The 128,323-nt window shown below is 24.9% G+C and overlaps 5 protein-coding genes and 1 pseudogene across 8 annotated transcripts; 2 read left to right on the top strand and 4 right to left on the bottom strand.

Annotated features, from left to right (window-relative positions):
- Window positions 1-48,936: 48,936 nt before the first annotated feature.
- On the bottom strand, window positions 48,937-53,767 carry LOC145836794 (A disintegrin and metalloproteinase with thrombospondin motifs 5-like). Its single transcript, XM_082944570.1, has 7 exons — window positions 53,692-53,767; window positions 52,953-53,064; window positions 52,388-52,540; window positions 50,452-50,554; window positions 49,739-49,915; window positions 49,236-49,402; window positions 48,937-49,036 (listed from the first exon to the last, which is right to left on the bottom strand). The coding sequence occupies exons 1-7, from the start codon at window positions 53,765-53,767 to the stop codon at window positions 48,937-48,939; spliced, it is 888 nt and encodes a 295-aa protein (XP_082800696.1).
- Window positions 53,768-63,563: 9,796 nt separating this feature from the next.
- LOC145836783 (histone H3-like) lies at window positions 63,564-63,995 on the top strand. The gene has a single exon (XM_082944559.1). It carries the CDS (start codon window positions 63,564-63,566, stop codon window positions 63,993-63,995), a length of 432 nt encoding a protein of 143 aa, XP_082800685.1.
- Window positions 63,996-68,509: 4,514 nt separating this feature from the next.
- Window positions 68,510-79,655, bottom strand: LOC145836772 (uncharacterized). Its single transcript, XM_082944548.1, has 11 exons — window positions 79,648-79,655; window positions 79,328-79,525; window positions 78,926-79,003; window positions 78,512-78,674; window positions 78,164-78,336; window positions 77,461-77,554; window positions 77,178-77,294; window positions 75,865-75,933; window positions 75,376-75,508; window positions 72,075-72,288; window positions 68,510-68,740 (listed from the first exon to the last, which is right to left on the bottom strand). Exons 1-11 carry the CDS (start codon window positions 79,653-79,655, stop codon window positions 68,581-68,583), a joined length of 1,407 nt encoding a protein of 468 aa, XP_082800674.1. The 3' UTR covers window positions 68,510-68,580.
- A 514-nt stretch (window positions 79,656-80,169) lies between these two features.
- On the bottom strand, window positions 80,170-80,546 carry LOC145836761 (histone H3-like; annotated as a pseudogene).
- Window positions 80,547-100,111: 19,565 nt separating this feature from the next.
- On the top strand, window positions 100,112-100,543 carry LOC145836750 (histone H3-like). Its single transcript, XM_082944528.1, has one exon. The coding sequence runs from the start codon at window positions 100,112-100,114 to the stop codon at window positions 100,541-100,543; it is 432 nt and encodes a 143-aa protein (XP_082800654.1).
- Window positions 100,544-103,295: 2,752 nt separating this feature from the next.
- On the bottom strand, window positions 103,296-124,151 carry LOC145849269 (leukocyte receptor cluster member 8 homolog). 4 transcript variants are annotated; one of them, XM_082954418.1, is made up of 17 exons: window positions 124,080-124,151; window positions 122,639-122,728; window positions 121,036-121,237; window positions 119,299-119,503; window positions 118,968-119,130; window positions 117,551-117,678; window positions 116,156-116,299; window positions 114,429-114,626; window positions 114,027-114,104; window positions 113,613-113,775; window positions 113,265-113,437; window positions 112,575-112,668; window positions 112,291-112,407; window positions 110,978-111,046; window positions 110,489-110,621; window positions 107,182-107,395; window positions 103,296-103,847 (listed from the first exon to the last, which is right to left on the bottom strand). In XM_082954418.1, the coding sequence occupies exons 1-17, from the start codon at window positions 124,131-124,133 to the stop codon at window positions 103,688-103,690; spliced, it is 2,385 nt and encodes a 794-aa protein (XP_082810544.1). In that variant the 5' UTR covers window positions 124,134-124,151; the 3' UTR covers window positions 103,296-103,687. The 4 variants fall into 4 exon arrangements, with proteins under 4 accessions (XP_082810544.1, XP_082810545.1, XP_082810546.1 ...); XM_082954419.1 differs by having other exon boundaries at window positions 113,265-113,434; XM_082954420.1 differs by having other exon boundaries at window positions 103,707-105,823.
- Window positions 124,152-128,323: the final 4,172 nt, after the last annotated feature.

Here is a 128,323-nt window from a genome sequence, read left to right as displayed (position 1 = left end):
ATGTTAGTGAATATAATTTACATTCTTAGGTAAAATTTAGTAAGTTGTTCTTTAAATTTACAATACCCTTTGACAAGACAAGTTTATGCTTAAGTTTTATTAAAATTTATATTTATTTAACAAAAAAAAATTGTACTTTTATTTTCGGTACAGTTTATATCAGATTAAATTTGAACAATCCAATAAGAAATTTTTAGTTTTATAAGCACAGGTGAGCTTTTTAAGCAAAATTTTGTTTCCCAAATGAACATTTGAATTCAAACTACATTTGTTTTCCTTTACAAAGTAGAGACATCTAATTGCTTTTCTAAAACTAAAACTTATTTTCTAAGTAATACGTATAAAAGGATTTTAAAAAAAAGAATATTTTTTTTAGGCTGAGTACTATTTCAGCAAAGGATTTGGATATCCACTAAAACTACCAGTTGTTGACATTCAATTTCTAACTGAACAAGAGGTTAGTGATAAAGAATTTTGAAACTTTGTTTATAAATATTGTGATATTTATAATTACACCAATTTGTTTTGTTATGATTTATGGTCCTACATGCTTACTTTTATAAAAAATAAGATATCATTCACTTCTTTTTTTTTTAAAGATATTTTCTTAAGTTTCTCCTTATTCGATTCCCTCTTACTTTGTTAAAAAAGAATAGTTTACTTTAATTTTTATGCGACCTTAAAATTATTTGCATGTATAATGAGAATTATCACTTTGAATTTTATAAAACTATGAACTCGATGGATACAAATTTATATATTTTAACTACATTCTTACTAAAGGTAAAAAATCAAAAACTAATAGTATTATTGTTTTAAAGTTGAGATATTTGATCTTCAATTATTTCAGTGATTAAATAAAACAAATTAAGCTTACATTTATTTTAATTTAGAATATTATTTGGCCTAACGGTATTTTGTGTTTTTCTGAAAAAGTTTTTTCTAAATCAAACACTAACTAAATAAAATAAATTGATGTTTTTTTTATACTTGAAAAGTTTTGTTTTTTCCGAGTTTTTAATCGAAATAAATAAGAGTACCCAGATTACATATAGTTTTTAAATTATATATTTACATTTTTAAACAAACGTTTTAAACTAAACACTCGTACCAGTTAAGCAGAGTAAAAATTCGAATAGTTTTGCACAATTAAGAAACTTTAGAAGTAAAATAGAGTAAAAATATAAGTTAAAAGTAGGATTTGTTTTATTTCATTTTAAAAACATGGGTTTTTGAAAAAATATAGCGAAATGTTTATTGTAGCTAAACCAGTTTTTCACAAGGTGAGCATTTGTTTATAGAAGTGTGCCTAAATTTATTTTTTACTCTTAAATGAGACATTTTCTATAAATACAGTTGATTTTATATCTTAGCTCGTTTCAAAAATTATGTTATTTGTATTTAGTTACATGTTTAAATTATTCATTAATCTAGACTAGTAATTAAACTTTATAGATGTTAGTTTTACTATTGGAAAAGTTAATTCATAATTTTACTAATAGAAAAGTTAATTAACACTAAAAAGCTTAGTGTGCCCAGATGAACTTTTTTATTAACAATCCTGTACACACCTTTTTCAAAATTTGAGATCTGATAAGCTCGAAAAATACATCTAAAAAATAAATAACTATTTTACTCAAAAATAATCATTATTATTTCATGATATAATTATTATTTCTCCATTTTGCAATTTATCATGGTAATAACTTTATTTTTGCACTTTAAGCTTTTCTATCTTGCTTTTCATTTTCCATTGCTTTATGCGCTAGGATTGATGTACAAAAGTGGTCCACTCTGTTATTCTAATCTTAATTTAAATTTTTTTACATACTTCAATTTACTAATTGTAACACATTTAAGTTAATAATGAAATGTACAGTTTACTTTTAAATTTAGTTATGTAATGTTTTAAAAGTTTTTTATATGTAAAATAGTAGACATTTGTAAAGCCAATATTAAATTTTAAACTAAAAAGTATATAACTTCCTCCGTAGCTTAAAATTTGAAAAGTAATTTGATAAGTTGAAATAATAATCTAATATATTGCATTTATGCTTACTGCAACAAGTAAAGATCACAATACTTTTTATATGTAAAGTGTAGACTTGTAGTGTTTATTACCTTGCATTAATATAGATAAATTGTTTTAATACGAAAGATTTGAAAGTACAATTAAACCATAGATTTAAACATTTCATAACTTTAACATCTTGTTCTATGTTGTGGTTTATAATAAAATTTTAATTTTATCTTCCTCAGTAAAATACATATAATAAGTATTTTGAACTGTTTTATTTTTTCAGTTCACTAACTGTTGAAAATGCCTATAAAGCTAATCAAACATTTAGTTTTTATAAATGAAGTTTTAAATCGAAATGACTAAGTCAAGAAAGTGTATCAAAAATTTTTTTTTACAAAATATTTTAATTATAGCTTGGTTTAGGTTATTTATTTAAATTTTTTTGGCAGTCATCAAACTTTTATACTGACGATTTGAAACTATTGAAAAAAGTATGTTCAGAAGAGAATGGAATGACTTTAGAAGAACTAGAAAATGAATACGACCTTGATGATAAGCATATCTTGATAAAAGAATGTGTTTCTTCATATCAACTAAGAGCTTTGAATCGCTTTACACTTCAACAAAACTCATTTAAACAAGGATCTCCTGATGCTGTAATGCTTATCACTGGCGAGCTTCCAAGCGATTCTGGTAAACATTTACATTGAAAAAAGATTGAAGTTTATTATATTTTAGACTTGAGATTTTTTAATTAGACAACTTGTATATATTTAGGCTAATGCAGGGTTGCCACTCGGTCAGAAAAAGTCAGGAAATCAGTAAAAGTCAGGAAAAATTTAAAAAAAATTACAAAAGTCAGGAAAAGTTAGGTAGAAATGGGGGGTTTTGAAAAAAAGTCAGGAAAAGTCAGGAAATTTTATAAAATTTAAGAAAAATTCAGATTTTGTCAGTTTAAATTTACAAAATTCCTTGTTTTTCAAAGCCTTCAAATGATAAAAATTAACTATAAGTTCTTTGAAGTCAGAAAAAAAAATCCAAAGTTTTCCTGGAAATTTACAAAAATATTTAATTTTATTTCGAATGCCTTCACCTGGTATAAACTAGTAAAATATCCTTTAAATAAACTGCAAAAATTTTCTATTAACATATTGAACTAATATATACTTGATAATAATAATATACTTGAACAAGCAGATTTTGTAAGGTTTTTAGTATTGATGATCTGTAGCAAGGACACCTCCATAGTGAAACTATGATATATACACAAAAATTGTAAAAGTTCCTTATATGTCATTTGTTTATCTAGATAGATTTTTGCAAGGAAATGCTAAAAAGTTGTTTCTTTTTCCAGACAAGCTGTGTTTATAAGGTGATAATACAAGTATTTTGCTGATAGAGCTGTTTATTACAAACATGAATCATACACAGATGGTTTAAATGATGTACTGGAAGTTTGATAGAATTCAGCAAAAAACTGTTGTTTTTAACCTGTATTAAAACTAGATTGAAAGCTTTATATAGTTTCAAGTGTTAGATTATGTATTTAAGAATAAGTTTAGTTTAAGAGTATGATTTAAAAAAGTCAGGAAAATTTTGGTTAAAAGTCAGGAAAAAGTCAGGAAAAGTCAGGAAACTTTTCTAAGCTTAATCAGTGGCAACCATGCTAATGAATTTTTTTAGAACTTAAACTAAAATCTAAACAGTAAATACGAAAGCTTGATTACTAATAAACATAAGAATAAAAAAAAAGCTTAAGTAGAAATATTAAATTACGAACAACATTTCAAGTAACAAAAAATAATAGGATAACTAATTCAAACATACTATTTGTCATATAATAATTTCATACAAATTAATGTTAACAATAGTTATACAGTAAAATCATAACAGCTATTCTATTGGCAGAAGAGCTTGTTATTTTACTGAAATATAAATATATTAAGTTGTTTTGAGAAAGTATTTAATTTTTATCAAAAAAATGGCTTTTAATATCTCATAGTGTTAATGAAATGAACCAGAAAAGTTTCTATAAACATAACACTAGTTTACTTAAGTGTGCTTTAGTAGTTTTTATTAGACTTTGTATTTAATAACAAAATAAATTTTAGAAATATAGCACAACTAAATAAGTTACAAAAAGTGTGACTGATAAGAACTAGATACAATTTGATTTAATAGCATTTATATATTTATACACTTTTACAAGCTTATGTTGCTAAACTCGAATCAATTGGAACAAATTCTGCCTACGGAGTTGTTGGAGTTAGAAAAAATAGTTTTTATGGTGGAAGAGTATTAGCTCATGAACTAGGCCATCTGTAAGTTTTGATAACCAAAGATTTTTAAATAACATGAAAAAAAAAGTTTACCTATAAGCAGTAATGTAGTATCCGAAATAACTTATTGTTTTTATTATTATTATTGTATACATCACTAAAACACTTTTATTGTTTGCAATATAAACAAAAGTTTTTCATAAACAATTTTAAGTTGTGTAGTATTTGTTGCGCATAACTTAAATAACATAGTCAAACACAATTCTTAACATATTTGATTATCATCGAGTTTAGATTCTCATTATAATTATTTTTCATTTTACTCATGTTGTTAAGACCAAAAATTGTTTAATATATTGTTAACCGAAAGATGTTTGTTTTAACTAAACTAAATAAATTTTTGGAAGTTGTTAAGTATTAAACCAAATTGATGACAAACTGGTCTTTTACAGAATTGGGTTACACCACACATTTGAAAACTGTGATACGTGGAATTTTGAAGTGAACACTCAATACATAATGGATTACGACATGACATATGGAGGCGGGTTTTCCGACTTCACTTGGTGCCCTTGCAATAAAGTTATGTCAAGATATTTTCTTCAGTGAGTTGTTTGTTAAAATCTGTTTGAATATGTGGTTACTTATAGAAAACAAAGAAGTTATCATCATTGAAATTTACAAAAATTTTATTTTATTAAGTATTTATGCACTAAGCACTTGTGATTAATTTTACAATGTTTATACCTTTGCGGATTACAACTTTTACTGGTAAGTAGGTAATAGCTAGAATCTTACTATAGAAAAATAATCAAAGATTTGTACATCATTTATTGTTCTAAACAATCAGATAAAGGACTGTAAAGATCATTTAAGAATTAGCTGCTAATTTTTTTAATCTGTACTTCATATTGTGAAATACTAAATAATAGGGAAGAAGTAAAAGCATATGAAGTTATTTAAAAAAAATATACTTTTAGTAAAGCTCATTTATTTACTTATAACAACAGCTAAAATTATATAAAAAACGTTCAAATTATTAAAGGTTATAATAAATTCAGCAATTTGTACCTTTGGTGTACAAAGACAAAAGAAGTTATTTGAATAACAAAAAAAGACTATTTAATTTTTTTTGGTCGGGGGTATACCTTAGGAAATACTTTATTAAAGCAATTAAGTAGTTAAAAATATAAACTACATTGAAAATTGTTTTAAAGTACTGTAAGTTTTTTTTTTATGTTTGTCTTTTGCAGCATTTGTTTTTGTAATATTGTTAGACATTATAGAAAGTTATTTTAGTAAAGCGTTAAAGTTATGAAATTAAGTTATAAAAAAGTTATAGACTCAGATTTAAAGAAACATAAAGAAGTTAACGGAAAAAGTACATGGTGCTTCTAAACATAGAGTCATTTTAACATCAAGTTCTGTTTTGAGTCCTAGAAGTAAAAACCTCATATCTAACAAACTTAAAAGTTGCATGGTTTACACGTTTGAATGCTGTTGTTCAAACAGTTATACTGGCCAAACCTCTAGGCACCTTGAAACCAGAATTAAAGAGCACATTTCAATGTGTGTAAGTGATCATATTAGCAATCAGCCAAAGACAATTAGTGTAGCAACGTCAAGCAACGAAGAGATCTTCATTATCAGAAAATTTAATTAAAAATCTTTTTTTTGAAAAAGTTACAATGAAATGCAACTTAGAACATTAAGAAGTTGTAACAATATTTATGACCTGAACAAAATTGAAGCCATATACATTCATTTAAATAAACCAAAGTTGTGTAAGCAGAGAGAATTATTTGATTATTCGTTATCCTTTTTTAGTTAATTAGTGCTCTTATGTTATGTTTATTTAGAGTTTTAATAACTTTTTTGTTTTGTGTTTTGCTTGATTAAATAATTTCTGCTGCAATTATAAGGCTATATACGTTAAAAGTTTTCTTTATTTTTTAACAATTGTAACACACTAATGAAAATTGTTGAAATATATTTGTACTTAGTAAAAAACCTTGTTTGTTTTTAAAATAATAATGTTCAACTAAACAGAAAGCATTTTGTCGAGTATGCAACTTTTACAAGTGATGAAAAGGCAATGACACCGTTGACAAAGTATCCAGGAACAAATTATTCTCTTGAAGAGCAGTGCAAATATGCTGCATACAATTACAAAGACAGTTTTAATGAAAATAATTTCAAAGACTTAAATATTGAGTATTATCCTATATATGATGTAAGTATACTTTTGTTCAATTTGAACAAAAGTTTTATGTAAATTTATCAATTTTACTTTTTAAAGTTTTACTTATCAAACTTAAAACTAAATTTAAAAAAATAGAAATGAAGAAAAAAAAGGAAATAATAAAGTAGTTACAGTTGCAAAAACTTGATGTTTATAGAAAGGTTTAATCAGAATGGTCTTTATTCTTAAAGTTTGTTGTTTTTTAAGACTATCGATTGAATTGGAACGGGTCAAATATACACGAAGGGCGACTTTTCCACGAGAATAAATAATTAAATAAAAAAATTTAAAAAAATACCAAAAAAGTTTATAATAATAAATTAAGAAATACCGAAAAAGGGCAAGGGGTAACAGAAATAATAAGAACAAATTAGTTAAAAATTTAAATAAAAAATAAATCAGTTAAACAAAATTGAAATTAATTAAAAAAAACTTTTACCCGTGTTAAAGTGTCTTCGTTCATAAGCGACCCATCTGGCAAAACTTTCTTCTTGCAAAAAAGACCCATCGTGAAAAATTGTCTCTTCGCATGTATTTTACACCTACCCATTTAAATACATAAGTTTAATAACTTAATAAGTAAAAAATCTCATAAGTGTTTAAAAATACTTAAATTTTTACCATAACTTTTATTGATATTGATAAATCTCTTTCAGACTAATCAGTGTTCTCAGTTAATTTGTGACACAAAAATTAATGCAAATGCAAGCTATGAAGAACTAAAGGCCGGGTGGTACAGTTTGGAAAGGTCACATCTAGATGGTGTGGTAATCGATATATTGCCAGGAACTAAATGTGGTTCGAATGCGGTTTGTTGAAAAAAAAATTCTAATAATACTATTTAAAGACGTTTTAATACAACATAGGCTTGTTCGTATGAAGAAAATATGTAATTGATTAATTATTTACAATTTCGTAACATTATTTAATTGCATATTGTCAAACTGTTTTCTTGTAGTGACTTAATATACATACACATCTTAAAACTTGGATTGATGGCTAGATGATTTAGTGTTTAAAAAGCATAATAAACGATGTAAAATGACATAAGACTTTATTAGAGTTCAAGACCTACTTGAACTTTAAAATTGAGTTTTTTATTTTTAAAAACAGTAATTTTTCGAATAAATTATTGTATATATGATTAAGATTTGTTTAAACAACAAATGCATTGATGAAACAAACAAAATGGAAGTTATCAATGGAGGTTGGAGCAGTTGGACTTTTAATGAAGATTCTTATTTTGTAGAACCGGGATGTCGAAGCACTTGTGCTAATGGCAACATTTTGCAAACTCGTCTTTGTAACAATCCAGGGTGAGATTGTTAATTTTGTGACAAAATTTAAATATTGAAGTTACTTTAACTAAAATTAATGTTTAAAGATGCCTTTCATATACCCAATTTAAAACATTTCAAAACGATATAAACATCAAATGTTAAAATTTTATTAATATATATATATTTATAAAATAAGGTTATTATTCAAACTTGAACACCTTCTACTGAGCCCACTTGAAGGGCTTTTAAATAATTTAAAACGTTAAAAAAGGAAGGTTGTTTAAATAAGAGGAGTGAATTCATATCGTCTTGTCGACATATAAAAAAGCTCTTTTTAAAATACAACAAATTTTGAATAATTTTGTAGTCACTCAACTGTTGTTTTTGTGAATTTTAGTTGTTTGATTAGTTAGATGGTAGATCGATTTTTGTACTGAATATTTGTAATGTACAATGTTCAATCCTTACATCATAATGTTTTTGTTTTTTTGTAAACTTTGCATCTTTGTTTACCAAAGTGCTTTTTATTTTAAATTTGAACTGGCAGAAGACTAAAGACATTCTTTTTTGTCTTTATGAAACATATGTTCCAGTATTTTTAAAATCGTACATTTCAATAGATTATATATATATATATATATATAGTTACAAACTTAATGGTTAATGATCTTTATAATTTTTTTAATTTCAGACCTAGTAACGGAGGTAAACAATGTGTCGGACCAAGAACTCGAACATTAGAATGTACTCAAGAATGTATTGAAAAAGCTCAATCAAAGTCACAATATAAACTAAGAAGCTTGTTTTGAGTGATTTTTTAGCGAACAAAATAAAACTTTTAAGAATTTTATGCCGTTTTTTTATTTTTATAGATTAAAACTTAAAAATGAAAATTTGAGCAGTACTAAATATATACTACTCTAGGAATATTCCTTTGTAACTTATTACTAATAACAGACAAAGTCTTGTATTCAACACAAATAAATATTGACAAATTTTCACCAGTGTGATACAATTCTAACAAAATAAAGAACATTAATAATTTGTAAAGCCTTATAATTACATCAGAAACTACTTAGTCAAGCAAGAAAGAAAACAGAAAAGTAACTTAAGTTCTAAACAAACATAACTAAATATGACATGAGAGCAGCTAATTAACTAAGCATTCTATAATACCTATACTCACTATGATAAGATCTCGGCAACACAAATTGGATAGGTATTTGTTAGAACCATTTTTCAAGGTACTTTGTGAAAGACTCTTTGGAATTTTTGGATCAATTGGAATATCAAAAATCTAATAATACTTCTCTTTGCTTTTTTCATTCAAAGAGCTTATTTACAAATGTTCCTCTAAATGTAACTTGCAACTTAGTTTCAACAATGGATTATACCGTCATGTTATAGCTATGGGGTCCCCTTTAGAATTGCCAATATCTTTATCGGTCATTTGGAATATGAAATATTACCTGATTTTAATTAAAGGTGTAAGTACGTAAGATACATGAACGATTCTTTTATCAATAGCGATAGTGAAAAAGTTACTTCTTTCTTAATCGAGAAATTAAACTGCCTAAATAGTGCTACCATTTTCACCCGAAAAACTGAAATAAATAATCAAATATCATTCTTGGATGTTTTAATTAAAATAAAAAGATGATAAATTTATCACGTCGGTATCCAGAAAACCATTGTTCACTGGTTAGTATCTAAAATTCAAATATTAATGTTGCAAATGTATAAAAATTGGTTTAATTGCACAGAGAATTTTTTGTTCACAGAAATTTTAAAATTTGTTCTCCATATTTTTTCAGATTAAACTTATTAATATAAAAGAAATGATATTAAAGAAGAGATATCCTAATCTTTTGATAAAGGTTTTAATACAAAAATTAACAGATTAAATTAAATAAAAATTTACAGTCCTGAGAAATGTCCAGTTTTTTAATGATAAAGTTAACGAAAAAGTATATCGTGCTACTAAACCTAGAGTTATTTTTACATTAAGTTCTATTTTTAGTCCTAATGGTAAATACCTTTATCTAATAAACATAAAAGTATGCTGTTACTCAATCTTTAGGCACCTTGTAACCAGAGTTAAAGAGCACATTTTAAGTGTTTCAAGGAATATTTAAAAATCAGCAAAAGAAAATAAGTATATATCAACTTCAAATGCAATGAGTAGCTCTTCGATATCAGAACATTTAGATAAAATCCAATTTGTGGAAAACGTTACAATGAAACGAAATTTTAAGTATAAAGAAATAATTTAACAGTATTTTTGAACTGGTCAAAATTCAAACCATATACATTCATTTAAATAAGTAAGTAAGCAGTGAGAATTATTTGGTTATTCGTTATCCTTGTTTAGTTAATTAGTTGCTCTCATGTTATATTTAATTATGTTTTTTTCGAGTTTTAACAACATTTATGTTTTGTTTTTTGCTTGATTAACTAATTTCTGATGTAATATATAGCTATATAAGTAAAAAAATATTCTTTATTTTATTACAATTGTATCATACTGATGACAATTGGTTGGAATATATCTGTGTTGAATAAAAGACTTTGTTTGTTTTTAATCAAGTATAATAGCAGGCTAGTGTTCAACATTATAACTTACTGATAACTAATTAGTTAGTCTCTAAAATATTTTACTTCAACAAATGGAAACTGAAATTAACTTATTGAACAATTTTTAGCAATTGCTTTGAATACTCAGACTTGTATTAAGGCTTATACTTATATTTTATGTTAATGTTGAACAAATATAACCATTTCTCTGTCTAAATTAAATTTTTATCGTGCACAAAAGTTAAGACTAGTTTAAAATGTATATCATTAAGTTAGTTTATTATATGATGTTAAAGAAAAAATGCTTCGCGCAAGTAATCTTACACGTATTTCAGATTTTAATAGTTTATAAAACAACTATAAGTTTTGTAGATATTTTATTTTTACCGATAGGTCCAAAACTTTTGTTATGAGATCAAATGCAGTAATTTGATAATGTAAAAATATGTTTTTTTTTACAATTTAAAATGAAAACAAATTGTTATCAGTCATTAATCATTTTAAAAACAAAAAGCTCACATATAGAATTTCAATTAAAAAATATATAAGTAAGTCAAATATTGTTTCATAAACAACAAAAAAGCGCTTTACATAGTTGGTCTTAAGACTTGGATCACGAAAAAACCTTTCGATTATCGAGTCGTACACCACGGATACCTTTTAACGTATTGTCTAGGTCAAACAAACCAAAACAAAATACATAAGAGTAATTTTGATTGACTTCTATCAAGTTATAAGTTGCTATATACTTTAAAAATAATGAAGTAGTGCTATAACATTTATAAACGTATTAACGATCTTAAACACATCTTACCTATAGTGTAAGTTAAACTTTAAACATTAAATATGCTACTCGGACAAACGTTATCACAACACAGTGAGTAATAACTTTTTATTTACTTAGAATATTTGGAGTACCTGTATGCTTAGATAAAATTCAATTTACTTTATTAAAACTTTAAATAAAGTGCAAATATCAAAATGTTATACGAATTTGTAAAATGTATGTGTATTAAGTTATTGGATACGGTCAAAAGCTGTGAAAGGTTTTTATATTTTAAGCTCATACGAACGAGTTTGAAAAACTAAATATTCAGTTTTAACTAAAACTGCACTGCACACTACTTAAACTAATTTACCATTATTAGCATAATAACTAAAAATGAGCAAAAATTTAGTTACAAAGTAAATAACCTAGGTGAAAGCCGTATTTTGCTAAACTATCTACGAGTATAACTGCTTCACGCTTTTAAGCTTAATGTAAACTTTATTCCATGTCTAAGTACGATATATGCTTTGAATATAGAATTTCTTTAGTTTTATTATACTTAAGTTTTTTTAGAAGTATTTGTTTAACAAACTAAAATAAACTTTATAATGCAATTAAAGCAAAAATGTTTGAGGTTTTAAAAGCATATGTTAGTTAATAAGATACTTTTAAAACATTTAAATATAGTTTGACTAACAAATTTATAAACTTCTGTTTTGTATTTAGTCTAGTTTTATTAAAACCTTTGTACTAAATTAATGTTTACACGATTCTAACATTCTTAAAAAATATTTTAAAATGTGAATATTGTGTTATTTTTATGTAAATTTCCGCTTGAAAATTTATTTGAACTTTTTATTTTGAAAAGTTTTCTAGTATTATTCCATAGAAAGTTCATTCACATGATTTATTGGCATGGAATGTTTATGTTTTATTAACTTTTTTGTTTCTTTTTGAAAATATTCAGTGTAAGTTAGTGAGAACACAAACTTTAAAAATTTTTAATGAAGATGTTTTTCAGGCAAATCACTTTATTACTACTCAAATTTGCTTGTTTCCATTTATTGCTTGATCTATTAAATATTTTAATGAACATCGGCTAATTATTCAGCTCAAAAAATACACATGGTTATAAAAGGTATCTAACTATAAATTAAATGGTAAGAACTTTTCTCGTCAACAATTTAATTGATTATTATTTGAAAATCGATAGATATTTCTAGCCTAAAATTAAATGTTAAGTTTGACAAAAACATATTTAAAGTTTTGTTTTAAGTTTTAATCGCAAAGTTAAAACCTATTATTAATGTATTTTTTAGACATTCCCTATTCATACACTATACATACTCTCTTTGTAGAATAGTTTTTTTTTTCATCTTTAAACAAAACATTTCCATTTTAAATAAATGACAAGCGTTTTTAAGTTATAACTATTATACCATAAAGTAAACAATTTTAAACCATATTTTCTGGAAGATCGTTAAAGAAACATTTTGGTATCGATATGAAAAAAAAAACGTAAATGTATACATTATGGATATGAGTAATAAAAAGATAAAATATATCTAGTTTTGATTGGAATTTTTATAAGAAATAAGGCATAATTTTACACCATAATTGTGTTTTTAACTATTTGAAAACATTAACAAACTATGATAACTTGCGCGAAATATACTTTGTTTATTTAAATTTATATAGATTAACTTTTTGTAATATATTCTAATTTTTTTTTTAAATCCTAGTTAAAAGTTTAGTTGAGACAAATGTATTGTTGTTTTTTGGTAAACTTAATTAGAAAAAAAAAACATGAAGTATATTTAACAATAAATTAAATACCTTTTTAATTGGAGATAAGCTATTTATTAAGAAGTGATAGGTTAAACTAAAACTTACTTTTGAAAAGTATTTGAGCAAATTAAAAAACACAGTTTAAAAAACTGAATATCTAGTTAGCAGTGATATTGTACTGAACTTTATTTAAACGAGTAATTGTATAAAATATAAGTTTAGTTACTGAAAACAAACAATACCTAAAGCTACCACGTTAATTATTTGAACGAACGCGGTTTTTTTGATGCAGTATCAACGGATACGATTGCTTCATGTACAAGCCTACTTTATACCATAATTTTATACTACATTTATTAAATAAAGTGAATAAACTATATAAGATATAATTATTTTTACTTAGTGTGAAAATAATTTAAACTATCCATTTACTAAATAAGAGTAATTTTCAAATTTCATTGTGCTATAAAAAAGCTGAAGAAAAATTTAAATTATTCAATTTAAAATTTAAAAATATTTTCTAAAACATTTAAATGTAACTATAGTAATAAAATCATATAAATTAAGGTATTGTTTTTGGTTAAGTTTAAATTCAAATTTAGTGTTTACACGATTCTAACCTTGTTAAAAACATTTTTAAAAATGTGATTTTGATTATATTCTCATTAAAGTAGAACAATTTATGTTAATTTCCGCTTAATTTTTAATTTTTTTATATTAAGTACTTTTCAACTATTATTTTTGACAAGTTCATTCACATGATTCACATTTTTATTGGCATAAAAAAAATTGATTTTTCATTAAGGATAATTTTTTTCTTTTGTTAAATGTATATTAGTTAGTGAAAACGCTAACTTATAGCCCATTTTCTTCAAAAAGTGTTTTTCAGACCACTAACTTTGCTACCATTGTTACTTTGTATTCTTCCGTTCCATGCTTGTTCTAAGTATAAATTTGACAACAAATACAAGTTTAATTAGTTACAGTAAATCTTTGTTGACCAAACGAATGTTTAAACATTTATTTATTATACACAATATATTACAAGATTATACAAAACAGCTCACTTTTCTAAATTTTCTGTGAAGAAAAAGAGAAACTTTATGCACACTAGTGTGTATGTATGTGTACAGCTCATGAAGACTAAGGCTTAATAATTTTTTAATCACGTTATATAAAACTAAAAGAAATTTTATCAAGATTGTTTATGAAAATTTGTAGAATTTATGTGGTAAAAAAATTTTAAATGTATACATTATTGATATGTATAACAAAAAATAAATCTAGCTTTGGTTTGAGTTTTTAAAGTCTGGCATTAAGTTACGCAATAATTGTTTTGTTAGTTATTAAGTAAGGATTACATCTACGATAACTAGCGCGAAATACTTTTTTTTTCATATGTATTAGACTAATTTAATGTAACATTTTAAATTAGTTCAGTTTTAAATGCTAGTTGAAAGCTTATTTTAGACAAAAATATTATTGTTTTTTTCTTATCTTACTTACAAAATAAATATTTAGTATATATAATCGCGAGCTACATGTATATTTATTTGAAATAAGCTACTTAATAAGAAGTAATGATTGAAATTAAATTTATTTTTAAGTGTATATGAGCAACTTAAAAATACAGTTTAAAAAACTAAACATCCAGTATAAAGGAATACTGCAATGCCCACTATTTTAACTAACGATAGTATAAAAATATAATTTAATCATTAAAAACATGCATACCTTTAGCTTAAAAAATTATTGCTTCATCCAACACTTTGTTTTTTATGAAGTATCAACGGGTACGATTGCCTTATTACAAGCCTAGCTAATACTTTACACTAAATTTTATAAAAAAAATTAATGATGGCTTTATTAGGTTTTAAAACTTTTTACTTAGTGAAAAAGTTTTTGGAAGTAGTCATTTAATATTTTGATAATATATTTCATAATTTGGTTGATGCAGTAAAAAAACAGCCTAAAAAACATTTTTTTATAATTTAATATTTCAAAACAACCTTAAAAAAGATATAAAAATACCTTTACACAATTCAAACATTGTTAAAAACATTTTTTACATGTAATATTTATTATTTTTCTCTTAAAAATTTTTTTTTTTTGATTACTTCCGCTTAAAAGATTATTTAAATATTTTATTTTGAATATATTTAAAGTGTTATTTTTTGACAAGTTCATTCACATGATTTATTGACATCAAACAGTTTTGATTTTTTATTAAAGTAATATTTTTTTATTTTCTAATGTGTATATAAGTTAGTGAAAACGCAAAATAAAGAACATTTTCTTTAAAGATGTTTTTCAGACCACTCACTTTGTTACTACTGTTAACTTGTTTGTTTCCATTTCATGCTTGTTCTAAGTATACTTTTGACAACATGGTAGTAGTTGAGCTGAAGAGGTTACGAATTGATCTAAAAATGTCCAACTATCAATTAGATGTGAGAAAGTTTTCATACTAAATATCCTTAATTTTTTTTTTATGCAATTTGTTAGATATTTGACAAAAAAAATTCTGTTTTTTAATAATAATTTTAAAGTTTTGTTTTAAGTAGTAGTTGTAAAAGTAAATCTTTTATTAATGTATTATTTTAGGCATTTCCTGTTCCTAAGCCAGAAATTTGTAGGTACAAAAAAATCCATAAAGTTAGTTTCAGAACCGCGTTTAATAATATATTTATATTTTTTATATATTTTAAACAACATATTTAATAAGTTTAAAGTTTTTAAATTTATTAAAAAGTTAATTAAGCATTAAAAGTTGATTACAAACAGTTTTAAAATTTATACCTAAACAGGTCTGTTTGCATGTGTGACTGTTTTATAATTTTGTAGCCTAGGCTTATGAACCAAATCTCATACATCCAAGCAATTTTGAACGACGTTGAGAAAAATACGGAAAAGGATTTTACCAGTCGAGCCAAACACTATGTTTTCGAGTACTGGAGAAGATACGTAAGTTAAAAATACTGAGAATATTTGCCAAATTTTATTATGTACTCTGTATCTTTAAAACACGAAGCAATCTATAATACACGACTTAAAAACGTGTTTTTATTAAATATTTAGCTTTTTTCAAATTTTTTGTTTTACACAAAAATTGTTAATATAAACTAGAAAATTTTGAAATTGTATGTTTTTGCAATATTACAATACGATGCTTAAACTGTTGTTTCGGAAAGTTTAAATTTATAGCTTTTTTGCTAGACTATTTAGTAAAATAAACTGTCTAGTATGTTATATACTTTGTTTAAAGGTAAAACAATATAAGCGTTCTTCGAAAAAAAAGTATTTAATTTTAAAGAGACCATTTTTAGTTATGACTTATAAAGCATTAACATGAAATACTAGTCATTCAGAGTTATCGAAGAAGTTATATTTTTATAAATTAAAATTAAAAACGTGATAACTTTTACTTTGCAAAATTTTTATACTTTATGAAAACCCAAGTGACTGAGTTATTGTATTTTAGGCCGGACAACGAAGAGACATGCAAAGAGGTGTCGAACAGGCTAAAAAAATGTGCATGCTCTTAATTCGAAACTGAGGTAAGTGTTTCATACATACTCATTGACAAACAGTAATTAATAGTTCTTGTAAGTGAATTAAATACTTCACCGACTTGTTACTTTTACTAGCAATTCAAATTTATATTACTATAGCTGTTTAAACAAACGATGGTGGATTATATAATGTAGTTATTCTTGACATAAAACTACTTTTTTTTTAACTAAAAATAGCTTATACTTACAATTAAGTATTTTTAAATCTTATTTATTTCAGTTCAAAGTAAATGTGATTGAATGCATAAAAACTTTTTTTTTAACTTTATGTACTTTAAACAAAAACTTTTTTTATTTTTTACTATATGTAGACATAGATTAAAATATAATTTTTAAGCTGAAGTTATAGAATTAATACAAAAAAATTGCACTTAGTTTTTATAAGTATAACACTTTAAGCATATGCTCGTTTTTCTATTGAAAACGTTGCGAAAGTTTTAAAATATAAACAGTTTTGTTTTTTTCAAGTACAACTGGTGAATAAATTTATATTTCTTGTATTAAAATTTCTAAAAAGTTATTGGTTTTAAACCAGTTGCTATTATTATTTTTTAGATAGAAAAATCAAGTGAAAAAGTTAAACTATATTTTTTAGTGTTTATTTTTTGATTTATTTTAAGTTCTCGAAAATAATTTTAAGAAAATTTTATACCCTTCTTTAAAATAAGAACATATATTTTAAAACAAGTCTATAAATAAGTGACATGAACAAGAAGTATGTAGTTATTAATTTAACAACTTGAAAATTAAGCTTGTTTTTGCAACTATAGTGTAAATAAGTACAAGTTTTTTAAAGATTTTAGCTCTTTACTAATAAATGTTATATTTGACACAACAGTAATTGACAATAATTTCATATAGGTGTTTCAAGAAGGTCGTTTACGGATGATTTTAGTATCGATGTGATTCAAAAGACGTAAATTCTTTAATTACCATCGTAATATATAATAAAATAAATTCAAAAAATTGTTTTTTTCTTTAAGCTTATAACTTTAAAATATTAAGTGAGTGTTGAAATTTTTCTGCTATTTTAACAAAAATAAATAAAATGTTTTTCAATAGTTCTAAGTAAAGTAGCTAGTTGACATCCAAAATAGTTTTTAAAGACTTTTTTTTCTCTGATTTATCTCAGTAACTATAATCAATTTAGCTGTTTAAACTAACATTTTTAAACGTAGCATACGTTTCTATATTTTTATGACATAGTCATTGAGCTTTTAGTAAAAGTTACAATAATTCCTAGTAGGTCTTTATTAATAAGTTAAGTATTTAAAATACTTATTCCAAGTTACCTCTTCATTTTTCAAAATACAATTTATTGGACTTGTGGTGGTATAACTTGTAGTTGATTTTATTATTTAAACTATTTAAATCTTGTCGTGGTACCACACTTAAGTTAAGCATGTTACTAAAATATATAAAATGTTAAATTACAGTTGTACTTGCCAAGACAAAAGTAAACATTGAAAAAAAAAGTAATTTTTACAAAAGTAATTTTTTTAGTTTCTAATGTTACAGAATTCAAAAATAGTTCTTTAAAATATTTTAAAATATAATACTCAAAACCAAGCATAAAGCAGTGTAAACCAAGCTAAACGTAACACTGTGATAAGTTTTAAAAACATCAACAATTTGGTAAAACTAGTCTAAATATTTTAGTGCTGTATAATTTTTATGAAACATCCAAAAATATTTTAATTTTTGAAGTTCATAATTTATTAAATAAAAAGGCGAAACTTAACTAAAATCATAAAACATCAATTCTACTCTAGAAGTAAATAAGAAGTGTAAAGAGTTTTAAAATCCAACCTTATAACCTACTTACTAACTATAGAAAAGCAAACACAAAATTATAGTGTAGTAAATAAAGAATATAATTATATTCTATAAATTTAAATGTTTAAAAATTTTGTTTATTAATAAAAGTTTAAACCTCTATTGTTTTAGCGAAGCGTTTGTCCGATAGCATATTTAATGTTTTAAATTTTGCTTTCATTAGGTGAAAGACATATTTAAAATTATAAATTGGTAGTAAATGTTATAGAACTACTACATCATTCTTTAAGTGTATAGCAATTTATAAACTTATGTTATCATTCTCATAGTTGAATGAAAATCAATCGAATTAACTAAATAACTTAGTTTTATTTTTATTTGTTTGACTTATTTATATGTATTTATAATCGGCATACCATATGTAAGCTATTTGATTTTAAAATGATTTAAAGGGCAAACTTAATTTTAATTTCTTTTTAAATTATAAATATATATATTCATAAAATATTAGTTTAAAGCATTTGATCTCAAAACAAGTTTCGGGCCTATTGAAAAAAAAACATCTTCTTAACTTATAGTTGTTATATATATAGACCAGTGGCGTAGCGTGGTATTTCGGTCAGGGGGTGCGAAAATTTTTTCTCAAAAAATCCCCTGAATTAAAACTTTTTGGCCGCAAATTTTTCGGGGTCAGTTTTCTCGTAAAATTAAAAAAATACTAAAAAACTATCGCCTACTTCATTTTTCAAGCAATCTTCTTCAAATTTTAGAAAATTATCCTTAAATTACGAAAAAAAACGTTACTCATCAATTTAGATTATTATAATTTAAAAAAAATTATTAAAAAAGAATATATTTTTTACTACAAATTTTTAAATTCACAAGTAATGTTTTTTGTTATTGTATAAAAATTAAAAGTTAAAGTTTGAAGAAGATTGCTTGAAAATGTAGGAGGAGATAGATTTTAAACAAACTAGCCTTTTTTTGCTGTTTTAGTCTTCCCTCCTTTTAGGGAACCTATTATGCGGCCCGACTTTGACTGGTCATATCCCAAAAAATAATTCAAATTTCTTAAAACAACAAAAATGCATCTTCAAGATTAAAAAAATCTTTAAAATAAGATCAATTTCTAAAAAACATGGCTTACCCCCTACCCCCCTATGGCCTTAAACTACAAATAAATAGTCAACAAAGTATAGCAATTAATACCTCAAAACATTTTTCTCTGTGCAATTTTTAAATAATGTTCAATATCTATTTTATATCAACAACAAAGAATTGTATTAAACTCAAAATAACTCACACTTTAAGTTTGTTGCAGCTTTTAATATACTATTTTTATCTTTTATATAAAAATGTTAAATCTTCAGTATTAAAATTGAAAGTTTTAAATTTTTTAATTTTTTGTAGAAGAAATCTAAAGAGCTAGTTTTTTTTTTAGCTTCTACATTTTTATATTACAATATAAAACTGTAAATATCTTAACAAATGAAGAAAATCTGAAATATAAACAAAATTAAAAATAAAAATTTCATACCACTTGAACTGCATTCTTGAGTAATAGCAATATCTGGTGTTGGTCTGCTATTTTTCAAATCAAGCTTTTTAACTTCAGATATTTTTCCTATCTGACATATTTTTAGACTTGCAACATTCCATACAATATTACTTTGCATATTTTTTTAAATAATAATCTAAAAATTAATTAAAACAAATTTTTACTTTTTCTTTAATATTATAAAACATATTTTACAAAAAAAACACAAAACAATTAGCATTGAAGATATTAGGATTGCCTTGCCACTCTTTGAGTCAAAATAACTTTCCTGAGTTATTTTTAAAATGTCATATGTCATCATAAGAATTTTAAATTCTTTTAAAGAACTATTTATTGTTTTTAAACTAATAGAAACTAGGCTTTATAACAAAGCTTTTAAAACCACTAAATCTACCCTGAGTTAAAAAAAAAACAAGTCTATCCTTAGTCAGCCTGAGCTTAAAAATACTTAAAACATTCAGAATTATCATGATTTTACTGAGTCATACTAAAGTTTTCCAAAACTTCATAAAATCCTGAGTTATCCTGAGTGTGTGGAAAGATTTTACTAATTATTTCTGATACAAAACAAAATGTTTAAAAGATAAATCTTTTAAGGTCAACTTTTTTAATGCTTTTAAAAAATCACAAGAAGTATAACTTTTCACTTATCTTAAAATCAGTTTTTCTAAGATCTTTAGGGAATAGCATTTTTAAATACTACAAACAGTTGGTAAAAAGAAATTTGTTTTAAATACCGTTTAAAATTTGATTTAAAACTAATTTAATTTAAATTTAAAATTAATCATCTATGTCTTTTAGACTAAAAATTGATTGTAAAAATTCTGTATTACAAGTTGCTATAAATTTTTTCATGATGTGACTAAAGAAATTTCAAAATAACTTGCTATAAAAATTGATTAATTTTCAAACTTTATGGCTGATAGAATAACAAAGTTTGATTTGTTTGTTATCTTAATAAAAAAAGAAACTACTTTTAATAAAAATTTTAAGTTTAGATAACTAAAACAATATTTTTTTAAAAGTGAGATTAAAACTGTAAACACAGTATGAACTGTTTGTTTATTATTTGTTTTAATTTATTTTTTTCTGCTTTTTTTTATTTTTCTTTTAAATTATGTTATTAATGTTTTTTATTCTTGTTATCAATTTATTTTTATTTTATTAGCAGTTGTTTATTGCTATTTTTACTACAATTTGTTTATTCTTGTATCATTATCACTATAAAATAGGTTTAGAATTATGGTTCGTTAACAAAATGTTAGCATTTGTCCTTGTATCTGTCATATCTGTCATAAGGTTATACTACTGCGGTGCACTAACTTGTTGCGTACTGTTTGAGTCTAAATTCTTATGAAGTCAATGAAGTTATAAAATTTTTCTTTATGGAGTTTTTAATCAACATCGGTGCGCATTTGAAATTTACGCACCGAATCAGCATACTGGGTAATCTCCCTAACTTGTCACTAATTGGTACTCGAAATTTCGTTTTACTTTTCGAGTACTAGAAAAAAATAGTTGAAAAAAGGCAAATTAAGCAGAAGAAATAAACAATAAAGGATAAAGATATTGCATTTTTTTTTACTTCTTTTTTTTTTTGGTGGCACGCATGCGCCAGCGTCCCTCCCCACGCTACGCCCCTGTTGTGAACCGTTTAAGACAATTAAAAAAAGTTTTATGGAGGCAGTTTTTGACTTCATGTAATTATTTTTTGTAAGTCTTTATTCAATAAATCAAGAAGTGCCACCGTAAAACTTTTAATTCGTCTTAAACTGTGTACAATATGTTTTTTAGATAATTGGCAACATGCAAAAAAATCCATCTAAAGCTCTTTGGTCGAACTTTTTGGGTCCCACACAGTTTGCATTAGGGGTGGTTTAAAAAAAAAAGAGTTTCAACGGTTTGAAAGTTTCTTCAAACCATCTAAAATTTTGCATAGGGTGTTTTTGCGGTATCTGCAAGTGAAAAAAAAAATTCCAGCTAAAAACTAAAAGGTTGCCGTATTTATAGGAATAGTTATATTGTATAGAAATTAGCTAACTGTGCACAGAAAGTTTATTCAATTGAAAAAAAAGTTTATGCTTGTTTGGTCTTTTTTTTATAAAAAAAAAACTTTTTATAACCTGAAGTAAATTGTTGAAACATTGTTTATTAAAACTCTGAATGCATAATATTTCTTTTTTTTTTGCAAACAAATTATATTATTAATACTTTAATGTGCAAAAAAATAGTTTTATAGTTTTTTAATAAGCTAAGTTTTAAAAACTTTTAAAGTCTGTTATTTTAAAATATAACTTAAATAAGTTTTATCTAAAGAGTATCCTTTTAACTATTTCAGACATTTATTTAATAGTTTATTTCTTTAAGGAGTTATTCTGTGTTGAAGCCTAGTATCTCAGAAGAAACAAGCTAAAAATATCAAAATAAAAATTTTCCTGTGCAAAAATATAAAGTTGTAGCATAAAACATTTTCTTTGATGGTTACAATTGATACCTTTTTAAACTTATAACACCGTTTGTACAGTATTGTAGCTTACCGGGTTTATTTTAACTGTAAAAAAAAAGATTTTATGACAATGTAGACAAGGTATGCCCTTCAAATCTGGATCTCTGACACGGTGTATTAATTATTTATTAATTATTCGGACTCAGTAAAGTATATATTTAAAAGATATGGTATAATTATAAGTACATGTTGAACATTTAATATTTACTAAAATGCAGTTTTGCCGCTGAAATTAGAACTGGTTATTCAAGGTTTTTCTACAGAGCTGCAATATTTAAGCGTCAACGAGAATATTTTGTTTGCATTTATAAAATATGTTTATTTTGCATATACCATTTTTTTTTGTAGATACAACAAGCGCAATACTTTTATAGCAATACACATTTGTTTCTTGTTAAGTTTGCTAGTTTTTTAGTCAAAAACGCTGTCCTGAATGACCTTAAACTGTCCCGAGTTTTTTTGTTTGTTTCCAATCCTCTAATAAAAAATTTTCAAATCAATACAAATTAAGTTCATCAAAAAAACTGGTTATAAAATAAATGAAAGCGCTCAAGCGCGACGGTTTAGCTGGCCGGCGAGACGGCCGAGAAAGAACAACTATAGATCGAGGATGTTGAAAGCGCTCAAGACAAAACGGCCGGATGAGATCGCGGTCGAACGACTATAGGTCCCGGAAATAGAGGCGTTCAAGCGCTTAAGAGCTGGGTTTGTTCAAAGGCAGGGACTATGACTGAACGCCTCTAATTCAAAATCCCGCCTAGAAGCGATGATTTATTCGTGCCTCGCCCTCTATGGACAAAGCTAGACGGCCGTTGGGTCGTCAACGCGTCTAGTAACGACCTTCTGGATGCGACAAGCGTCGCCCTCAGTTAGTTTCAGCTCTCTCGTCGAAGGCGAGGAGCTAAATCATTTGCAAACAACCTATTTGAAGATCGGGCTGTTGTGATCCTTAGAGCAGTTTTCCGCTGCGATTCGTTGAGAGTAAGCCTTTGATTAACGATTTGTCTTTTCTTCTGAAGTCGTCAGACTGAAAAAAAAAGGGCCTGAAAGAGTAAGCTTTCGATCTTGCCGTCGGGTGCAGAAACGGCCCCGACAATATGGCCAGTAGTCCAGCGCCGCGCGCTAAGACCGTTGGGATCCGACCCGTTCGCGCGTCGGTGGTGCCAGGGAGCCGAAAGGCAAGTCTGACCACGATCCAGCGCGGCAACACACCTCCGGACTCAAATCCGCTCAAGCGGTCTTCGCTTCCTGCGTTTTTTTTAATTAAATCTGCGTGTTTTTTATATACATAGTTTAATTTTAGCTTACTTTAGATTTAACTTTGAAAAGCGAAACTTTTAAATATGGTTTTTGGTTTCTCGTAAAAAAATTAAAAACGACTTTATGTCATCCACAACATGTTAGTTGAAACTATTTTAACATTGTTTGATTATAGATCAACCGAAAACTTATCGACTTTCGATTCATTCGTATTACTTAACAACACTAGAAAAAAAACTCATAGCAATTAAATCATATATAAATGTAAAAATTTAATTTGTAAATAATTTTATTTCTTAATTTTATCATCTTTTTTGATTAGGCATTTGTTATTAAATGTCCGAGTTAAGACTTTAGATGATTATTACAACTATAAGCATATATAAAATTCGATATAGATAAATGTTTTTGAATAAACTTTTTTTTTTTTAATCTTGCCCCGATTCTAATCTGAATAACTATAAATTGTTTTAAGTTAGCTTAAAAAGGATCAATACTTTAACGCTTAAAATAAGAAGAACTTTTATAATTTGCTTTTCTTCGGTTATTTTTTATTATGTTTAAAACGTCTAATCTTATAATGTCTAAATGAAATATCTGTTTCTTAATCTTATCTTTCAAAATACGCAACTTATCTTTACCAAGTATGATTTTGTTTACTTCTTTTAACAATATTAGAAGAAGTGTATGTAGTGTATAAGAAAGAAGTTTTAACTTTCAATCATGTACATTGTACACAGTAAATTTGTGTCTCTATTTTTAGATAATTAAATTTAGAAAATGTTGTATCGAGAAGTTAAATTATTAAATAGTTAATGAATTAATTATATCAAGATATTATAAAAATTGAAACCTTTCACGTATTTATAGTTTTTGTACAAAAATTGCTTTCACTTTGAAATAACTAATCATTTTCGTGATTTTACTGTTACATTCTAGAATTTACTTTGAATAATGAAGATTTGTTTTAAGTTTTTATATTTACTTAGTAAAGCTTCTTGAAAATTTTTGTTCAAATTTGTTATATCAGAACTATTTTGTTTTTATCTTGTACATGTTTTTGTTTTTTTATAAAATTTTGACCTTTTAATAATAGATAATAGCTATTTCACCAAAAAGTTAAGTAAACTTAAAAAAAAAAGCAATTAATTTAAGCATAAACTTCTTACTTTATAGCTTTCCAAACAATTCTCAGATTAAAATATTTAAATAATATGTAATTAATATTCTTTTTAGGTTGATAAGGAAATATTCAAGTATTCCATGTTTTGCTTTTGTGTAAATTCATTTTTATTTTGTATGTAAAACATATTTACTGCTTTGAAAAAACTGTTAAATGTTTTATATTAATAATAAATTACCATTCTTTAAGATCTTTTTTAATTCTTGGCAAAAACGTATTATTTAAGGCTATAAGGGGAAAATTAAAAAAAAATTTCTTAGCTTTAAAATTTTTGTATTATGATGTTTAAGTTGTTTATTTTTTAAGTCTATAGTTAGTTGAGTTAAATTCATAATAATAAAAATTACAGCTTTCTTTCACTTGAGTACACTTTTTAGAGCAGATTTACTAGAGTTGGAAAAATAAAGTTCTTAATACTAAACAATAGATTTTTTTTGAAGTTAAAATTTAATGTTTGAATAGTTGTGTAGCCGTTTGCTAACTGAAACCTATCAACAATGATTTAGTTTAGAGTAAAAATTTAGAGACAGTTGTGTTTAAAAAATACCTTTTTCAAATGATACTTCATTCTATGAATTTTATATAGGTACCCACTACCCACTTCTTAATAAATAATCACTTTATTGCTGTGTTCAAAGTGTATAGTCAAGAAGAAAATTACTGTACACAATTTATTTTAGTTAAAAGCTTTGAAAATCTTTTTATATACAACAAAATCCATAATAGTATAATCCAAAATATTTAGAAGTTCACTAAGTTAAATCATTTAATAAGGAACTTTAGATATCTATTTTGTTTCATCAACATCGTAGTCTTAATAACAGCAGAAACTTTTAAAATCACGTTTAAATGCTCTAATATTAATATGACAACCATGAGAGCTATAAATTTCTGCAATAAATTTGAAAGAATTATGTACTGATTGAATTTTTTATTTCCAAAAATGTTAATAAATTAAAAAATTTAACTAAATGTTCGACTTTTTAGGAAATACTTTTGTTCAAAACTAAAAATGCGTGTTAGCTTTGGTTTGTTCATATCAGCAATACTTCTTCCTGTAAGTTTTTTGGGCATTAAAAATGTTTATTTTATTAATAATTTAGTATGGTATTAAATAAGAATATAGATTTTGAAAGAATCCAAGTTGAAAATAAACTTTTGTAATTTTTAAGTTAATTTTAAATTGAGTTAATTGATTTTTGAATACTTTTAAAACTCTTTTTTTTTCAATTATGCTTATAATATTAAAAACTAATTGACAATAAAGGGTTTAATGTTAAGTAAATGTATACATTTAACATTGATAAAACACCATGGTTTTCTTTAAAATTGTTTCCCTGTCCTAATAAATAGGATAGTACATCAGTCAGTTTATTAAACAAATAAATACATAAATAACTTGGCATTTTTAAATTCATAACTTTTATATACCTATGGTTAATTCAGGGTTGCCGAAAAACTTAAAAACCCTGAAAAAACCTGGAATTTAAAAATTTACGCTAAAACCCTGGAAAATTCTGGAACTTGATAAATTTTGAAAACAACCCTGAGTTTTGAATAAAAATTACTAAAAAAACTTCAAAATCTGGAATTTTACACAACTTTTACAAGTGAAGTAGTAAAATTTCGATTTGTAACAAAAAACTATCGTATAGATAAATTTATTTTTGTAATCATCAAAAAATACTTATTAAAAAACACATTTAAAAAAGCTTTAAGATATCTTTTCAATGTCGTTGTACTATTTAACACAAATTTTTACCATAAAGTAAATTTTTAAATAAAAATAAACCCTATAATGTTCAATTTAAAAAGCCTGGAAGAAATTTAAAAAAAAAATTGGCAACTCGATTAAGTATTTGCTGTTTTATGATAAATTTCCAAATTTTGATTAAATATTTCTTTATGCAAAAAATTAATTATTATTTGTTTATTTCGTTGAAAATTTTTAGTCAATTAAATTTTTAAGCATAAAAAAAAATGGTTCTTCACATTTTGATATTAATGTAAAATAGTAAAATAATGTAGGTTATATAAACTTCGTATTATTCACTTTTTATAATATCTGTTGAGAAACACTTATTTTTCAAATCTTTAATTAACTTTAAATTCCTTTGTGTGTGGTAAAAGCATCAGTTGTTAGTGATACATATTTTGATTGTTTTATTTTGATTTAAAATAGAAAAGAAGAACTACAATCAAAATAAAATTTCAAGCAACGAAAAGTATAACAAAAAATACGTTTCTTTTTAGTATATAAACTAAATATTAATAGAAATTAAAACTAAGTATTTTATTTACAACCACGTTGATATATATGTTTTAAAATGACTAACCTTTTTTATACTTAATAAGGTAGTATTTTCACAGAAACCTTGTAGTAAATAAAATATTTAATTTTAACTAGTATTATTATTTAGATAAACTGTTTTCATCACAGTAAATTTAGCAATATTTTTAAGTTAAAAGAAAAAGCTGTATAGTAAATAAAATACAAATCTTTAATAGTAACTTATAACTAACTGATCTTTTTCAGTTTGTCTTTTGTGCTTCTCTGAGAAATGAAGAAATTTCTGACATTTTCGTTTCAACTAGAAACGGAATGATGATTAGTAAAGATTTACTTAATGCTAAGAGTGTCACACAGCAGTACTATATGGAAAAAACCAATCTTCCTTATAAAGTAAGAATTTATGTTGTATTAAAAATAAAAATAACAGTTGTTGTAAAAATTGCACTTTTGATATCCGAACTCTAGTTATCTTTGAAAAAATTATTTTAGATGAAAAAGCTTATATTAATATAGTTATTTAAATGAGTTATGTTGGTAATCAACTTTTTTAAATTGTAGCCTACATCAGTTTTTCTCAAAGAACACATTAGCTAGATTTTGAGATACATTGAGTTATTTGACTACTTCAGCTATTTTTAAAACCAATCTTACCTACTAGGTTGAAAGTATTTTTGTTTCGGTGAGAATTGGAAAAGCTAGACCTTTTATTCTACAATTAGATGCTTCAAACAATGAAACTTGCAATTTCAATGGAAAATATGTTGATGATTCGGAAACAACTGTTGAAGTTGTTTTATGCCCAAAAGTTGTAAGTACTGATTTTTAAAAAAATTCAAGTTAAATATTTTTTAAAGTAAGTAGTGCTGTAAAAAAAGTAAAACTAATTTAGTATTAAAGTTTAGTTTTATTTAACGTTATGACTTTTTTATTACAATTTTTAAAGTTTGATAAAAAAGACTTAATGGTTTTTGATTTTATGTTAACTTATACAAGTAATTTTAACTAAAAAGTACCGTGACTTTATGCCAATACCTCTAGAAGATATTTAAGTAGACTTTTCTTAAATATTCGTATACGTAAATATTAAGTTTTAAGAAAGTTGTTACAAATACTAAGAACAATTTTTTCCAACAAATTATTAAAATATTATAAACTCGTCAATAAGTTTAGCTATAAAGTACAGTTTGACAAAAATTTTAGTCTCCAGGCTTGATTTACTAAAAAAAGTTTTGCGTGCCGGACTTTATTAATAAACAGGTAGCGGTCCACATAGTTTCGTGAAGTTATACTATAAATTTTTAAAATTAAAGTTGGTACAAAATAACTTCTTAATAAGCACTACTGTTTACTACAATAAAAGTAATGTTACAATTAAAGATTAAAAAATTACTCATTGTCATCTAACTTATGCTAGAATTTCTAAGCTTTAAAAATGGCGCACTAAACATTTCTGTTGTATAAAATTTAGTTTAAGTTTAATAAAAGAAATATATTACCAAGTTACTAAAAATTTTACAATTTTTTTACTTAGGCAATACATATAAGCAAAGGTGGAAGTTTTTTACGGAGTCAAAAAAGGATTAGAAGAAAATCTGATGTAGAACAAAACTTATTTACTGAAACAGGTAATATTTAGTTTAAATTTGTTGTTAGTTTTGTAATTATTTAGATATGTTTAGTAAATTTCGATACTTTTTTCAGTTTAATTGTTTTACTAATAAAGTTAGGTGTTTAAACGATCTGTATTTAAACTTATTAGTTTCTACTAACATTTATACACATAATGAATAAATTTAACCAGATTAAATGTTTTTTGTTAACTCAGATGTAATAAATTTTAATTTTGGTAGCTTATGTCACATTTTTAGAAAGCTAAAGCTTTTAATACTAATGGTATGGTTTTAAAATTATTTAATCTGGTTAAAAACTTTAATTTTTTCGTTTCTTGGGTATTTTATTATAACAACTTTGTGTTTCCCTAAAAAAATTATAATAAAAGATAGTTAAAACTGTATAGTATATTAAATGTTTTGACTATAAGACTAAAAAATACATTCTTTTAAGGCTTAAATTTACTATAGGACTGTATTAATCCAAACAAAAAAAGTTTTCATTTTTAGTTTTAAAATGTTACTTGTTAAATTATTTTACTATTAAATCTTCAGCTGAAAAGTTTGATTTTGTTACCGCTGAGGACCTTGAAAATGCGGACAAGTTTTTTGAAAACAAAAACTCTACGAATCTTAACTTAAGCGTTAAATATTTGGTTGACTACAAAACTCAAAAAAATTATGAAACAAAAGATGAGTTGTTGAACTATATTTTTGCAATTCATGGGCAGGTAGCTATTTTTTTATACCATTTACAAAAGTTTTATAAAACGAGTGCATGTGCTTTAGAACAGGCAGTTTTTCAATACAAAATGTTTTGCTTGAAAAAACTTCTAAAATTGACATATTATTTGTCTTGTTTTCTCTTAAATAGCCAGTTCTTATACCTCTGAGATAAACTTATATAAAAAATTTTTATTTACTACTACGGCTACATTTGATTTATTTATAATGCCTATGCTTTTTTTGACATCTCACTAATAATTAAATGTTCCATAGTAAATTCTTTACTATGTTTGTATAAAAAACTTTTTAGAATAATATCATCTTGTTTTGTTTACGTAAGTAAGAAGTAAAGTGATTTATTACCTATACACTTTATTAGTCTTGCTATATGTATTTATTAAACTGCAGGAGTTATTTTAAATTTTTTAAAGATTAAATTATCTTTTTTATTTTTTAAAAGTCTCATCAGAAGAGTACTTATCAGACTTAAATTTAAAATTATTTTTATTTACTTTTCTTAAATATTTTGTGATATTTTGAAACTTTTTTGAGTAGTTGGTAAAAACAGATTGCTAAAATAGTTTTTCAGGCAGTAGAAACCAAAACTTTTACGATTTTTATAATTTTTGTGCTAATTCTAGTAATACATGGTGATAAAATGTTGTAAGTTTAAAGAGTTTAAAAAAAGCATTTTTTAAATTTATTGCATTTAAAATGTTAAAAAATATAAGAAAACATTACAAAACAAATGATGTCAATTTATAATTGAACTGTTTTTTTTTTTTAATTCTTATTTTTATTTGTAGTTTTTCAAGTTTAAAGTTTCATAATGTTAGTGAAAGTTATATACATTTTTTGGTAAAACTTAGACAGATTTTTTTATTATAAAAAAAAAGGCAGAATTATGATAAAATTTTATTTAATATTTTTACTTGACTTTAAATATTTTTTGCTTTATGTATTAAATATAAACGTTAAAAACTACTTAAGAAGGATTTACTTATAAAAAAAAAATTTTAGGCGGAGTACTATTTTAGCAGAAGTTTTGGATATCCACTAAAACTACCAGTTGTTGATATTCAGCTTTTAACTGAACAAGAGGTTAGCAGTAAAAAGTTTTTTTTTGAATTTTTACTTTAAAACATTTAATTGAATGCTTAAAATTATATCCCTTTGCTTAGTAATACTTTTGTTGTTGAAAATGGTTTCTTTTCTAACAAAAGCTGATAACTTTGTAAAATATCATTAAAAAAAAATATACACAAATAATTTTGTTTTTGTTTAAACTTTTTATATATTAAACTAATTATAAACTAAATTAATACTTTTACTATTGTTATACGAAAACATCACAAAAATGTTTTTTAATAACATGTAACCTGTCTTCTTGAAATTAAACTTAAAACAATTATTATGCTCAAAATCTTATAAAACTATTAATTTTTCGTATATAGGTACTTGCATTAAAACAAAATAATTGTTTCGTAATATACTTTTGTTTAATAAGTTATATTGTAGATATTACTTCATTTTTATTTAAACTTACAAAAAGAATAATGCTTTTATTTTATTCGGTTGTTTTGTCCCTATATAAAAAGTAGTCGTTTTTTTTGTTGTATTTTTTAAGTCCTAACTTTAAGATAGTCTTGTTTTTTTTTTGTTGTATCATTTATTTAAACAAGATTTATTGACAGAGATTTGATTAAGCTGTTTACTTACATAAAAAGCACTTAACCTCGTAGATTTTTTAATAACAGTAGTTCAAACATTCAAAAATATTTTTGTTATGTCCGTGCTATTTACTGTCTTTTATTTACAAAATTTGTTATTTACCACAAATGTTACTTTTTTTTATACTAAAGTAATTTTAGATTTCTTTTTCTGGTTGTTTGAAATTATTTATTATTTTGCTATGCTGAACCTTAAGTAAGATTTTAAACTTTTTTTGTATGAGTTCTTTCTAAACTTAATATTGCGACTATGACATACTAAAATTTACAACATAACCGTTACGAAAAATTATTGAATATAAAATTATATGTTTTATTTTTTTAGGAAGTAGTTTTATGGGAGGTTTCAATCTTAATGTAACCAGTTAATTACAAAATGTGCATATGTGAACTGTAATGCCTAAAAACAATTTACTGGGCAGAAAACTTTATAACAATATTGTTTAATTAAATGTATTTATATCTTAGTGTTTTAAAACTTTTTCGATTTTAAATTACTTGTAAAAAGGTTACTAACCTAAATGTTAACAGAACAGAATTTTTAGTTTTTCTAGTAGAAAAGTATGTACTAAACAGTTTACTGTGCATATATGAGTTTGCTTTTATATTTACTGTACAAACCTTATAAAAATTTTTTTTTTAATTATCTAAAACATTAAATGAAAAGATACATTACTTGTTCGATCAATAACATCCCCATTTACTATTTCATGAAAAACATACAGTTTCTCAAACTCGTTCAATTTCTTTTAGTGCCGCATCAAGCTCTTTTCTTTCTTGCTTTTCTAACTTCCTTTTCTTTATCCGTTCATTGTTTTATACACTAGAACTGGCATGCAAAAGTAATCCACAGATTTTATCTAATAGTAAACTTAACTTCGATAATTTTAGCCTCTGTAAGTTCTTTTATTGGTGTCTGGAATTTTTTTAGATGTACTGAAATAAAAATAAGTCATGTAAAACTTTCAAAACTGTGTACATATTTTTTATATCCTATTTAACTACAACATAATAATTTTATTTAATCTGGTTTACTTTTTTCACATACTTTAATCTACTAAGGATTACATATATAAACAAGTATTCTAAACTTTTAAACCTATTTATTTTGTGTCAGTTTTGAAAGATTAGCATAAATTATTAAGTGGTTAAATTTTTGTTTTTCCAAATAAGTTTATAAATAATCATAAAAAACAGAGTTGTATTTTTAAAATACTTTACGCTAAAAAGATTGAAAAATTGTTTCACGTTATTTTTGTAACATAATTTAATTCTGTAGTCATCGCAACTTGTTACTGAAGATTTAAAGTTATTAAAAGAAGTATGTGCAGAAGAAAAAGGACTAACTTTAGAAGAACTAGAAAGTGAATATAACCTTGATTTTCAAGATCATGTAGATCGGTGTATATGTGAATATCAAATCAAAGCCTTAGGGCAGTTAAAATTGAAAAAAGACTTATTTAAAGAAGGATCTCCAGATGCTGTAATGCTTATCACTGGCGAACTTCCAGACTCTATGGGTAAGTATTTTGAAATAAAAAAAGTTAAATTACTTTAACACACTTCGAGGTTTTTACAAAACACAAGCTTATATAGACCATAGAATTAGACTATAATTTTTTTTTGAATATTAACCTGATCAGTAAATACTAAATATTTCTTAGTAACAAATAATAGGGTTTGTACAAAACATAATAAATTCTAATAAGTCTATTGAAAAGTGTTTAAATAATTTAGTTAAAAAAAACATATTGCATTTAAAGTTTCATTTAAGACAATATCTTTGTTTTTTATTATTAAATGCTAAAAATAGTTCTGCAGAAAAAACGCATCAAATGTTTCAGTAGGGCAACAAATTGACATTTGACAAGCACATAAATCTATTAAATTAATTTTATAAAATTTTGAATTACATTCAGATACCAAAATATTTTTGTTTAAATTATTTTGGGTTAGCAAAAAAATTAATCTATACATTATTTTTTTATATCTAAAACAAATTGACTAAGTGATATTTAGTATTTGATATTGTTTTTAAATTTAATTGACAATATTGGATTTAGAGTTATAGCTTATCTTTAGTAAAGTACTAAAAACATAGTCGATAAGACTTGGATAAAAGTTAACTAAATAACTAGTTTTTGTTAAACATATTGTTTTTAAAAAGGCTTTGCTAAAAAACTCGAAGCAATTGGAACGAATTCTTCCTACGGAATTGTTGGAGTAAGAAAAAATAGTTTTCATGCTGCAAATTCTTTAGCCCATGAACTAGGCCATTTGTAAGTTTTGATTAGTAAGCTTTTTTAAACCCCCTTTTTTATTCAACTTTAAATTTTCAAATTCTTTATAAATAAAATAACGGTAGTTCGAGATTATGTTTTTCTTTTTTCTTTTAGTTATAAACTTCAATAACGTATTTCTTTCATTTTAAAATATAAACAAAACTTTTCATATATTTTATGTATTCATATTTTAAATTGCGAGTTATTCCTTGCACTCAAGTTGTATAACATAAATTTACGATTCTTAAACGTATTTAACTTTAAGTCAACCTAAAAATAAACTAAAACCCTGTACTTACTTTTACTCATATTATTAAGCTCAAAGTTTATTATCTTACAGAAACAGCAACAAAAAACTAATGAACAAGTTTTTAAAGTTAGCAAAGGTTGTTAGTATATAAAATTTACTTAAGATTTCAATCAAAAGAATAACCATTTGTTTTTTGCAGAATTGGGTTGGACCACACGTTTGAAATCTGCAATGTAAGTGAAGAAGAAGCGGAGAAATCACTATATATCATGGATTACACGCCTCGAGAGGGAAGGTTTGCCGAGTACACATGGTGCCCTTGCAATAGAATTATGTCAAGATATTTTCTTCAGTAAGTTGTTGTTAAAAGCTGTCTAAATATGTGGTTACTTATAAAAAACAAAAATTTAGCATCATGGAAATTTACCAAGTTTTAATTTTGTTTTACACTTAGCATTTGTGATTTAATTTTGATAAATTTACAAGTTTTAAATTTTTCCGCATTTCAATTTTTTCTGGTATAGGTAAAAAACTAAATTCTTACTATGTGAAAATAATCGAAAAGTTGTTACAGTTTTTTATCGCTATAAATATATGTATTGTCAATTCGATGACTTTAAAAGGTTATTTAAATAATTACTAATTAACTTTATAACATGTACTAAAGAAATATAGTTTTTTATACAGTTGTTTAAATGAAAACTGATTTTAGTAAACATCATTTATCTACTTCAGTATAAAACTAGTTAAAACTTGATAAAAACGTTTATATAATGGAAGCTTAAAATTGTTAGCACTTTGTATCTTTTGTGTATAAAGACAAGCTAGACTTGTTTAGGAATTTTTTTTTATATAAACTTTTGTTATCAACTGCATACTTGAGAAAATACTGAAATGATTGTGTTAGACTTAATTGGAAGCTATTATTTATATTGTTGTAAGTTTCTTTCATGTATTTTTGCAGTATATAATTGTTTTTGTATTTTTTCTAGATATTAAAAAATTATAGTCAGTCAAATAATAAATTTTTGATATAATAATATTACTGTTGGTAAAAAACTGTTTTTAGAAAAATATTATGATCAAAATGTTTGTTTAAAAATTTAAAAAAGCAAAGGGTTCTTACATTCATTTAAATTGAAAGAATTATAACGTAAACTAAAGTTTTCAGATACTAATAGATGAAAAATCAGTTGGTGTTGTCTTTTATCGATTATTTTATCATTTTATAAAACAGTTGTTGTTGTACATGTTTGCACATATGATCAAATAATTTTAAAAAATAGTGGTGATTTTTATTTTATTTTTTAAACCTTGAAAATGACAATAAAGTTCTTCAATTACTTTTTATATAAAAAATTCGCAAAATAATTAACAATAAAACAAATATGTTTTTCTTTTGACTGCTTATAGTTGTTTAAAATTTATCAAATATCTCCTTATTCTAATTTAAAAACTTGAGACGACATAAGAAGTCGGTATGAAAACAATATCACTAGAATTTAGTATTTCAGTAAATCTTTTTAAATTCAATTATAGTTTTTGCTTAATCTATACTGTTTATTTAAGATTTAGAATTAGTATTTCAGTCTTTATGTAGATATACATAAATTTCATCTATTTATAAAAACCCTAGATTTTTTTTTTTTGAGATTTTTGTACAAAGCCAAAAAAGCTTTATTTTATTAACTTTTATATACCAAAAACTATACCTAAGTTTTATATTCAAGATTTTGGTGTTAAGATGATAATGAAGATTGCTTAGAAAACACAAAAAAACTCTTTGTATAATTTAAGAATGTGAACAAGCATTTTTTTCACACTTAAAGAAAACAGTAACACTTTTATTACAATTTTTTTTTTCTTTTTAAAATAATAGTTTTAATTTTTTGGTTTTATTAAACAGACTTCAAATAATCCAGTACACTTTTTAGATAAATGTTATACTATATGTTAATTTATTTAAAATTTACTTGTTAAGTTTCCTTACAACCAAACAGAAAGCATTTTGTCGAGTATGCAACTTTTACAAGTGATGAAAAATCAATGACACCATTGACAAAGTATCCAGGAACAAATTATTCTCTTGAAGAGCAGTGCACATATGCTGTATACAATAGCTTGGACGCTTATAACGGAAACAATTTTCAGGATTTTAACACCAAGTATTATCCTGTGCATAATGTAAGCATACTTTTGTTCTGTATACTTATAAAACTAATACAAGTCTATAAACTTTACCTTTTAAATTTTCGAGATTGAAATACTGATTGTTATCCTATACACAATTTAAGTATACTTTTGTTCTATTTACTTATTCTTATTATATCATTTAATACAAATCTATCAATCTTTTTTTTTAAGTCTTGCTTTAAACTAGGTAACTTAGAAAAACGTAAATATAACAAAAATAAACAAACCTATATAAAATAAAGTAAGTATAACTTAATGATTGTATAATATTTATATAAAAATTTTAAAAATATAGGTATAAAAATAATTATTTATTTATTTAAACGTTTTTAAGACTATCATTTCGATACATAAGTTTTATAACATAATGAGTGAAAAGATTGTATCAGCTACTAAGAATAATTTTACTTTAACGATCATTTTTATTGATAATGATGAATGTTTTTTAGACTAATCAGTGTTCTCAGTTAATTTGTGACGCAAAAGAAGATTCAGATGCAAGCTATGAAGAATTAAAGGCCGTATGGAACACATGGGAAAAGTACAACTTAAATTTAGGTCCAGATGCTATGATAATCGATGTACTGCAAGGAACTAAATGTGGTTTGAATGCGGTTAGTTGAAATATTTATTTCACTAATACTATCGAAAGTTATTTTATGAAATATCATCTTTTCGGTATAACAAAAATATAAAATTATTCTTTTAAAATTTCGTAAAATTATTTAAATGAATATTGTCAATCATTTTTTAGCTAGTGACCTGAAATAAATATACACCTTAAAACCTAAATTAATTGCTTGCTTTGTTAGTGTACAAAAAAGCGTAACAAAATATGCAACAAAAAAAATAGTTTATTTAAAATTCAAAACTTTAGTTTTAATTTTATATTTTGATTTTAACCTTTAAAGAGTAGTATATTTTGCTAATATTTTTTAAATATTACTAAGATTTGTTTAAACAACAAATGCATTGATGAAACAAACAAAATGGAAGTTATCAATGGAGGTTGGAGCAGTTGGACTGATGATGAAGATTCTTATTCTGTAGAACCGGGATGTCGAAGCACTTGTGCTAATGGCGACATTTTGCAAACTCGTCTTTGTAACAATCCAAGGTGAGATTATTAATTTTGTTAAAAATTTAAACTACTTAAGTTACTTAAACTGAAATTAATGACTAATTAAAGCTTACATTTACCCTTTTAAAAAAACTTGTAATTACGTGTGCAAAAAATGTTTAAACTTTATTATTCTGTATATAGCTGCGAACTTGATAGGTTAATAAGCGTTCTATTTTTTTTTCAGACCTAGTAATGGAGGTAAACAATGTGTCGGACCAAATACTAGAACATTAGAATGTACTCAAGATTGTATTGAAGAAGCTGAATCAAAGTCACAATTTTAACACAAAAAGCTTATTTAGAGTGTTTTTTTAGCGAACAAAATAAAACTTTAGTGAATTTAGTCTTGATTTTTATTATGTAGAATTTTACAGACTGAAACTAAAAGTATTTTTGGGATAAAAATTATTTAAGATAAATGTTTTAAAATACATTTTTAAGGTTGTATACTCGGCTCTACTAAATAAGTTGTTCTCAGAGTAAAATAAAAGTTTAATAGTTTCGCTTTTTTTCTTATAAGTAATTAATAATGAACTTTACCACTCGACCATCAACAACAGTATCCGAGACAACCTACGACCGGTATTGTCCTTATCAGGACTCATCAGGCAGGCATAGTTGCGAGAAACCACTGTTGAGATCTAAACAAGCGGGCTTAATTGCATATGGAATTAGTTTGTGGGTAAAGTCCGAAAACTTGACGCAGCTAAATCGTTCACAGCCTAACGTCTTAAACATTGTCAGCATATTTTGAGATTTTATTCTACGCTCGTTTGATCAGCTTTAACTAGCTATTTTATTAGATATATTTTACTAGCTTTCGAGTTTAACATCTTTGAATGTTACGTAAAATTTATTCAGCACTAAAAGTTTTAGACTAATTTTACCAACCTGTTATGTTAAATTTTGATCATAATGTTTTAAGCTTGGTTATAAAATTTTTATTACAAGATATTTTAAACAAGTTTTTTTTTTTCTAAAAACTTAAATTTTTAAAAAGATTACTTTTATACAATGGTTAATATTTTTCAAATTATACTTTTATCTTGGCAAGCATCAACTGTAATTTAACATTTTTATAATTATATTTATTAGTTTTAAAATTATGTTTAGCTAATAAAAAACAAATATCTAAACAATTTTACTTATTAGTAAATACTTACTAGGAATTATTAGATTTTTTACTAAAAGCTCAACGACCATGTCATAAAATCTAGAAACGTATGCTACGATTATAATTACAATTATAAACAAATTATCGCTACTAAGGTTAGTCAGAGAAAACAAAGTTTTAGTAAACATTCTAAGATGTCAACTAGCTAGTTTACTAAAAGTTCTTGCAAAAGTATATATAATAAAGTTTTTTTTGTTAAATGAAGCAGAAAAGTTTTAGAATTTACTTAATATTTTAAGTTTTTAGCCTAAATAAAAAAATCTCAGTTTTTAAAGTTTTCTTTTATTATGTTTTTCGATAATCGGTAGAGAATTTACGTCTGTTGAATCGAATCGATACTAAAATCATCCGTAAACGATCTTCCTGATACACCTTTTTGAAATTTTTGTCAATTAGTGTTGTGTCAAATATAATATTTATTACTAAAAAAATAAAACCATAAAAACTCTTGTATTTATTTACTTAATAGTTGCTAAAAAAAAAGTAAACAATTAAACTTTATGTTTTAAACGTAGTAATTAAATACTTCTTGGTTTATGTGACTTATTTTTTTTACATATTTGTTCTCATTTTAATAAGGAGAATAAACTGTTCTTTAAACAAATATTGGTACATAAAGGTGAAAAATAAACTTATCTAATTTCTTTAAAAATAAAAGTACTAGTAGATGGTTTATTTAAAATTAAACTTTTTAAGTTTAAAAGCAATTTTTAAAAAAGATGTTTACTATCAACTAAAAAAAATATTTTTTAAAAGTTTCGCAAATGTTTTAATAAAAAACTGAGCATAAGCTATAAAGTGTTACTTAAATAAAAACTAACTGTAATTTTTAGTAATAACTTTATAAGTTTTACTTAAAAATTGCAATTTAATCTACTTCTACATAAAATAAGAACTCAAAAAAGTATATGTTTAAAGTATAAAAGTTTTTTGTTAACTTTTATAATTTTTATATAGATTATAATAAACTAATTTTTTAATAAAATTTAGTTTGCATTTAGCTTAAACTGAACTAAATAAGTTATAAAAAACACACAAACATTAATGTAAAAAATAATCTAATAAATAGGTAGTTAAATATTTAGAAAAATTACATTTTAAATGTCATTATCATTAGTGTACATAATTATTATGTAACCAAATAGTTAGTTTAGAATAAACTTCTTGTAGTATTTAATTATTTTACAAGAATTGTTTTTATTGTTTAATAATAATTATGTATGAAACACTTACCTCAGTTTCGAATTAAGAGCATGCATATAATTTTAGCCTGTTCGACACCTCTTTGCATGTCTCTCGGTGGTCCGGCATAAAATACCTTAAAAAAAGGTTCTGTTAAAAAAAGTTGCGAAGTAACAGTTATCAAGATTTTACTTAAATTTTGTGAAAATATTATTTACTTGATAACTCTAAATAACTAAAACTTTATACTGATGCCTTATAATTCATAACTAAAGCTAATCTCTATATAAATATTTCTTTTGGTAAAGATCTTTTAAATTGTTTTACTTCTAAAACATATAACTTAAAAGATAATTTTCTTTACTAAATCGTCTAGCAAAAATAAGTATAAATTTAATCTTTTTCAAACAACATTGTATTATAACAATGTATTGTAAAGTATTGTATTACTGTAGAAACAAACATTTTCAAAATTCTTTAGTATATGTCAACTATTTTGTGTAAAACAAAATCTTTAACTAAATATTAAATATAAGTCGTGTACAAAATATTGCAAAGTGTTTTAAAGATACATAGTACATAATAAATTTTAGCAAAGATGCTCGGAAACTTTAACTTACGTATCTTCTTCAGTACTCGTAAACATGGTTTTTGGCTCGACTAGTAAAATCTTTTTACATATTTTCTCAACGTCTTTCAAAACGGCTTGGATGTATAACACTTTGTTCTTAAGCCTAGGATTAAAAGTTATGAAAAAATTAGACATGCATACAGATCTGTTTAGGTATACACTTTAAAACTGTTTGTAAACAAGTTTTAATGCTTAACTAATATTTTTAGGAATTTAAAATTTTAAAAATTAATTTATTAAACACTTTGTTTAAAATATTCAAGCAAATTAAATAGATAGATATATGTGAAAATCGGTTCTAAAACTAGCTTGATGGGTTTTCTTTGTACCTACAATGTTCTGGCTTAGGAACAGGAAATGCCTAAAATAATGCATTAACAAAAGTTTAACTTCTAGAACTACTACTTGAAACTAAACTTTAAACACACTAATGCAAAACTAAAAAAATATTTATGATTAAAAATTATTTTACATGAAAAAAATATGTAAGGTTGTTTAACTTGAAAACTTTCTCACAACTAATTGATAATTGGATCTTTGCAGATCCATTCGTAACCTCTTCGTCTCAATAACTAGCATGTTGTCATCTCTATGATTATAACAAGCATAAAGTGGAAACAAACAAAGTAACAGTAATAACAAAGTGAACGGCCTGAAAAACAGAAAAAACAGAAGAAAATTTGCTTTAGATTTGTGTTTTCACTAACTTATATACATTTTAGAAATTTAAGAGTTAAATTTAGCCAACAACTATAACTGAAATTTTCTTATTTTTTTAGGATAGCTACATTTAAATGTTTTTGAAATTATTTTTATATTAAAATTATTAAAATTAAATGATGTAAATTTTTCTTCACCTTTATTATTGCACTAGCCAAGTTAAAAAACTTACTCTTAGAAAATAAATGACTAGTTTGAATTATTTTTAACACTAAGTAAAAAAAAATCTTATAAAGTTCAGTTTATTTATTAAATTTAATGTAAAATTATGGTATTAAGTAGGCTTGTACATAAAGCAATCGTATCCGTTGATATTTTATTAAAAATACCGCGTTTACTTAGTAATTAACTTCGAAGCTATAAGTGTGCTCATTTTCAGTAATTCAACTTATATTTTTACACAATCGTTAGTTAAAGTAGTGTTCAGTGCAGTACTTCTTCATGCTGAATATTTATTTTTTTAAACTGCGTTTAAACTAAAGTCTTGTTTGATGAATAAAACTGTTCTTTTAATTGTAATGTTTCAACTGTTTAGAAAATAAAATAAACTTCGTTATATTACTCACTATCATGTTTTAAGTTTATCTTTGCAAAACATTTTGTTTTTTTAAAAAAGAAAAACAAACTTTCAAATGGAAAAAAAAACTGTTTTAAAATATATATACAAATAAGTTTTTTCAAATGTTAAATTTAAAATTTTTACACATGTTTGATCCATAGTATTCTTCAGCCATTCAACTTAAAATTTGTATTCAACACACACAAATTACAAACTATTGAAAAAAAACTAACATACTATAAAATATATAGTTTATTGAGCGACAAAAAAAGCGCTCAAAATATTTGGTCCTTGGACCTGGTGCACAAAGAACCTTTCGATTATCGAGTTGCACACCACGGATACCTTTTAACGTCTTGTACAGGAAATCTCAATTATTGACTTTAAAAATGATTAAGTTTTAACAGATGCGTTTTTGTATTTCTACAAAAGAATTAAACTCGTTTCTCTGGCAGTCTATAGTTAGTTTTTATTTCTAATTGTAATAATTGATGATTGTGACAATTAGTTACATAAAACAATTGTTCTTTTTTTTTTTCTTTTTAAAACAAAATATTTGAAAGCTAATCCAATCGGGATCAGTGAAGATTGATTTATATGAATAAACCTAATTCTGTCTTGTTATGTAAATAAAGTTTAAGATTTTTATACTAATTGTTTTTCTTAAATAAAAAAATAAGTAAACTTAACCGAATTAAAACATAATGCTACGAAATTAACTGTTATTAAAAAATTAAATTTAAGCTAAGACAAGATAATAAATAAAAAAATAAACGTAAAATCAGTAAAACGTAAAGAGATTATTTACTAGATCCTTTTAAAGTTAGTTATTATCAGAAGCATACCAAATTCATCACAACCGTCTAAACTAAGCACTTTTTCAACTACAAATTGATTTCTCATATTTTATCATAAACAGTTGAATTATACTTATGATATTTTTAAAACACTTCTAAGCTAAAAATTTAGTGTTTACTAAATCCTTTTCTTTTTTTTGCTTTTTTAACGTGCTCTTAATTATTAAATTAATATCATTTACGGCATCGGTGATATTTTTACTATTCAAATAAAAAGACTGTGTTAGTGTTTTCAGTTTTTATTGTAAGTTTAAAGTAGTAACACCATATGTTTAGTAATTGCGGTCGGTAGTAATTAATATAAAATACGAGCCTGACCATCGAGTGTTTGACTAAATCTAAAAAGATTTATAATAAAAAAAAAGAAAAATGATTGTTATTTATAACAAAACTTTAATCTATATAATGCCTGACTGATGTCTTTTGATATTTATATTTTAAATGATGTTTTCTTTAAACTTATCGACCGGGGGACGAAACTTTCCTAACAAGTTCTAACCATTTTATCAGAATGTTGTCAATAAAGTATCAAAACTAGTTAAACAACAGAAAAAATATTTCTTTTCATGATAAACCATACTTTTTTCATACACGGTTTCTTTGAAATTATCAACAGACTTCAGAGCTACTTAAGACTTAACATTTCCTAAAGTTTTAGTTGTTTTAAATTATTTATAGTTATACAATTCCAAATAAATAAAACCTTTAAAAGACTAAATAAAGTTGGTTGAGATAAGATGTAACGTTAAAAGGCGTTAAATCCTGAGATCCTGATAAGCTAAGCTTATCAGAATATATACCACAGATGTTTTTGTATTAAAACTTTATTCCGACTAACGGCGTTTCACTGCTCTCAAATAAATTTAAGAACAGATCTACGGAGTCTCAAGAAGCTCTAAGAATAGAAAAGTTTTAACAATAAAGTTTAATAAGAGTTGATTGATATATCTTAAAGCTAATAAAAAACTTACCAAACACCTTGTTCGAGATTTTTTATAACAATAGTTCATTTTCTATAATTATTAATACGAAGCTAGAAAAACATTTTTCTGTATTTATATAGGGAAATTACTTGTATCTTATATTTTGTTTTTATAATTTGTAAAAATCAAAGTCTCAATAAACCGTTTTACCAAAAAATTTATATCTTTCAAAACAAAGCTAGACTAAAACTAAAATTTAAACTTGATATTAAAAATATTTTTTAAGTACAATATTGCAAAATTAAACTTTATTTTTAAATTAAAGCATAATATTGTACTTTCTTTAAGTACGGTATAAATAAACTTTCTTAAAGTTTTTTAATAAAGTTTATTATATAGTTATTTGCCTTAACTAAAAAAGAATGCTCAATTTACTGTGATGTAAAGAGCTTATTTAAATAGATTTATGCAAATTTTATATTTTATTCGCGACCGGTTTCGGTGGCAAGAGATTGCGACCTTTTCAAGCAAAAATAAAATATGAAACTGCATATAACAATGTTAGTTAATTATACTGTTGTTTAAAAACTTATTCATGCGTGAAGAATATAAACAAAAACAAAAATGTTGCATATTCGAAAATTCAAGCATATCAGAGTATACTTAGGTAAAATTGGTTTTAGTTTAAAAAAAAAACGGATTGAATTAATATTAATATAATGAGTCAAAAATAAAAAACCTGAATCCAGAGCTTTTTAAAAAAACAAAAGAGAAAAATTAAAATAAAATATTTATACCTTGAAATTTATCTAAATGAAATTAAGAATTGTCTAAAATTGTGTTTTTAAGCCAAGAGTCAACAAAATATTAATAAAACTCAAAGTTGCTGAAGAATTCAAAATCTAATTTGTCTTAAGTTAACATAACAGTCAAAAATTTAAACGGATTTAAGAACTATCTAAAAAAATTCTAAAAATTTATCGAAGTTGAATTAAGAACTGTTTGAAAAACTTTTTTTCAATTTAAGCCAAATGTCAACAAAAACTCAATGAAAAAATTAAGAAAAATAACCTATTTTTTACTTTAATTATGATTTGGTTTAAGTTGTGTCTGCTTTCCAATTTATTAGTAAAAATCTGTTTCTGTGTCTGCATGAGTTCAATAATTCCGTTCTTTTGTTGATGCAATTTGTACCGGATTCGAGTATAAGTAGAGCTTCTTTTAAGCACAACCTGCATGTCGTAATTCCTGGTTTTGGTTTTAATTAAATTTAGAAAATTTAATAACTAAATAATAAAAACACTACAAAAACAAAATAAAAATAAGTAAAAAAATTTAAATAAAAAATTTAAAATCGATTACAAATAAAACAATAAATTAATATTATGTAAAAAATAACAAATTAATTAAAAAAAAAAAGCTAATAACTAAAAAGAAAAAATATATATAACATTTTTAAGTCAAAAAAAATTTATTTTCAATTAAAAAATAAAAATAAAATTTAAATAGATTAAAATAAATAATAAAAAAAGTCAGAATTTTAAAAATATAATAACTAAATAATAAATAATTTTTTTAAAAATTAAAAAATAAATAAAATTTATAAATTTAAAAATTAATAAATTATATAATAAATACATTAAATAAAAGTCCAAAACAAAAGTTAATAAAATTAATAAAAACAGTTAAAATAAATGAAATAAATAATTAAACAAACTTAAAAGAAATAATAATAATAATAAAAGTCAAAATGAACAAATTTAATAATAAACAAAAATCAATAAAATAAAATTTATATAAATAAAATAAAAACTAGATTATAAAATTAGATTCTAACCGTTATTAAAACCTAATTATCAAAAAGAGTTTTGTTTATTTTAATTTTTTTTGTTAAAAATAGAAATTAAGTAATTGTAGCTGTTGTATTATTTTGTTTGTTTTATTTTAGTTAAAAGCTTGTATCTCCCTTTTCTACTAAAAAAGTGAGAAGAAAATTGCTTCTGACAGTGCTTTTGCGCAAGTCTGGGTTAGATAAAGATAAAAAAAAAGAGCAGGAGAAACTTAAAATATAATTAGAGTAAAACGCGTGCAAATATTGATGCAACTAAGATAAAGTTTAGACATATAGAAAATAATTATATAAATTATGTTTAAAACTTTTATATAAAACTAAAAAAAACAATATCAAGTATAATTTATGGAAATACACAGCCATAACAGAACTTTCTGTACAACGCACAAAAAAAATTTCATCAGAAGGGTTTCCTCCTTTCTAAATTTATTTAATTGTCTCACTGTTTTGCATGGTCGTTTTTTTCTGTGCAAAAGTATCTTCGTGCAATTTTGTCCCCTCGTGCAATTTTGTACGCTCGTGCAATTTTAACACCTACACATGTAAATTTTAGTTATATATTATTATTTTTTGTCTTGTTTTATTTCATATTGAAGTTTAGTATAATTTTAATTTAATTTAAGTTTGCATCAATTTATGTTTATACTTCATTAAGGGATATTTTTATTAAAATAAAATTCTAATTTTATGTTTAGTAAATTTTTTTAAACTTACATTAGTTTTTAAACACAATAGTTTAGTTTCAATTTAAAAAAAGCTAAATAAATTTAAAAAATAAATAAAATCAATACAAACCTAGTTAAATTAAAATTAATTATATTAATACATGCTTTTTTTTTCTATGAAATATAAAGGTTTATGTATAAATATAAAAATATATATTTTTTATTTAGTTATTTTGAGTTAGTATTTTTTGTGCAAAATTGACCTTCCGTGCAGATTAGTCTTCGTGCAATTTTTTGCCCGCGTGCAAACTAGTCTTCGTGCAAAAGCATCCTCGTGCAATTTTGTACACTTGTGCAACTTTCTTCTCGTGCAATTTATTCCCCACGTGCAAATTAGTAACCTCGTGCAATTTTGTCTTCGCGCAATTAAGACCCGTTCCATAAAAAGCATCTGGTAGCTAAGATAGTATTCTATTAAATAAAACCAACTTGTAAAAAAAGTGTTTAACCCCCCTATAGCCTTAATTGTAAACATTACTTAAAATGTTCAACCTTGTGGCTAGCTGTTCTACTGATTATTAGCTTAAAGTAATTATTTTTTTTGGTTTTCGAAAACCTCATTCTGACTCAGGAAAGTTTATAATCACTCAGATTAGTTTTTTTGAATCAAAGAGTGGCAACCCTGATATTAGCTAAAATTAGGTGGTATTCTGGTTGCCAAAAATCATGGTATTTTATAAGTTTAGCAAAAAATATATTTTAGTGTTTTTTATTGTTCTTTCAGTTTGAAGTTTTTTTTACTGTTCTTTCAATTTCAATTTTTTTTTTTGTTCTTTCAATTTTAATAAAATTTAAATGTAAATATTGTTCAGAAAATTAGCAAACATACCAGCTACTATTTTTAACTCTTAATCTTAACTAGACCTTAATAACATATCATAAACTTTCTTATTATTTAATTATTTTAGCAGCACATTGATACTTTCAGTCTATTTTTTTTTAAACTATAATTTTTTAAATTTCAATAGTATATAGTTAGATATAACACGTAAAAGATAAAGTTTACACAATTATACTTAGTTAATAGTTAGTTATATAAAATTGCATTATCGTACATAGTAGTTTTTATACTACTTTCATAACAAATAACTTGGAGTATTAAGAATCCGGTTCCGGATCCGGCCGGAATTTATTTTGATAAAAATATCCGGGTCCGGTTCCGGCCGGATCTTAATTTGAAAAAAAATCCGGATCCGGTTCCGGGCGGATTCTAATTTGAAAACAAAGTCCGGATCCGAGTCCGGTACATCACTAGTTCTAAGTTAGTATTTATACATTTCTTTAACAATAAGAAATAAGTTTTAACATGTGATTTTTATTACTGAAAAGTTCTCTTTTTTATAGTTTGAAATATTTAAAATAAATTTAATATTATAAAAAAGAAAACAGCTCCTCAACAACCCTGTTTGTGCTGAGAATTACCTAAATAGTAGGTTTAAAAATCTATCCAGAGCGAGAAACACTTACCATCTGTCAGTTCTAGAATCTTTGATTATTAGAACTCGCGAGCCAAGAATTTACAAACAAAAAGATTTTTTAAATTTAAAACTTTATAAATAGCGTGTTTTTAGTATTATTATTGCCGTTTTATATCCTATTTTGTAATGTGCTTTTTATTTAATTTGGTTTCATGTGATAAAAAATATTCTGTCTTAATTTTTTTTGTTTAACAATTTTGTCTTATAAATTACTTCAAATCAGCTAAGTATAACTCAACTCTAACTTAAACCTTTTAAACAGACTTTTATTCTTTATGACGTAACTATTTTTAGCTATACATTTCAAAATTATTTTTTATGACTAAACTTACAATATATTATTATCAGTTTTTAGCAAGACTATTCTGATGATGCGCTAAATGAACTTAATTGATAAACCTTTTTTAAATGAGTGACTTATGTTTATTTTTTTTTAGTTTTACTACTATTTTTATCGCTGATTTATTTTAGTTTGATTTTAATTTAACGAGTTTTATTACTACAGCAAAGTTCTACAGTTTAAGCATTTAGTTAGTTTTGACATTATTACGTCATTTCATATTTTTAAACTTTAAATTACATTAAAATCGTATTTCAATTTAAACTTTGTTTAATTTAGTAAGATACAATTTTTGATAAGACTTACTACAAAAGATATAAAATAAATTTAAGGAAAAATATTAAATGTGTTTTGTTATATTTTCTAAATAAGTTATGCACCGGAAAAAAGCTGTTCAAGCATATTTTTGCCAGAACTTTAAATAAAATAGCTAGTTGACATCTTAGAATGTTTACAAAATCTTTGTTTTCTCTGATTAACCTTAGTAACTATAATTTGCTTAGCTGTTTAAAATAATACTTGTAATCGTAGTATACGTTTCTAGATTATTATGAAATGGTCGTTGAGCTTTTAGTAAAATTCTTATAATCCCTAGTAAGTATTCATACATTTGTAAAGTATTTTAGATATTTTTTACAATGTCTAAGTATAATATTATAAGTAATAAATAGATTTATAAAAATTTTAAATTACAGTTGATACTTGCTAAGAAAAAAGTACACATTGAAAAATAAGAGTCATTTTAATAAATTAATCTTTATTAAGCTTTATTTTTACAGAATACAAAAAATTCTTTAACATATCTTAGAATATAAATTTTAAAACCAAGCTTAAAACAGTATATTCAAAGCTTAACATAACAGGTTGGTAAAATTAGTCTTAAAATTTTAGTGCTGTATAATTTTTGTACAACAGTCAAAGATGTTAAACTTTTTAAAGCTTATTACTTAAAAAATATTTGGTTAAAACTCATCAAACGAGTGTAGACTAAAGTCTCACAATATGCTGACAATGTCTGAGACGTTGGGCTGTGAAGGGTTTGGCTGCGTCAATTTTTCGGACTTTACCCACAAACAATCGCTTAAGTGCATATGCACTTAATCCCGCTTGTTTATATATCAACAACGATTTGGCGCAACTATGCCTGCCTGATGATTCCTAAAAAAGACTTTACCAGTCGTATGTTGTCTCGGATACTGTTGTTGATGGTCGAGTGGTAGAACTCATTATTATTACTTATAGGAAAAAAAGCGAAACTAAACCAAAACCATTAAAATTTTATTTTACTCTAAAAACAACTTGTCTTGTAAAACGGAGTATAAAACCTTAAAAACTTAATTTATAAAATATATCTTGAATAGTTTTTATACCAATAATGTTTTTAGTTTTAAACTGTAAAAGTTAACAAAATAGAAATCAATACTAAATTGACTAAAGTTTTAATTTTTTTCACTAAAAAAATATTCAAAAGAGCTTCTTAGTTAATATTGTGACTTTAATTTAGCTTCTTCAATACATTCTTGAGAACATTCTAGTGTTATAGTATTTGGTCCGACACATTGTTTACCTCCATTACTAGGTCTGAAAATAATAGTTATTATTTTCATAACGCTTGTTAATCTATCAAGTTCGCAGCTTTATATCTTTTAATACAGTTTTAACATTTTTGCACACGTCATTTTAAAATTTTTCTAAAAGGGTATATATAAGCTATCATTAATCAGTAATTTTAGGTTAATTAACTTAATAGTTTAAATATTTTTTAAATTTAAATTCTCACTTTGGATTGTTACAAAGACGAGTTTGAGTAACGTTGCCATTAGCACAAGTGCTTGGACATCCCGGATATACAAAGTAATAATCTTCATTAATAGTCCAACTGCTCCAACCTCCATTGATAACTTCCATTTTGTTTGTCTCATCAATGCATTTGTTGTTTAAACAAATCTTGTTCATATTGAAAAAGAATTAGAAAAATTTACTACTCTTTAAAGTTAAAAGCAAAATATAAAAATAAAACTAAAGTTTTTGAGTTCTAAAAACATTTTTTTGTAATATGTTATAATACCCTTTTTGATACACTAACAAAACAAGCTACTAATTTAAGTTTTAAGGTGTAAATGTATATAAGGTCACTACAAGAAAACAAATTAACATTGTGCAATTAAAAAATTTTACGAAATTTTAAATAATGAATTATTTTATTTTTTGTTAAACCAAAATGTTGATGTTTTATTAAAATAACTTTGAATACTATTATTGATTTAACTGTACTCAACTAACCGCATTCAAACCACATCTAGTTCCTGGCAGTACATCGATTATTACAGCATATGAACTCCAATACAAACCGTTCTTTTCCGGAGCGAACCATACGGCCTTTAATTCTTCATAGCTTGCATCATAATAGGTTGCATTTGTATTATGATTGTCACAAATTAACTGAGAACACTGATTAGTCTGAAAAACATTCATCTTTAGCAATTAAAATGATCGTTAAAGTAAAACTATTCTTAGAAGCTGATAAGATTTTTTCACTCATTATGTTATAAACCTCATGTAGTAAAAAGATAGTCTTGAAAGCTTTAAAATAAATGAATAATACCATTTTAATACTCTACAATATTTATTTTTTTTATAAAAACAACTTATACTCAGAAATTTATACTTTCTTATTTTATTTACTTTTGTTTATTTTTGTTTTTTTAACGTTTTTTTAAGTTACCTAGTTTAAAGCATGACTTAAATAAAAGATTTATAGACTTGTAACAAATTAACAAGTAAATAGAATAAAATTGTACTTAAATTATGTGTGGGATAACAATCAGTATTTCAATCTCAAAAATTTAAAAGGTAAAATTTATAGACTAGTATTTTTTTTTAACTATTTAGCACAAAAGCATGCTTACATTTTGCATAGGATAATATATCATGTCATATTCATACATCAAGGTTTGAAAATTGTCTTTATTAAAAGGATCTATGTTATTGCATACAGCATATGTGCACTGCTCTTCAAGAGAATAATTTGTTCCTGGATACTTAGTCAATGGTGTCATTGATTTTTCATTACTTGTTGCATACTCGACAAAATACTTTCTGTTTGGTTGTAAGGAAATTTAAATTATTAAGTTTTAAATAAGTTATGAGATAGTATGCAATATATAATCTAAAAACAAACTGGATTATTTAAGTCTGTTTAATTAAAACAAAGAAATTTAAACAATTACTTTTTAAAGTATTACAAGAAATTTAAAGTAAAATATTACTGTAATAAAGGTGTTACTGTTTTTCTTTTACTTTTGAAAAAAATGTTTGTTCACATTCTTAAATTATACAAAGGATTTTTTGTTGTGTTTTTTAAGCAATCTTCATTATTAATTTAACATTAAAATCTTGATTATAAAACTTAAGTATACTTTTAAGTATATAAAAACTAATAAAAATAATTAGATTCATATAATAAAGTTTTTCTTTTACTTTGTACAAAATCAATATCCATCAAAAAAAAACACCTAGGGTTTTTATAATTAGATAAAAATCATGTTTATCCATGTAAAAAACTGAAATATTATTTCTAAAACTTAAATAATTAGTATACATTAAGCAAAAACTATAATTATGTTTAAAAAGATTTTCTGAAGAACTAAGTTTTAGTGATATCGTATTTATACCGACATTTTAAATACTCTCAATTTTTTTAATTATAATAAAGATATGTTTGAGAAATTTCTAAAAACTATAAGTAAAGCAGTCTAATGAAAAACAGATTTATGTTTCGATGTTTATATTTATTGTACTGTTAATCATTTTACGAATTTTTATGGTAAAAAGTAAACAAAGAACTTGATTGCCATTTGTAAGGTTGGAAACAATAAAAATTATCTCTATTGTTTAAAATTACTTAACCATATATGAAAACATGTACAACTACAAATGTTCTATTAAGTTAATGATATAACCGATAAAAGTCAACAGCAATTGATTTTTTATCTATAAGTATCTAAAAACTTTAGTTATAGTTTTTTTTTCAACCAAATGAAAATAATCTTTTCTAGTTTTTTAGCTTCAAACAAACATTTTGATCATAAATTTTTTTTAAATTATTTTTTTACCAACAGTAATACTATTATATCAAAAATTTATGATTCGACTGACTATAGTTTTATTTAATGTCTAGAAAAAATACGAAAACAATTATATACTGCAAAAATACTTGAAAAAATTTACAACAACTGAAATAATAGCTTTCAAATGAGTTTAATATTTAATCATTTCGGTATTTCCTAAAATATGCAATTGAAAACAAAATACTTTATTGAAAAAAACGACGCTCAAAATACTTGATCCTAGGACCTGGTGCACAAAAATACCTTTCAGTTATCGAGTCGTAAACCACGGATACCTTTTAACGTCTTATACAGGACAAAGTTAATATTTGAAAAGTTTTCTTAATAAATCTAGCATGTCTTTATACACAAAAATTGAATTGCTAAAATTTATAAGCTTTAACTGTAGAAACGTTTTTATAAAATTTTAAATATTTTCTTACTGAATTAAATAGATAGTTTTACTTAAAGCAGCTTTCATTAAACAACTGCATATGAAACTATATATCTCTAGTACAGATTATAAAGTTTAGTTAGCAATCATTTAAATAACCTTTTAGAGTCATTAAATTTATGATCCGAACATTTAGAGCGGTAAAAATTTTATTATATTTTTGATTATTTTCACCTAATAAGAATTTAGCTTTTAACAATATCAGAAAAAATTATAACACGGAATAGTTTTAAAGTTGTAAACTTAAGAAAATGAAATCATAAATGCTCCGCGTAAAACAAAATAAAAACTTTGTACGTTTCCATGATGGTAACATTTTTGTTTTTTTTAACTAACTACACATTTAAACAGCTTTAAACAACAACTTACCGAAGAAAATATCTTGACATAATTCTATTGCAAGGGCACCAAGTATGCTCGGCAAACCTTCCCTCTGGAGGCGTGTAATCCATGATATATAGTGATTTCTCCGCTTCTTCTTCACTTACATTACAGCTTTTAAACGTGTGGTCCAACCCAATTCTGCAAAAAAAAAACCAAAAGGTTATTCTTTTGGTTGCATTTTTTAATATGTTTTGAATACAAACGACACTTGCTATAGCTGTTTTTGTGAGATAATAAACCTTGAACTTAATAACATTAGTAAAAGTAAGTAAACGGTTTTAGTTTATCTTTAGGTTAACAAAAGTTAAATACGTTTAGATTTAATAATTAGTTTAGATAAATTTATGTTATACAACTTGAGTGCAAGGAGTAACTTGATTTAAAATTAGTTTGTTAATATTGAAGAATAAAACAAAAGCTTTATTGAAGTTTAAAACTAAAAGACCTATGATAAATATTATCTGGCACTACTATTTTATTTATTAAGAATTAAAAAAATTAAAGTTGAATAAAAAAGGAAGTTTAAAAAAGCTTACTAATCAAAACTTACAAATGGCCTAGCTCATGGGCTAAAGTTTTTGCAGCATTAAAACTATTTTTTCTAACTCCAACCATTCCGTAGGAAGAATTCGTTCCAATCGATTCGAGTTTATTAGCTAAGCCTTTTAAAATACAATATGTTTACCAAAAAAATATTTAGTAAAATATTTTTTTTAAGTCTTATCGAATATATTTTTATACTCTATTTAAAATCTGCTACAATTATAAAGCCAATATTGTCAAGTAAAAAACTCAATATCAAATACTAGATATCAACTAAGTAAATTTGAATTAGATTAAATAAAATATGTATAAATTCATTTTTTGTTAACCCAAAATGTTTAAAACTAAAATATTTTCGATAGTTAAATTGAGCAATTTATAAAATTATAACAGATTTATGTGCTTGTCAAATGTGCTAACTCCCTACTAAAACATTTGATGCGTTTTTTCTGCAGAGCTATTTTTAGCGTTTAGTAATAAAAAACAAAGATTTTGTCTTAAATTAAAATTTAGTTATAATGTGTTTTTTCATCTAACTTATTTAAACACTTATAAAAAGACTTAATAAAATTTATTTTTATAAAACCTGCTATTTATTACTAAGAAAGCTTTAGTATTTACTGATCAGGTTATTATTTTTCAGAAAATTGTAGTAAAATTCTATCGGTCTATATAAACTTGTGTTTTGTAAAAAAAAACTCATTATGTGTTAATAAAACATAACTTTCTTCTTTAAAAATACTTACCTATATAGTTTGGAAGTTCGCTAGTGATAAGCATTACAGCATCTGGAGATGCTTCTTTAAATAAGTCTTTTTTCATTATTAACTGCCCTAAGGCTCTCCTTTGATAATAAGATAAACATATATATGTCTTATAATAATCATATTCTTCTAAAGTTATTCCTTCTTCCGCACATACTTCTTTTAATAACCTTCGATCTTCAGTGACAAGTTGTGATGACTACAGAAATTAATTATGCGACATAAATAACGTGAAACATTTTTTTTAATCATTTTGACGTGAAGTCATTTTAAAACACTACTCTGTTTTTTAACTTCAATTATATAATACTTCGTAAAACAAAAAAAAATTCATGTTTTATACAATAGTATATCGTAACGGTTATGTTAATTCATATATGTCATGGTCGCAATATTAAGTTAAGAAAGAACTCACATAAAAAAAGTTTAAAATCTTACTTAAGGTTAAGCACAGCAAAAAATATAAATAAATTCAAACAACTAAACAAGGTTTGAGTATAATTAGTTAACGAAAACATAAGGAGCAAAAAAGAAATGTAAGATCTCTGGAAAATAACAAACTTAATAAATAAAAGACAGCAAATAGCTTAAACATACAAAAAAAATCGAATGTTAGAACTAGGGTAATCAAGAAATATAAAAGGTTAAAGTGCTTTTTTTAAGTGAATTTTTTAATAACACCTCAATAAATAAATCTTTCAAAAATATAAGATACAATAATAAGAACTGACTAGCTTGAAGTTAAAATCTAAAAAATACAATTAAAAAACGATTATACAACTGCTTCTTTTGTAGTAAAATAGGGACAAAACAACCGAATAAAATAAAAGTACTGATTTTTTATAAATTTGAATAAACAACTAATTGATATCTAATAGAAGTATATTAAAAAACTTTTTTTTTGTTCAAATGCAATTAAGTATATACGAAGAACTTATAGTTTTTTAAGTTTTAGAACACAAAAATCATTTTCAGTATAATTGTAAAACGACTTAAAGGTTACATTTTATTAAAAAACTTTGTTTTGTTGTTTTTATATAACAATATAAAATTTATTAACTTAACCTATAAATAGTTAAAACAAAACCATTTGTACTTGTATATAAATCAAATTTTTTTGAATGATATTTTATAAATTTATCAGCTTTTGTTAGAAAAGAAACCAATTTCCACGACAAAAATATTACTAAGCAAATATAATTTCAAGCATTCAAGTACGTGTTTTAAAGTAAAAACTAAAAATAAACTTTCTACTGCTAACCTCTTGTTCAGTTAGAAGCCGAATATCAACAATTGGTAGTTTTAGTGGATATCCAAAACTTCTGCTAAAATAGTACTCCGCCTAAAAAGTTTTTTTCTTATAAGTAAAACCTTGCTAAGTAGTCTTTAAAGTTTATATTTAATACAAAAAGCAAATGTTATTTAAAACTCAATTAAAGAATAAAATAAAGTTTTATCATAATCCTGCCAATGTTTTCATATAGAAAAAAGTCTGTCTAAATTTTATTAAATAGTATATACAACTTTCACTAACATTATGAAACTTTTTAAACTTAAGAATAGCCAAATAAGAATAAAATTATTTTAAACCTAAAGTCGATTATAAATTTACATCATTAGTCTAACAATATTTTTTTTTGTTAATAGTTTAAAATGCAATAAACGAATCAAATTTGTTTTTTTTTATTAAAATTAAAACATTTTATCATTACGTATTGTTAGAACTAATATAAAAGTTATAAAAATCGATGAAGTGTTAGTTTCTACTACCTGAAAAGCTATTTTAGCAATCTGTTTTACCAGCTACTCAAAAAAGTTTCAAAATATCATAAAGTATTTAAGAAATTAAATTAAATAATTTTTAATTAAAGTCTCATAATAACTCTAATGATGAGACTTTGCAGAAAATAAAGATGGTTAAATCTTAAAAAAATTGAAAATAACTCCTGCAGTTTATTAAATACATCTAGCAAGACTAATAAATGGTATAGGTAATAAATAACTTTACTTCTTACTTACAAAAACAAAACAAAACAAGATGATGTTTATCTAGAAAGTTTTTTACACAAACAGAGTATAGAGTTTACTATGAAGTATTTAATTATTAGTGAGATATCGCATAATAAAACGCAAGATAAAACGCATAGTTATTGAAATTAAATCAAATGTAACAGTAGTTTAAGATAGAATTTTGTTTAATTTAGTTTATCTCATAAGTATGAGAAGTGAGTATTTAAGAAATAATAAGACAGAGACTTATCAATTTTGTAAGTAATTTTTTTCTCAAGCAAACCATTCTGTATTGAAAAACTGTTCTAAAGCACATACACTGGTTTTATAAAACTTTTGCCAAAGATCTAAAAAAAATTGTTACCTGCCCATGAATTGCAAACATATAGTTCAACAACTCATTTTTCGTTTCATAAATTTTCTGAGTTTTGTAGTCAACCAAATATTTAACGCTTAAGTTAAGATTCGTAGAGTTTTTGTTTTCAAAAAACTTGTCCGCGTTTTCAAGGTCCTCAGCGGTAACAAAATCAAACTTTTCGGCTGAAAGTTTATTACATAAATAAGTTGATAAATAATATTTAAAATTCAAAAATAAACACTTTTTTTTTAAGATTTATACATTCCTAGATTAAATTTAAGCTTAATAAGCATTTGAGTCTTACAATCAAAGCATTTGTTATACTATACAGTTTTAACTATCTTTTAGTATAAACTTTTCAGGAAAACACAAAGTAGTTATTATAAAATACTTAAAAAATGAAAAAACTAAAGTTATAGTTTTTAAAAAACCATAACATACGTTAGTATTAAAAGCTTAAGATTTCTTGAAATGTGACATAAGTCACTAAAATTAAAATGTGTTACATCTGAGTTAACAAAAACATTAAATCTGGATAAATTCGTACGTTTTGTATATAGTTTTTAGTAATGCAGTTTGTTTAAACACATAATTTTGTGAGTAAAACAATTAAAATAAACAGGTTATGGTAATTTATTGAAACAGGTCTATATAACTAAAAAACTAACAACAAATTTAAACTAAATATTACCTGTTTCGGTAAATAAGTTTTGTTCTACATCAGATTGTCTTTTAATCCTTTTTAGACTCCGTACAAAACTTTCACCTTTGCTTGTATGTATTGCCTAAGTAAAAAAATGTTAAATTTTTAGTAACTAGTCAGTATATGTTTTTTTATTAAATTTTAATTGGGTTTTATATAAAAAAATATTTAATGCGCCATTTTTTAAGCTTGGAAATTCTAGCATGAGCTAGATGATAATGAGTTTTTTATTAAAAAAAAGTTTTTAACTGTAATATTAGTTATGTTTTATTAAACAGTGGTCCTTATTAAGAAGTAATTTTGTATCAACTTAAAATTTTAAAAAAAATACTGTATAACTTCACGAAATTACGTGGACATTTATCACTTTAACCATCAAGTCCGACACGCATAATATTTTTCTAGTAAATCTAGCCTGCAGACTAAAAAGTTGCCAAACTCTACTTTATATCTAAACTTAATGACGATTTTGTAATATTCTTATAAAATTGTTGGTAACAATTTTTCTTAGTATTTTCAAAAACTTTATTGAAACCTAGTATTTACGTATACGTTTGTTTGAAGAAAATCTACTTCAATATCTTTTTGGGAATATTGGTATCAAGTTTCGGTACTTGTTAGTTAAAATTGCTTGTATAAATCAACATAAAATCTAAAACCATTAAGTCTTTTTTATCAAACTATAGCAGTTGGAATAAAAAAATCATAATTTAAGTTAAAACTAAACTTTATTACTAAAGTGATTTTACTTTTTTTTTCAACTTTTTTTTATAGGCTAATTTAGAATTTGTTAAAACTCAGTACTTACAACTTTTGGGCATAAAACAACTTTAACAGTTGTTTCCGAATCATCAACATATTTTCCATTGAAGCTGCAAGTTTCATTGTTTGAAACATCTAATTGTAGAATAAAAGGTCTAGCTTGTCCAATTCTCACCGAAACAAAAACACTTTCAATCTAGTAGGTAAGATTTGTTTTTATAAATAGCTGAAGTAGTCAAATAACTTAATGTATCTCAAAATCTAGCTAATTTCAGAAAAACTGCTGTAGGTTACAATTTTTTTAAGTAGATTTTCATCATAACTCATTTAAATAACTATATAAATATAAGCTTTTTCGTCTAAAATGATTTCTTTTTAAATGACTAGAGTTCGGATATCAAAAGTACAATTTTTACAATATTTGTAAATTTTATTTTTTAATACAATATTAATTCTTACTTTGAACAAACGGTTGAATTTTTCCATATAGTGCTGCTGTGTGACACTCTTCGCATTAAGTAAATCTTTACTAATCATCATTCCGTTTCTAGTTGAAACGAAAATGCTTGAAATTTCTTCATTTCTCAGAGAAGCACAAAAGACAAACTGAAAAAGATCAGTTAGTTAAAAATTAATATTCTAGATTTGTCTTTATTAACTATAAAGCTACTTTTTTTAACTAAAACATAATGCTCAATTTACTGAAATGAAAACAGTTTATTTAAATGATAACATAGGGGAAAATTAAATATTTATGTATTACCAGATTTCGGTGACAAAATAATTACTACCTTGTCAAGTATAATAAAAGTTAGTTATTTTGAAACAGATATATTAAACGTGATAGCATATAAAATACTTAGTTTGCACTTCTATGAATGTTTAGTTTATAAACTAAAAAGAAACGTATTTTTTGCTATACTTTTCGTTGCTACAACAATTTATTCGTTATTAGAACTCTTTTTTCTTATTAAAACCAAAACATAACAATCAAAAAATGTATTAACTACAATTAAAGCTTTTACCATACACAAAGGAAATTTTAGTAAGTATAAGCTTTGAAAATATAAGTTTTTCTCAACAAAAATTTATAAAAAGTGAAGTAAGTATAACCTACTTAATTTTACTATCCTACTTTAATATCAAAATGTGATAAACCAATAACCTTTTTTTTGTGCTTGAAAAATTAGTTGACGAAACATTTTTATCGAAATTAACTAATAATAATTAATTTTTTGCATAAAATAGTTGTTGAAAGAAGTTTTGGAAATTTATCCTAAACAGTTAATAGTTAGTAGAGTTGCTAATTTTTTTTAGCGAGTTTTCTCTAGGTTTTTAAAGTTTCTTTCAAGTTGTTTAAATTGCACGTTTTAGGGTCTATTTCTAGTTAAAAATTTGTGTTAAATAGTATAACGACATTGAAAAGAAATCTTAAAGCTATTTTCAATGTGTTTTTTAATAAAAAAGTTTTTGATGATAACAAAAATAATTTTATTTATATGATAGATTATTTGTGTCAAATCGGAATTTTACTACTTAACATGTAAAAGTTGTTTGAAATTCCAGTATTTTCGAGGTATGTAGTAATTTTTGTTCGAAATTAAGGTATTTTTTTATAACTAATTGAATTAAAGAGTTTTTCTGTTTTTTTTAGCCTAAATTTTCAAATTCCAGGTTTTTCAAGTATTCCAGGTTTTTTGGCAACCCTGAGTTAACCATAGGTATATAAAAGTTATGAATTTTAAAATGCCAAGTTATTTATGTGTTTGTTTGTTTAATGAACTGACTGATGTACTTTCCTATTTATTAGGATTAGAAACAATTCTAAAGAAAAATATAGTTTTTTATTAATATTAAATGTATACATGTACTTAACATTAAACACTTTATTGTCATTTAGTTTTTAATAATATAAGCGTAATTTAAATTTAACTTATAAATAACAAAATTTTATTTAAAACTTGGATTCTTTTAAAATAAAAGCACTTATTTGCTAGCATAAAAAGTTATTTATAAAATAGACTCTTTTAATGCCCAAAAACTTACAGGAAGAAGTATTGATGATATGAACAAACCAAAACTAAAACGCATACTGAGTTTTGAACAAAAGTATTTCCTAAAAAGTCGAACAATTAATTAAAAAATTAAAATTATTAACAACTTGTGGAAATAAAATTAATCAGTACGTAATTTTTTTTTTAATTTATTGCAGAACTCATGGTTGTCATATTAATATTGGAGCATTAAACATACTTCTTAAAGTTTCTGCTGTTATTAAGACCATAATGTTGATAAATATAGAATAAATATCTAAAGCTTTTTTTTTAATTGTTTTACTTAGTAAACTTCTAAATAATTTTTATACTATTATGCATTTTTTGTAGATGAAATAATTTTCAAAGATGTTAATTAATATAAATTGTAAACAGTAATTTTCTTCTTGAGTATACACTTTGAACACAGCAAAAAAGTGCTTACTTAGCAGGAAATGGGTACCTTTAAATTTCATAAGTTGAAGTATTATTTTTTTAAAAAGTTTATTAAACATAATTGTCTCTAATTTTTTTACTCTAAATCATTGTTGATAGCCTTCAATTAGCAAACGGCCACACAACTATTCAAACATTAAGTTTTAACTTCAAAAAAAAAAATATTTGTTCAGTATACAGAACTTTATTTTTCCAATTTTAGTAAATCTGCTCTAAAAAGTGTACTAAAGAGAAAGAAAACTGTAATTATTATTTCTTATAAATTTTATTCAACTAACTTTAGACTAAATAAGTAAATAACTTAAACATCATACTAAAAAAAATAAAAGCTAAGAAAAAGTTTTTAGTTTTCTTCTTATCGCCTTAATTGTTACGTTTTGCTAAAAACTAAAAAAAGAATCTTAAAGAACGGTAATTTATTATTAATATAAACATTTAACAGTTATTTCAAAGCAGATAATATTTTTTACATAAAAATTTATATAAATTCTTACAAAATCGAAACATTAAATACTTAAAAACTTTCTTATCAAACAATAGGTAATACTAATTACAAATAACTAAGATATTTTAATCTGGGAATTGTTTGGAAAGCTCTAAAGTAAGAAGATTATGCTTAAACTAATTACTTTCATATTGGTGCATTGATTTTTTTTTAAGTTTACTTAATCTTTTATTGAAACAGCCATTATCTATCGTTCAAAGACAAATTTGATTTAAACAATTAAAACATGAACAATTTGTAGATAAGAAACAATATAGTTTTAATATAACAAACTTTAAAAATTATTTTTAATAAGCTTTACTAAGTATATATATAAACTTACAACAAATCTTTATTATTAAAAGTAAAATTTAGAACGTAACAGTAAAATCACGAAAATTTTTAGTCATTTTAAAGTAAAAGTCATTTTCCTACAAAATTTATAAACTTGTGCAAAGTTTTAATTTTTTTTTTAGTATCTTCATATAATCAACTCATAAAATTTTTGGTATTTTAACTTCTCGAAACAATATTTTTTTTACTGTGTACATAATTGAAAGTTAATACTTTTCTCTTGATACTACATACGCTTCATCTAGTATTGTTTAAAGAAATAAATAAAATCATAACTGGTAAAGAGAAGTTGCGTACGTTGAAAGATAAGATTTAAAAGCAGATGATTAATTTAGACATTATAAGACTAGACGTTTTAAAATTTATTTAAAAGTAATTATAAAGTAAACAAGAAAACTAATTGTTTTAGTTATTCTTGTTTTTAAACGTTAAAGTATTGGTCCATAAAAAATTAATTCAAAACAATTTATAATTGTTCACATTATAATTGGTACAATATTTTTGTTAAATAATTCATTCAAAAAACATTTATCTATATCAAAGTTTAGTTGAAATATTTATCTTTGTCTATAGTAGTAATAATCACCTAAAGTTTTAACCTAAACGTTTAATGACAAATGTCTAATCAAAAAAGATGCTAAAACTAAAATCAATTAACATTTTTTTTATTTACAGTTTAAATTTTTATATTTACAGAAATTACTAATTAAACTACTACTTTAAATTATTTGTTTACTAATACGAAGTGAATCGAAAGTCTTAGATTTTAGATTGTTTGAAAATCAAAACTTGTTAAATTAGTTTTAACTGATTTGTCGTTTTATGACTAAAAGTCGTCTTTAATTATTTTTTATAAGAAACTAATAACCATATTTTGAAATTTCACTTTTCAAAGTTACAACTTAATAAGCTGGACTTAAATTATTTCTACAAGAAACACGCATATATCATTATACTTTTGTTTTGAATATATATATATATATATATAATTTAAACAAAATTAAGAAACAAAAAGAATAATATAACTAATTTGATAACATTTATCAAAGTTATTTTATTATAAACACTAAAAAGTTAATTGCAAATAGAATTTAATATTTAAAATTTTGTTTACTAGATTCTTTCAAAGTTAGTTTTAATGTATTCTCAGTTTAATTTTATGAAATATTTATAAAAATTGGAACCTTTTTAACATTTTTCCATAGAAATTTTATAACCAGTTGAATTATCTTAGCAGTTTAAAAATAATTCATCGAATTAATATATTACTTATCAGTGATAACCTCATGATTCATGTGCTTCATACATTAAATGCTTCATGTAAAACGTATTTATTAACCACTTCAACAGTTTTAAGAAAATTTTAATATTTACAGAAAAACACCAACTTTTAAGTTATTAATAATTAGACTTTCTGTAAGGTGAGGTGCATTAATCGAACTTTTGTTAAACTTAACCGATTAAAAGATTAAAAACTGAAAAAATGTGCATCATGCATTATTAATATATGAATTAAGATACATAAAACTAAGAAAAAGTGTTTAAAAGCAATTTGAATGAGTTATGATGTTATAAACTTACATCCTAAATCCTTTTTGTAAAGTTTGTCATTTTAGAAATTAAAAAAAAAAAACATAAAATTAAATTAGCATTATTGAAATAAGTAATAGCTGTGGATACTAAAAATAAAGACATCTATTTTTTGATATTTTCAAAAAAAAAGTTTCGCATAAGTTTGTCTGGATTTGTTTACAATAAATGAATGTTTAAACATTCGTTTGGTAAATTTCACCAAAGTATTACTATAACTAATTGAACTTGTACTTGTTTTTCAGAATTTTTTTTTGAAAACGGCCATATATGTTACTTCAAAATATTTTATTTACTATAATGATTTCATGCTCATATGCGTATTTTAGATTGAGGCTCATTAGAAACAGAGCCAATTAAAATGATTAGTTTGGCTATACATACTCTATAAAATCATTTTAAATTAAATAATCGATATAAACAAAACTGTATTTTGTTGCTAAACTCAAAATTTTAGTTTTCCTTCACTAAATTATAAAAGATAATCCATATCCATGTTGTCTCAATTATACTAGGAAAGTTTTATTTTTTTCAAAATTATATAGATGTGTCCTGTATAACAATTAATTTATCAACTAAGGTTGCCTTAGCGGTACATATTAAAGCAGCACGTTAGAACTTATTTACTTAATTAAGACTAATTTAATTTTCTAAAAATGTTACTTTTATGATATTATATTTTAAATTAGACTCACATAAACATATTTTAATAACTAAAATTGTCTTTTAATTGATGATTTTCTCTATAAATATTTTTGAATTTTTCATTACCAATGTATTAATACTTCGACCTGCAAGAGCTTTTTGATTTGCATTGTATTAGTATATTTTGAGATGTAGCCTCTTACATTTGTAAACAAGTAATTGTCATAAAACCTATAATAAACTAAAAACAACTATTGTCATAAATTGCTAATTATCTAATAAAATTCAATAACTCAGTGCTTGTAAGTTTTGTTGTTTAATACTTGTTGTCTAATATAGTCTATAATAACTCCTAAATGTAAATTTAAGAACTACTGAGTTTCAATAATTTAAGCAAATACAAAAAAATCGTATTTTAAAATATTTCTAATACAATAGGATACTTAGTTGAAATTAAAAATGGCTCGTACCAAACAAACTGCGAAAAAATCAATTGGAGGAAAAGCTCCCCGCAAACCAGTTGGAGGAAAAGCTTTAAAAATCGCCACGATGGCAGCACGCAAGAGTGCACCAGCAACTGGAGGCGTGAAGAAGCCTCATCGTTACCGCCCAGGAACAGTGGCTCTTCGTGAGATCCGTCGCTACCAGAAGTCCACTGAGCTTTTGATCCGCAAGCTGCCCTTCCAACGCCTAATTCGCGAAATCGCTCAAGATTTCAAGACGGACTTGCGTTTCCAAAGTACTGCAGTTATGGCTCTGCAAGAGGCTGCCGAAGCTTACTTGGTCGGACTTTTTGAAGATACAAACTTGTGTGCCATCCATGCAAAGAGAGTGACAATCCTGCCTAAGGACATCCAACTTGCCCGTCGCATCCGTGGTGAACGCGGCTAAATTTATGTTTGCTGAAAGAGAGTAATTTATGTTTTATAAGTTCTTTGTATTATTTTAACACTTTTGTTTAGTGTGTTTTATATACACATTATAAGTTATATACTTCATTTGCAGCAGTTTTATAATAAAATATGTTCATGGAAAGTCTAATTATTAGTAACTTAAAAGTTATTAAAATTTTCTTAAAAGTATTGAAGTGATAGTTTTAACTCTTTTTTTTCTCTATATAGCAAGGTTTTAGTCTACGGCTAAAATTTTTTTTTTATCAATTACAGTATACTACCGCTTAAGTACGCACTTATTTTGTTACGCATCACGCCTTAAGTACGCACTTATCCAGAAAGACAAAGTAAAGGATGTTATACTAGAACTTCAAGAAGTTCCAGTTTTTTTGCCTAAATTTTCAATCATCAAGTTTTTCCAGACTATTTTATGTTTCCAGGTAGAATGGCCAACCTGCTGAGTTAGCCTGATACTTTCACAACTTTTAAACTAGGGTGAGTAATCTTGAGTAGGCCAAGTGGCCTGAGATTGTGACAGTTCTGTTATTAAATGTTAACAAACTAAATACTTGTGTAGTGGCTGCAGAAAAGTAAAAAGAATAATGATATTTGAGCTATAATGCTATTAAATAAATAAGTCTAGATGACAAAGTTAAAAAACCCTACATATACAAAATAGTTAAGTCATAATTTACTTTAAATGTACATACATTGATGTTTTGAAAATGTTTGGTAAACACAAAGTAGTTTGGTACTTTGCCTCTAACAAAACAAAATGTAGCTTAATATTTTTTTAAATCATTGACTGACATTGACTTTCTATATTTAATATATGTAATAATTATGTAGAAGTTTTTTATAGAAAAAATAAATCATTTTAAAATCTATTAAAAAACTTTGCAAATTAGAGTTATGTTTTAAATGTTATTTAAAATAAATTACTTGTTTATTTGGCTTAATTATTTGGTGGCTAGTTGTAAGAAAGAAAACAAACAACTAAATTTCATATTATACTATATCGTCAAAAAGTACGCACTACCCGTGCTAAGTACGCACTTTTTGGTCGGGTTCAATTTGCGTACTTAAGTGGTAGTGTACTGTATAATGAATTTATCTTGAATTTTCTAATACTTAGTGCAATAAATTGTTAATTATTACACCTATAAAGATAACTGTAAACAAAATATTGATTTAAAAATATTTACAAAGAGTTTGTCATAAAAATTTTTTCATGTTAAGCCTGATTTATCAAAAAGTATTTTATTATACGAGGAAACATTGTTTTAATAAACTACTTTAGAAAACATATTTAACTATTAGTTCTCATACAAAATTTTCTAAATCTTACTTATTTGCCTTTATAAATATACCTCGTAAAAATAACGTTTCTAATTTTTTTTATTAAGAAATTCAATTGTAATTCATGGTTATTTTATTTTTAGACAAATTCAAAAAAACAAACTATATATTAAATTTACTTTTATTAAGTAGCGTGTATATATTTTTAATAGATTGACTCACTATACAAACTATTGAATTTACAAAATAAATAATGACCAAATTTTCTATAAAAAATCGTTTACCATTCTTTACCGTTAATGTTTGAAAATCAAGTTACTTAAATCTAAACAACTCCCCCTCGGGCCGCAGTTTACCGACCCCTGATCTACACTTCACTGCAGGGTTTCCCAAACTTATTTTCAAATTCACTTCCATGGCAGAAACTTAAAAAGTAACCCCTCTTTATCAAAAACAGCGCGTCTATACCGCTTACTTTTTATTTACTTTTTCGCACCCCTATTGCCGCCTATCAGCCAAAATGGCTCCAAAGAGGGCGAATTTTTTGTAAGAAATATATATAAAAGGTCTTTCTGTGCACCAGGTCTTAGGATATACTTTACATATATGTCTATTAATATGTCAAGTTTTTTATAATAACCCAAAAAAAGATAAATACAACTTTCCAAGTAGGTAAAACTAACAAACTTTTAGCTTTGTACTATTATTGTAGAAAATGTAAAAGTAATAAAATTGACTTGAACAATGTAATTGACATTTTTATAATCTTTAATATCTATTTTTGTTTGACATTTAAAAATACATATTAATAATTTTATTATTTATGTGGAATAATTTTAGTCAAGTTAACTAAATTTGAAAAGTTTCATGAGTACGTTAATAGTTTAAAAAGAACCGTTAATAACTAATGGTGTTGTCTATGTTAAAAGCAAAGTTATCTTCTGCTTTTTATTCAAGTGTTGGTACAAGTTTCTCCTCGAAGAATTATCATATTCCTAATCTAAATAAAAAGGCTTCACATATGAAACAAGTAGCTAAAAAATATTTCAAGTTAAAAATTTCTTTACTTTTGGTTTATGTTTTTTTGAACTTGATAAAATATCTTACACAGTTTGTATACGTAAGTTAAAAAACTGTCAACGAGACATAAAACATTACTACACCAATAAAAATCAGATAAGACAAGAAAGCAATGACAAAAACCTAATAAAGAGTAAAATCTTTAGTTTAAAAGTTTATTAAAAGCATTTTAAGTACAATAAATTGCTTATAAACTTTTAAGAGAAACTAAGGTATAGTTAATAAGGTGCTAATTTACACACCTGTCATAAAATTTAATTGAAAATACTTCTTGTATCAACCAACTTTAAAAGTATCTAGGAAATATAAACTTTAATGTTTTACTTGTTTTTTTTTAATTTTTAGTTGTACAACGTGAACCTGATTTTTTATATACCAGTTATTTTTGACACATTACTTTTAGTCCTGTTAAGGCCATAGGGGTGGGGGTAGAAGCCATTTTTTGACCAAAAATAACATATAGACTTATATTATAGTAAATTTCATAATCTTTCAGATGCTTTTTTTAGATTTTAAAAATATTAAGCAACTTTTTTTTTATGACAGGTTATATAAAGGGTATATAAAGGGTAACTTTAAAGCCGTTTTTCTCGAGTTTTTAAAAACGGGCTTTAAAATCTATCTTCTCCTTCATTTTTCAAGCAATCCTCTTCAAATTTTCAGGAAATGTTCCTTACATTATGAGAAAAAAACGTTATTTGTGAATTTAAATAATTTAAAAAAAAAAAAAAAATTTATGACAAAAAAAAAAAAAAAAAAGTGATTTTTTATCAAAAATTTTTTTTTTTCAAAAAAAAGGTATTTTTACTTGAAATTTTTTAAAGTCACAAATAAAGTTTTTTTGTTATTGTATAAAGAATAGACTGTGAAAGTTTGAAGAAGATTGCTTAAAAAATGAAGGAGGAGATAGATTTTGAATGCATTAGTCTTTTTTTGCCGTTTTAGTTTTTCCTTCCCCATAAGGAACCTGTTATGCGGCCCGACTTTGGCTGGTCATATCTCAAAAACTAATTTGAATTTTTAAAAACGGTAAAAAGCAACTTGAAGCTTAGTAAAAACTCTATAAAATAAGATCAACTTGTAAAAAACATGGCCTACCCCCCCCCCCCCCCCCTATGGCCTTAAGTTTAGTTATTCTTTTTAGCTTTTTTATTATTTTCATTACAAATGCATAAGTACTTTATTATATACATTAAAAAAAATCTTTCAATCTGCGTTTTTTTTTGTATACAAATTTGAAATTTAAATTAATTTAGATCAGGGGCGTGTTTAGTCTTTTTTCTGTGGCGTTGCACTTTTTATTTTGATCAACATACAGTATTGTCTGTACTAGCTTTATCAACACACTTTTAAAATTTACATAATTGTCTTAAATCTTTCAGTTACATAAAAAATTTAAATTTAAAACAATTTCAAAATATCAGTGAAACAGAATGAAAAATAATTACAAATTGTAATGAAAAGTATATATAACAATTCTAGACTATAAAATGAATTAACGATGTGGGCGTAAGACTTAATTTCATAGGATAAGTTTTTTAAGATTTAACACTTAAGCAAGAAACTAAGAACTTAGGGTTAAGAATTAAGGATAAATTTTGAGTTCTACATTAAAAAATACACCTTTGCAAAAAAATTACTTGCGGAAAAGTGCCACCTATAAAAATTAATTACTTAATATGGTAATCTGTGAAAAGCTGTCAACATTGCAAATGTGACATTATGTAAACTCTAACACCCTTTAAACAAATAGGGAGCATCGTAAAATTTCTTATTTATTACTGCATAGTAAAAAGAACAACAACTTTCTTTAGTTTTGCTTTATTTTATAAATTATGCGATGTCTACTAAATACAAATAAAACTTGTAAGCTAAAATCATGGATATTATATAAAAATATAATATGTACTTCAAATCATTATTTAATATAATATAGTTGGTTCATATGTAGTCACTAATAAAAATTTATTCAACATTTAAAACAAATGTTTATCTCAACATCTATCTACCGTTAAAAATATACTACCTATACTATTTGAAACGTTATAAAATAAAAGTTTAAATACTTGCCTTCACGAAACCAATAAGAAGCGAAGCGATTTGTTGTATAACTCAAAACAAAATGAAACCGGCGAAAACGCTACTCATCCTGAACTCGTATTACTATATACCCGAAATTTTTATACTCGCATACGCATGATATATCAGCAGTTCATGGCTGCAAACGAGTTCTTGCAGTCGATGACGGATCTATCCTTGTTCGAATAAACCACGTTGCATTCATCCAGGAACTCGCGGCATTTGGCTGCTTCTTGAAAGGCGAGAAGTTCGAACAAGTAATCGAACTCAACACTCGGCCTCATTCTGTTTATAATAAAAAAAAATTGTTTAGTTTTTGATCTAGAATTAAATCGAGAGAGTGAGAAGTTGTGCTCTGTTTGAAAAAGGAAACTCAAGTTTGCAAGCATTGACTTTTTACTTATTATTTATTTTATAATCTTACATGCTAGTTTGGTCGGCTTTTGTTTTTCTCACTCTTGATTTGCATGCAAATTATTAACTTTAAAAAATATTTTTAATTAATTATTAAATTATTTTTTTTAAGTTTACTTTGTTAGAGTACTTTTTTTTATTAAAAGCTACTGCAAACGTGAAATTCTTACTTTTTAAAATTTATAACAGACAGCGAAAATACTTTAAATTAATTAAAACTAATTTGAGTCATTGAATATGTAATTTATTAAACAACATAACTTACCTGTAACTCTAAACAACTTTAAATTGTTAAAATATTCAAATTAATAGATATATACCTTATAAAAAAATAAAAATTAGGAACAACTCATGTAACATTATAAAATAAAGATGTGTTACTGATTTTGTAGCACCAGTATGTGTTAATCAATAATATTTTGCCATCCAAGTATACAACTTTTCTTATTACAATTTTTTAATCTCATGTCCAGTATGATAGAAAAACAAAACCTCATCATAGAAATTTATGTTATTTAGCTTAATCCAGTGTAGAATTTTTTAATAAACTGTGTAACAGCGATTAAAGATACTATTATATTTTATACTTGCTAATAATGTTTAGCTTCACTTTTAAAGAAAAAAAAAATCATGCTACGAAGTTGTTTTATACTGTAAAATTTAATGATGAACATATTTACCATGTAAGTAAAATAGTTTCTTTAAAAAAAAATAAATAAAAACTACACCGTCATTTAACTTAAAGTTCTTTACAATTTATGTTTGTTTTCATACTTATTCTTAACTCGGGTAATTCATAAAAAACAGTTTAAAGTATATATACCAGTATTAAATAATGCATAAGTTTCTTAATAGTACAGAACTGAATACATTACTACCAATCATAATATATATCTGTTTAATGTGGTTCGCAAATTAGTGGATAATTGAACAACTTAAAACTGTTTTTTTAAGCTTAAAATGAAAAATATACACCCTATGACCTATGAATCCAAAAGAAATACAAAAGAAACTCTTCATTGGATATTCCTAAAAGATAAAGACAGTAGAATAGATTTTGGAAAAACTTTAACTCGGACAAAAGTGTTTGTTAAGCAGATATAACAAAATGTTTGCAATAAAAATTAACATTTTGCTCTTTCAAATGAAATAGTTTTTTTGTGGAGTAACATTTATAATGTGAAGGATAAAACTTCTTACAATTAAAAAGTTTGAGATTACAACAATATAAAGCTCGTAATCTTTATTAAAAGCTAGATGTGTTTTTCAATCAAACCAAAATTTTACAAACTCATTTGATACACTGATAAATTGATAAATTTACCATTAAGGAGCGCAGTAGCGTAGTAAAGAGCTCGCTGAGAATTTCAATTTGAACTCAGTGGCGTTATAAAGAGTTAAAAGTAAGTTTTCATCAGAATTTAGGGCACAGTAACGTAGTAAAGTGCCCAGTACAATTTTTTATCAAGACTTTGAGCACAGTAACGTGGTAAAGTGCCCAGTACAATTTTTCATCAAGACTTTGAGCCCAGTAGCTTGGTAAAGAGCTCAAAAAGTTCGTAAATTTATCACATATTATTTGCTCTTTTTTAACAATACCTGCAATTACTGAGAGTTTTGCGCAACAAACCGTTTGAAATATCTGTATGTTTTTTAAATCAAAAACTTGCAACTACAACTCCAGTATTCCGTCGCTTTTTGAAGTTTGCTTTCTATTATCTGGACTTCTTCTATCATCAAACCTCGTATTTTTTCGTTACAGCTGCAATTTATTTCTGCATTCGTGCTTTCCCCGTTTCTATTACTTTGATCAGTGGTCTTTTCGTCTTCTGCTTCAGCTGGTAAAATAACTGATAATATGTTAGAAACTGTAGTGATAAAGTGCGTGAGATAATAAGCTACACGGGTTTTCTTTTATCTTTATGATGAATGATTTTATATGAGGGATTTTTTAACTAAGGACACAAACATTAGGACATCTTTTTAAGTGTAAAATCTTATAAATTGTTGTTAGCTATCATAAATGGTTAAATTCTAATTACAAGGTTGCAAAATTTTTTTGGAAAATTTTCTCCAGGTTTTCAATTTTTTTCCAGATTTTCAAATCTTTTCCAGGCTTTTAAAATTACACGTTTTAGGGTTTATTTTTAGTAAGAAATTGTTTTAAGGTAAAAAACTAGGTTAAATGGTATTACGACATTAAAAAGACATCTCAAAGCTTCTTTTAATGAGCTTTTCAATATTAACAAATTTTGAGGATGACAATAAATTTTATCTAAACGATAGATTTTTGGTGTCAATTCGAAATAAAAGTTGTTTAAAATTCCAGGTTTTTTAGTGTTTTTAAGTGTTTTTTTTTTGCCTAAATTGTCAAATTTCAGAATTTTTGACAACCCTGTAAGTATATTTTTATATACTATCATAATTTTAAAAAACTTCTTTAAACTAATTAAACTAAAATTTATTTGAAACATTTCATTTGAAACTTATTTTAAACTATATTGAAGGGCAGTTTCACAAAACTAAACATTATAATTCTAAACATTAACATCCTTTTTTTTCCTTAGTTAATATTCAAAACCTTAAGTGAAATACATCTAAGACAAGTTATAAAATAATAATCTCTAAGAAAGTGCTCGCTTGTTATACAATGGAATTTTTAAAACTATTGGTTTACAGAATAAGACATATATAATATCATCACTGTATATATTTAAATTAAGTTTATTTAGAATTTTTTAACCACATAATTCTAATCATCATTTAAAGTTTTTTAATTGTATAAGCTTAAAATATAAATCTAAAAAAATTTTAAGTTAATTCACAAATCCTTTTATAGTGAAAACATACTAATAATATTTTTAAAGCATTAAATATAATCAAAATAACTGACACTCAACTTATACAAAAGTTTAAAAGTTTATATACCTACAATTCTAAACTAAAGCCAGTTACTTTTAACAAATTATAAGCTATGCTATGCACTAAACTTATAAATTAAACATTATTCTAACTATTGTTTACAAAAACATCTAAATTTACTACCCAGTATATATCTATCATCTTACGCTCATTATTGACAGTAGTAAGATTTTTTAAAGAACTCACTGAAATAACCGCTTATGCTGCATTTACATGTCCAACCTACACACTCAACCTAGTTTCTTTTAACAAATCAAAACCGAGAATTCAAATTGAAACTTACGCCCGGCACACCCTCAACAGCGCCTGCTTCCTCTCCCTGCCCACGAACTTGTCCATCAGGTACCCGGCCATCTTGGGCGCCCTGGCGAACAGCTTGAAGAAGCGCACGTAGTTGCCCTGCGCCCACGCCTCCCTCACCCCGAGCGCGTGCTTCACCGACTCGTCCCGCTTCAGCCACGCGTCCTCGCACACAACCGCCATCGTCGACGTCAGGTCTGCAAAATGGTTTGTTATTTCTGTTATAGGTTAGTTAGTAAGTAATGACAAAAACTGCTTGCAAAAAAAAAACTGATAAATGGGTGCTGAAATCTCAGTAGCAGATATGAGGTCTGCAAATTTTTTTTTTTTTTAATTTATCAAAAAATTTAATTATAATTCACTCATATTAAAAAGGTTTATTAATTAATTTCGTTTAGCGCATCCTCAGAATAATCTTGCTAAAAACTGATAGTATTATGGTGTAAATTTAGTTATAAAGAATAAGTTTAAAATGTCTAGTAAAAAATAGTTACGTCATAAAATATAAAAGTCTGTTTAAAAGGTTTAAATTAGAATTGAGTTACACTTAGCTGATTTTAAGTAATTTACAAGACAAAATTGCTATAACAAAAACATTTAAGATAGTAAAAATTTTTACGTGAAATTAAATTAAATAAAAAGCACATTAAAAAATACGACAAAAAGCAACAACAAATTGTAAAAATATCTTTGTTTGCAAATGTTTGGCTCGCGAGTTCTAATAAACAAAGATTCTAGAACTGAGAGATGGTAGGTGTTTCTTGCTCTGGATAGAATTTTGAACCAATTATCCAGGTAGTTCTCTGCACAAACAGGTAAAATTCACTTCTTAGACATTAACGTTACTAGAAACAGCAACAACACCTTTTCTACTTCTGTGTACAGAAAAGAAAATTTTAGTCCACACTACATTTCCTGGAATTAGTATTGCCCCACCAAACAAAAATTGAAGATCATACAGTGCATAACTAACAGAGCTTAAAATTTGCACGGCCGACTGTTTGGATCTAGAACTTGACAACATTTACAAATTTTCATCTCATTAGGTTACCCCGAAACAGTCATCAAGAAGACAATTAAGGCAACTCAGACTAAAATGAACCGCTTTCCATCTTTCGGCCCACATCCTTTCCTAGTCTACCTCCGCCTTCCTTATAAGGGTGAAAACTCAAGATTGGCTAAGCAAGCTTCATTAGCTATAAAATCCACCTTATTAGTGTTTTGCTACGTGTTGTGTACAACACCAACCGCCCTCTTAACGAAATTGTGAAAGATGCAACACCTACCCATGATTTAAGTAATGTAGTATACATATTTAAATGTCATTGCGGAAATGACTACGTAGGTCGAACATCTCAACGTTTCCACATCAGGCGAGAGCAACATGTCACAAAAAAGCTAATAAGGTTTATTTTTAATGAAGACGACGTGAAGCCTAAAGGTGAACTGTCATCTATTCATGATAACCTTCTCAACAACCCTGTTTGTGCTGAGAACTACCTGGATAGTAGGCTCAAAATTCTACCCAGAGCGAGAAACACCTACCATCTCTCAGTTCTAGAATCTTTGTTTAAATAGCGTGATTTTATTATTATTGTTGTTGCTTTTTGTCGTATTTTGTAATGTGCTTTTTATTTAATTTAATTTCAGGTAAAAAATTTCTACTATCTTAAATGTTTTTGTTTTAGCGATTGTCTTATAAATTACTTCAAACCAGCTAAGTGTAACTCAATTCTAATTTAAACCTTTTAAACAGACTTTTATACTTTTTGTCGTAATTATTTTTTACTAGACATTTCAAAATTATTCTTTATAACTAAATTTACACCATAATATTATCAGTTTTTAGCAAGATTATTCTGAGGATGCGTTAAACGAAATTAATTAATAAACCTTTTTTAAATGAGTGAACTATATTCAATTTTTTTAGACAAAACTAGTACCAAAACCAAACTATTCTAAATTTTATCAATTTTCATTGTGAATATTTTCATGTAAAAGTAAAGATTGCTAGCAAAACTTTTGGGGAAATAGTTGTGCCAGAATCTCAATTTGTGCTGATGGACCAATGAAACTTTAAGAATAAACAGGATTTTTTTCATTTATTAATTATTTGAGCAAACTTTTAAAACTTTATATTCTTTTTTTAAATTAAACTATTTCAAACTAATTAATGAGAGTAAATATAAACTAACAATAAACATTTAAAATAAACAAAAAAGTATTAATTTAAATGTATTTAGTGTTACTTCCAGGGTTGCCACTTTTTCCAGGTTTTCTAAAGTACACATTTTCGGGTCTATTTTTAGTTTAGAGTTAAGTTTAAGATAAGAAACTGTGTTAAAAAGTATAAAAACATTGAAAACATAGTGTAAAGCTACTTTAAGTATGCTTTAAAAAAAAAAGTTTTGATGATTACAAATTTTTTAAATTTTTATTATAGAACTTTTAAGCCAAATCAAAATTTTACTACTGAATATGTGAAAATCGTTAAAATTCCAGGTTTTTCCAAGTTTTTTTAGTGATTTTTGTTCAAAATTCCAGGTTTTTTTTTCAAAGTTTTTCAAATTCCAGGTTTTTCCAGGTTTCCAGGTAAAGTGGCAACCCTGTACTTCTTATTCATTATCAGAACAAACTTTGTTTTTAAGTTTGTATTTTTTTTCATCAGTAGTTTATTAGCATCTAATTTTTATTCATTATTTATATTTAGTAATTTCAATTAAAAATACATGTAAAAATAGAAATTACTAAACAAAGTCTTATAAAAAAAAATTTTTATAACCTACAATAATTTGAAAAAATAATTACATAAACAAGAAAATACTTTTTACTTTCCCGTCAAAACTAGAGTGCTAAGTTTTTAGATGGCTTACGAAGTTAATAAACCTCACAAGTTTTGTAAAGCAAGTTAATTGAGCTTAGATGAGCAGTTAACAAGTTTGCACCGCTAAATAGTTGTGGCAGCACAACTTACAGTTAACTTTACAGCTTATTATTACGTTTAACTTGCTAGTTGACTAATATCAATGCATATTGTACATCAATATATAATTGTTGATTTTAAATTGAATACTCTTTTTTTTTAAAACAATAAACTTAAAGTTTCAAAATATATACAAAAATTAAATATTTTCCGCTGAAAAAAAAAATTAAATACAAATTAGTCTAACTAAAATCCAATAATATACTAAGAAAAAAGTTCAAGTAAAATTTATAAAAAAAAACAATAATTAAAATCGATGAATACAAACACAAAAAGCTAAACATAAACGCATAAAACAAACCGGTAGTATTTTTCGTGTACACGTAGTATATGATACCGTAGGCAATAAATTCAGGCCGGTTGGTGGCATCGCAACCTTCCTTGTACAGTTGGGCCAACTGGCTCTGACACTGGTTGAATTCCTCGTGGTCCGCCTTGTTTAATTTATCAAAATAAATTATCAGAAAAATCGTTTGAAAATTGCTAATACACTGGAATATTTTGGCAAGTATAAAATCAAAATAGTAACCGTTTGTTTTAGTTAAAAACTTTTTTTTATTACCTCAAACAACAGGAAAAGTTTAAGAAAAACTTGTTTACCGTTTTGAACAGAGTTATTTCGCATTATACTTTTTTGGAAGTAACATAATAGATTTACATCACTATTTCATTGTTTCAAAGTTAAATATTAAACTGTATTTGCTTTTTTAGCATAACAGTTAAAATTAAAAACTAATTGTTTGGTCTAAGTTTAAGCTTTAAAATGTATAAGGTAATTAAACAAACTAACTTTTTCAAGAGCAATTCTAGCATGTGTTTCATAAACTTTCACAGTAAAATCGTTTCTAATTCCTTGTATCTAAAAATTTTAAAGTAATTAAATTATTGTTCAATTTTGTATTAAAAACAACTTTATTAGACTTATTGCCAGAAATAAAGTAATAACTATTAGTAAATTAAGAAACTACTTTTAAAATGATAAAAATTTGGCTGTTTTTATGTAATTTTTTATTTAGTATACATATATACTACATCTAAATTGAAACATTTATAACAGCTGTATATAATTGATACTAGTATAGTAATTAGTAGCCAGTTGTAAACTGCTCATTAAAATATTTTTTAAATTAATAAAAATGCATCAGCTAAATAAAATTTATTAGAAGTTACTCAAATAAATAAAAACAAATACAAACTTATTACAGTTTACTTCTTTATTTTGTATATAATTAAAATTTAAGATATAAACCTTTTTGTATTTCACAAACCTAAAATTTAGATATTTACTAAACATAAAAATTCTTCAATATTAAGTTTTTTATATATAGTAATAAATACTGTTTCAAATTTTATTAAAATTAGTTGAGCCTGAACTCAAAGTAATAAAACAGACTTTATTCAAAGTTCTTATATATTATTCAATGTTTAAGGTTGCAGAAATAAATTAATTTGATGAAACAGTTGCAAACACTATGTATGATTTGTTAATTTCTTTAAGTGTTTCATAATACTATTCTATCTATATAGTATATCACTCGTTTTATGTGTGCAAACTGATTAATTTACTTTTTATAGTAAATATTAGTTTTAAATAAAAACTGTTTAGTTACTCAAAACAAATTTATCCATTAAGTAAAATTATTTAAAAACAACATGACTTGGCCAATGTTAAAGCACATTGTTTTTTCAGGGATTGTTCAGGAGTTTTTATAAAATAACTTTACAATTAGTTTTAGAACAGAAAGATACAACTTAAAAATTAAAACTAGTTGAAAATATTGATATGCTCTTTCATAGAAAAATTTCTTTATATTAAATATCAAGTACTTCTTATAGTAAGAACAAACAATATTTAAAACATATTTATTTATGCATTACAAATGTTAACTATAAACCTAAAGATACAATTTTAGTTATAAATTATGACTATTAATTTTTTTTGATATGCAACACAGTATTTCTAATGAGCATAAATATTTAAGATATTCGTAATTAAGGATTTCTGATTACTACCTTTAGAAAAAACTTTATACACAGGTAACTTTACAAAGTTTTTAGCAGTTATGATTTCGTCAAAAAACAATTAATAAACTTTTAACTTACAGTGAGGTCCTGCCTCAAGCTTTTCATTTGTCGGCAGGTGTACCTGTAATCCTTCTTTTCCTTGTAGTTTTCCTTCACTTTTTCCAACGACACTTTCAACACTTGCAGTGGTCGAACCTGCAGCAAAAGTAAAAAAATTTCTTTTATCAACTTACTGCAAAAAATTCAAATACAAAAATAATTTGCTCAAAAGATGTAACTTTATTAAATCAAACATGTAAAAATTCAACATATAACTTATAGTAATTTTTATAAACAAACTCATATACAGTAGGCAACCAACTTGTGAAGGGTTTGGAGCTGACGTTAACCTGAAGTAATCCTTAAACACATCGCAACAGGTTCCTACTATTTTGTTCTTTCCAACTCTATCAGTGCTGTTTTTTTATATAAATTAACTTTACACACGATTTAAAACCTTTATTAGTTTTAACAATAAAATTAACAAAATTGCCGTTAAGCATATATAACTTTTGAATAATTTCTTACTTTTGGTACATAAAAAATAAAATGGTCAATGTATAAAACTAGCAATGTTAACAACAAAAAAATTCAATCAAAATATAAGTATCAAAGCGTTAACATTTTATTTTATTTAGTAGTAATGTTATATATTAATTATAAAATTATAAATTTGTAATTATTAGTCTTTAACATTAACTATTCTATTAATTAGAAAAAATTAAATGATATTTATAAAAATATACAAACTTTTATAAAACATTACATATGTTTGAAACGTTTTCAGATTTACAGTACGTCCTCAATAAACTTTCAACAAACTAAGAGAACTAAAACACATTTATGCAACAAAGTAAAAAAATAGTAAAAAAAATATATTATGATTTAGTAATTCAAAACTGTGTATAAAGTTAATTTGTACATTATAATTATATTTTTGTATGTTAAAATAAATTTTATGAAATGAAAAAAAAAATAAAATTCCGATATAATCAATTGATTAACACAAATTAGAAAAGACAAACTTTAAATTCAAGTCGGGTATATCCAGTGTGAGTTTGTTGGGCGTCGACGGTTTACTGGCGAACCTGTTTGCTCGATCCAACTTTTTCGCTTCTTTCATCGGATCGTCCAACGACCATTTCGGTTGGTTTTTCTTCTTGTTCTGCTGCTTGTTCTGCTGTTTGTTGTTGTTCTGCTGTTTAAAAACAGAAAAATTGTTAGTGCAGCCGCTTTTAATAAATATTTTGAAATATAATTTACTTATAGTAATTTACAATAGCTTAAATTGGGCAGTTCAGACAATTCAATTACCTATTACAAACAGCTATTATAATTTTATAATTAAGAAATGTTTGTATAAAAAAACGTACTTTCTTTTTAAGCAAATTACGATTTTTCGGCGAATAGACGTTCTGCTTAAAATTTTCATTTCTCTTTCCAATGCGCTTGTGAATCAACAAAGTTTTCTGAGGTTTGTCAGAAGAAGACGATGAAGATCTTGACGATGCCGATGATGAAGACAGACTCCTGCTCCTTATAATTAACAAAAAAAACATATCATTTTTTATCACAATATAGTTATGTGTTAATTTTTTTTAATAAGTTTTGTAAAAAAAATTAAAATAAATATTTAAATTTTTTTATTGATCTTGTGCAGCAGATTCAAATGTGGAACAAAAATTTTCTTCAAAAATTAGAATATACTAAAAACTCAATTAGAATAAGTAATTATCAATTTAAACATATCTTAAACTAATACACATACAAATTATATTAAAAATTACTTTGTACGTCGATAACGAGATCTTTTTGGAGATGTAGATTTGGACCTTGATCTACTGCTGGATCGTTTCCTTCTGATGCTGCAAAAAATATATAACTATTTTATATTTATTTCATATAATTTATAATCAATTATAAACAAAGTTTCTTTAGTATAAAAACAACAAGTACTAATAACTATATAAATCACTTATAATTTCAATAAATACTTTTGAATCAATCAAAATTAACAACTTTGTAAGTAACTTCCATAGAACAAATAATCTTTAAAAAGTTTAAATCTACTAAATAATAAAAATCTGTGGAGTTGCCTATCAAACATCATTAGTCAAAATAACTTAAACATTTTTAAAGCGTGTAAAAGTTGAACTTGTTTTCAAAATGTAATTAAAACTAGTAAAGACCTGTTGTTGTTCGGCCTGCGCCTGCTGTTGAACTGCGCCGGATTCTGCTTGAAGTTGTTCTGCTTCTTGCTGGAACTCAGCTGCTTCATGGCGGCTAGCTGGTCGTTCCTCTTCATGTTCAGCATCCATTTCGGTTGCTGCGGCTTGTTCTTGTTCCACTTGTTTTGTGTTTTGTCCAACGATGGAATGTTGATGGCTCTGTTATGTTTTTTTAATTAAAAATTTATGCACAATAAACTTAAAAGATGATTAAAATTTAAATAATATACAAACTGATTGGCTGAAACCGTGTAAAATGAACATTATGATTTTTTTAATACTTGCTCATCGCATCAAGATCAAAGGGGATATTTACAAAATGTGAATCATAAGTAATGTTTTAAAAAATGAAAAAGATTTAATTAGTTTTTTTGGTTTTTAAAAAAGCTTCAGAAAGTTTAGTAAAAAGGTAGTTTAATATTAAGAATAATTACATTTTTAAAGTCATCATTATAATTTTAAACTAGTGTTATGTATTCAAATAGTTTGTAATAGGAAAAACTTTTTGTAGTGTTTAATTCTTTTACAAGCATTATTTTTACTGTTTAATATTAGAAACACATACTTCAGGTTCAAATTAAGAGCTCGCACATTATTACAGCCTGTTCAACAGCTCTTTGTATGTCTCTCGGTAGTCTGGCCTAAGTTACAACAATTCATTTATTTGAGGTTTGCTTAAAATAGAGAAACTTTGCGAAGTTATCTTACTTTTTCTAAAACTTTAAAATAATACTTACTTATTAACTTTGAATGACTAAAGTTTTATACTGATGCTCTATAATTCATAGCTAAAACTAATCTCACTAAGAATAATTTGCATGGATGGCACACAAGTTTGTATCTTCAAAAGTCCGACTAAGTAAGCTTCGGCAGCTTCTTGCAGAGCCATGACTGCAGTACTTTGGAAACGCAAGTCCGTCTTGAAATCTTGAGCGATTTCGCGAATTAGGCGTTGGAAGGGCAGCTTGCGGATCAAAAGCTCAGTGGACTTCTGGTAGCGACGGATCTCACGAAGAGCCACTGTTCCTGGGCGGTAACGATGAGGCTTCTTCACGCCTCCAGTTGCTGGTGCACTCTTGCGTGCTGCCATCGTGATAATTTTTGGAGCTTTCCCTCCAATTGGTTTGCGGATAGCTTTTTCTCCAGTTGATTTTTTTGCAGTTTGTTTAGTACGAGCCATTTTAAATTCCAACTAAATTTATGTATAATCCATTGTATTGAAATATTTTAAATTTAGAACTATTTTTGTTCACTGAAAATATTGAAACGTAGAAGTTTTCAAATTTTCGGTTTAGTAATTATAGACTATAATACTAGACAAGTATTGACTAACAAAACTTACAAGCACAAAATTATTTGATTTAATTAGATAAATATAAATTCATGAAAGTGTTTGCTTTTACTTTAATATGGGTTTCATGAAAGTTAATTTTTATCAGATTAAGGAGCTCTGTAACACAAATTTTAAAAAAAGCTGATGTAAGTCAAATTAATAAGATTATGAAATAGAAAGTTTGAAAATATATATGAAAAACAAACCTCAAAATATCTATAAATAGCATTACTTAACTGGGTTTTAAAACAATATTTTAAGTTTAAAATAATATTTATGTAGGTCTGATTTATAATACTGCAATAATTTTAATTAGTTGAGTAATCTTTGAAATAAAAAGCAAACAAAAGACTATTAGTACTTATATTCTCGTGCCCCTTTATCATGTACATCGCTTAGGCAAACTTGAGAAGTAAATTGTTGTACAGAAAAAAATTTAGTATATTTTTGAAATAGATAAAGCTTTCTTGATACAAAGGAGACAATTTCAATAAAAGAAAATCTTTTTTTTTGTAATTTAGTTTTGGTAAATTCAAATTATGTGTTTGGCATCAAGATACTGAATTTTCAATATCAAGTATTTAGTATAGAGTGCTTCTAAAGTATATAAAGCAAGACCCTAACTTATTATTTTAGCTGAATCTGTTTTAATTAGTCTAAATCTGAAATACGTATATGAGCACGAAAATCAATATAGTAAATAAACTATTTTGAAGTAACATATATGGGTATTATGAAATTTTACCTTTTGAAAAAAAAACAATTTTAATCAGTTTTAGTAATACATTCTTGAAACTTACCGAACAAATGTTTAAACATTTATTTATTGTAAAAAATTTAATACAAATCTATACAGAATATCTTTTTATAATTTCATAACTTATGTTTCTATTTTCAACTTCTAAAAATATCGTTTATTAAAATATTGTTTATTGAATTTTATACATTTTATATCTTTTTTTAAAGTTTGTGAAACAAACTTCACAAAAAGAACTATAGAAGTATGCTTACAAAATCATAACTCTTTTTAATTTCTTTTAAACAGCTTTGACTGCTCTTACTTTATTAAATGACAAAAATGCGCTCAAATGTTCGATCCTAGGACCTGGTCCTTGAAAAGACCTTTCGGTTATCGAGTCGCACACCTCTTGGATACCTTTTCACGTCTTGTCCAGAACAGTTATAGTTTCATGTATTATAAGGCATAGATTAATAATGCATAATGCTCATTGAAGAATTAAAGATAATAATCAATTTTAAATCTAACAAAATAAAATCTATTGAAAAAGTTAAGTTTTACAAAAGTTCGCAAAAATTCATGCAAATTTTTTACTAATCTTACAGTAGTTATTTATCTCAATATGGAAGGGTTTAGGATAAAAGCTAATAAAAATAAAGTGTTTCATTGTTAAAAATGTTGAATTTTATGTATCAAAGGTAAAGTAACGCATTGGTTTTAAACAGTTTTTGTTTAGCTAGCAGTCTAAAATGTAACAACAATATACAAAACTAATACTTATTGCAATAAATTGTTTATTTCTACAACTAGATAAGTGTGAGTTAGAGCAGAGAACTTTTTTTAAGCTACATATTATAGAAGCCTTATGCATTCAATCTTTAAGGCCAAGTTTATGAAAAGAGCGTGAACTTAGTTTGAGAATGTTTTTTTGGAATTTTATAAAAATTTCCAAACTTAAGACCCAATTATTTTCCTTATCTTTATAGCTAAATTAAAAACTTTATTTTTATTCTAGAGAACGGTCCTTTGTCTTTAATTAAAAAAAAATTAATTGAATTGGGATTTGACTTTTCAAGTGGTGACTATTTAAATATTTTGTGTTTTTTTCTTTTTTTTTTGTTTATAAAACTTTTTCTCCTAAAGTAGTAGTTTTTTTTTTTTAATTTTCTTTTAGATACTTATAAAAATGAGCTTAATAATGATGTAATTTTTTTTTTTTCTATTTTTTTATTTTATTTATTTTTATACAATAAGCCTGAATAAACTTTTCAGAAAAATTCTAATTTTGCACGTATTTCGTTTTTCAGATATACAACCTTTTATGCAAAAATAAAATATTTTTTATTAATTTTTATTTGTAACAGATTTGTATACTTACGTTTTATGATGTTGTGATATATTTCCCAGTTTATTATTGCTTTTAAAATATATGACCCATACAAGTTTTACCTAAATTCTTAGCAACGCTATTTGAGGGATTTCTTGCCTAAGTGCTAAGAGTTTAGGTAAAACTTGTATAGGTCATATATTTTTAGCAATAATAAACCGGGGAAAAATATTACAACATCATAAAACATAACTATACAAATCTGTTAAAAATAAAAATTACTAAAAAAATATTTTATTTTTGCATAAAATTTGAATATTTGAAAAACAAAAATCGTGCAATATTGGAATTTTTCTGAAAAGTTTATTCAGGCTTATGGTATAAAAAAAATTATGTTTTAAATTGAAAAAATAATAATAATTTATCATTAACCTAATTTCAAAAGTTTTTTTTTTAATGAAAAAAAAACTATTACTTAAGGATAAAAGGTTGTATAATTAAAATAAAAAAGAAAAAAACACAAAATATTTAAATGGTCACCACTTAAAAAGTCAAACCCAAATTCAATTTTTTTATTTTTTAAATTAAAGACAAAAGACCGTTCTTTAGAATAAAAAAAAATAATTAGCTATTAAGATAACGAAAATAATTTGGTCTTAAGTTTGGAAATTTTTATAAAATTCCTAAAAACGCTCTCAAGCTAAGTTCACGCTCGTGTTTATGAAAGCAGAAAAAGTTCGTATACCAAACTAAACTTTTTAAATCCTTATATTGAGTAATTTTAAAATAACTAGTTTCTCGTAAAATTCTTCTTTTTTTAAGTGTAGTTTTATTATCATTTTTATCGCTGATTTATTTTAATTTTATTTTAATCTAACGAGTTTTATTAGTATAACAAAGTTCTACAGTTTAAGCATTTAATTAGTTTTTACATTTGAATAATACGTCATTTTATATTTTATAACTTTAAAATACATTATAATCTTATTTCTATTTCAATTTTGTTTAATTTAGTTAGATACAATTTTTAATAAGACTTACTACGAAAGATCTCAAATAAATTTAAAAAAAAAATTAAATAAGTTTTGTTATATTTGTTAAATAAGTTATGCACCGGAAAAGAGCTGTTAAAATTTATTTTTGCTAGAACTTTAAGTAAAATAGCCAGTTGACATCTTAGAATGTTTACAAAATCTTTGTTTTCTCTGATTAACCTTAGTAACCGTAATTTGCTTAGCTGTTTAAAATAATATTTGTTATCTTAGTATACGTTTCTAGATTTTTATGACATGGTCGTTGAGCTTTAAGTAAAATTCTTATAATCCCTAGTAAGTATTCATAAATATGTTAAGTATTTTACATTGTCTAAGTCTAATCTTAAAAGTAACAAATTTAAATAAATCTATAAAAATGTTTCAATACAGTTGATACTTGCTAAGACAAAAGTAGACATTGAAAAATAAGAGTAATTTTAATAAACTAATCTTTATTAAGCTTTAATTTTACAGAATACAAAAATAATTCTTTAACATATCTTAGAATATAAACCTTAAATTAAAGCTTAAGACAGTATTTTCAAATTTTAAGATAACAGGTTGGTAAAATTAGTCTTAAAATTTTAGTGCTGCATAATTTTTATAAAACATCCAAAAATTTAAACTTTTTAAAGCTTATTATTTATAAAATAACTGGTTAAAACTGATCAAACAAGCGTAGAACAAAATCTCACAATGTGCTGACAATGCCTGAGCAGTGGGCTGTGTAGGATTTAGTTGCCTCAATTTTCGGACTTTATGCATAAACGGACACTAAAGTGCATATGCACTTAATCCCGCTTTTTTAAACTCAACAGTGGTTTCTCGCAACTATACCTGCCTGATTAGTCCTAATAAGGTCGGAGGCTGTCTTAGATACTGTCGTTGATGGTCGAGTGGTAAAATTCATAATTTATTACTTATAAAAAAAAGTCGAAACATTATTTATAATATTTATCATAAATTATTTTTAAACTAAAAATATTTCTATTTTTAATCTGTAAAAGTTAACAAAATAGAAATCAACACTAGAAGTACTAAAGTTTTATTTTGATGACTAAAATACACTCAAAACAAGCTTCTTAGTTATAATTGTGACTTTGATTTAGCTTTTTCAATACAGTCTTGATAACATTCTAATGTTCTAGAGTTTGGTCCGACACATTGTTTACCTCCATTACTAGGTCTGATAATAAATAAAAATAGTTTTAGAACGCTAATTAACCTATTAAGTTCGCATTGTTGTATATTTTAAAAACCTTTGTTTTAAAAAATGTATTTAAAGGGTATATAAAAGCTATATAAAAGCATTAGTCAGTAATTATAATTTAGTAACAAAATTAATAATCTAACTTAGGATTGTTACAAAGACGAGTTTGCAAAATGTTGCCATTAGCACAAGTGCTTGGACATTCCGGTTCTACAAAATAATAATCTTCATCATCAGTCCAACTGCTCCAACCTCCATTGATAACTTCCATTTTGTTTGTTTCATCAATGCATTTGTTGTTTAAACAAATCTTAGTGATATTTAAAAAATTTTAGCAAAATAGACTACTCTTTAAAGTTAAAAGCAAAATATAGAAATAAAATTAAAGTTTTTAAGTTCTAAAAAAATATATGTTTTGTTATATGTTTTATTACGCTTTTTGGTAAGCTGACAAAGCAAGCCACTAATTTATGTTTTAAGGTATTTATATATTTCAGGTCACTACAAGAAAACAGATTGACAATGTGGAGTTAAACAATTATCCAAAATTTTAAATGTTAATTATTTTTTAATTTTTTGTTAAACCAAAAAGTTGATGTTTTATTAGAATAATTTTCGATAATGTTATTTAAAAAAAACTAACTAACCGCATTCAAACCACATTTAGTTCCTGGCAGTACATCAATTATCATAGCATATGGATCCCATAGTAATGAATACTTTTCCCATGTGTTGTACCATACGGCCTTTAATTCTTCATAGCTTGCAGCTTCATAGCTTGCATTTATATGAACTTTTTCGTCACAAATTAACTGAGAACACTGATTAGTCTGAAAAACATACATTATTAGCAATAAAAATGATCGCAAAAGTTAAATTATCCTTAGAAGCTGATTCGATTTTTCAATCATTATGTTAAAAAAATTATGTAGTAAAAAAATAGTCATAAAAACGTTTAACATCTACATTATTAAATTTTTATAAAAACACCTCATGCTCAGAAAGTTATACTTATTTTATTTTATATAATTTTGTTTGTTTTTTTTTTTTTATCAAGTTACCTAGTTTAAATCAAGACTTAAAAAGGATAGATAGATTTGTATCAAATTAATAGATAAATAGAATAAAAGTATATTTAAATTATATCTAGGATGACAATAAGTATTTTGATGTCAAAAAATTTAAAAGTGAAATTTATAGACTTGTTTTAATTTTACAAGTTTACAGAATAAAAGTATGCTTACATTATGTATAGGAAAGTACTCGTAAGAATAAAAGTATTGAAAATTGTCTTTATCATAAGGATTCATATTATTGAGTGCAGCATATGTGCACTGTTCTTCAAGAGAATAATTTGTTCCTGGATACTTTGTCAACGGTGTCATTGAATTTTCATAATTTTTAAAAGTTGCATACTCGACAAAATGTTTTCTGTTTGGTTGTTAGGAAACTTAACAAATTAAATTAAAATAAACTAAGAGATAGTACATTCATCATCTAAAAAATGTACTGGATTATTTGAATTCTGTTTAATAAAACCAAAAAATTAAATATTTATTTTAAAAAATATATCTTTGTTATAAATTACTGTTTTTCTTTAGTTTTAAAAAATGTTTGTTTACATTGTTACATTATACAAAGATTTTTTTATTGTGCTTTCAAAGCAACTTTTTTTTATTTTAACACAAAAATCTTGAATAAAAAGCTTCGGTAAACTTTTTAGTATATAGAAATTTATAAAAATAAGTAAGTTCATAAAACAAAGCTTTATTTGACTTTTTACGAAAATCTCGAACAAACAAAAAACACTTAGGAATTTTTTAATTATATGAAATTTATGCATATCCATGTAAAAAACTGAAATTTTAATTATAAAACTTAAATAAACAGTATATATTAAGCAAAAACTATAATTATGTTTAAAAAGGTTTTTGAAATACTTAATTTTAGTGTTATCGTTTTCCTACCGACATCTTATATAGTCGCAAGTCTTTAAATTATAGTAAGGAGATATGTCACAAATTTTTAACAAATATAATTAAAGCATTCAAAAGAAAACTGTATTTATGTTTCAATTCTTTTTTTTATCTGTTAATTACTTTACAAAATTTTAGTATAAAAAATAAGTAAATAACTTGATTGCCATTTGTAAGTTTAAAAATAATAAAAATCACCACTATCATTTAAAATTACTTGATCATATGTGAAAACATGTACAGCCACAAATGTTCTATTAAAATAATAATATGTACGATAAAAGACAATAGCAGTTTGTTTTTTATTTATCAGTAACGAAAAACTTTAGTTCAAGTTAATTTTTTCAATTTAAATGAATATAAGAGCATTCTGCTATTTTTTTTTAATTTCAAACAAATATTTTTATCTATTTTTTTTCTATAAACAGTTGTTACCAACAATTACAATAAACTTTATTGATAATTATATCGAAAAATGTATTAAACAGGAAACTAGTTTAGTCAATTTTCATGCTAAAGTTATATTTGAAAAATAACTTTTACGATTCGACTGACTATAATCTTTTTGCTATTGTCTAAAAAAAATATGAAAAACTATATACTGCAAAAATGCATGAAAAAACTTATAAAAATTAAAATAATTATTTCCAATCAAGTTTAAAATTTAATCATTTCAGTGTTTTTTTTTAAAGTATGAAGTTGACAAAAAAATCTTACATAAAAAAAATTCCTTAACAAATCTAGCTTGTCTTTAAATACAAAAAAAGTGATAAAAAAATTAAGCTTCAATTATACAAACGCTTTTATAAAGTGTTAACTAGTTTTTCACTGAAGAAAATAAATAATGTTTACTAAAAGCAGCTTTTATTAAAACAACTGCATATAAAATAATACTTTTGTAGTACAGATTATAAAGTTTAGTTAGCAATTATTTAAATAACCTTTCAGAGTCATTAAATTTATAATCCTAATATTTATAGCGGTAAAAATTGTATTAAGTTTTTGATTATTTTCACCTAGTAAGAATTTAGTTTTTACCTATACCAGAAAATATTATACTTCAGAAAAATTTAAAATATTTAAATTTAACAAAATGAAATCCTAAATGATAAGTGTAAAACTAAAAAAAAAAATTCTAAGTTTCCATGATGATAACTTTTCTGTGTTTTATAAGCAACTACACATTTAAACAGCTTTTAACAGCAACTTACTGAAGAAAATATTTTGACATAACTCTATTGCAAGGGCACCAAGTATACTCGGCAAACCTTCCCCATCGAGGCGTGTAATCCATGATATATAGTGTTTTGTTCGCTTCTACTTCACTTACATTACATAATCTAAACGTGTGTTGCAACCCAATTCTGCAAAAAAAAACAAATGGTTATTCTTTTGGTTGAAATCTTAAAAATATTTTAACTACAAACAACATTTGCTTACTTCAGAAACTTTTTGTTTAGTTTTGTTTTTACGGTTTTTGTAAGATGATAAACCTTAAGCTTCATAACATGAGTAAAAGTAATTAAAAGGTTTTAGTACATTTTAGGTTTAATAAAGTTAAATATGTTTAGGAATTGTAAATTTATGTTATACAATTTAAGTGCAAGGAATAACTTGCGATTTAAAATTAATTATGAAAAAGTTTGTTTATATTGAAAAGTAAAAGAAATGCTTTATTGAAGTTTATAATTAAAAGAACAATGAACAATATAATCTTGCACTACTATTTTATTTATAAAGAAATTAAAAACGTTAAATTGATATTAAATGGGGTTTTCAAAAGCTTATTTATCAAAACTTACAAATGGCCTAGTTCATGGGCTAAAGATGCTGCAGCATGAAAACTATTTTTTCTAACTCCAAGAATTCCGAAGGAAGAATTTGTTCCAATCGCTTCGAGTTTTTTAGCATAGCCTTTTTTAAAACAATATGTTTAAGAAAAAGAAGTTATTTAGGTAAACAAAATTTCCAAGGCTTTTCGATTATGTTTTTTGTACCTTAATTAAAATATTTTATAATTCTAAAGCCAAAATTTGCAATAAAGTTTAAACTCAATATCAAATACTAAGTATCACTAAGTAAATGTGTGTTAGGTTAAATAAAAAATGTATGGATCCTTTTTTTAGATAACCCAAAATATTTAAATCAAAAGTATTTTTAACAGTTAAATTGAGTTCAACATTTTACAAAATTATAATAGATTTATGTTCCTATCAAATTTAATTCTATTGCCCTACTGAAACATTTGATGCGTTTTCTCTACAGAACTATTATTTAGGTTTAGTAATAAAAAACAAAGATACTGTCTTATATTAAATTTTAATTATAATGTGTTTTTTCATCTAACTTATTTAAACACTTATCAATAGACTTAATATGATTTCTACAAAACACATTATCTAGTATTATGAAAGCTTTAGTATTTACTGATCAGGTTATTATTTTTCAAAAAAGTATAGTCTAATTCTATTGGTCTATATAAACTTATGTTTTGTAAAAACCTCGAAGTGTGTTAAAGTAATTTAACTTTTTTTATTTTAAAATACTTACCCATAGAGTCTGGAAGTTCGCCAGTGATAAGCATTACAGCATCTGGAGATCCTTCTTTAAATAAGTTTTTTTTAATTGTTAACTGCCCTAAGGCTAACATTTGATAATCAGATAAACATAAGTATGCCATTTTATACTTAGATTCATATTCACTTTCTAGTTCTTCTAAAGTTAGTCCTTCTTCTTCCGCACATACTTCTTTCAATAACTTTAGATCTTCAGTAACAAGTTGTGATGACTACAGAAATAAATAAATAACGTTAAACATTTTTTATTGTCATTTTGATTTGAAGTCTTTTTAAAACACAACTCTGTTTTTATCTTTAATTATAAACTTGATTTTTTTAAACATGTAGGTTAATAATCTTTGAAATGAGTAATTTAAATCGAAAAAGTTTTATAACAAACTAAGATATAAATATATTTGTCTTTAGAATACTGTTATCAGGTTTTTGTGCACAGAAAATTGTTTTTAGACACTTATCAGTCCACATTTGCACATTTTGTTATTAATTGGTTGCACTTAGATTGAAACCTTTTAAAAAATACTTCCCTAAACAAAAGAATAAATATCATGTTTTATACAAAAGCTTTTTTGTAATGGTTATATTAATAATATATGTTTTAGTTGCAATTTCAAGATAAAAAAGCACTTACATAAAAAACTTAAAACCTTAATAAGGTTCAGCAAAGCAAAAACATAAATAATTTCAAACAACCAAAAAAATTTAAGTAAAATTATTTAATAAAAACATAAGGAGAAGAAACAAAAATGTAAGATTTGTGGTAAATAACAAATTTCATAAATAAAAGACATTAAATAGCTTAAAACATACAAAAAAAATTATGAATATTAAAACTACTGTTATAAAAAGAAATACAAGGTTAAAGTTTTTTTTTAAGTAAAGTATTTTATAACATCTCAACAAATAAACTTTAATAAATAAAAGATATAATAAAAAAAACAGACTAACTTAAAGTTAATTACTTAAAAAATACAATTAAAAAACGAGTCTACAACTGCTTTAGTAAAATAGGGACAAAACAACCGAATAAAATAAAAATATTGTTTTTTGTAAGTTTAAATAAAAAATGAAGTAATATCTATCATGTAAGTTATGAAACATAAGTATATTAAAAAACATTATTTTTGTTCAAATACAAGTTGTAACACTTTGATAGTGTTTTGCAGTTGAAAGTGACTTTCTTTCTTTATTTTCTCTCAAATTTATTTACCTTAAATTCAGTAAACGCGCTGCTTGTTTTTTGGGGGAGTTAGTTTTCAGTGTCTTAGTTGATAACGCTTCTATTTCTTACAAAGTGTTTTGTTCCCATCGTACACTTGTACGATGGCGATTGTTTTTCATATGAACTTTTGAATTAAAGTAGTTTGTTTGTACAGTTTGCTATATTTGTTTAGTCGTATTTTTATTCATTGTAATACACCTTTTTGTTCAGAGACTCGATTTCTTTGTACTATTAGTTTAAGCATTCTAACAATTTTACTACTTAGTTAGGCTAAGCGTAAATGATAGTCTAAGTTATTTAGCTAAATCAATTCTAAACATTTAAGTAACCGTCACCGATATTGTTATAACGCGTTAAGTCAGTTAATCGCTAGGTCGCATAAACATAAGTAAAAACATCGTTCGATCGGTAAAAAGTAACTATATACGAAGAACTTATAGTTTTATAAAATTTCGAGCTTAAAAATCATTTTTAGTATAATTGTAAGACACTTAAAGGTTACATGTTATTAAAAAAATCTGTTTTGTTCTTTTGTTATAATAACAATAAATTTATTGAATTAACTTATAAATTGTTAGAACAAAACAATTTGTACTTATATATAAATCAAATTTTTCTAAATAATGTTAAATAAACTTATCAGCTTTTGTTAGAAAAGAAACCATTTTCGACAATAAAAGTATTACTAAACAAAAGGACATAATTTCAAGCATTCAAGTACATGTTTTAAAGTAAAAATCCAAAATAAACTTTTTACTGCTAACCTCTTGTTTAGTTAGAAGCTGAATATCAACAACTGGTAGTTTTAGTGGATACCCAAAACTTCTGCTAAAATAGTACTCCGCCTAAAAAATTTTCTTTTATAAGTAATTCCTTCTTAAGTAGTTTTTAACGTTGATATTTTATACGAAAAGAATAAGTTGTTTAAAACTCAAGTAAAAGAACAAAATAGAATTCTAGCATAATTAAGTCTTTATTTTCTTATATTAAAATATATGTCTAAGTTTCACCAAATAGTGTATATAACTTTCACTAACAATATGAAGCCTTTTAAACTTAGAAAAATTAAAATAAAAATAGAATTTAAAAAACATCAACAGTAGAAATATAAACTGACTTCGTTTGTTTGGCAATGTTTTTTTTATTAATATTAATTTAAAATGAAATTAACGAATCAATTTTGCTTTCTTTTTTAACTATCTTACTTAAAACATACTAATACCATGTATTATTAGAACTAGCTTAAAAATTATAAAAATTGTTTAAGTGTTAGTTTTTGAAAAGTTCTTTTAGCAATCAAACTGTTTTTACTGACTATTCAAAAAAAAAATTCAAAATATCAAAAAATATTTAAGAAAATTAGATAAAAATTATTTTTAATTAAAGTCTTATAATAACTCTAATGGTGAGACTTTTGAAAAAAATTAAATATAGCTAACTCTTTAACAAATTTAAAATATCTCCTTCAGTTTACCAAATACATCTAGCAAGAATGTTAAATATTATAGGTAATAAATTACTTTACTTCTTACTTACGTAAACAAAACAAGATGATGTTGTTATGGAAGTTTTTTATACAAATATAGTATACAGTTTACTATGAAACACTTAATTATTAGTGAGAAATCAAAAAAGCATAGTCATTAAAAGTAAACCAGTAACCGTAGTACTCGATAATTTTTTTTTATTTAGTTTATCTCATAAGTTTGAGAAATTGCTATTTAAGAAACTATAAGACAGACAGTGTATCAATTTTGGAAGTAATTCTTTTTCTCAACCAAACCATTCTGTATTGTAAAAATGTTCTAAAGCATACGCACTAGTTTTATAAAACTTTTACAAAAGGTATAAAAAATAATTACCTGCCCATGAATTGCAAAAATATAGTTCAACAACTCATCTTTCGTTTCATAAATTTTCTGAGCTTTATAGTCAACCAAGTATTTAACGCTTAAGTTAAGATTCGTAAAGTTTTTGTTTTCAAAAAACTTGTCCGCATTTTCAAGGTCCTCAGCGGTAACAAAATCAAACTTTTCGGCTGAAAATTTATTAATTAAATGAGTTGAGAAATAATTTTTTAAGTTTTAAATGAGAGCTTTTTTGTTGAGATTTATTCAGTCCTAGAGTACATTTAAACTAAAAAAGTGAATTTTATTTTAGTGTTTTAACTAAAACATACTATACTGTACGTTTTTAATTACCTTTTAACATAAGTTTTTCAGCAAAACATAAATTATTTATTATAAAAAACACAAGAAATGAAAAAACTAAAGTTTCAATTTATAAAACCGTAACATACGTGAGTATTAAAAGCTTTAGGTTTCTAAAAATGTGACATAAGCCACTAAAAATAAAAAACTATTACATCTAGGTTAACAAAAAATATTTAATCTGGATAAATTTCTACGTTATGTGTATAATTTTTAGTAGAAATTAATAAATTTAAGTGAAGTTTATTTAAACACCTAATTTTGTGAGTAAAACAATTAAACTAAACAGTTTATGGAAATAGACTGAAACAGGTCTATATAATTAAAAAACTAACAACAATTTTAAACTAAATATTACCTGTTTCGGTAAATAAGTTTTTTTCTATATCAGATTCTCTTTTAATCCTTTTTTGACTCCGTACAAAACTTTCACCTTTGCTTGTATGTATTGCCTTAGTAAAAAAATTTAAATCTTATTAACTAGTCAATATTTATGTTTTTATTAAACTTTAATTCGATTTTATATAACAGAAATATTTGGTGCGCCTTTTTTTAAGCTTAAAAATTCTAGCCTAAGTTTTTGATAATGAGTTTTTTATTAAAATTTATAGTATAACTTTACGAAATTACGTGGACCGCTATCACTTTATTCATTAATTCCAGCACGCATAATATTTTTCCAGCAAATTTAGCCTGCAGACTAAAAAGTTGTCAAACTCTACTTTATAGCTAAACTAAATGATGATTTTATAATATTCTTATAAATTTGTTAGAAACAATTTTTCTCAGTATTTACAAAAACTTTATTGAAACCTTAGTATTTACGTATTCGTTTGTTAAAGGAATGTCTACTTTAATTTTTTTAAGAATCATTGGTATTAAGTTTCGGTACTTTTCAGTTAAAATTACTTGTGTAAATCAACATAAAATCTAAAACCATAAATTCTTTTTTGTCAAACTATTATTCATTAATCATTCAAACTATTATTTATCAAACTTAAACATATTAAGTTAAAACTAAACTTTATTACTAAAGTGATTTTACTTTTTTTTCAGTACTACTTTCTTTTTAAAATGGATAGTTTAGAATTTGTTCAAACTCAGTACTTACAACTTTTTTACATAAAACAACTTCAACAGTTATTTCCGAATCATCAACATATTTTCCACTGAAATTGCATGTTTCATTGTTTGAAGCATCTAATTGTAGAATAAAAGGCTTAGCTTGTCCAATTCTCACCGAAACAAAAACACTTTCAACCTAGTAGGTAAGATTTGTTTTTACAAATAGCTGAAGTAGTCAAATAACTTAATGTATCTCAAAATCTAGCTAATGTATTCTTTGAGAAAAACTGCTGTAGGTAACAATTTTTTTAAAGTAGATTTTCAACATAACTTGTTTAAATAACTATATAAATATAAATTTTTTCGTCTAAAATGATTTCTTATTAATTGACTAGAGTTCGGATATCAAAAGTACAATTTTTACAACATTTGTAACTTTTATTTTTTAATACAACATAAATTCTTACTTTGAACAAACGGTTGAATTTTTCCATATAGTGCTGCTGTGTGACACTTTTAGCGTTAAGTAAATCTTTACTAATCATCATTCCATTTCTGGTTGAAACAAAAATGTCTGAAATTTCTTCATTTCTCAGAGAAGCACAAAAGACAAACTGAAAAAGATCAGTTAGATGAAAATTAATATTCTAGGTTTGTTTTTATTAACTATACAGCTATTTGTTTTAACTAAAACATAATGCTCAATTTACTGAAATGAAAACAGTTTATTTAAATGATAACATAAGGGGAAATTAAATATTCATGTACTACAAGGTTTTGGTGACAAAAAAATTACTACATTGTCAAGTATAATAAAACTTAGTTATTTTGAAACAGATATATTCAACCAGGTAGCAAATAAAATACTTAATTTGCACTTCTATGAATATTTAGTTTATAAACTAAAAAAAACGTATTATTTGCTATACTTTTCGTTGCTACAACAATTTATTCTTAATTAAAACTCCTCTTTTCTTACTTAAACCAAAATAAAACAATCAAAAATGTATTACTTACAACTAAAGCTTTTACCATACAGAAAGGATTTTTTAGTAAATATAAGATTTGAAAATATAAGTGTTTCTCAATAAAGTTGATAAATTGTGAAGTAAGTATACCCTACTTAATTTTACTATCCTACTTTAATATCAAAATTTGATAAACCAATAACCTTTTTTTGTGCTTAAAAAATTAATTGACTAACATTTTTACCGAAATAAACTAATAATAATTAAACTTTTGCATAAATAATTGTTGAAAGAATTTTTGGAAATTTGTTCTAAAACAGTTAATAGTTAATAGAGTTGCTAAATTTTTTATTGAATTTTCTCTAGGATTTTAAAGTTTCTTTCAGGTTTTTTAAATTGCACGTTTTAGGGTCTATTTCTAGTTAAAAATTTGTGTTAAATAGTATAACGACATTAAACACGTATCTTAAAGCTTTTTTTAATGTGTTTTTTGATAAAAAAGTTGTTGATGATTACAAAATTATTTGATAGATTATTTGTGTCAAATCGAAGTTTTACTACTTAACATGTAAAAGTTGTTTGAAATTCCAGTATTTACGAGGTATTTAGTGATTTTTGTTCAAAATTAAGTGTTTTTTCAAAACCAATCGAATTAAAGATTTTTTCTGTTTTTTTTAACTTAAATTTTCAAATTCCAGGTTTTTCAAGGATTCCAGGTTTTTTGGCAACCCTGAGTTAACCATAGGTATATAAAATTTATGAATTTAAAAATGCAAAGTTATTTATGTGTTTGTTTGTTTAAAGAACTGACTGATGTACTTTCCTATTTATTAGGATTAGAAATTCTAGAGAATACTATAGTGTTTTATTATTATTAAATGTATACATGTACTTAAAATTAAACACTTTATTGTCAATTAGTTTTTAATATTATAAGCATAATTTAAAAAAATATGTTTTATAAATTTTCAAAAATCAAATAATTCAATTTAAATTTAACTTATAATTAACATAACTTTATTTAAAACTTGGATTCTTTTAAAATACAAACACTTATTTGTTAGCATAAAAAGTTATTGATAAAATAAACTCTTTTAATGCTCAAAAAACTTACAGGAAGAAGTATTGATGATATGAACAAACCAAAACTAAAACGCATACTGAGTTTTGAACAAAAGTATTTCCTAAAAAGTCGAACAATTAGTTAAAAAATTAAAATTATCAACAATTTGTGGAAATAAAATTAATCAGTACGTAATTTTTTTTAATTTATTGCAGAACTCATGGTTGTCATATTAATATTGGAGCATTAAACATACTTCTTAAAGTTTCTGCTGTTATTAAGACCATAATGTTGATAAATATAGAATAAATATCTAAAGCTATTTTTTTAATTGTTTTACTTAGTAAACTTCTAAATAATTTTTATGCTATTATGCATATTTTGTAGATGAAATAATTTTCAAAGCTGTTAATTAATATAAATTGTAAACAGTAATTTTCTTCTTGAGTATACACGTTGAACACAGCAAAAAAGTGCTTACTTAGCAGGAAATGGGTACCTTTAAATTTCATAAGTTGAAGTGTTATTTAAAAAAAAAATTTATTAAACATAATTGTCTCTAATTTTTTTACTCTAAATCATTGTTGATAGCCTTCAATTAGCAAACGGCCACACAACTATTCAAACATTAAGTTATAACTTTAAAAAAAAAAATTATTTGTTCAATATACAGAACTTTATTTTTCCAATTTTAGTAAATCTGCTCTAAAAAGTGTACTAAAGAGAAAGAAAACTGTAATTATTATTTCTTATAAATTTTATTCAACTAACTTTAGACTAAATAAGTAAATAACTTAAACATCATAATAATAAAAATAAAAGCTAAGAAAAAGTTTTTAGTTTTCTCCTTATAGCCTTAATTGTTACGTTTTGCTAAAAACTAAAAAAAGAATCTTAAAGAACGGTAATTTATTATTAATATAAACATTTAACAGTTATTTCAAAGCAGATAATATTTGTTACATAAAAATTTATATAAATTCTTACAAAATCGAAACATTAAATACTTAGAAATTTTTTTATCAAACAATAGGTAATACTAATTACAAATAACTAAGATATTTTAATCTGAGAATTGTTTGGAAAGCTCTAAAGTAAGAAGATTATGCTTAAACTAATTACTTTCATATTGGTGCATTGATTTTTTTTAAGTTTACTTAATCTTTTATTGAAACAGCCATTATCTATCGTTCAAAGATAAATTTGATTTAAACAATTAAAACATGAACAATTTGTAGATAAGAAACAACATAGTTTTATTATAACAAACTTTAAAAATTATTTTCAATAAGCTTTACTAAGTATATATATAAACTTACAACAAATCTTTATTATTAAAAGTAAGATCTAGAACGTAACAGTAAAATCACGAAAATGTTTAGTCATTTTCCTACAAAATTTATAAACTTGTGCAAAGTTTAAATTTTTTTTAGTATCTTCATATAATCAACTCATAAAATTTTTGGTATTTTAACTTCTCGAAACAATATTTTTTTTACTGTGTACATAATTGAAAGTTAAAACTTTTCTCTTGGATACTACATACACTTCATCTAGTATTGTTAAATAAAGTAAATAAAATCATACCTGGTAAGGATAAGTTGCGTACTTTAAAAGATAAGATTCAAAAACAGATGTTTCATTTAGACACTATAAGACTAGACGTTTTAAAATTTATTTAAAAGTAATTATAAAGTAAACAAGAAAACAAATTGTTTTAGTTATTCTTGTTTTTAAACGTTAAAATATTGGTCCATAAAAAATTAATTCAAAACAATTTATAATTGTTCACATTATAATTGGTACAATATTTTTGTTAAATAATTCATTCAAAAAACATTTATCTATATCAAAGTTTAGTTGAAATATTTATCTTTGTTTATACTAGTAATAATCACCTAAAGTTTTAACCTAAACGTTCAATGACAAATGCCTAATCAAAAAAGATGCTAAAACTAAAATCAATTAAAAATTTTTTTATTTACAGTTTAAATTTTTATATTTACAGAAATTACTAATTAAACTACTACTTTAAATTATTTGTTTACTAATACGAAGTGAATCGAAAGTCTTAATTTTTAGATTGTTTGAAAATCAAAACTTGTTAAATTAGTTTTAACTGATTTGTCTTTTTATGACTAAAAGTCGTCTTTAATTATTTTTTATAAGAAACTAATAACCATATTTTGAAATTTCACTTTTCAAAGTTACAACTTAATAAGCTGGACTTAAATTATTTCTACAAGAAACACGCATATATCATTATACTTTTGTTTTGAATATATATATATATATAATTTAAACAAAATTAAGAAACAAAAAGAATAATATAACTAAGTTGATAACATTTATCAAAGTTATTTTATTATAAACACTAAAAAGTTAATTGCAAATAGAATTTAACATTTAAAATTTTGTTTACTAGATTCTTTCAAAGTTAGTTTTAATGTATTCTCAGTTTAATTTTATGAAATATTTATAAAATTGGAACCTTTTTAACATTTTTCCATAGAAATTTTATAACCAGTTGAATTATCTTAGCAGTTTAAAAATAATACATCGAATTAATATATTACTTATCAGTGATAACATCATGATTCATGTACTTCATACATTAAATGCTTCATGTAAAACGTATTTATTAACCACTTCAACAGTTTTAAGAAAATTTTAATATTTACAGAAAAACACCAACTTTTAAGTTTTTAATAATTAGACTTTCTGTAAGGTGAGGTGCATTTATCGAACTTTTGTTAAACTTAACCGATTAAAAGATTAAAAACTGAAAAATGTGCATCATGCATTATTAATATATGAATTAAGATACATAAAACTAAGAAAAAGTGTTTAAAAGCAATTTGAATGAGTTATGATGTTATAAACTTACATCCTAAATCCTTTTTGTAAAGTTTTTCATTTTAGAAATTAAAAAAAAACATAAAATTAAATTAGCATTATTGAAATAAGTAATAGCTGTGGATACTAAAAATAAAGACATCTATTTTTTGATATTTTCAAAAAAAAAGTTTCGCATAAATTTGTCTGGATTTGTTTACAATAAATGAATGTTTAAACATTCGTTTGGTAAATTTCACCAAAGTATTTCTATAACTAATTAAACTTGTAATTGTTTTTCAGAATTTTTTTTTGAAAACGGCCATATATGTTACTTCAAAATATTTTATTTACTATAATGATTTCATGCTCATATGCGTATTTTAGATTGAGACTCATTAGAAACAGAGCCAATTAAAATGATTAGTTTGGCTATACATACTCTATAAAGTCATATTAAATTAAATAATCGATATAAACAATACTGTATTTTGTTGCTAAACACAATATTTTAGTTTTCCTTCACTAAATTATAAAAGATAATCCATATCCATGTTGTCTCAATTATACTAGGAAAGTTTTATTTTTTTCAAAATTATATAGATGTGTTCTGTATAACAATTAATTTATCAACTAAGGTTGCCTTAGCGGTACATATTAAAGCAGCACGATAGTTCAAGATCTAATACTTTTTTGTTAGCACTTATTTACTTAATTATGACTAATTTAATTTTTTATAAATGTTACTTTTATGATATTATACTTTAAATTAGACTCACATAAACATATTTTAATAAATAAAATTATTTTTTAATTGATGATTTTCTCTATAAATATTTTTGAATTTTTCATTACCAATGTATTAATACTTCGACCAGCAAGAGCTTTTTGATTTGCATTATATTAGTATATTTTGAGATGTAGCCTCTTAAATTTGTAAACAAGTAATTGTCATAAAACCTATAATAAAGTAAAAAGAACTATTGTCATAAATGCTACTTATCTAAAAAAATTCAATAACTTTGTGCTTGTAAGTTTTGTTGTTCAATACTTGTTGTCTAATATAGTCTATAATGACTCCTAAATGTAAATTTAAGAACTACTAATTTTCAATAATTTAAGCAAATACAAAAAAATCGTATTTTAAAATATTTCTAATACAATAGGATACTTAGTTGAAATTAAAAATGGCTCGTACCAAACAAACTGCGAAAAAATCAATTGGAGGAAAAGCTCCCCGCAAACCAGTTGGAGGAAAAGCTTTAAAAATCGGCTCGATGGCAGCACGCAAGAGTGCACCAGCAACTGGAGGTGTAAAGAAGCCTCATCGTTACCGCCCAGGAACAGTGGCTCTTCGTGAGATCCGTCGCTACCAGAAGTCCACTGAGCTTTTGATCCGCAAGCTGCCCTTCCAACGCCTAATTCGCGAAATCGCACAAGATTTCAAGACAGACTTGCGTTTCCAAAGTACTGCAGTCATGGCTCTGCAAGAAGCTGCCGAAGCTTACTTGGTCGGACTTTTTGAAGATACAAACTTGTGTGCCATCCATGCAAAGAGAGTGACAATCCTGCCTAAGGACATTCAACTTGCCCGTCGCATCCGTGGTGAACGCGGCTAAATTTATGTTTGTTGAAAGAGAGTAACTGATGTTTTATAAGTTCTTTGTATTATTTTAACACTTTTGTTTAGTGTGTTTTATATATACATTATATAAGTTATATAATTCATTTGCAGCAGTTTTGTAATAAAATATGTTAATGGAAAGTCTAATTATTAGTAACTTAAAAGTTATTAAAATTTTCTTAAAAGTATTGAAGTGATAGTTTTAACTCTTTTTTCTCTATAGCAAGGTTTTAGTCAACGGCTAAAATTTTTTTTATCGATTATAATGAATTTATCTTGAATTTTCTAATACTTAGTGCAATAAATTGTTAATTATTACACCTATAAAGGTAACTGTAAACAAAAGATTGATTTTAAAATATTTACAAAAAGTTTGTCATAAAAATTTTTCATGTTAAACCTGATTTATCAAAAAGTGATTTATTATACGAGTCTAATTTAAGGAAACATTGTTGTAATAAACTACTTTAGAATACATATTTAACTATTAGTTCTCATACAAAATTTTCTAAATCTTACTTATTTGCCTTTATAAATATACCACCTAAAAATAACGTTTCTAATTTTTTTTTATTAAGAAATTCAATTGTAATTCATGGTTATTTTATTTTTAGACAAATTTTAAAAAAACAAACTATATATTAAATTTACTTTTATTAAGTAGCGTGTATATTTTAATGGATTGACTCACTAAACAAACTATTGAATTTACAATATAAATAATGACCAAATTTTCTATAAAAAATTGTTTACCATTCTTTACCGTTAATGTTTGAAAATCAAGTTACTTAAAACTAAACAATGCTAGATAGTTTAACATAAAAGCAATTACTTTTGCGTGCCGCGTTTTCCCCCTCGGGCCGCAGTTTACCGACCCCTGATCTACACTTTATTGCAGGGTTTCCCAAACTTATTTTAAATTCACTTCCATGTCAGAAACTTAAAAAGTAACCCCTCTTTATCAAAAACAGCGCGTCTATACCGCTTACTTTTTATTTACTTTTTCGCACCCCTATTGCCGCCTATCAGCCAAAATGGCTCCAAAGAGGGCGAAGTTTCTGTAAGAAGTATATATAAAAGGTCTTTTTGTGCACCAGGTCTTAGGACAAAATACTTAGAGCGTTTTTTTTTGTTGTTCAATAAATTTACATATATGTCTTTTAATATGTCAAGTTTTTTATAATAACCCAAAAAAAGATAAGTACAACTTTCCAAGTAGGTAAAACTGACAAACTTTTAGCTTTGTACTATTATTGTAGAAAATGTAAAAGTAATAAAATTGACTTGAACAATGTAATTGACATTTTTATAATCTTTAATATCTATTTTTGTTTGACATTTAAAAATACATAATAATTTTTTTATTTATGTGGAATAATTTTAGTCCAGTTTACTAAATTTGAAAAGTTTCATGTTTTTAGAAACTCTAAAGTACGTTGATAGTTTAAAAAGAACCGTTAATAACTAATGGTGTTGTCTATGTTAAAAGCAAAGTTATCTTCTGCTTTTTATTCAAGTGTTGGTACAAGTTTCTCCTCGAAGAATTATCATATTCCTAATCTAAATAAAAAGGCTTCACATATGAAACAGGTAGCTAAAAAAATTTTCAAGTTAAAAATTTCTTTACTTTTGGTTTATGTTTATTTGAACTTGATAAAATATCTTACACAGTTTTTATACGTAAGTTAAAAAACTGTCAACGAGACATAAACATTACTACACCAATAAAAATCAGATGGACAAGAAAGCAATGACAAAAACCTAATAAAGAGTAAAATCTTTAGTTTAAAAGTTTATTAAAAGCATTTTAAGTACAATAAATTTCTTATAAACTTTAAGAAACCTAAGCTTTAGTTAATAAGGTGTTAATTTACACACCTGTCATAAAATTTAATTGAGAATACTTCTTGTATCAACCAACTTTAAAAGTATCTAGGAAATATAAACTTTAATGTTTTACTTGTTTTTTTAAATTTTTTAGTTGTACAACGTTGTATAAAATTGAACCTGATTTTAATATACCAGTTATTTTTGACACATTACTTTTAGTCCTGTTAAGTTTAGTTATTCTTTTTAGCTTTTTAATTATTTTCATTACAAATGCATAAGTACTACATTATATACATTTAAAAAAATCTTTCAATCTGCGTTTTTTTTTTGTATACAAACTTGAAATTTAAATTAATTTAGATCAGGGGCGTGTTTAGTCTTTATTCTGTGGCGTTGCACTTTTTATTTTGATCAACATACAGTATTGTCTGTACTAGCTTTAACAACACACTTTTAAAATTTACATAATTGTCTAAAATCTTTCAGTTACATAAACAAAAATTAATTTAAAACAATTTCAAAATATCAGTGAAACAGAATGAAAAATAATTACAAATTGTAATGAAAAGTATATATAACAATTCTAGACTATAAAATGAGTTAACGATGTGGGCGTAAGACTTAATTTCATAGGATAAGTTTTTTAAGATTTAACACTTAAGCAAGAAACTAAGAACTTAGGGTTAAGAATTAAGGATAAATTTAGAGTTCTACATTAAAAAATACACCTTTGCAAAAAAATTACTTGCGGAAAAGTGCCACCTATAAAAATTAATTACTTAATACGGTAATCTGTGAAAAGCTGTCAACATTGCAAATGTGACATTATGTAAACTCTAACACCCTTTAAACAAATAGGGATCATCGTAAAATTTCTTATTTATTACTGCATAGTAAAAAGAACAACAATTTTCTTTAGTTTTGCTTTATTTTATAAATTATGCGATGTCTACTAAATACAAATAAAACTTGTAAGCTAAAATCATGGATATTATATAAAAATATAATATGTACTTCAAATCATTATTTAATATAATACAGTTGGTTTATATGTAGTCACTAATAAAAATTTATTCAACATTTAAAACAAACGTTTATCTCAACATCTATCTACCGTTAAAAATATACTACCTATACTATTTGAAACGTTAAAAAATAAAAGTTTAAACACTTGCCTTCACGAAACCAATAAGAAGCGAAGCGATATGTTGTAAAACTCAAAACAAAATGAAACCGGCGAAAACGCTACTCATCCTGAACTCGTATAACTTTATACCCGAAATGTTTATACTCGCATACGCATGATATATCAGCAGTTCATGGCTGCAAACGAGTTCTTGCAGTCGATGACGGATCTATCCTTGTTCGAGTAAACCACGTTGCACTCATCCAGGAACTCGCGGCATTTGGCTGCTTCTTGAAAGGCGAGAAGTTCGAACAAGTAATCGAACTCAATACTCGGCCTCATTCTGTTTATAATAAAAAAATTTTGTTTAGTTTTTGATCTAGAATTAAATCGAGAGAGTGAGAAGTTGTGCTCTGTTTGAAAAAGGAAACTCAAGTTTGCAAGCATTGACTTTTTACTTATTGTTTATTTTATAATCTTACATGCTAGTTTGGTCGGCTTTTGTTTTTCTCACTCTTGATTTTCATGCAAATTATTAACTTTAAAAAATATTTTTAATTAATTATTAGATTATTTTTTTCAAGTTTACTTTGTTAGAGTACTTTATTTTATTAAAAGCTACTGCAAACGAAAAATTCTTACTTTTTAAAATTTATAACAGACAGCGAAAATGTTTTAAATTAATTAAAACTAATTTGAGTTAATGAATATGTAATTTATTAAACAACATAACTCACCTGTAACTCTAAACAACTTTAAATTATTAAAATTTTAAAATTAATTAATATGTATATTATTTAAAAAAAATTAGGAACAACTCATGTAACATTATAAATATGTGTTACTGATTTCGTAACACCAGTATGTGTTAATCAATAATATTTTGCCATCCAAGTATACAAATTTTCTTATTACAATTTTCTAATCTCATGTCCAGTATGATAGAAAAACAAAACCTCATCATAGAAATTTATGTTATTTAGCTTAATCCAGTGTAGAATATTTTTATAAACTGTGTAACAGCGATTAAAGATACTATTATATTTTATAGTTGCTAATAATGTTTGGCTTCACTTTTAAAGAATAAAAAAAAATCATGTTACGAAGTTGTTTTATACTGTAAAATCTAATGATGAACATATTTACCATGTAAGTAAAATAGTTTCTTAAAAAAAAAATAAATAAAAACTACTCCGTTATTTAACTTAAAGTTCTTTACAATTTATGCTTGTTTTCATAATTATTCTTAACTCGGGTAATTCATAAAAAACAGTTTAAAGTATACCTTGTTTGAAATAATGCAAAAGTTTCTTAATAGTACAGAACTGAATACATTTCTACCAATCATAATATATATCTGTTTAATGTGGTTCGCAAATTAGTGGATAATTGAACAACTTAAAACTGTTTTCTTAAGCTTAAAATGAAAAATATACACCCTACGACCTATGAATCCAAAAGAAATACAAAAGAAACTCTTCATTGGATATTCCTATAAGATAAAGACAGTAGAATAGATTTTGGAAAAACTTTAACTCGGAAAAAGTGTTTGTTAAGCAGATATAACAAAATTTTTGCAATAAAAAATAACATTTTGCTCTTTCAAATGAAATAGTTTTTTTGTGGAGTAACATTTATAATGTAAAGGATAAAACTTCTTACAATTAAAAAGTTTGAGATTACAATATAAAGCTCGTAATCTTTATTAAAAGTTAGATGTGTTTTTCAATCAAACCAAAATTTTACAAACTCATTTGATACAATGATAAGTTGATAAATTTACCATTAAGGAGCTCAGTAGCGTAGTAAAGAGCTCGTTGAGAATTTCAATTTGAACTCAGTGGCGTTATAAAGAGTCAAAAGTAAGTTTTCATCAGAATTTAGGGCACAGTAACGTAGTAAAGTGCCCAGTACAATTTTTCATCAAGACTTTGAGCACAGTAACGTGGTAAAGTGCCCAGTACAATTTTTCATCGAGACTTTGAGCCCAGTAGCTTGGTAAAGAGCTCAATAAAGTTTGTAAATTTATCACATATTATTTGCTCTTTTTTAACAATACCTGCAATAACTGAGAGTTTTGCGCAACAAACCGTTTGAAATATCTGTATGTTTTTTAAATCAAAAACTTGCAACTACAACTCCAGTATTCCGTCGCTTTTTGAAGTTTGCTTTCTATTATCTGGACTTCTTCCATCATCAAACCTCGTATTTTTTTCGTAACAGCTGCAATTTATTTCTGTTTCACTGCATTCGTGTTTTCCCCGTTTCTATTACTTTGATCAGTGGTCTTTTCGTCTTCTGCTTCAGCTGGTAAAATAACTGATAATATGTTAGAAACTGTAGTGATAAAGTGCGTGAGATAATAAGCTACACGGGTTTTCTTTTATCTTTATGATGAATGATTTTATATGAGGGATTTTTTAACTAAGGACACAAACATTAGGACATCTTTTTAAGTGCAAAATCTTATAAATTGTTGTTAGCTATCATAAATGGTTAAATTCTAATTACAAGGTTGCAAAATTTTTTTGGAAAATTTTCTCCAGGTTTTCAAATTTTTTCCAGATTTTTAAATTTTTTCCAGGCTTTTAAAATTACACGTTTTAAGGTTTATTTTTAGTAAAAAATTATTTTAAGGTAAAAAACTAGGTTAAATGGTATTACGACATTAAAAAGACATCTCAAAGCTTCTTTAAATGAGCTTTTCAATATTAAAAAATTTTGAGGATGACAATAAATTTTATCTAAACGATAGATTTTGGTGTCAATTCGAAATAAAAGTTGTTTAAAATTCCAGGTTTTTTAGTGATTTTTAGTGTTTTTTTTTAGCCTAAATTGTCAAATTTCAGACTTTTTGGCAACCCTGTAAGTATATTTTTATATACATACTATCATAATTTTAAAAAACTTCTTTAAACTAATTAAACTAAAATTTATTTGAAACATTTCATTTGAAGCTTATTTTAAACTATATTGAAGGGCAGTTTCACAAAACTAAACATTATAATTCTAAATATTAACATCCTTTTTTTTCCTTAGTTAATATCCAAAACCTTAAGTGAAATACATCTAAGACAAGTTATAAAATAATAATCTCTAAGAAAGTGCTCGATTGTTATACAATGGAATTTTTAAAACTATTGGTTTAAAGAATAAGACATATATAATATCATCACTGTATATATTTAAATTAAGGTTATTTAGCATTTTTTAACCACATAATTCTAATCATCATTTAAAGTTTTTTAATTGTATAAGCTTAAAATATAAATCTAAAAAAATTTTAAGTTAATTCACAAATCCTTTTATAATGAAAACATACTAATAATATTTTTAAAGCATTAAATATAATCAAAATAACTGACACTCTACTTATACAAAAGTTTAAAAGTTTATATACCTACAATTCTAAACTAAATTCAGTTACTTTTAAAAAATTATAAGCTATGCTATGAACTAAACTTGTAAGTTAAACATTATTCTAACTATTGTTTACAAGAACTTCTAAATTTACTACCCAGTATATATCTATCATCTTACGCTCATTATTGACAGTAGTAAGATTTTTTAAAGAACTCACTGAAATAACCGCTTATGCTGCATTTACATGTCCAACCTACACACTCAACCTAGTTTCTTTTAACAAATCAAAACCGAGAATTCAAATTGAAACTTACGCCCGGCACACCCTCAACAGCGCCTGCTTCCTCTCCCTGCCCACGAACTTGTCCATCAGGTACCCGGCCATCTTGGGCGCCCTGGCGAACAGCTTGAAGAAGCGCACGTAGTTGCCCTGCGCCCACGCCTCCCTCACCCCGAGCGCGTGCTTCACCGACTCGTCCCGCTTCAGCCACGCGTCCTCGCACACAACCGCCATCGTCGACGTCAGGTCTGCAAAATGGTTTGTTTGTTTTTTCTGTTATAGGTTAGTTAGTAAGTAATGACAAAAACTGCTTGCAAAAAAAAAACTGATAAATGGGTGCTGAAATCTCAGTAGCAGATATGAGGTCTGCGAATTTTTTTTTTTTTTAATTTATCAAAAAATTTAATTATAATTCACTCATATTAAAAAGGTTTATTAATTAATTTCGTTTAGCGCATCCTCAGAAAAATCTTGCTAAAAACTGATAATATTATGGTGTAAATTTAGTTATAAAGAATAATTTTGAAATGTCTAGTAAAAAATAGTTACGTCATAAAATATAAAAGTCTGTTTAAAAGGTTTAAATTAGAATTGAGTTACACTTAGCTGATTTTAAGTAATTTATAAGACAATCGCTAAAACAAAAACATTTAAGATAGTAAAAATTTTTACGATAAATTAAATCAAATAAAAAGCACATTACAAAATACGACAAAAAGCAACAACAAATTGTAAAAATATCTTTGTTTGCAAATGTTTGGCTCGCGAGTTCTAATAAACAAAGATTCTAGAACTGAGAGATGGTAGGTGTTTCTTGCTCTGGATAGAATTTTGAACCAATTATCCAGGTAGTTCTCTGCACAAACAGGTAAAATTCACTTCTTAGACATTAACGTTACTAGAAACAGCAACAACACCTTTTTTACTTCTGTGTACAGAAAAGAAAATTTTAGTCCACACTACATTTCCTGGAATTAGTATTGCCCCACCAAACAAAAATTAAAGATCATACAGTGCATAACTAACAGAGCTTAAAATTTGCACGGCCGACTGTTTGCATCTAGAACTTGACAACATTTACAAATTTTTATCTCATTAGGTTACCCCGAAACAGTCATCAAGAAGACAATTAAGGCAACTCAGACTAAAATGAACCGCTTTCCATCTTTCGGCCCACATCCTTTCCTAGTCTACCTCCGCCTTCCTTATAAGGTTGAAAACTCAAGATTGGCTAAGCAAGCTTCATTAGCTATAAAATCCACCTTATTAGTGTTTCGCTACGTGTTGTGTACAACACCAACCGCCCTCTTAACGGAATTGTGAAAGATGCAACACCTACCCATGATTTAAGTAATGTAGTATACATATTTAAATGTCATTGCGGAAATGACTACGTAGGTCGAACATCTCAACGTTTCCACATCAGGCGAGAGCAACATGTCACAAAAAAGCTAATAAGGTTTATTTTTAATGACGACGTGAAGCCTAAAGGTGAACTGTCATCTATTCAAGATAACCTTCTCAACAACCCTGTTTGTGCTGAGAACTACCTGGATAGTAGGCTCAAAATTCTACCCAGAGCGAGAAACACCTACCATCTCTCAGTTCTAGAATCTTTGTTTAAATAGCGTGATTTTATTATTATTGTTGTTGCTTTTTGTCGTATTTTGTAATGTGCTTTTTATTTAATTTAATTTCAGGTAAAAAATTTATACTATCTTAAATGTTTTTGTTTTAGCGATTGTCTTATTACTTCAAATCAGCTAAGTGTAACTCAATTCTAATTTAAACCTTTTAAACAGACTTTTATACTTTTTGTCGTAACTATTTTTTACTAGACATTTTAAACTTATTCTTTATAACTAAATTTACACCATAATATTATCAGTTTTTAGCAAGATTTTTCTGAGGATGCGCTAAACGAAATTAATTAATAAACCTTTTTAAAGTGAGTGAACTATATACAATTTTTTTAGACAAAACTAGTACCAAAATCAAACTATTCTAAATTTTATCAATTTTCATTGTGAATATTTTCATGTAAAAGTAAAGACTGCTAGCAAAACTTTTAGGGAAATAGTTGTGCCAGAATCTCAATTTGTGCTGATGGACTAATGAAACTTCAAGAATAAACAGGATTTTTTTCATTTATTAATTATTTAAGCAAACTTTTAAAACTTTATATTCTTTTTTTAAATTAAACTATTTCAAACTAATTAATGAGAGTAAATATAAACTAACAATAAACATTTAAAATAAACAAAAAAGTATTAATTTAAATGTATTTAGTGTTACTTCCAGGGTTGCCACTCCTTTTTTCAAAACTTTTTCCAGGTTTTCTAAAGTACACATTTTCGGGTCTATTTTTAGTTTAGAGTTAAGTTTAAGGTAAGAAACTGTGTTAAAAAGTATAAAAACATTGAAAACATAGTGTAAAGCTACTTTAAGTATGCTTTAAAAAAAAAAGTTTTGATGATTACAATTTTTTTTAATTTTTATTATAGAACTTTTAAGCCAAATCAAAATTTTACTACTGAATATGTGAAAATCGTTAAAATTTCAGGTTTTTCCAAGTTTTTTTAGTGATTTTTGTTCAAAATTCCAGGTTTTTTTTCAAAGTTTTTCAAATTCCAGGTTTTTCCAGGTTTCCAGGTAAAGTGGCAACCCTGTACTTCTTATTCATTATCAGTACAAACTTTGTTTTTAAGTTTGTATTTTTTTTCATCAGTAGTTTATTAGCATCTAATTTTTATTCATTATTTATATTTAGTAATTTCAATTAAAAATACATGTAAAAATAAAAATTACTAAACAAAGTCTTATAAAAAAAAACTTTTATAACCTACAATAATTTGAAAAAATAATTACATAAACAAGAAAATACTTTTTACTTTCCCGTCAAAACTAGAGTGCTAAGTTTTTAGATGGCTTACGAAGTTAATAAACCTCACAAGTTTTGTAAAGCAAGTTAATTGAGCTTAGATGAGCAGTTAACAAGTTTGCACCGCTAAATAGTTGTGGCAGCACAACTTACAGTTAACTATACAGCTTATTATTACGTTTAACTTGCTAGTTGACTAATATCAATGCATATTGTACATCAATATATAATTGTTGATTTTAAATTGAATACTCTTTTTTTTAAATACAATAAACTTGAAGTTTCAAAATATATACAAAAATTAATATTTTCCGCTGAAAAAAAAAATTAAATACAAATTACTCTAACTAAAATCCAATAATATACAGAGAAAAAGTTCAAGTAAAATTAAAAAAAAAAACAATAATTAAAATCGATGAATACAAACACAAAAAGCTAAACATAAACGCATCAAACAAACCGGTAGTATTTTTCGTGTACACGTAGTATATGATACCGTAGGCAATAAATTCAGGCCGGTTGGTAGCATCGCAACCTTCCTTGTACAGTTGGGCCAACTGGCTCTGACACTGGTTGAATTCCTCGTGGTCCGCCTTGTTTAATTTATCATAAGAAATTATCAGAAAAATCGTTTGAAAATTGCTAAAACACTGGAATATTTTGGCGAGTATAAAATCAAAATAGTAACCGTTTGTTTTAGTTAAAAACTTTTTTTTATTACCTCAAACAACAGGAAAAGTTTAAGAAAAACTTGTTTACCGTTTTGAACAGAGGTATTTCGCATTATACTTTTTTGGAAGTAACATAATAGATTTACATCACTATTTTATTGTTTCAAATTTAAATATTAAACTCTATTTGCTTTTTTAGCATAACAGTTAATATTAAAAACTAGTTGTTTGGCCTAAGTTTAACCTTTGAAATGTATAAAGTAATTAAACAAACTAACTTTTTCAAGAGCAATTCTAGCATGTGTTTCATAAACTTTCACAGTAAAATCGTTTCTAATTCCTTGTATCTAAAAATTTTGTAGTAATTAAATTATTGTTCAATTTTGTATTAAAAACAACTTTATTAGACTTATTGCCAGAACTAAAGTAATAACTATTAGTAAATCAAGAAACTACTCCTAAAATGATAAAAATTTGGCTGTTTTTATGTAATTTTTTATTTAGTATACATATATACTACATCTAAATTGAAACATTTATAACAGCTGTATATAATTGATACTAGTATAATAATTAGTAGCCAGTTGTAAACTGCTCATTTAAGTATAGTTCTAATTAATAAAAATGCATCAGCTAAATAAAATTTATTAGAAGTTACTCAAATAAATAAAAACAAATACAAACTTATTACAGTTTACTTCTTTATTTTGTTTATAATTAAAACTTAAGATATAAACCTTTTTGTATTTCACAAACCTAAAATTTAGATATTTACTAAACATAAAAATTCTTCAATATTAAGTTTTTTATATATAGTAATAAATACTGTTTCAAATTTTATCAAAATTAGTTGAGCCTGAACTCAAAGTAATAAAACAGACTTTATTCAAAGTTCTTATATATTATTCTATGTTTAAGGTTGCAGAAATAAATTAATTTGATGAAACAGTTGCAAACACTATGTATGATTTGTTAATTTCTATAAGTGTTTCATATTACTATTCTATCTATATAGTATATCACTCGTTTTATGTGTGCAAACTCATTAATAACTTTTTATAGTAAATATTAGTTTTAAATAAAAACTGTTTAGTTACTCAAAACAAATTTATCCATTAAGTAAAATTATTTAAAAACAACATGACTTGGCCAATGTTAAAGCACATTGTTTTTTCAGGGATTGTTCAGGAGTTTTTATAAAATAACTTTACAATTAGTTTTAGAACAGAAAGATACAACTTAAAAATTAAAAGCTAGTTGAAAATATTGATATGCTCTTTCATAGAAAAATTTCTTTATATTAAATATCAAGTACTTCTTATAGTAAGAACAAACAATATTTAAAACATATTTATTTATGCATTACAAATGTTACCTATAAACCTAAAGATACAATTTTAGTTATAAATTATGACTATTAATTTTTTTTGATATGCAACACAGTATTTCTAATGAGCATAAATATTTAAGATATTCGTAATTAAGGATTTCTGATTACTACCTTAAAAAAAAACTTTATACACAGGTAACTTTACAAAGTTTTTAGCAGTTATGATTTCGTCAAAAAACAATTAATAAACTTTTAACTTACAGTGAGGTCCTGCCTCAAGCTTTTCATTTGTCGGCAGGTGTACCTGTAATCCTTCTTTTCCTTGTAGTTTTCCTTCACTTTTTCCAACGACACTTTCAACACTTGCAGTGGTCGAACCTGCAGCAAAAGTAAAAAAATTTCTTTTATCAACTTACTGCAAAAAATTCAAATACAAAAATAATTTGCTCAAAAGATGCAACTTTATTAAATCAAACATGTAAAAAATTCAACATATAACTTATGGTAATTTTTATAAACAAACTCAAATACAGCAAGCAACGGACTTGTGAAGGGTTTGGAGCTGACGTTAACCTGAAGTAATCCTTAAACACATCGCAACAGGTTCCTACTATTTTGTTCTTTCCAACTCTATCAGTGCTGTTTTTTTTATATAAATTAACTTTACACACGATTTAAAACCTTTATTAGTAACAAGTTGCCGTTAAGCATATATAACTTTTGAATAATTTCTTACTTTTGGTACATAAAAAATAAAATGGTCAATGTATAAAACTAGCAATGTTAACAACAAAAAAATTCAATCAAAATATAAGTATCAAAGCGTTAACATTTTATTTTATTTAGTAGTAATGTTATATATTAATTATAAAATTATAAATTTGTAATTATTAGTCTTTAACATTAACTATTCTATTAATTAGAAAAAATTAAATGATAGTTATAAAAATATACAAACTTTTATAAAACATTACATTTGTTTGAAACGTTTTCAGATTTACAGTACGTCCTCAATAAACTTTCAACAAACTAATAGAACTAAAACACATTTATGCAACAAAGTAAAAAAATAGTAAAAAAAATATATTATGATTTAGTAATTCAAAACTGTGTATAAAGTTAATTTGTACATTATAATGATATTTTTGTATGTTAAATTAAATTTAAATGAAATGAAAAAAAAAAATAAAATTCCGATACAATCAATTGATTAACACAAATTAGAAAAGACAAACTTTAAATTCAAGTCGGGTATATCCAGTGTGAGTTTGTTGGGCGTCGACGGTTTACTGGCGAACCTGTTTGCTCGATCCAACTTTTTCGCTTCTTTCATCGGATCGTCCAACGACCATTTCGGTTGGTTTTTCTTCTTGTTCTGCTGCTTTTTCTGCTGTTTGTTGTTGTTCTGCTGTTTAAAAACAGAAAAATTGTTAGTGCAGCCGCTTTTAATAAATATTTTGAAATATAATTTACTTATAGTAATTTACAATAGCTTAAATTGGGCAGTTCAGACAATTCAATTACCTATTACAAACAGCTATTATAATTTTATAATTAAGAAATGTTTGTATAAAAAAACGTACTTTCTTTTTAAGCAAATTACGATTTTTCGGCGAATAGACGTTCTGCTTAAAATTTTCATTTCTCTTTCCAATGCGCTTGTGAATCAACAAAGTTTTCTGAGGTTTGTCAGAAGAAGACGATGAAGATCTTGACGATGCCGATGATGAAGACAGACTCCTGCTCCTTATAATTAACAAAAAAAACATATCATTTTTTATCACAATATAGTTATGTGTTAATTTTTTTTAATAAGTTTTGTAAAAAAAATTAAAATAAATATTTAAATTTTTTTATTGATCTTGTGCAGCAGATTCAAATGTGGAACAAAAATTTTCTTCAAAAATTAGAATATACTAAAAACTCAATTAGAATAAGTAATTATCAATTTAAACATATCTTAAACTAATACACATACAAATTATATTAAAAATTACTTTGTACGTCGATAACGAGATCTTTTTGGAGATGTAGATTTGGACCTTGATCTACTGCTGGATCGTTTCCTTCTGATGCTGCAAAAAATATATAACTATTTTATATTTATTTCATATAATTTATAATCAATTATAAACAAAGTTTCTTTAGTATAAAAACAACAAGTACTAATAACTATATAAATCACTTATAATTTCAATAAATACTTTTGAATCAATCAAAATTAACAACTTTGTAAGTAACTTCCATAGAACAAATAATCTTTAAAAAGTTTAAATCTACTAAATAATAAAAATCTGTGGAGTTGCCTATCAAACATCATTAGTCAAAATAACTTAAACATTTTTAAAGCGTGTAAAAGTTGAACTTGTTTTCAAAATGTAATTAAAACTAGTAAAGACCTGTTGTTGTTCGGCCTGCGCCTGCTGTTGAACTGCGCCGGATTCTGCTTGAAGTTGTTCTGCTTCTTGCTGGAACTCAGCTGCTTCATGGCGGCTAGCTGGTCGTTCCTCTTCATGTTCAGCATCCATTTCGGTTGCTGCGGCTTGTTCTTGTTCCACTTGTTTTGTGTTTTGTCCAACGATGGAATGTTGATGGCTCTGTTATGTTTTTTTAATTAAAAATTTATGCACAATAAACTTAAAAGATGATTAAAATTTAAATAATATACAAACTGATTGGCTGAAACCGTGTAAAATGAACATTATGATTTTTTTAATACTTGCTCATCGCATCAAGATCAAAGGGGATATTTACAAAATGTGAATCATAAGTAATGTTTTAAAAAATGAAAAAGATTTAATTAGTTTTTTTGGTTTTTAAAAAAGCTTCAGATAAAAAAATAATTTTCACTATTTAAGGCAAAAAACAGTCTAACATACATCAAGCTAGCCTTAGTCGACATGAGTTGATTAGAAAAGTGAAAAAACTGTTATTACAAGCCAAAAACTAAAAAAAAACTCTTAATCAAGCTTGATTATTTTAAAAACCAATACAATAAAACAACTTTATAAAAATACATTTTTTAAAAAAACTTTAAATTGAAAAACATTATCCAGAATTTTTCTTTTAACAGTAATTTTATTAAGTTGAACATTCTTGAATATAAAAATAAATAAAATATTTGGTCAAAACTCAAAAAAATAATACTCTTTAAAAAAAGGGCCATTTCTTAAAAGTATAAAAACTTTTAACATAATTTTAAGAATAACCAAAGAACATTTCTATAAAAATGAACGAGAAGATAAATTATAAATAAAATCGTCTTTTTCATGCCCTTTTTAATTGCACCTTTCAAATTCAACTTTGACCATATCAACATTTTCAAAAAACAATTCTTTTTTTTTTTTATAATTGTAAAAACTATCTGCTAGCTGAGATAATATAAGACCAGCTTGGCCCACTTATGGCCTTAATAAAAGATATTTTTAGGTTCTGCACACAAATAAATACCCAGTTTAAAGATTGAAAATTTTTCGCTGCATGTAACAAATATATAATGTACATCCTAAGTATATTTAGATAGTTTTAAAGCATTTCAATTTTCCTAAATTCTACTGAAACTACCTTATGTTTCAATTTTCAAGCACTTTTGATTTTTTGACAATTTACTACGTGATTGAATACGTATTAAACAGACTCTATAGTTGTTTACTAAAATGATAAAAATTTAAAATTAATAAAAAGATTAAAACTCCACACACTTCTTCGAACAGTAATTACATAAAGAAGAAATCTAAAGTGCTGTAAAATGTTTAATATATTTTAAAGAACGCTCTTACAGATGACAGTAACTTAAAATGCACCAGTATAACTCTGATATAGTTCTACCTAGCTAAAGAAGATTAAAACAAAATAAAACTGATTCAGATTACCACTCTCTAATTAAAACCAAACTGAAATGTGTCGAAAATTATTCCATTGATGGAAGTTTAAGTAAGTATTAGTTCAAAAAATATAACTAAATAAATTTCATTATTATTTGTTTTAGTACTTTCGACCAAGAATTATGAAAAACTTTTACAATATAAATAGTAATAAAATGTGTTTTGTTGTATTTTTTGAATAAGTTATGCACCAGTAAAAAAATGATTTAACGTATTAATTGTTTAAAAAACAAGCAGCGAACGTCGGAAGGAGCTGTTTGGACCAGTCCATGGTGAAAGCGGTGCCGTCGTTCATGCGCGAGTGGATGACCGTCTTCAGGTAGTGCTCCACCTTGTCCTTGTCCGCCTCCGACTTGCAAGCTTTGAACGCGCGGTTGATGTAGTCGCTTTTGAAATAAATAAAGAACATGACTTAATATCAATAACTTTATCATTTATATTTATTCATCATAATTTGGAACTTCTAATTAGTTTGTTCAAATATGCTTTTCTAAATTGTTTCGGAGACTTTTGAAATTAAACATGACATCAATACTAAAACAAATGTTACTTTTATTGAGAACTATTTTGAGTAAAAACAAAAATTAAACACGGATACCTTTAAGAACAATAAGTACTTTGCAAATCAAACCTAATATAAAAAGCTGCTATTTGAAAGATATATATTAAATAAAAATAATATATCTGACACGATAGTAATTTTTTAAGTGTAACAAACGATAAAAATTCATTACAAGAATATTTTTAAATCTACGTACACATCTAAACAAAAACCAATTCAAGACATATGTATAATTTTTAAGCAGGGTTTTAATTAAAACCTTTCAAAGTAATATATTAAACTTTGTAGTAAAATAAAAGCAAACAACAGGGTTACCAACAAATTTTCGTAAACTTTTTCCAGGTTTTCTGAACATTTTCCAGGTTAAAAAAAATAATTTTTTTGGTCGATTTTTAGTATAAAATTATACTTAAGTAAAAATACTGTCTTAAATAGTATAAGAATATCGAAAATAAGTACTATTATAGGAAGGTCTTTGAACGTATTTATATACCATTTGCAACTTAATATCAATAGATTATTCTTTTTTTTTTTATTACACAAAGCTTTTCAAAACCATACGAGTTTCATTCTCAAGTAATAAATTTTAAATGAAATTTGAAAAAAAAATTTGTTAAGTGAACAGCTCAAAAAATAACTTTAAATTATGACGTATGAATAAATTCAAAAATACAAAAATTAAAGATTTAGCAATTAAAAACTAAAGGTATGTTTATTAATAGATTGTTAATAATTTTGTTTTTCCAATTAATGCTACTTTTAAATAAACAAGTGTTTAATGTGTTTTTTAATGAATTTTTTTTATGATACAAAAACATATCTTTATGGCAGATTTTTCAAATAATGTCGAAATTCTGCTACTTTACATTTAAAAATAGTTTAAAATTCCAAGTTTTTTCAAATTTTCTCAAATTCTAGGTTTTTCCAGCGTTTTTGGCAAACCTAAAATAATACAACCGATGTAAGAGTTTCAACTAACTGTAACAAAAACCATACATATTACTAAATAAAACTTTGTAGTAAATTAAAAGCAAATAAAAAAAAGTTATTTAGATATTTATATATTTCAACCAACTGTATGGCAGGAGGCCACTTTTCTCTTTCTTCTTTTTTTTCTGCCGGTTGTTTGGGAGGTTGTTGGGGCGGCGGGGGTCTGGGTTGGGGGCCTCTCTGCGGGAAATTTGATGGATGTCGGGGCATCCTCTGTTTGTTGATAAATTATTTAATATCTTTAAAAACATTTAAAAAAATAGTGTCCTAAGTAATCAGGTTATAAAAAGAAGCTGGTGTAGAATCCTCTGTTATATATTCGATTATTAACAAACGCTAAAATTAAATAAACAAGTTTTATTTTAACAAAAAGGTTATCAAAAAAAAATAGTATACAAATTATTTAAAGTTAAATCATTTCATGGCTGCCACTCCTCCGGGCAAAAAAAAACAATCCTGAGTGACCAAAAACTGACCTGGCTTAATTGAAACTAAACTGAGTCAGCCTGAGTTAGCATGAGTCTGTGCATGTACTTTTTTGTATGATTACACTCGAATTTACCTGAGTATTTAGAAATATCCCTGAGAAAAAATATGGCAATTAGAAAGTAAAGATGTTGTTTTATATTTTTGTTTTGCAAATTTTTATTCAAGATATCAGTTGCTTTTTACCCCATTTGAAATTGAAATTAATATATATATAAAGTTTAGGAGTTTATTTTGTACCTTTTAAAGGAGAAAATTTTAAAACAAAAAAATATGTAATTAAATTTTATTGCCTCATACAATTTTCTAACAATCATTTTTAATCTTTAGTAACCTTTTACTTATAAAAAAAATTGTATAAATTTTCATAGTACAAAGTTAAATACAGTTTTTTCAACAATTTTTTTTTTAATTTTGTTTAATTTTTTAAAGTTAAATTTAATATCTTTTGATAAAGACAGCCATTGTTCCTAATAAATATACAGTGCTCTTCCTCAGAAATTTAATTCAAACAATTAACAAAAATGCTTTGAATTGTCGTGTGAACATTTTATTTTTTAATTTTCGACTTTTTTTTTATCCGACCTGAAACGAACTATTCTAACAAATCTGACCTTGTTGTTTAAAAAAGTTGTTCACCCCTACAAAAGCTCATACCTCCAGATTTTAAATAAGAGTCAAGGTTTTTGAAACAGCGTCATAGCCTTATCAAATTATAGGAGATGACTTTATGTTTACTGTTTTGAACTCGAAACTATTTTATTATATTATAGTAATTTTAGTGGAATACAGAAACAATAAAAATTTGTATAGTTAAAATTAGAGTGTATAGTTAAAAAATATGTATATAAAACTTAATGTATACAAATTTTTAGAATGATTTTTTTTTAATGTCAGTTACTACTTTTAAAATTAAAAAGTAAATGTTATTTATATTGCCATAAAAAAATATTACTTATAATTAAAATAATTTAATTTACAAAATATTTATAAAACCAAAAACAGTGTTAACTAACAGGGTTGCCGAAATTTTGGTTTGGATTGTAGGGTGGCATGTTGTTGTACATGTAGGGTTGTTGCATCGGAGGGTTGTAATGGTTGTATTGCTGGGCTGGTGGCGGGTAATACTGCTGCTGGTTGTTGTAATGTTGCTGGTTGCCGTTCCACCAACCATTATTACTATCATAATAATAAAGTTACAAAAAAAACACTTATACTCTACAAGTTTTCAAAACTTCAATAAATCAAATACTTACAATTAACTAATGGTTGCGATAAAAAATAAAGACTATAATTTTTTTGCTAATTAATTTATAAGTTTTAAAGTAAAAAGTTTCAAATAAAAACCCGTTATAGGGTGCAGCGTGCATGTTGTTGTATTGTTGGTGTTGAGGAGCCGCAGATGTAGGCGGGGGTGGCACAGGTGCAGGTGGAGGAGAAACGCCTGGAGGAGTTTCGGTGTCCTCGGTCGGAGGAGGAGGGGGGATCGGATCGCCTTCTGACACTTTCTTCATCACTTTGCTTTTAGACGCTATGTTAAATCTAATTGGTGCTGCAAAAAATAACTGAAATGACTAGTTTGGACAAACTTTAAAAACAAAAAAATATTTAATATGTGTTGTATGAATATAAAAAACATTTTAAATTTTTATATTCAACTTAATACAGCTATGATGAGTAAAATCTAAATAATAAAAATAGTAATATTCGCATCAATATGATAACAATATACTAGTAAAAACTATTTATAAAAATTATAAGTTGTGAGCAGTAAAATTGTATAAAAATGCTTAACTATAACAGTTGTTAATAAAAGTTTATACGAATTAACATTCCTTCAAATTTAAAATGAGTAAGTATAAATTAATTTTTTGTGATTCAACTGACAAATGCACAAAGGGCTGAAAACAGGGTTCAAGCGGCCATTGATTATAATGAAATAATTTTGCTGTAAAAAAAATTATAAAAGTGTTAAACATAGTTAGACAAAACTTAGTTTCTTTTTTTCAAAGTTGGTTTAGTTATTTTGCTGCTTTAAGTATTTAAGAACTTATGTAAGTTTAAATCCAACCAGTTTTTGGCTTATACAGTTTAAAAATTACTCCAAACTCTTCATAGTTTTTGTCAAAATTGCTTGCAGAAAGTTACAGAAATATACCTGTAAAACTTATTTAGAAAAACTTGTTTACCATTTTTCTTAAATTTGGTTTAGTTTGCGTTGGAAAATACAGTAATTTATTTAAAAACTTAAAAATTTAAAAAAAAATTTTTGTTTTTAAAAATTGATATTTTTTTCAAAAAAAAAAGCAATTAGACATCAAAATATTACTTGCATAAACCTAAAAAAAAAGTTACAGTCCTAATGATAGATTTTTTATAAATTTGTATATAGAACCTTGTCATATTTGATAAAACATAAAAAAAAGATCATATTTCAGCACTAGGCATTCGAGATACTCTCTCATAAAAATACCTTATATTTCACTAAATATCCCAACAAAATTATCGTAAGAATAGCAATTTTTTTAATAAGAAATAATTTACTTTCTATTCCTTTTTAAATTTTCAAAGAAATCTAATTATTTTAATTAACACTATACCAAAGAAAAGAAAAAAACCTTAAAAAATATTTGTATAAAAGCTTTTAAAGTATTTTTAGCAGTTGCTGTAGACCTTAATTTTCACATAAATTTGAGGTTCTTTCAACTTATTTTTATACTTCAAAATAGCAGAAATTTGCTACAATAAGCTTACATAACTTTTAGTATACTTAAAGAAGAATAGAACCAAACCCAGTTTATAAAAGAGGAAGTCCAGCTCTAAGCAAGTAAATAAATTTCTTGGTTTAGTTTTAAAGTCACTAAAGCGGTTAATGGCCTTTTGCCAGCCCACTGTGAAATGATCTAATTTACTTTTGAAGGTCAGCAAACCAACTGCATTACATAAATAATCGATTTATTTACAAAACCAAAGTACAGTACTTGTGGAGAGCCTCTCTACTGTCTATTTACTTATGAAAAAGAAGTATATACACATAATTCTTGTTTAAAATCTATATACACTGAAATTTTATTTAAGCAATACCTTTAGCAGCCGGACCAGCAGTCTTTTCAGCAGCCTGGTCAGAGGGCAATGGTGGTTTATCTTTACTTTTGACAACATCCGCGTACGATTGCACGGCTGGTGGAGGGGGAGGAGGGGGCTGGATGGGCTGCTGAAGCGGAGGGTAGTTGTGGTTGTAGCTGTGTTGAGGATACTGGTGTTGCTGGTAATGTTGCTGGTAATTCTGTTAAAAAATTATCATTTTATTTCTGTTATCATATCCTTACAAAAGCTGGAAGTTAAGGCTAATGAGGGGTCCAACTTTTTTTATAAAAATAACATTGACTCTTATATCAAAGCTTTCAATATATAAACTACAAGCCAGATTTTAAAGAATTTTTTAAAAATAATTAACAATTAAAATTTTGCAACTTTTGTAAAAAACTTTGAATACAAATGTATAGACTGCAAATTTTTCAGGGTTAATTTTTTAGGAAATTTTAAAAATCAGTAAACATCTATCTATCATGACCTTCATTTTGAGCTAGATCCTCATATCTTCAGGAAACATTTCTTTTATAGTTTAAGATATTAGGAATTTTTTCGATATTAATAAATTGACTGTTTAAGTAAAAAAGAAAAAAATCTTTAATCTTATTTTTCAAGTAATGGATCATTGAATCAATTTAAATGTTAGTAATATATTTACTGTAAAAATTTGAACAATATTTGTTAATATATGAAGAAGTTAGATTTTTAATGAAATTGTCTTTTTTCCCCATTTTTGGTTTCACCTTCCGTAATGGAGCCTATTGAGCTTAACAACTTTGATCTGTATCTCAAAAGTTACTTTGTTATTTTAAAGCAGTTGAAAATGTCTGATAGCTCATATAAAACTCTACAAAATAAGATTAACATGTAAAAATCAAGGTGGACTCCTCATAGCATTAATTGTTGATTATGATTTGGTAAAGTTAAAAGCAAATGTATAATAATATTAACAAACTTTTTTTCTGTACATAATTGTTTCTTTTAAAGAAATGAAATTTAATAACTACCTATCAACTTTAAACTATAATGAAATAAATATTACTTTATACCTTAGTGTAAAAACTTAAACACTGTTTGAAAACTGTAAACAAATGTATATTTTAATTTTTAGCTTGTTTTAATGATAGACCAATTGAACTCTTACAATATAAATAACAGAATTCTCTCTAGTCATAGTAAAACTTAAGTTTATAAAGTGCTTAACAATTTACTTAAGCAACCTTCAAAATTTAAAAAAAAAACTTGCAGTCAAGTATTTTACTTCTTTTACAAAAGCATTACTTAGAAACTTTTATATAGATACTAATTTTAAAACAAGGACGAAAAATATGTATTACTATAATATTGAGATTCAATAAATGTTTAAATTTTATTTTTCTGTTTTTTGAAAAATTGTTTTGTAAAAGAAAACTTAAAAAAAATTATCTATTTCAATCAGTAAAACTTTCAAAGTATCTACTTTACTTATTATAATAAGTATTTAGAAAACAAGATCATCTTGTAAAATAAAAATAAAGTTCTGAGTTCTTAAACAACATAATAGTTTTAAAACAATATTATAAGTTAGTAGTTGCACAAGTAGAAGTTTGTTTACATGGTAGTAGTTTGAATAATGTTGTGAATTTTGATAAACACCATTCTGTTGGTTGTATTGAGAATTGTTGTAAGCTGAAGTAATTTGTGCCTGTTAGTATTTAATGCAATTTTAAAATAATATATATATAAACTATAAGTATTAAAGTTAAGTTACAGTTTCTTTTTGATCATAAATGAAGAAATATACTAAATATTGTACTACAACAACATAATATGTGTCTTTTTTTTTCTTTTTTAGATTTTTAAACAAATATATTATACAGTATTTAATAACCCTGAGTATAAATAAGAAAACTGAAAAATTAAATCAAGAGCCAAAAACTGAAAATTTTACTGTTTATCAAGCTTGAATATACATTTAAAACGTAATAAAATTTACAAAAATAATCTTTAGAAAAAGTACACAATTAAAAAAAAACCAAAAAATCTTAAAAACTTATTTAAATATATCAAAAAATTACAAATAAGTCAAAGTCAGTTTGAGTTTTTCAAATAAATTTATTAAATCAAACTAATCTGAGTTAGATTAATACAAATAATTAATAATCAAGGACTTGGGGTAAATCACTTTTTTCACAATTTGATCTTATTTTACTAAGTTTTAACTAAGTTACAAAATGCTTTTTAATTTTTCTAAAAATTCAAAATAGTTTTTGATATAGAGCAGATCAAAGTTGGAGGCAACAATAGGTTCCTTATGGGAGGCGCACAGACTACTAATTCTTTTCCGATATATTTTTTAAATATTTAAGAATTTTAAGGAATCTATTGTAGTCTACGACTTTGACCAGCTATATCTTGAAAATTATTTTTTGTTTTAAAAATCTGTAAAAAGAAACTTGTAACTTAGTTAAAACTCAATAAAATAAGACTAAACTGTGAAAAAGTGTTTAACCCCCTCCCTCCTATGCCTTTAAATTACAATAAGCCTGAGTTTTATTTATTTAATTTGTGCTATTTTTTTTTAATTTTAAATACAAGTTAATTAAAATTAGATCTTTAGAAAAAATTTTAATAATCAATAAAAAATACTATTTTATATAAGCACTAGTAAATACTAATTATGAAATTAAAAGCTTAATTGTATATTTTACTAGAAAATAATTTGTTTTATATTGTTAAAAAGGTGAAATTTTAGCTGAGAAGTACATAACAGGCTGCAGCTTTATGTCTTAAAAGCAGCTGCATTTGGCCGCAGGCTGCAGTACGCTGACCCCTGCTTTTAATATAAGGTGCATTCTAAATGTACTTTAGTTATTATTTTACTCTCACTTTAAAGTTTTATATCTACAAAAAACAAAATATTTTAAAAAATCACAGATTAATGTTCACTATTTTTTGGTTATGTTTAGGAAAAATATTTAAAAATATGCAAAAGTCAAAAATATTGTTATCTTACTACTTTACTTTATTACATAATTTTGGATAGTCAAACTTACATTTTTTGGGTCTAAATTAGCAGAAATATTACTGCTTTCAGATTTTGCATCCATATTTATTTTATTCTTACAACCTTAAAAAATGTAATACTGTAAACAAGTTATATCATCAAACACCACAAAATGTTTTCATAATTATAAATGACTCTTTTAAGAATAAAATTTTGACATAGGGTAATCAAGATTAGATTAATTTTCAAAATTACTTTTTCTAATGGAAATAAAAAAATTAAACACTTTAAGACAAAATTGTCTTTTTCTACTCACTTTAAATTCTGAGGAAAAAAAAACTATTTTGATAGTATAATTTTTATAAATTAAATATTTACAATTAACTTTAAAATCCATAGGCAATTAGTATTTTTATAACTTATAATCAAATAAGCTACCAATTGCTTATTACTGTTCTTACACTTCTACAGATTTAAAATATTTTTTGTAAATCTATAAATTCTAAAGACTTTTTTTATTGTAATGTAATACAATACTTGTTTACTATCTATTTTGAAAATGCTTAATTTTTTTATCATTCAAGAAACATTTCATTACATAAAAAGTAACTAGTTATAATAAGAAAACCATCATTGTCCTTAACATCTTAGCATCTGTTTTGATAACTTAAGTTGGTTTTAGTTAGTTTTAAAAAAAATTAATTAATTTTAGCTGTAAGTTCAAATTGCATACAAATTAAGCTTTAAGTTAAAAAGGCATGAAGTCAACAAACAATATTCAATAATTTTAATTACTCAGGGTTGCCGAAGGTTTTTTGAAAATGTTTTCCAGGTTTTCGAAAGCACAAGTTTTTTCTCCATTTTTAGTACAGAGATTCTTAAATAATAGAAAAATTTCAAAAAGATAGTGTAGTTCTACTCTAAATGCATTCCATAATAAATAAATTCTAAATGAAATTTTTAAAAAATATTGTTTATGATAGATTTTTTGTATCTAATCAAAATTTCTTCATTTTACAAGTTAAAACTTTTTAACTTCCAGTTTTTTTGAGGTTTTTTGGTGATATTTGTTAAATATTTTAAGTTTGTCTAAGTTTTTCTTTCTGAAATTCTAGGTTTTACAAGGTTTATCTTTTTCAAAATTTAAAAACTTCAGGTTTTTCCACGATTTCAGGTTTTTTTGGCAACCCTGATTATTGTTAACTAAATAGATGTTCTCCACAAGTTAAATTAAAACTTATATAGCTCTCCTGATTTTATTTTGTTATTATATACCTAAAAAGTGTTATTTATGAAGAACTTCAATCTTTATCACACCTTAGTTTATTTTATAGTACACTTTAACTTAATATGTACAAATTGCCTGCCAACAAAAATGCTTTTTCCCATAAAACGTTTATTGTTTCAAGGGGTAAGGTTTTGAGAAATAAGTTTTTAAGCATTAAATAAATAAAATGTCAAATAAATAAATAATGGTTTTGTGTTCCTATTAAACATAAATTAAGATAAACAATAGAGATTAAAAAAAACATTGCGTATACTTTCTAAAGTAAATGAACTTAAGTTTTCCTCAGACAAACTACAGACACACTTCTACTGAAAAAAAGTTATTTGTTTTATTAAAACAAAAATCATAATTATAGCAAATAATTAAATAGAGTAATTTACTACCATATTTACAATTAACACAAATTAAATAGTAATGTTTTTTGAAACAACAGAAAAATTTAGGCTACAAAAACTAAATGCTTATTTTGAAAAAGTATTATTGATGCACTAATGTTTGTTTTATAGTTTATTTTTCAAATAGCTATGTTTTTTTAATTCTTGAACTTCTCTAAAACATTTAGAACTTTTTTAAAGATTTGTACAGACAAATATTGAAATTTTAAAATATTGCTACAGAAAATATTCTTCTCCAATTTCTTTTAAAAAAATTTTAAACATTCTAACAAAAATTAACAAACCAAATGCTTATTTATCAATAAACTAATAATTTAATTATTAAAAAGTGATTCTTAATTGTTCTTTAAGTTCAAAAATTTTAAAGCTATTAAACTGACAAAAACTGATTTTTAGCCAAATATTCTTATAAAAACTTGTCTAACCTGAAATTTTAATACTTAATTGGTTTTTTAAAACTATTTATAAATAAAGTACTCAAATATGTGAGCTACTGATGGCATAACAATTAAAATCACATTTTTATAGCATCATAAGAATAATAATAGCATTATGATATATTTTTTAAGGTGACTAACTGTTCAGCATTCTAAATAGGATTTAAAATAAATTTATCAAAGGAAAGTTTTCTCGTAAGTTTTTAAAAGTTTAGATAAAAAAACAAGACAAAGTTAAATTACTTTAGACTATTTTTTTTAATTTGAACCATCTCACTACGCTTTTACTTTAGTTGTTGTAGACTATTTAATAAATTTCGACCATCTATACACAAAATGACTTCTATATATGCTATATATAATGTTTCGTAACGAATTTTTTTTTACTTGTTTCTATATGCTGCGTTATATTTCCTTAAGAGCACCTACTTAGTCAAAGTAAATAGTATATAGTATTTCATTAAAACTACTTACAAATGGTAGACTACACCGTTTTTGCCAGACTTAACAATTAGCATGACATTTTAAGTTAAACTAAAAAGTTCTAGTTTAGTTTTCATAAACTTTTATTTCTGGCAATTTTAGTTTAGTCTTTTTGTTATTAGTTAAGAAGCATCTAAGTCATATGAAATGAAAATTGATAAGTTTTTTTAAAAAATAATAATTGTTGACCTGCTTGAAAAGTTTAAAAACTATCAATATGAAGTAGTCTAAAAATTTTATGTCCGTGAGTCCTAACCGTGACAACTCGTTAAGAGGTATCCGTGGTGTGCGACTCGAACAACGAGAAAAAAAAATTTCGTGCAATATTTCTAGTACCAAATATTAATTAATTAGTAATTTTTTTTTGTTTTCAATAAACAATAGTATAAACTGAAAGGTTTATTTTTTTAATATTGCCAATCCTAACTAATAAGCTTGATTATGCACAATTCATTTGGTTTCAATTTTTAAACTATAAGTGTATTACAGTTATATACATAATTGCTACAAACTCAGTCACAGGCTAATGTAAAATTTTATGAAAATTTATGGCTAGTATTATAAAAACTGAGGCTAGGTGTTTTTGTTGTGTCTTAAATTATTTTGATTATATTTGGTTACAATTTTTTTAAATATTTTCTGGTTAATTCAATGTCTAATATTTAATTTTTTTAGTTTTGCAGTGTTTTTTTAATTTAGAGTTACAAGTTTTCACATTGCATCTCACTTAAATTTAAATGTGTGACCCGATAGTTAAAGGGTTCTTATGACTGTTTGATAACTCTCTAAGTTGAAACTTGCAAGATCAAAACCCAGTGGTCAACACATATAAAGAAATATATTTAAAAAAATATTTTCATAGTCTTTTATAAACATATAGTACAAAAGCATATATTAACAGTTCTGTTCTTTCTGATTTGAAATATAAGTATACACAAGCCAAAAGCAGTGGTTCTTAAGATCTTTAATTTTTTATGCATAATAAACCATTAATATAAATATTTTCAAAGGTTTTTTTTTATAATTAGTTATTAAAACTCATTGTTTGTTAAAATGAGTTATCTTTGAGTATTAGAACAAGAATGATTTTGCATAAAACTAAACATATTTTTTTACTTCACAAAGATTTGTTTTACAAACTGAAATAACTTATATGCACACTATTCTAAACTATAGTTACTGTTATAATTATGAGTGTGTAGTCAAAGTTACTCAAACATGACATTAAAAGTCCAGTAAAAAAAAAATTTATGTATTACTCATAACTGGTTATTTCTATAGGTTGGCCAGACCATTAAACCTGGGCATTCAAAAAAATTTATAAAATATATAGTGTGAGGCTTGATGACCAAAAGGTCTTTCTTCACACCAATCCATTGACTATAGTAGTGAGCTTTCACATTTTTCTTTCTTTCTTAAATCAGAATATTAAAATTCAGGCAAAAACCTTTAATTTTGATCAATTTATAAGTGTAAAATAAAAATTTTGATTACTTAATAATATACTTTTTAGAACTTTATTTGCTATAAAACACGTTTAAAGTTGCTTTACTTTTTTTCTAGTAGTTTTATGCTCTTAAGTTATGAATACAATTTTTGACTTCAAATTTACTTTTTTGATAATGGAGACAAGAAGACTTGTACTTTCAAAATCATGAAAGAAATTTATCAAAAAATAGCTGCTTTGTTT

The sequence above is a fragment of the Thalia democratica genome, chromosome 1, assembly GCF_965202585.1.
Source record: "Thalia democratica chromosome 1, ktThaDemo2.hap1.1, whole genome shotgun sequence".
Lineage (NCBI taxonomy): Eukaryota > Metazoa > Chordata > Thaliacea > Salpida > Salpidae > Thalia > Thalia democratica.
This window is presented reverse-complemented; position numbering and strand designations above follow the sequence as displayed.

Excerpts from the sequence above, each read along its gene's own strand:
- LOC145836783 (XM_082944559.1), top strand. The coding sequence starts at position 63,564 with ATGGCTCGTACCAAACAAACTGCGAAAAAATCAATTGGAGGAAAAGCT.
- LOC145836794 (XM_082944570.1), bottom strand. The coding sequence starts at position 53,767 with ATGAAAAAAGACTTATTTAAAGAAGCATCTCCAGATGCTGTAATGCTT. Across the intron at positions 50,555-52,387 it reads ATGTCAAGATATTTTCTTCG|AAAGTATTTTGTCGAGTATG; the intron begins GTAAGTTGTTGT and ends ACAACCAAACAG. Across the intron at positions 49,403-49,738 it reads CTAGATGTGGTTTGAATGCG|ATTTGTTTAAACAACAAATG; the intron begins GTTAGTTGAGTA and ends AATATGAACAAG.
- LOC145836750 (XM_082944528.1), top strand. The coding sequence starts at position 100,112 with ATGGCTCGTACCAAACAAACTGCGAAAAAATCAATTGGAGGAAAAGCT.
- LOC145836772 (XM_082944548.1), bottom strand. Across the intron at positions 75,509-75,864 it reads CTAGAATTGCTCTTGAAAAA|GCGGACCACGAGGAATTCAA; the intron begins GTTAGTTTGTTT and ends AAATTAAACAAG. Across the intron at positions 72,289-75,375 it reads GTACACGAAAAATACTACCG|ACCTGACGTCGACGATGGCG; the intron begins GTTTGTTTTATG and ends ACCATTTTGCAG.
- LOC145849269 (XM_082954418.1), bottom strand. The coding sequence starts at position 124,133 with ATGGATGCAAAATCTGAAAGCAGTAATATTTCTGCTAATTTAGACCCA. Across the intron at positions 119,504-121,035 it reads TGCTGGTCCGGCTGCTAAAG|CACCAATTAGATTTAACATA; the intron begins GTATTGCTTAAA and ends TATTTTTTGCAG. Across the intron at positions 110,622-110,977 it reads CTAGAATTGCTCTTGAAAAA|GCGGACCACGAGGAATTCAA; the intron begins GTTAGTTTGTTT and ends AAATTAAACAAG.